Source organism: Melitaea cinxia, chromosome 26, assembly GCF_905220565.1.
Source record: "Melitaea cinxia chromosome 26, ilMelCinx1.1, whole genome shotgun sequence".
Lineage (NCBI taxonomy): Eukaryota > Metazoa > Arthropoda > Insecta > Lepidoptera > Nymphalidae > Melitaea > Melitaea cinxia.
Window position 1 is genome coordinate 2862191 of NC_059419.1, and position 144179 is coordinate 3006369.

At 33.1% G+C, this 144179-nt stretch overlaps 3 protein-coding genes, 1 long non-coding RNA gene, 1 other non-coding gene and 1 pseudogene across 5 annotated transcripts; 4 read left to right on the plus strand and 2 right to left on the minus strand.

The window, feature by feature from the left end:
* Window positions 1-27721: 27721 nt before the first annotated feature.
* LOC123666528 (trehalase) lies at window positions 27722-80570 on the plus strand. The gene is made up of 15 exons (XM_045600604.1): window positions 27722-27847; window positions 47880-48171; window positions 49883-50020; window positions 51166-51278; window positions 53296-53451; window positions 53702-53867; window positions 54245-54397; window positions 55007-55084; window positions 57903-58015; window positions 59486-59652; window positions 59947-60117; window positions 61041-61256; window positions 63431-63539; window positions 66073-66199; window positions 78707-80570. The coding sequence occupies exons 2-15, from the start codon at window positions 48092-48094 to the stop codon at window positions 78834-78836; spliced, it is 1917 nt and encodes a 638-aa protein (XP_045456560.1). The 5' UTR covers window positions 27722-27847; window positions 47880-48091; the 3' UTR covers window positions 78837-80570.
* LOC123666529 lies at window positions 73696-74445 on the minus strand. The gene is made up of 2 exons (XR_006745267.1): window positions 74269-74445; window positions 73696-73964 (listed from the first exon to the last, which is right to left on the minus strand). It is a non-coding gene; the product is annotated as an uncharacterized LOC123666529 (long non-coding RNA).
* An 11-nt stretch (window positions 80571-80581) lies between the features above and the next one.
* On the plus strand, window positions 80582-90618 carry LOC123666406 (cathepsin S-like). Its single transcript, XM_045600500.1, has 8 exons — window positions 80582-80681; window positions 82609-82655; window positions 82801-83149; window positions 83583-83735; window positions 84776-84904; window positions 85580-85713; window positions 86566-86698; window positions 90386-90618. The coding sequence occupies exons 1-8, from the start codon at window positions 80616-80618 to the stop codon at window positions 90545-90547; spliced, it is 1173 nt and encodes a 390-aa protein (XP_045456456.1). The 5' UTR covers window positions 80582-80615; the 3' UTR covers window positions 90548-90618.
* Window positions 86986-87057, minus strand: Trnap-agg. Its single transcript has one exon. It is a non-coding gene; the product is annotated as a tRNA-Pro (tRNA).
* Window positions 90619-120796: 30178 nt separating the features above from the next.
* On the plus strand, window positions 120797-122223 carry LOC123666407 (acetylcholine receptor subunit beta-type acr-3-like). Its single transcript, XM_045600501.1, has 2 exons — window positions 120797-121672; window positions 122170-122223. Exons 1-2 carry the CDS (start codon window positions 120797-120799, stop codon window positions 122221-122223), a joined length of 930 nt encoding a protein of 309 aa, XP_045456457.1.
* A 1113-nt stretch (window positions 122224-123336) lies between these two features.
* On the plus strand, window positions 123337-123456 carry LOC123666653 (annotated as a pseudogene).
* The last annotated feature ends 20723 nt before the right edge of the window (window positions 123457-144179 follow it).

A 144179-nucleotide genomic window follows, 5' to 3' on the forward strand; every position in this document is an offset into this window, starting at 1 on the left:
TTAAGGCAAAAAAACGTGTAGCATTGTAAAAAATTAAAAATAAAAATATTAAATAAAATAAGTAAGTTTCTATATATATATATATACAGGGTGTCCCAGAAATCAACGTCAAGCCGGCAATGAGCGATAGGCCAATTGATGGTGGTTATCAGAAAAATAAGAAAAAAAATATTTATGAATAATTTAAAAAAATAATGGCTTTTTAAAAAAAATCGAGAAATTGACACCCTGTGACAGTCTTTCAAACTTTGTGACTAGAAACCTTGACTATGCTTTGTTTTTTTTTGTGTAACGGGTCCCTGAATAACTGTTTTATTAATTGTAATCTAAAATTAATACAAAAATGCCTCAGCTTTAGAAAAACACCATTTTATTGCGCAACCATTACGCAAAAAAAGATAACAACATCTATCTTTATGTGACTGTCTTGTAAAAAAAATGTACTACGCTCTTTTGGCAAGTGGCTTTAAAAGATGGCGCATTTAGTCTGGATTCTAAAATGGTACTACATTTAGTAGTTTACACTTATAATTCGGTAGGAAAAAAATGTAAACCAAATGAAAGTTAATTATTTTTATATCACTCAAATTGCTATGGACCGCGTTTGAGTACGAATGCTATAATATAGTGACCCTATTGTGCCGTGTGTGAGCGAGACAGACAGTCATAGTATTGTGAAAAGGTGGCGCATTTAGTCTGGATTCTAAAATGGCAGTACACTTAGGAGACTACACCTAACATTCGGTAAAAAAAAATGTAAACCAAATGAAGGTTAATTATTTTTATATCACTCTAATTGCTATGGACCGCGTTTGAGTACAAATGCTATAATATAGTGACCCTATTGTGTCGTGTGTGAGCGAGACAGTGGCACTAGACTTAGAAGACTGTTACCTAAATTAGGACAAAAAAAATACGGTTGAAATAAAATTCAGTTATTGGAATCAAAGTTTATTCATTCATAACAAATGTTCGAATTGTTTGCCTTCGGCCGAAATGCAAGCCCTACATCTTCTTAAAAAAGAGCGGTTTACAAGACGAGCGTACTTTTTCGAGTTGATCTCTTCAACAGCTGCCGCAATTTTTTCTCGTAATTCGTTTAAACTTTGACGTGGTTTAGAATATACTTTTTCTTTTAACGTTCCCCAGTAAAAGAAGTCGACTGGATTTAAGTCCGGTGAACGGGCTGGCCACGAAATTGGACCAGACCGTCCTATCCATCTACCTCGGTATTCTAGATCGAGAAATTCTCTGACTGAGCGAGTATAATGTGCTGGGCAGCCATCTTGTTGAAACCAAATGCTTCAGTAAATGTCAAGTAAGACGTCTTCCAGTAAATTTGGTAAATGGTTTTCTATAAAATCCAGATAAACCTCGCCGGTCAAATTTTCTGGTAACTCGAATGGCCCAATAATTTTTCCATTTAAAATGCCGGTCCACATATTTATTTTAAAGCGATACTGAGATCGATCTTCTCGCATTAAGTGTGGATTTTCCAAATGCCACTCGTGCAGATTATGCAGATTCATGTATCCGTCTCTTTTTAGGGTAGATTCATCGGACCATAGAATTTTGTTTAAAAATTGCGGATCTTCCCTATACTTTTGCAACATCGTTTGACAAAATGCAAGCCTTGCAGGGTAATCCTGGGGCAGGAGACTTTGTACTCGTTGTACATGGTACGGGTGAAACTCGTTTCTCTTTAAAATTCGGTGTGCTGTACTTTTTGACACCCCCGTCCTTGCTTCAATTAAACGGACTGAGGTACTCGGGTCGTAACTGACTTCTTGCAAGACCATGTCTTCATTAGAAGTATTCGGTCTTCCCTCACTAGTCACTTGGTTGGGACTGTCTGTCTCGCTCACACACGGCACAATAGGGTCACTATATTATAGCATTCGTACTCAAACGCGGTCCATAGCAATTTGAGTGATATAAAAATAATTAACTTTCATTTGGTTTACATTTTTTTCCTACCGAATTATAAGTGTAAACTACTAAATGTAGTACCATTTTAGAATCCAGACTAAATGCGCCATCTTTTAAAGCCACTTGCCAAAAGAGCGTAGTACATTTTTTTTACAAGACAGTCACATAAAGATAGATGTTGTTATCTTTTTTGCGTAATGGTTGCGCAATAAAATGGTGTTTTTCTAAAGCTGAGGCAGTTTTGTATTAATTTTAGATTACAATTAATAAAACAGTTATTCAGGGACCCGTTACACAAAAAAAACAAAGCATAGTCAAGGTTTCTAGTCACAAAGTTTGAAAGACTGTCACAGGGTGTCAATTTCTCGATTTTTTTTTAAAAAGCCATTATTTTTTTAAATTATTCATAAATATTTTTTTTCTTATTTTTCTGATAACCACCATCAATTGGCCTATCGCTCATTGCCGGCTTGACGTTGATTTCTGGGACACCCTGTATATATATACAGATAATGACATTTTTACCAATTTTGTTGTAAATTTCGTTATTAGTTTTGTATATTCTATTTACTTATAAGAATGAGTCAAATGAAATAAAGTTTCACAATTTATACCGATGTGTTTTTTTTTTTACTTTTCACAATATCTTTTTAGAAATTTCTTCGTAAAGGTGTCATTTAATTTATAACTAAAACTCTCTAACTTTTATATACTATCTTCTTTTTTTATTATGTACATTAAACCTTCTTAGAAACTGAAATTTTTATATTTGTTATTTTTTTGTTTTTTATATAATTTTTTTCTGTAGCACTTTTTCGTAAAACGGAATGTAGGATACAGATTATTATGAAACATCAAAATACGAATACCGCATCGTATAATCATCAGCTGTAGCAGTTTCGAATACGGTATACTTACTTATATTTCTCTAATTCCATATTAAAAATGGTATTTCTTAATATAAAAAAATAGTATAGTGTAATATAATAATTGATTAAAAAAAGATTGTTGCGTGCTGTGAAATGAAGCGTCTTTACAAAATTAAGAGTGGAATAACTGAGGCGGTTTCGAATTTCGAATCTGCAACATGTAAGTAATATTTTTTTAATACAATGCTTACAGTATGTAAACTGCCTTAATTACATTTTATAATATCTATGCACCTTTAAATTTAATAAATGTGGCTAACTTTTTATGCTTTGCTGTTTACCACAGTGTGTACTTTAAAAAATAAATATTTATAATTACAATAATAATATAGAATATTGATTAATAAAAATTTAAACCAAACTTAATATACAAAAATATATAATATATACTTTTTGAAATTACTTGGACAGTAAAAATATGACTAAAGGTGTCGTTTTATTTCTTTTACTTCATATAGGATAGGAAAAATAATAACAATTGCTTATACTAAAAGTAAAGATATATTTTTTATTTTTTTTATACTGCAGCCAAAATCTGTACCAATTTATTGATTTATTAGGCACACAGCACAGATAAAGTTATAAAAAAAAAATAAGAATAAAATATAAATATATAAAGGCAGATTAAGACTTATTAAATATACAAAGGAAAATTGCATTAACAAATGTGCAAATAAGAAAAAGAAAAATATTAAACTAATGAATAATCTTGCAAACTTTAAATTACAAGTAATTAACAATATATATTGAATATAATAACATTTATAAAAATGATAATAATAATAGGAAAGATTATATAAATGTTTATGAAATATATACCAATTAATATATATTTTAGTTGTTATTTTGATTGCTTGTTTAGAACTATCGTTTGGTCTTGTTTTGAAATATATTTTTGGAGCCATTGAAAATATCTACCACTAGAAATGTTTTTTTTTTTTTTTAAGTATCTCATGTGACTTTTAATATATTATTTAATATTCGTTTTTAAATATTTTTTAAGTTGTTTTAATCTAGTATTGAAATTGCCTGGAAGAGATCGCTCATTAGCTAAAAGGCCGCCTTTTGTACATATCTCCTGTTTTTATTTTTGTAATTTTGCTCACTCTTGGTGTACAATCGTTTTTAGTATTATTATTATTAATGTTCAATTGCCTTACATAGTCCCAGTTCCACGCAGAAATAGGCTAGAAACTGAGCTTAATCTGACCCATCATAAGTTTGAAAACGCTTTCCCATTGTGACCTATAAATGTCGCTAACAGATGTCTATGACATCCACCAGGACTGATTGCTTCATAATTTGATAATAAAAAATATGATATAAAAATAGGTCAATAATATCTCACAATATTCTATGAAACTGTCTCAATTTTTAGCAAAACCAGACTTTCCTTTACGGATACTAAGTTGCAGCAAAATGACTAAATTTGTAATCATTTCTGTTGTTTTTGTTTCTACCATAAGGTGGTTCCAATTACACATATACATAACTTGGTATATTTGGAATCAAAATTAGTTAAATATATGTATTTATTTTGAATAAATTTTGTGTAATATCATAATTATTTATTTAGTTTTGCTATCATTATATTCCAAATAACAAAATTGAACAAGTAGGTAGCAGTAATATTGGAATGGCATACAAATAATTTCTTTTTTGAAAAAATTTCAAGTATCTTACTTATATGCCATAATACAAAGATTACAAGAAATACAGAATGAAAGGATTTTGAAATTATTTGTAAAAATAAATGTCTGTACTACCCCTTAAAATCTATGTAATTAACACACCTTATATGTTTGACGTTATATAAAATATATCAACAATTCAATTTTATTTAACACTAGCTGTGCCCGCAACTTCGTCCGTGTGGTATTAACAAAAAAACTTGTTCAGCTTGCAGAGTTACAAAATAAAAATATTTCTAAAATAAAAGTAGCCTAAGTTACTCCTTATTACATCAGCTATCTGCCAGTGAAAGTCCCGTCAAAATCAGTCCAGCCGTTTCCGAGATTAGCGGGAACAAACAGACAGACAAACATTTTAAAAAAATGTCATTTTAGTATATGTACCGCTTATACACCCGTATACATTTAGTAAAAAGCGATTATTTTAACAATACAAACGGACACTCAAATTTCATTTATTGGTATAGATTAGAAACCAGATCAAATTGTCAGCTTTGTTATAGCTCTCTTTATTTGCCATGAAAGGAACTGCTGTATATTGTTTTGAAGAGTAATCTATACTTTTTAACTATATTCCATTATATCTTTTTCTTCTTTTTTTTTTGTCATCTCTGCAGGATCAGCAGTGCTTTTAATTATGTCTCCATCTTTTCTTATAAAATTTCTTTACATCATTAATAATAATAATAATGTATGTCTGTAATGATTGTCTTATTTTATTTTTTTTATCTTACATATCAATATTGGCTATATTAGCTGTGTGGTTACGGCATCAAAGAATATAGCCACCTCCTCTCCTCCCGTGTCCCGTCGTAAGAGGCGACTAAGGGATAACACAGTTCCACTAACACCTTGGAACTTAAAAAGCCGACCGTTGGCGGGATAATTATCCAACTGCTGAGTTTCAAATACACAGGGCAAAGAAGGGTAGCTGTGATTTCAGTGCGACAGAGCCAGCGCCTACGGTTACCAATCTGCCTACCCAGCGTGGTGACTATGGACAAAACAAATGAGTTCGCGCCATATTTGGCGCGAATTTGAGGAGTCCAGCAGTGGACAGTGATAGGCTGAAGTGATGATCAATATGTGAATAATAATGTGAAAAAATTATTTATGAATATTTTCTTTTATCCAGTCTTGTTATTTTAGTAAATTTCTTTTCTTCTCTGGTCAATTGAGTATTTAAATTATCTAATACTTTCAAGGATTTCTAACATTTCTAACAAACCAGCAAATCCATAGAACTTACATTTGTCTATCCACCTGGTGGGGGGCTGCCGACACTTCTTCGTGCGTTCTCCATACTAACGATCATCGGCTCATCGAAATAGTTATTAATATAACGTCTCTTAAATATACATATATTCTCTCGGTCAAAAGTTTTACCTGCTCTCCCAGGCGTGGTGGGAAGGCCCACATACAGACAAAAACTAATGTTTGTATACAAATCAATCATGAACGGGAATAAAAATCGTAACCATAACTTTTGCAATAACAGAACACAGTCTATAACAATTGATTAATTGTAATGTGATTGGTTTATTTAATTTCTATATATCTCGAGATTATTTTTACGTCAGTTATTATAGGATACGCTTCACGGGTTGGCGGATATATTCCCCACTATGAGTAACGATCGCTATCAGGTGTACATGATAACAACCGAGACGATAGCTTAACGTACTCTCCGAGGCACCGTGGGGAGACCCACAAGGACTAACAACCAGAACGGAAATAAATATTTGTATAAACACAAATATCCACTCCGAGCGGGAATCGAACCAGTGACCGTCTCTTATTTTATCTTTCTTTAGGTGCCGCCGACACGACACGCATCCTTACACCAGAGCGGTATTATGGGATAAAAAAGGAGATATTATTTAATATAAACTTTGTTTTATTCAGTAGGTACTAATCTGTTAGTTTAATAGCCCAATATATATTTTATATTTTTGGCGCCATAATAACGGATGGCGCTTTTCGCGTTATCCGTGAGTCGTACCTAAGTGACGAATTGACAGTGTAAATTTCTAATTACCAGTAGGTACAGATATTTTTTTTTTTAGTTTACACATATTGTTGATAAATTTTATTAGAAACGTCGAGAATGTTTATTTCCTTACAACTTAGTAATAAATTGTATACGACGTAAAACACATTTTTTATTATTTTATATTATATTTTATTGGGTAATATTTTATTTATAAGGTAACTAAGCATTGTCAATGTGCTTAATTGTGTAAGTGAATAAAATGCAAAGTTTGCGCCTGTTCTCATTATTATAGCAATTTTACAGGCGATATCAATGTTGTAAATATATTTGAAAGGAACATTTGAAAAGTTTTTATTTTTTTTATTAAATGTTTATATAATTTCTGTACAATACAATAAAACGGAACTTGCTTTGTAATTTTATTGTAACTATAATATTAAACAACTTTTCTGTTAGCAATATATCTTAGATACTATAATGAATTATTAATACCTACTTACGTAGGTAGTATATAAGTTTGTAGTTTTGTAGTACTATCTGGATTGAATGATACTGGAAGATTGACATTAACGTGGGTTAAGGCGCCAGAGGGCGGAAAAAAGTGACGCCCATGAAGGGAAGAAGGGATAACTAGTAATAAATATTTTGTTATATTATGCAACATTAGCTATAATAAATATAGGTAGGGTTATTGCGCCTGTTCGCGTCCACCGCCCAATTCGCGTCCATTTTACGGATCTCACTTTGAAAAGTCTCGAAATTAAGTATACTAAGACGCCAATAAGTCGAAAAATAATTACCGGCTAATACCTCAATGTATAAGAGGCGCAGTACGCATAGACAAAAGTTCCGTGCATCCAAGCAATCCTGGGTAAAAAAAATAGTTAGTGAGGGTTGTTCAACAAGAGAGCGCGAGGGCACGGAATAATGAGAAGAAAATAGTGGGCAGCGGTTCGTTTGAAGGTGAGTCTTTTATTGTTTTATGTCTATTTTGGATACATAGCTGTTTCTAGGCGTTGGTTATATATGATACAAGGAATTATAATAATTATGAATTTGCTTATTTTTTTTATAGTTAATAGTTAAAATAAGGTGGACGCGAACTGCTACACCGAATTTATAAAACTTCCACTTTGCGTCCGCAATGGACGCAAACTATACCTAAAGGGATTAATAAGAAAACTAAATCGCGTCCATTTTTTAAATTAATTCTATAAGTTTAATACATAAAACTAAAAGTTTAATACCTATTCTACTTTGAATGAAATAAGTAATTTCTTTCTTATTTTTTTCTATTTAAGATGAGTTCTTTGCAGATAAGAAAGAAGAAGGAAAAAGAACATACACAAAGGAAGATTTAAGGGAAGATTTGCATGAGATCCAAGAGAAGAAGAAATCGGTAAGACAAGCACCTATGCAAAAAATATGCTATTTCGATATTGGACAAAATCAGTGGGTGCAGACCAAGAGGGTACAAAACTTATCTACACAAATAAATAAAATTGGAGTGTCTGTTTGTAATATTAAAGTAACACCTTTTTACTAAATGTATATTGATTTATACACGGTACATATACCAAAATAAGCAATCTCTTTAATGTATGATGCCCTAATAAGAAGTCAGCTTGAGTATAATGCGGTAGTATGGTCTCCACATGAAGTCAAATACAGTCTCATACTGGAACGTGTTCAAAATAAATTCACCAGGTTTCTTTACCATAGGCTTTATAACGTGTATCCCTTGATGTATCCAACATTGTTTGTATTGGGCATGGTTGGATACAACAAGTTGGAGACTAAGAGAGAGCTGGCTCTGGCAACTTATATTTTAAATTATTCCGCGTTGTTGTCAATAGTCCAGGGGTACTGCAGTGGATAGGTTTGAGCGTACCCGATAGGTATCATCTACAACGAAGACAGCGACCGAGCTTATTTGCAGTACCCCACGGCAGAACCGAGCTAGTGCGCAACGGCCCCCTTGCTCGTTCAGTCAGAACGCTAAACTTGGTGGCTGAAACACTAGACCTTTTTTCTTGTTCGTGGAATGAATTCGCAAAAGTTACTTTGTATATAATATGTTATGAGAAATGAATTTAATATTTTTATATTTATTATTGTTTTGTTTTTAGTATTATGTTCAAGTCAGCCAATTCTTTTTTAATTATAGTTTACATTATTTTCCTTTCGCTTTTTGTCTCCTTTACTATGTCTAATGAATTGGGTTATGCCTGTAATATTAGATGTAAGAAAATAAATAAATAAATAAAAACATTTTTTTAGAATTTTTGTCTGTCTGTCTGTTTGCTCCGGCTAATCACTGAAACGACTGGACTGATTTTGACGTTACCATCTAGATAGCTAATGAAATTAGGCTACTTTTATTTTAGAAATTTATTTATTTTGTAATTCTACGAACAGAACAATATTTTTTTTTATTATAACTCCACGCGGATGAAGTCGCGAGCACAGCTAGTATCAAATAAAACCAAGTAACGAAGAAGAAAACAGCGGTATTATTAATATTTAATGCGAATGGAGATATGTGTGCACCTCGTATTTGGTTTCCATAATTATTATTAATCAAGGCTGATCTTTGTGGTGCTGTGTGCTTACGGCATCAAAGAATATAAACACCCCCTCTCTTCCCGTGGGTGTCGTAAGAGGCGATTAAGTTCCTCTACTACCTCGGAACTTAAAAAGCCGACCGATGGCGGGATATCCATCCAACTGCTGGCTTTGAAATACACAGGACGAAGACGGGCAGCAGCGTCTTCGGTACGACAATGCCAGGCCTGTGGTCACCAACCCGTCAGCCCAGCGTGGTGACTATGAGCCAAACACAGGAGTAAACTTGTCAAGGCATATGTCCAGTAGTCGACTGCGAAAGGCTGCTGTGATTGTAATTGCAGGCTGATCTTTAGCTTGCTTACATTCCTTTAAAATTCACAGAACAGATAATTGTTGACTTTTAAAGGTGGAATTACTATTTACTGACTACATAGGTTGTACACAGGTTAATTTGTTTTTTAATTTTAAGTTCTATCAATGTTTAGAAGAATAAATAGGTGTATTATTTTCTTTATAGTGATTTATTAATGTTAATGTGTTGATTTTTAAATAACTATAATTCTTCAATAAATAAATTATTAAAATCCAATGTCTCTTTAGATTATCATAAAAATATCACCTCTTTATTCCTTTTCTAAGCTGGTGGACGCGAAGTGGTCCAGCGGGTGGACGCAAATTGGATTTTATGGACGCAAACTGGGTAAATCGCCTAATTCTGACGTTTGTATTTAAATAAAATAATAGCAAGATGTTTCGAACAAAACTGAAAATTAATCTTTAAATAGGCTATATAATGAACACAGTAAATAAATTTTTCATAGAAATTAGTGCGGGGACATTTTTATTTTCCTCTTCAAACTTGCCAACTGCACTAAGTGGACGCGAACAGGCGCAATGACCCTATTAATATGAATAGTAACCCTTTTTCTATGCGGAGTCTTCATCTACCCATGTACTTTTTTATTTTTGTGCCAGCTATACCGTGCTATATTATTTCACAGGATATTGTATCTGTCTTATCTCTTTTTTTTTTTCATGAATACTTTTACTTATTATACTTTAGTCAATATCAGTAATATCATATTAGAACTAACATTCAAACCAAATTAATAAAATAAATTTTATAGTCTTACATTTTGACAATTAATTTATTTTCTTATTTAATTATTAATTAATTATTTTTTTTAATTAAATATTACTTGTCTTTAGTAGTTATTACTCGAATGTTCTTATTTAATCCTTCTACACCTACGAACGATTTATTATTTACTAGCTGTACGGCCGTTACTTTATATGCGATTATACATTTTGACTTCATTCGCTTTACCAAGGGAACTATATGAAATTCTATCCTATCTCGTAGTATAAACTCATATCGTACTAAGTTTTATTAAAAATCATTGAAGCGTTTCAGTGAGAAGCGCGGTTAAGGACCGTCTTGAAAAAAAAATCAGCATCTGTTATAGGCTTGTTAGAAAGATAAGATTAAGGTGTAGGATGTATGAGGATTGCGGAAAACGGGGACATACGGTCTAGGAATGGCTACCCGGGCATCCTGGATATCACCCGTAAATAAGTTCCCCTGCGATACCAAAAAAAGCCTATGTCCAGCTGTGGACTGTAATAGGCTGATTTCATTGAGTAGAATAAAAAATAATTTTAAATATTCATTATACAGAATTATTATATTACCTAGTCATCGACTAAATTCCTGTTCAAAATCTGTAGCAGCCCGACTAGGGAAGTTCCTCAACCTTACCACAGCTAAATAATACTGCTTATAAGCAGGGTTGTATTTCTGTGGTGAGTAAGGTGGTCTTAGCTCGTGGGGGGAGTGGTAGGGTATACAACGCATCCTGTAGGTTACTTAGCATTTATTATTTATTTCTGTATATTATATTTATATTTATTATATACACATACACTTACACATTACACACATAGGTATTAACTATAAGTATTTAATTTACAAAATATTATAATATAATAATCAAACAAGCATAACCGCACAATACCCATAGTATATGGCGGATTTGACGTTAGCTCTTTCTCTCGCAATTTTTATACTTTTTATCATTATACTCGTAAAGGAACGATCTAGAAAGACTTTACCGCGCATGATCAAGAATTTCGACAAGACTATACACATAGACGTAATTTGTGATACAAGATATTTAATGATTACTAGCTAAATTTAGCTAAAATCCTGTATGAACTTTGCATTAATTTTAGGTAGGACAGATATTGTAATAGTTACCTGTGAGCAATTTGTACTAAAGTCAGTATAATTACATTTGCTCGCAAACGAAAAAAGCGACTTCAATTATTACATCGACAAGTAACACAACGTAAGTAGACGAATAAAATTAACAAACGCACTAGTCGTCACTACGATTTTCGAGGGTTTCCCTCGATTTCTCAGATCCTGGTTTCACACTTCATGGTACCATACTTGGGATATCTCCTTTCCAAAAAAATTTTTTATTAAAATCGGTTCATAAACGACGAAGTTATCCCCGAACATACATAAATATATATATATATATATATATATATATATATATATATATATATATATATATATATATATATATATATATATATATACGGTCGAATTGATTAACATCCGTCTTTTTTGAAGTTGGTTAAAATATAACACGTATTTTATTTATATTTTCGTCATTGTGAATGCACGTTTAACACGTTCATTGCCAAAAATATGAAAGGTATGGTCTACGTGTTTACGGTCACGGTTGTCAATCCAAATAAATGTACTATAATTATAGGTATTGTTTTATAACGAGGCCGTTACTATATAGAAATATTTTCTTGTTATAAAAATTCAGTATGAATACAATATAATAATTAATGTATATGAACATTTTCTTTGAAATTGCGGCTAAGAGTTTTGAATAAATGTTCTTGTCCAAGAATTTATTTTTGACAAAATTTTGTATGGAAGCGTTTTTTTTTGTATGATTATACATAGGATGATGAAATATAGAAATAGCTCAAATATATTTAAGAAAATGTTTGCAAGTCATGTTTTAAACAGTGATAAATTAATAAATATTTATAGGTATCTAGACTTAGTGCCTCGTAGAGCACGTAATGCTGGCCGTGTCCGTAGTTATCATAGCCACGTATTACCGATCATTACTTAGCGTAAGTAAATCATCCGCCATACTGCATGGTGGATTAAGCTACGACCAATCTCGTATATGGAATTGGAGTAGCGATCATGGCAAATGCTACTTACTGCTTTACTGTCAAAATGACATTTGTCAAAAAGTTTCATTGTAGTATGAAATATGCACGTCCATTACACGCATAATTATACCATGTATGTTATTGTCAAATACAGATATACTTAAAATAAATATTTTATTAAATTATTTGGTTATCTCAACTACATCGATCAATCTCGTCTCATTGTTCGTGTATCTTCATCTATCTTCTTTATTCTACGTGTCTTTGGCAGAATCTGAAAACTGGTACAACTGAAAGCCAATAAAATAATAGTCTCATTGGCCTTAGTCCGTCTATTACAGACGATTTAGACAGTGTCAGACAGACATTGTGTCGCCTAGGTCACTCTTCAGGAAAACGCAGAGTTGCCTAAACTCTGCGCCACCTTCTCGACCTCACTTACTAGGCCCAGAGGAACGACGAGTCGATACGTGTGGAGCCAGTTCGTCTGCAGGAGTCTTTCGCATTTTAGAGCTATGCCACGAATGCTTGACGGAGACCCCATTCCGGGTTTCAAATGAAGTTTTCCTTCTTCAGGACCCTGATAATTTTAGGCCAGGTTTATCCTTCGGTCTTTTACGACCCCCACGGGAAGAAGGAGGTGGTGCTATTCTACTCGGCCGACACCACACGGCAAATTAAAATAAATAATAAGTATAATCAATTGCTTACGCACTAAACACAAAATAACTAATAAAGATAAACAAAAGACGTAATTTACTTGGAGACGCCTTATTTATTGGTAATACTTGTACTTATTGTTCTGGAAAATACAAGATATACATTTGGGACAGGAAAAACATAAGTATTTAAGTTTTAATAACAAAACAGTTTGGTTTTAATTCAAAGGCGGAAAAGCACATTCAACTTAAGCACGAAATAATACGTAATGGGGCTTTTGCAAACCCTATTGTTTTAATATAACAGAGTTTATTAACCTATTTGTAATTGCGTACTGTGTTTTTAATATAAATTAATAGGATTTTAATTAATAGGATGACGCGTTGGCGGTTGCGGGTTCGATCCCCGCACATGACAAATATTTGTATTGGCAATACAGATGTTTGCCGTGGTCTGGGTGTTTGTGCAGTCCTCCTCTCTACCGTGTCTCGGAGAGGTCGTTAAGCTGTCGGTCCCGGTTGGTATCATGTACACCTGATAGCCATCGTTACTCATAGACTATGAGTCATAGTAGAGAATATATCCACTAAACCGCATTGGAGCAGCGTGGTGAATTAAGCTCTGATCCTTCTCCTACATGGGGCAAGAGGCCTATGCCCAGTAGTAGGATGTTACAGGCTGAAGCGAATATCTGGGGTACAGTCTGCATTAATAGAATAGCTTTAGCTTTTATTGGCCTATAGTTAATTGCAAGTGTTCATCCATAACAAGATAAAATTTGTTACTAATGTCAATTACTAATGGAGTACGTCATCCTAAGCAGCATATTTTGTAATAATCCCAACTTGTCTCCTCACTTAAGGAAACTTTTTCCACAATCCTTGCAACGGCTATTTAATCTGACTTTTAAGAGTCAGAGACTGCGGCACTTCTTTCTATCTGGCGCCCTGGGCGATCGCCTAACCTCGCTCACCCCTAATGCTGCTACTATGGGTCGGAGCTGAAAATAGAGATTTTGAAGAAGAAATTGGTACTAATTTTAGACTTGTGGGGATTTGCAATTCGATTCTTCCTAATCCTACGTCTAAAGTAGCGATCGAGATGTATTGTGTTTTCAAAATTAATTAGATTAAGAGTTGAATGATTTTGTTATGCAGAACAATGAGATTGACATTCGCTAAACGACCAAACCTCTTATATATATAAAAAAATGAAAAATTTGTTGAGCACCGACTCTCAACTGTCATTAATTGGACAACTGACTTTATTTTTATATATCATACCAGAAAGAAATCACATATTCCCCAAAAAAACTAAAGAAAAAAATGGTACATATATGGAATGATAAAAGATATATATTACATAACATACATACATTAATAAAAGTAAAAAAAATATCAGCAAAGTATGTGTATGATATTGATTAATGAGTAAAAAAGTGCTTTTTGCAAAAAGTTGTGGTTGAATTGATTAAAAATTCTTTGCGTGAATTCACGACTTTCAAATCAATATAATTAGCATATAAGAAGGATTTTAATACAATTAGTATATATTTATGACTACTAAATTTTTTTATTATTTTTGAATACGAATAGTCAATATTTTCACTTTTGTGTGGAACTGGATTCTAACTATTAAAAAAAAAACTTTAGGAATTATTTGTCATAATTTACCACATAATTATCAAAATTATATTTGTCAAAAGTGACAAGAACAACAAATAATTATAGGTCAACTATCATAATATAAGTATGTGTTGCGTCAGCCATGCGTCAGCGCCGCGCCTCTGCGACGGCGCCCTGCCATTGGTCGTACGTGGCCTTCCTCACGTAATGCATTTGAAACATGAACTATCATATTTTATCTAGTAGCTATCTGCGTAGATTATAATCAAATCAAGTTTAAGGGCGACATGCCCTTATTCATAAGGGCATGCCGCCCTTATGAATAATGAATGCTGAAGCACAATTGAAGTTATTGATGTTTTATTTAACCATTTGTATTACAGAAACAAAGGTAAAAGATTGAACTGTTTGTTACATAAAGCAATTAAGGTCCTTATCAAAGAATTAAAAAGATAGATTTATAAAGTAAATACAACGTTGAGAAACTAAATTTAAATAATGGTGAACCTACTTGTATTTGTTATATTTATATTTCTATTACAAAAATATTGATCTAGTACAAATAAAATATATGACCTTGCGTATCTTTTTGATAATAAATTGAAAATTAAAGGCCATTACATAATAGACGCAATAGAAACAATCAAAACTAATGCCCTTGAATGTGTTAAGGTCAAGCTCAAATTGAATCGTAGTTACATAAAAGTTGTAAGTTCGTTTTCGAATCATCAGCTGTACTAGTGATACGTTTTAGGCAAAATTATTTTTGAAATGACCATAGAAAAAAAGATAAGTAAAATAGATAAGAAAGCGGATATACAAAATGTTATAATTTTAGTGCCTATGATGTGATAAAAATTAAGTCTATTATTTTGTTTGCTGTGTGGTTACATCAAAGAATATAGCCACCCCCTCTCCTCCCGTGGATGTCGTAAAAGGCGACTAAGGGATAACACAGTTCCACTACTACCTTGGAACTTAAAAAGCCGACCGATGGCGGGATAACCATCCAACTGCTAGCTTTGAAATACACAGGCCGAAGACGGGCAGTAGCGTCTTCGGTGCCACAAATCCAGCCCTGCGGTCACCAACCCGCCTGCCCAGCGTGGTGACTATGGGCAAAACACATGAGTTCACGCCTTTTTTTGCATGAACTTGTGAAGGCCTATGTCCAGTAGTGGACTGCGAAAGGCTGCTGTGATGTTGTGATGATTTTGTTTTTACCGTTACAGTATATATAGAGTATTATGTACTTATAATAAAGTATTAAACAAATAATTTAGATTCCTATGTTTAACATAAACATGGTCCGACTTAACGCCTTTGTTGTAGGTAATAGTAGACTGGTTTACATATAAGTAGATACATAAGAAAATGCTTATGTGTATAGTAGGTACTTAAAAAGTTTGCTAGCTGACTGATTGATTTTATTGATCAATTTCTTTATTTATTTAATAAATAAATAATCAATTGAAGGCACATTAAGCTCGGTCCGTTGGGATATTTTTACACAATGATGAAGTTTTTGGAAATTTTTCTCATGTGAGGGTTTCTACATATGAACAAAAGGACAGGAGGTTGAAAAAGAAGGTTATGTACTTATAAAATAGATTGTAGCGAGAAATATGAGACCTTAATTTATAGTGTCATGTGTGTCGGCACTGTCGGATGGTCACGTTGAATATTAGGTACTTCCCAAGAATAGCTTGAAACCGGATTTGATTTGGATAAACATTTATATATTAATATAACCTGTTGTCTTAAAAACAAATATTAGGTTTTTTATATGACGCAACATAGTACACGATTTCATATATCTTTTAACTTGAATGATATCATAAATACATTGTGTCTGAGTCTACTGAGGTGGGGCACAGCAGGAATTATCCTGCTAAAATTCTGGAGCACTCCGACTGGGGAAGTACCTCGACCTAAATAAAGATCACAGTTATTAATTTAATTTAAATTTTTTATTGGTGCTTTTAAGCAGTGTTGTGTTCCTGTGGTAAGGTAACCAGAGCTCCTGACGCGATTGCGATGCTTTTGGTGTTGCAAGCATCTATAAGGTAGGCAATCGCTTACCATCAGATGAATGAGGTGGAAAGGCACCCCCCATGTATAAGGAATATTTGCGCTTATTGATTTAAAATGGCATATTCGATGCTACTATCCGATTTTACTTTTTTTCGCATTATTTAAATAATAATTTTAAACTGCTTCAAAAAATGAAGTTTCCCAATTTACGGTATTATTTTATGGTTGTCACTTTTGGTACTCAAAAGCTGGTGCTTGTCATGTGGTCCCATATTTTGATGGCGACCGGAAGAATAATTTTTGAGTTATCCTTAATAATAAGTATTTGACTTCTCATTTCATTGTTCATCCATGTAAAGTGAAGTCGTTTTTTTTTTGCGAACAAACAATTATTTAGTAATGAGGTATTGATAAGATTCATCATCATCATCAACATCATCATCATCATTTCAGCCTATTGCATTCCACTGCTGGACATAGGCCTCCACAAGTTCCCGCCAAAAATGACGTGAACTCATGTGTGTTGCCCATAGTCACCACGCTGGGCAGGCGGGTTGGTGACCGCAGGGCTGGCTTTGTCGCACCGAAGACGCTGCTGCCCGTCTTCGGCTTGTGTATTTCAAAGCCAGCAGTTGGGTGGTTATCACGCCATCGGTCGGCTTCTTAAGTTCCAAGATGGTTGTGGAACCTTGTTATCCCTTAGTCGCCTCTTACGACACCCACGGGAAGAGAGGGGGTGGCTATATTCTTTAATGCCGTAGCCACACAGCATAATTATTATAATATTTAAATTAATACATGGAGCAAAATATTTGTAGCCAATCTTACGGAAATTGCGCGGACAGAGGAGTACGAAATTTCGCACTTATAGTTTATGTATATAGAGAAGGAGTGCAGAATACTAATATTTAAAAAAAAAACATTACACACACTACCATGTATTTGACACACACACGCATACCTATACAATCTTGTTTATTGTTAAAGTCTGACGTTCAATTGAGAATAGATTTTATAATGAATGTCAAAAACTATTATTAATTTTATTAAAACCTTAATAATGTTCAAAGTTATTTATAATTTGAATTAATTATGTTCGAATTTCGACCACCGGGCGACCACTAGCAGCTTTGTAATAACTGATTAGATTCGTTAACTTATTATTTAAGTAATAAATACTAACATAGATATAATAACAGCGGTACGTACTTTCCGCTACGATGAGCAAACACCTTGATGAACGGATGATGCAAACAAAGTCTTTGATGGTCGTACTAAATGCATTGTGTCGCAACATGTCAGACGCGATGGTAAATTTTCATAAATAACAAATGTATATATAGTATGCAAAAATAGCAATATTTTTTTTTTGTATTTTTTAATTTTATGCAGTCATTTGTGTTTTCATCATTTATGCTTCTTTGTATGTATGTATTGTTTTGTTTTGTGTATGAAACAAAGTAATACATATGTATTCTATTATACAAATACTGAATAAGAACTTCTCTATTATTCAAGTAAAAAAAAATCAACAAATCAACACAATTTTTAAAATATAGTATAAAATGCATTTCCTTATCTTTCCGTGCACAGTCACGCCATAAGTGTATAATCTATGGTCACGCCTATCTAAAGAACTATAAACGCCGTGTTCAGTCCATAAATATCACATTTATAACTCGACAAACTAGAATACCTAAGAAGCCGTAGGTTGGTCACATGCAATAAGAATCTCTATTCACGTGTTTGTTCCATAAACACCGATTCGCAGAACTCGTTTACAATGAAGATGTTTAATTTACCGTTTACGAAAACATGCAAATGACAATTGTGATTACTATGGGTTTATGAGCGCTTAGATTGTAATGATTATATGACATTGTATGTTTAAGCAAATGTAATGACTTATTTTTTTTTTTAATAAAAGTTATTAATATCAAAGATATTTGTGTACCTAAGTCTTAGCTTATAAAGTTATTACTACTGTATCTTTAAGCAAATGTAATGACTTATTTTTTATTTATTTATAAAAGTTATTAATATCAAAGATATTTGTTTAGCTTATAAAGTTGTTAATTAAAAAAAAAAGTAATAGGAATATAAATGATATAAATGGTGATGATATTACAGAGCTGTACCTATATTTATTTCGAAGGCGTATCGTCAGGTACGTGTCGATGCATTTTAATTGACATGACAGTGTAAGACAAGGCTAATTAAGTTAAATTTCATTCTCAGTGGAAAAACATAATCGGATAAATTCTTTTTATTGACAGATGAGGTTTAAGTAATCAAATATTTGCTAGTTATAACCGGTAGCATTCAAATAAACAAAACTTCATTAATATCGATGTACGTTACCAGTAACTAAGCAGCAGACCGAGTTGTATTTACATTTTTTTTGTACAGATAAGTCGGCAAACAAGCGTACGGCTCACCTGATGGTAAGCAATTACCGTAGCTTATAGAAGATACCTGCTGACTCTACCCCCAATCCCCCCGAGAATTCTGGTCACCTTACTCACCAAAGAAATACAACTCCGCTTAACAACTGCAACAAAGTAGTCTGTAAGGTGGTACTTCCCCAGTTGGGCTACTCAAGATTTTAAGGAGGATATTTCCTGCCGTGTCCTAACTACTTCACTTAAGTAATAAAGTACATGTATTTAATGTAAATAATAAAGTATATGTATTTAATACGCATATTATTCAACTTAACCTTATAAAAGAGTATAAAATACTTCATGAATTACCTTTCTATCTGCTCTAGTTGCAAAACAGCCGCCAATACGCCAAAGTATCTGACTTTCTAAAGTATTAAGTTCATCGTGTACAAGCGATGGCGACTCATTCGTTGTCCTTCATTAATTTAATATTATTAAAAAAAAAATTGTGAATAAAATATGTTCATGTCTATGTCTAAAATTGTCTGTTGAAATTATATTAATCAAAATAATTGAAATCAAAAGCAAAAAAAAATTGCATTTCTGACAGCATTTTCTAGACATTCGGCCCAACGGAAAAAATCTGGCGAAAAATAAAATTAAAGTTATTCCAAGTGCTGCATTATTGGGTTGATTCTATACCCTTGTACTTAATTTAAGGAATAGAAATTTAATCAATCAGTTAACGGGCAATCAGTAACGGTTAGGTAACTTCCATTAGGACTCTCCAGATTTTATATTAAAAAAGTAACTACGAATTCATTATCATATATGTCTGTATCTGTATCAAGCTGAACATAACTAATAAAACCTGACCTCCAAGTATCCCTTAATGTGTCTGCTCAAACATGAATAATGTATTCATAACAGTACCAAATAATGGACCGTTTCATATTATTCTAAGTAATTTGTGTAGTGACCTTTACCTTAAACAGTAAACCGCCGTTTTCTATGTAATGTCACTTGCGTTATCGCATGCGCTAGAGTGGATGACGTCACGGAGGCGCGTTGTGTCCAGCCAATAGGAGAACGACATTTCAGAGGCTCGTCGTGTAGACAAAATGGCCGCCGAACGGTCTGCATTCTGATAAAATATTTGTTATTTCCCTTGCATTGTGAATACTATTACCGTGCGAATATTTGAAAGAAAGGAAATTATTTTTTTGCTACAAATTCATAATGCGCCAGGTCGACATTAAGAAATTAAAATTGATGGATACATAATTATGATGTAAATAATTATTTTAAAACTAAAGACGTATTTATTTACATAACGGACAATAATAGTCACGTAGGGACATAAGAATTACAAAGAAAGTAAATAGAAAAGATTATTTCCTCGTTCGCACAAAATCAAGTCAAAATATATGTACCTATATGTTTCACATATATTTTTTTACTATGCATATTTTAAGTTTAGATTTAAATACATTCAACAGTTTACTTTTTTATAACGCTTCAGCCTGTAATATCCCACTGCTGGGCTTCTTTCCCCATGTAGGAGAACGAGCAGAGCTCAATCCACCACGCTGCTCCAATGCGGGTTGGCTGATATATTCCCTACTATGAGTAGCGATCGCTATCAGGTGTACATGATAACGACCGGGACCGACGGCTTAAAGTGCTCTCCGAGGTAGGGTGGGGAGACCAACAAGGACTACACAAACACCTAGACCACGCGAGTATATTTACTATGGTATTATCACTTTTGATTTTGGATATAAGTATTTAAAAAATAAAAAATTCAAGTAGGTATAAATAAATGCTGAAATATGATGATTATGTTATAATTATAAAATGTTTGATTTCAAATGGCTTTTGTTAAATACTGGCCAGTAGTAGCCAGTCACTTGACTATTTGCCATTTTTATACTTAGTAATTTTAACGTATTTATAGGCTATAAAATATTTCCTTATCAGCATTTTGTAACACTGGATCACTTATAAGCGAAATTGTTATAAACTATTATGCAATCCGTAAATAATTTCTCTATCAATCAAAATGTGTGAAAATTAAAAGCATTCGGTCAATATGTCCAACTGAAATTTTTATTTGTTGTTCACGAAAAAAGTTCTTAGTAAGCGTTAAAGCCTATTTCACACTAAACGAAAATAACATATATTTATATAAAAGCAATCGAAGTCAAAATAATTATTTTTAGATATTTTGCCTGCGTTTCTGCCTGTCTTCTTGTTTTGTCCGTGCAAAGTATGGTGCATGATATTGTGGCTATCACAGTATTACTTTTGTGAGTTCTAAGTTAGAATCTCTTGTAGGTCATCTCGATACAACGTCTTTACACGTATTTGTAGTTATTACTCTATAAACAATTCTAGTAAAATCGTTATGAAGTATATTTAAGACACGGTCGGTCTAATAAATATATTTTACGTAGATTTACGTAATAACGTATTATAATTTTTTTTTACCCAATTTTAATAAATATAATGGTTTAGCACAACTATTATCTAATCTAATACAACTATCTAATCAACTACTATTTTAGCATTACTTTTTTTGTTAATTTTTTCTTGTTTGTAAATTCGCGAAATAAATGACAAGAACATAAAAACGAGTGTGCTTTAGACCACACGACTGAAGTAAAACTTCTTTAGCATTAAGTGTGCGCCGTGTTTTAGATATACTAAACGTAACTGGCTACGAGAAAAAGAAAGAAAATGTGTGCACGCACCTCCATCTCTAAGTCCGTTCGCCTCGCCCGATCACACTTTTCGTAGCTCTCTCGTCACGCATTCACCAGCTTATTATCCAAGTCAAGCGTGCGTCAAAAAGTTTTACTACAAAATATAAATATTCATTTTCGTGGTTTTTAGGGTTCCGTACCTCAAAGGAAAAATCTGTCTTCAAGACCCTTTTTCTCAAGAATGCGTGGACGTATCAAGTTGAGATTCATATCGAATACTCAAGTCTACTGTTCCTTGTAGCTGTAAAAAAAAATTAAACTTTTAAGCCAACGCAATCAAATGATGCAGCCATTTATGCTACTAGTTTTCGACACTCGCAAGGGAATCAAAGACTACAGGGTTCTTCTCGTGAACTCAGAATCATGAAATTTGGTACGAAGCAAAGTCTTATAGCATAGATAAAGGAAAAATTGCGAAAAACATAAATTTTCAGTTACATCATATAATAAAAATATTTTGAATTTTTTTTATGGAAACGGAACTCTCGGTACGCGAGTTCGACTCGCACTTGGCCGATTTTTTTGTACTCAATAATTATGTTGATATGATGTTGTCAATTTCTTGTATACATATAAAAGTTTTCTATTTTCGTCTTTTCCGTAAGGTCACATAGGTCGTATGTCTGGCGCCCTTGCCGTGTAGGACGAAGAGGGCACGAATACACTTAATATTTTCATTGGTGCGACAAAAATGAAGCCAACCTCACGTCTATAACAATAAGGTCATACACATACTATTTTATATTCCATACTATTTTAGCATTGCTTTTAGAAATAAATACTTTTTGACAGTACTTACATTCTAAACATGATTTAATTTGTCATTATAAAAAATTTAAAATAGGTATATATGCTATATTATTATAGACTCGGGGATTCGGTATTGAGTAGTGTGTGAAGACGTGACTCGTAGAATCTGCGGGAGAGACCTCACGTCAGCGCCAATAAACCGTTACACTGAACTAAAACACTTTTGATTTGACTTGATTTTAATTGATTTGAGTATCGAATATATATCGAGATTAGCTTTGTAAGAGATCGATACATTGACAGACAATCTAAATCTTGTAAAGTATTTTAATATCTGGGTACGAAAGTTAAATCGAAATCCTAGTTTGCAATTATGAAAATTTTGGTATTAATCCCGTTTATTGTAAATTATTTCTAAAAATACTATTCCGCTGTAACTAAAAAGTTGACTCATCAATTACGGTTTAAACTACATTAGCAAGTGCATATGTGATTGTTTGCTTACGTACAGTAGTTATTAGTGACATAATAACGATGTTAACAGTGTGCATTTAGAGTTAATAGTCTTTAGACATCTTGAGAACATTAAAATGCTGGTGACACTGATTTTCTATAATAAATTTTCAAATAACTTGTTATAATTATGTGTTAAATTGTGAGCCGTTTGGTTTATTTATTATTGTTTATTTTATAAAACTTCTTGCCTTTATCGTCATTTTTAACTTTTTTTTGTTTTGCATAAATTTTCAGGATTAGAGAGTACAAAATAAATATGACATAGACGAAAATGTTCGTTTTAATATTGCTTTATTTGTTGTTAATTACTAAGTATTAATAATAAAAAGAATATTTACTTATGTAACCCATTACAGATAACCATACAAAATTATTTTAACGTATGCAAGGATCCTTTGTGTCTTCAAACATGAGTTAGCAAATATATTTTTTATTTATATATGTAATAAGTATTTATATATATATACTTATATATATATATATATATATATATATATATATATATATACTTATATATATATATATATATATATATATATATATATATATATATATCAAAAAAAACTATTAAGCTATAATAGTCGTCTGTTACCTATAACACAAGCATTAAGTTGCTTGTCATAGGAACAGACGACCACGTGTGCATGTTATAAGACGTTTATTTATTTAGATTTAACTAGGAGATGAGCGATAATCATAAACGCCAAGGAGTCTAAAAGATTGCGAATTCGAATAAAAATGCGAATGATGTCTAGTCAAAAAATAAAATACCTAATATATCTATAATTAAACACCTTAATTACATACTGGCAACATATCGATTTTATTTTTTATAAATAATACAGACGATTAATAAATTTGTAAATATAAAAATTTATAAGCATAAAAACCACGGGTTAAGTTTATAATATATATATTATAAACTTAACCCGTGCTAATATGCTATGGTTAAATAAAATGTTTGTCTCCCTTTTTAGAAAAAAACCTCACAATAACTCCACATAAATAATAACTAAATCATTTTATAGATATTTGCTTGCTCTACCGGCATCAACAACTGTACAACTTATTATAGCTTTTGATTTTGTAAATTAATTAATTATTAAAATTATATATATGACGGCTTCAATTTTGAAATAACGTCAACATGATTGACATTCGTTAAATTTTTTGTTCAATTTCAAATCAACTCACGAACTTATAAATACTTTTCGTATAATGACACTTTAGCTCAACGCTTTTGATATTTGCGCCTCTATATAATAAAATAAAAATAACAGAAACCTATAGCACTTGTATAAGAATAGAGTTTGGTGTGGATAAATGCGCTGTCATCCATGTAGAAAGAGGTAGAACTGTATCATCACAAAATTTAAAACTTAACAACTCTTTGTCTTTTAGATCTCTCAACGAAGGTGAAACCTATAAATATCTCGGAATGTCAGAGGCATTGGGCATTGATGACGGAGCCATGAAACAACTGGTAAAGGAACGATTCTTTGGCCGGCTGAAGAAAGTTCTCAGTAGCTTTCTTTCGAGCGGTAACAAGGTAAGCCTTTAACAGTTGGGTTATGCCCTTAATCGTCTATACCTTTGACATTTTGAGATGGACTCAAATGGAATTAGATTCCCTTGATCGCCAAGTCCGTAAACTGTTAACAGCGTACCGAATACACCATCCTCGATCGCCTGTGATGAGATTATACATCCCACGAAAATGTGGAGTTCGTGGCTTTTTAAACGCTAAAAATCTCCACAATCGTGAGATGTATAATCTCAGAGAGTACTTTTTAAATATGAATAGCGATATGCACATGGACGTTGTTGCGGTTGATAGAGGCTTTACTCCGCTGTCCTTAGGCAAAGTAAAATGCCGTAAGTCTATAGTAATGCGTACCGTTGACCGCGTGGCCGTATGGAAGAGCAAGGAATTACATGGCCGGTTCTACAAAGTTCTGACAGACCCAGATGTAGACCAGCCTAGCTCTATATCCTGGTTACAGCACGGGAAACTCTTCGGAGAAATCGAAAGTTTTGTCTGTGCAATTATGGACTAGGTTATTAAGACGAATAACTCATATCATGAAAGACGGAACTCCAGACATATGCCGAGCTTGTCATAAGCCTGGAGAATCCATCAGACACGTTGTTTCCGGTTGTAATCATCTTGCTAACGGTGAGTATTTGCACAGACGTAACCAAGTAGCCAGGATTATACACCGACAACTTGCTATTCGATGCGGCCTCGTTGAAAGAATGAGTTGCCTTATTATAGGTATAAACCAACGCCATTTTTTGAAAATGGTCGTGCATTGCTCTACTGGGATCAGTCTGTTGTCACTGACAGGTTTATTGCAGCCAATAAACCTGATATAGTGCTAGTAGACCGATCACCGCGCCGAACAATTATTGTTGACATACAGTTCCACATGACGATAATCTCGTAAAGGCCGAAAAAGAAAAATTAAGTATATATTTAGACCTTGCCCAAGAGATTACCAGCATGTGGAATGTAGACTTAACAATAATTATTCCTATTGTTGTATCGGTTAATGGTCTATTCTACTATGTCTACGAAGAGTTTCGACCAACACGGAATTAATGCTTGTCAATATATAATTATTATACAATTTCAATTTTTTTTTTTTACTATATATTTATCATAAAATAATCTATATCTATCATTAATTAATCTAACATCTTTAACATAAGTAAACAATTTTAAAAATAAAACTTAACTAAACTTACAATCTTAAACTTATAAATCAATACTTTTTGCGAACTCGGCTAGTAATCGATTTTTTTATTTATTTTTTAGAGTCAACTTACTAATTTTTTTATCACAATTTAATTTTCGAAGCCAAACTATGTTATAAATATTTTATATGTCAATATATAGTATATACGAGTATGTCAATTTTAGTAAAATATTTCTTTGAATTGTCACCTGTGCTTCATAATGTAATACAATAAAAAGGAGAACGTTATAAGCAGTGTGCAAAATTAGAAAGGAATTGAATGCCTGCAATAAATTTTGATTTAATTATTATTAAATTAAGTCGAATGATTTATTTACATCATAATTACAAATTCGGTAAAATAAAATACCTAGGCGACGGACACTGGAAAATCAATCAGAAAGACGTTGAAGTAGGTCATTCCGTCGTAGGTGGCGAATGCTAGCGTTACCCCATCTCGCCCCACCTAGGCGGATGACTGCTCACACGTGGTGGTTTTTAGTCAGTAGGAGTCTGACATAACCCTCTGGCACCCCCGCGCTTGAGGTTATCCATGATGGATTTTCCCCACGTAAAAATAAAGTCAGCGCGACGTCATGAAACACACGTGACACGAAATATTAAGACTATATTAGTGTAAACTAAGGAAAATATTTCAAGCTACTTAAATAAACAACAAATGAACAAATAACCTAAAAGAAAAAAAAAAAACAAATCGATTGATCTGACTGAATAATTCAGATTATTCTTTCAATCTAGTCAGTGTCAATATATTATGTAAATATTTACGAAGCGAAAGTGTACAAGACATGTTTTATATATCCTTAATCTGTACTAATCTATACTAATATAATAAACCTGAAAAGTTGGTTGGTTTGTTTGTTTGTTTGTTTAAACGCGCTTCTTTCAGGAACTACTCGTTCAAATTGGAAAATTCCTCTGAGTTAGATAGCCTATTTAAAAAGGAAGGCTAGGTATGCTTTAAGAAGTAGGTAGGCTATTTTTTTCTTCTATTTGTTTAAATTTAATTAATATATTAATCGCATTATCAGATATTATTTTATTAGTTATAGTTCAGTAATTCAGGAAAAATAATGTCTGACTTTTCAAAACTAAAAAGAAATAAAACCAGTTAATTGGGTCTCAAGAACTGCATCGTTGCATCGTAAGATGCTTTTGGACCAATCAGAGACAGGACCGCAGACGCGCCTACAGAAAGACAAACGCTTAGCGATGCAACAGCGCTTAATAAATAATACGCGATGAATTAATTAAAAATACTAAAGCGCTTCATGCACATTTTTTTTAATTAGTATGGAAAATAATTGTAGATAAAAAATTAGTTTTTATGTGTTTTAAAATGTAATTTTTCTTGTTGCGAAATTTAACAAAGATATCATCAAAGCCTAGACTTTCGTCTTTGAAGAGATAAAGCATTGATATGGAAAAATACAGTATCGTTAAATTAAAATAATCACCATTTTCAAATAAACGTGCAATATTAAGTTTTTGTCATAGACCATGGATCTATTTGACATCAGCGATAAAATTATCTAATCTAAAATTGATTAAGATTGTTTTAATGTGTTTTGTAATAAAAGTTTTCCGATAGAGGAAATTTCTGTATCTACGTGCTAATATATTAAGATACAGGAAATGAACGTTATAGACTCGTGACCTTATATCAACTTTGTATACAGTATTCTTATATAATTTTTTTTCCTTGTTATTTAGTATACAAAAGTTCTAATATTGCACTTCTTGTCTTGATTCTTTCAAAATTTGACAACGGACGCTATCGCTAATGCGTCATTGTGGAAGTACCATTGTCGGTGTAGAGTGTACAGTTGTGTTCACGTCACTTTCATCCAACGGACTATGTGTGCGTCAGCCAATGTAACTACACTTTACTCTGCGAAACAATCATTTTTCAGTCAGTCAGTCAGTTGATACCGGACTATCAATAGAAACGGACGCGTGTTGATCGAAATTCGAACTTGTCGTAATATTTAATTGTGCGCTTGTGTGATAGGATTTATTAGTGCAAGTTATTTGGTGAGTTATTTTATTTTACTTTACTTTTTATTAACATTGATATTAATGACTATTAAAGCGTATTGACAGAAATAAACTTTTTGGCACAACTCTCCGCGTCTTACCCTTGAAGTAGAGATAATTTGTTGTTTTACGAATTTAAATAATATATATTTTGCAATTTATATTTTATAAAGACGGTATATAAGGTTGTGCATTTATAAGGTGCAGCAATTCATTCAAGTTAATTGCATAATGGCTTAAAACGGTATATAATACTTGAACTACGTTGATTGACACTGACGCGAGCGTAAATTGTCATCGCTACCTTTAAGACTTGGTTATCTAACAAAGATATTGCGATCTTGAAAATGGTTATACTCTTTTCATTTTTCTAAAATACAAAAAATGCATTATTAATTTTTTAAAAGTTACCTTTAAGAATTATGAACAGGTAAAGGTTTTCATTCCGTTTCATGATATAAAGGTGTTAATATATTTTTACTTTTGATTGCCATGTGCAAGTGCATGTGATGCAATGACTGTCGAGTACTCGCGTATTAAATGTTTTAATTGTTGCGACTCGTAAATCATTGTTTATTCAGTACCTTTTACGTGGTATTCACTGCTGTCTTCTTTTACATAATAGCAGGTAAAAGGTAAAGGTTATTGTTATTATTATTAATTATTGCCAATTTTTTAATGGAATTGTTGTTATTTTTGTTTTTAAAGATTAAATTGTACTTTATTTGTATAAATATGTTGCATATTTTCTCTGAAATTCAAAATTGAATCTGAAAGTATCCAGACTTTCTAATATAGATACGAAAATATTGAGATTCGCTAAATTAATCCTTAAGGTCAGACAACAGGTGTTCCTTGAAATTCCATTCACTAAGACATACACGTTTCCTCGCACTATTTTACTTCGAATAATGAAAACATGTTTAAATATTATATTATTTTACTTTCTTATTTCTTACATACTAGCTGAGCCCTGCGGTTTAGCACGCGTTAATTTGAGGCAAATTATTATTATATAGCATACAACCTTCCTTATTAAATGGACTATCCAATACAAAAATAATTTTTCAATTCGTACGAGTAGTTCCTGAGATTAGCGTGTTCAAACAAACTCTTGAGCTTAATAAAATAAGTAGAGGTAAATAATAATATATAAATCACGCGATATTTTATTATTGTCATAAATAATTTATTTTCTAGTTTACTGATATTTTGATTTTATATATTATTATTTATTATATCTATATTATACATCAAAAATCCACTTATTCCATCAGTCCCATTATACCGTAATCTAAAGCAACACCGTAAGAATAAAAGTAATTCCAAGGGATACATTACGCAAGTTAAACGGCAGAAATTTACAAAATGTAGTTCTGATTTATTTGCTTTTCAACGCTTATTTTATTATTTTGGCAGTAAGTAGCTTTCTTTAAATAACTCGTTGATATTACAGTAAGGCTTATTATTACTCACAATTTCCGCCCGGTTTCAAGATATATAAAACCCGTTTTTTAGCGTTTTGTGTCTCAAATTATTCGATATTTTATAATTTTGACATCGTGCCAAAATTTGTCCTAAAATTATAGAAAGATAAATCCATTACTGTGCTAGAATTTTGTTTGTTTGTATAAATGCATGAACTATAAAGTCTAAATTTAGGATTATTTTTTTAGGGTTTTTAACCCTCGGTCGGTCGCGCATTTTTTGTTTACGCGGTTGGTCGCGTGGGGTCTCTCAAGACCCCAAAAATAAACAGCCTAAAAAACAACTATCTAATTAAATTTTCTTAACTATCTTAGCAAATTATTGGCAATTAACCTAATTACAATATAACTACAACGAGTTACGTAAAATATTCTTTTATTTCTGCCTTCAACTTACAATCTAAAAGTAGGAACCTAAATTTCTCTCCTTGAGATCACAATCACAAAAAAAATGTTTTAATGTAACTAAATGCAGGAATTTCTCCTTTTAATAAATATATATACAATAACACTAAAATAACAAAGACAGTTACGTAAAATTTGGAAAACACCAACAAAAAAAACATAAACTTTTACCAATTGAAGTCAGTCATTTTTTTACCGATTATCTTTTTGGACACAGTCGGTGTAGACCGTTTTAATACGTGTTAGGCATATGTTACCCTTACAATAATGGCAAACAGATTTGAATTTTCGATCTGTTGATCTTGGACGATTAATGCAAAGGTGTCTTCCTCAATTTTTTTTATGTCACTGCAATTTATCAATCAATTTGCAACTTATTTCGTAGGTCCCATTTCTCTCCCTCTTTTTGACGATGAAAAACTTTTGTGACGATATATTTATCAATGGCTCTTCATTATCATCTCTATACGAACTTTTCAAATGTATGTGTTGTTTATTCGATTCCAAAAACACATGCTGTTCGTCCAACGATTCCAGAACCTGACGATGCTCACGCAAAGATTCCCAATTCTCAAGCAGTTTGTCCGGAGATACCTCATGTTATTCTGTAGATTCATCTTCACATTTCTGCTCAGAATCAGTTTTATGCTTACTCCTTTTATCCGGATATATACTGCCTTCACCATCTTCATCATTACTACCACCGTAAACATCGTTATTTTCATCATCTAACCAGCTTGATATATGACGTTGTTATTCTTCGTCCATTTTACCAGTTAATAAAATTTTAAAATAACAAAAAAATACATAAAAATATGTTACAAATAAAATCTAATCTAAAAAAATCAATTAAATTTTACTTACGCGGTTAGTCGCGTGGGGTCTTTCAAAGCCCGTACGCACAAAACACGTTTGTATCTCATGGCACTTACGCACGAATTGAAGTTAATGGGTATACGCAGCAAGTATAATCCAAATTAGGAGGGTACCCAAAATATTGAATCGCTGAGATGGTTTTAAATGTTAAACTTTTACATTTCTGTAACACCTGGGCTTTCAAAGACCCCACGCGACCAACGGAGGGTTAAATTACTTTTTAAGATTAATTGTCGCTATCCTATGTTAGTTGGCAGATCTCTTCTAGAGATAAATCCGCTGTTGCTAAGTAAAATTAAGTAAAAATTGCTGTTAATATATTTCAGTGCAATAAAGAAACTCTTTTTTGCGAATAGCGTGCTTACAGAAAACCATAAGCCTTTATCAACCTAAGTAGAGCACTGGATATAATCATTAAAAACCGTAAAAATCCATTAATATAGAGTCTTGACAGATTTTATCGTTTTGAGATCGATCTTCGATTCTTTGATTCTTTCGAGTATGAAGCATTTTTTTTCTGTTTTGAGTTGTTGATTTATTGAAATTACAAAGAAAATATGACTGACGTCTAGTCGTCGTCTACTTAAAATAGTTTATATTTTCGGATTGCTTATAACGTAAAATCAAATTAAATATATATTGGAATTGTGAGCTAATCTATATCTATTCATTCTTATACTCGTTGTTTATTTTAGATTAACAGATAAAATATTCTTCGCTTTACGTCAAATGGAAAGGATCTACATTAATAAGTAATTCAAATATAGAAATAGTAATCTAGAAATGCGGTCTTATATCTAAGTAGAGATCTCTTTCGAACAACCTTTAGATGGAGTAGAATATTTAAAAAATGTAGGTAGTGCATGGTAACTACAAAGATTGCAGAAAATAAATTTGTTATATACATGCTAGAGCATATATTCAAACGAAATTAATATGTAAATGTGTTTCTTTAAATGAAATGTTTTTTTCCCATGAAAAATACTCTACATTAATTAACGCAAGCTGTACTCAAAACTTCGTTCACTACTGTACATCTTGACTCTTGCTCCCTACGTCATAAGTACTTGATTTCAACATAAAAGGTGTCCAGTATCTTAGATCATATTACGAACATCAATCACGTGGGGGTCACCAGTGTAGTGGAAATGTAATGAATTATCCTTCAAATTTCCACTATTAATTTTATGAACATCAAACATTCAGTAGCTTTGGCGCGATGCATAAAGACAAATTGATATATACAGATAAAATAATTGTGTTTGCTCGCAAACGAAAAAAAAACCGACTTCAATTACATCGACGAGTAATACAACGTAGATCGACGAAAAAACAGTCAAGTAACTACGCGTTATCAAAGATTACTCAAAAAGTGATTATCAAATCTCGATAAAATTTATATGTGACCACATGATAAACATCAGCTTTCGATTAAACCAAAAATTATCAAAATCGGTACACCCAGTAAAAAGTTATTGCGGATTTTCGAGAGTTTCCCTCGATTTCTCTGAGATCCCATCATCAGATCCTTGTTTCCTTATCATGGTTCCAAACTAGGGATATCTTCTTTCTAACAAAAAAAGAATTATCAAAATCGGTACATTTAGTAAAAAGTTATGCGGTATAATACAACACAGGTCGACGAAAAAAGCGTCAAGTAAAAACGCATTATTAGATATAACTCGAAAAGTAGTTGTTAGATCTCAAATAAATTTAAATGGGACCAATTGGCTCACACCACCTTTCGATTAAAACAAAATTTGTCGAAATCGGTCTACCCGGTCAAAAGTTCTGATGTAACATACATAAAAAAAAAAAAAAAAAAAATACAGTCGAATTGAGAACCTCCTCCTTTTTTGGAAGTCGGTTAAAAAATGTGTCTATTTTGGCCTTAGTATCAAATTTAGAATACCCGCCAAAATGTTTTTACCATGTGAATGTATTGTGTATGGAATTAGTTCTGTTACCATTTTGTTATAAGTTTTGATAATAACGTGTTTTTTTTTTTCGTTTTTAACATAACGAAAAAAATCAATATTATTATCATTTTTTTATATATTAGAATAAAAAATACGATAGAGTCGGGTCGAAATGATAACCTCTAACGTGGGTTCGTCGAAATAAAATTGAGGTTGTGCGCATTTAGTTTTTGTAGTTTTTTATCAATTCAGGTTGTTTGATAATGATTTTTGCTAAGCTACCAGAGATAGACTTCCATTACAATTCCGAATATAGGTTAACGTATTTTTTTTTTTATATATCGTGACGCACGTAAAAGCTATTTAACCTTAAAACAGATAAAATTTGACATTTATATTCGCCTTGCGCTTATTTTGATTATTAACATAGCTATACGTAAAAATGCCTGAATTCTTTAGATTGAATGATTTCAATGTTTTCAAAATAGCACATGACGCAAAAATATCGTGTATACACGGACATTTGACTTGTCTTAATGCCAACTGATATAGGACCTGTTTTAGCGGTTGTGGGTGAAGTTTATCCAGTGATAAGCTACGAATTAATTGTAATAGCACGAGGTAACATATTAGGTCGTTAGAACTTATTACTTCTCGAACTTTTATCTCTTGACGACCGCATCTGTGCCATGGTGCGTGTGCCGTGTCGGCGGCACCTAAACACCGACGGTCGCGGGTTCGTCTCCCGCTCGGATATTTGTCCTTGTGGATCTCCCCATCGTGCATCGTAGAGCAATATAAGCTCTGGTCTTTCACTTACGTGGCGAAAGAGGCCTATGCCCAGCAGTGGTATATTACAGGCTTAAGCGTTATCTGTTGCATACCGTCATCCGTCAAATAGCCTTATACAATCAGTGAAACTGGCTCTTAGTCTTCCAACAACTAGATCCAACCAGTAAGTCGTCCGGTAAAATACATGTTATAGAATAATATTAGAGGATCTCGGTAAGGACCTTGTTAATCTTTTTATGTTGTTGAATGTGAATTGGGAACGATACGTGATGAGGGACACAACAGTTTGGTCGTCTAAGTAACGGAGTGGAAACATGAGTGACGTTTCCATTTATTTTGTTTCTATGTAGGTAATATATATTTCTCGTTGTTGTCAAAGGTGAATCTCATAAAATTACGAGATAAAGCAAAAAAAACACTAATATTATTGTTGTATTTTGCGTGAATTGACGTAATTACAATTTATCGATTGATGAAACGACCAAAACGTGGCTAAAAAATAACAGCGAATTCAATTATTATTTAGTTAACTTTTTGTGCAATTACGGTAAAAAGTGCTTGTGGTAGAAATGGCAGACATCTTACAAGCGGGACTGTTTTACGTTTTATGATGCTTTATTGCTTCTCTATACATAATTATAATGCTAATCTTTTCAACAAAAAAGCCATAATCTATTATGGTGATCGTAATTTTCTGAGTTTTTTTATTTGCGTTCAAAAACTTTAAAAACATTTAAGATCAATTTGCTTACATGTTTTAATGCGTTTGTGTGCTTACTTAGTCCCCTTTTTGTTATGGACATATGCTATGGATATATGTCGATTAACAACATCTCGTATAGATATGTGTACTATTGCCTTGTCCGAAAAATCATCCGCCTTTGCCTTCTTAAAATTAGCGCTACTGAATCTAGATTGTTTTTTCTGTTTTATAAATATGATTTTTAAGTATTATTGTTATAAGTTATTTAATAAAAATACATAGTTTAACTGGTTGACCTCGCAAACATTGTTTTGCCATATATGTTATTAATCCCCCCCTCCCCCCTTATAAACTTCAGAGTATTAAAAATAGATGTTGTTCGATTCTCAGACCTACCCAATATGCACACAAAATTTCATGAGAATCGGTCAAGCCGTTTCGCAGGAGTTTAACTACAAACACCGCGACACGAGAATTTTATATATATTAGATTATTTAGTATAGATGGAAATGAAATAAAACTTACTGCATACACACAAGTCTATAAGCAATATCATTCCGCAAATTGCTCTAATTTGAACTCATTTTCCTCTTATTGTCGCCCACGTTGTGCTCCTCCGGGCAGTTATTGTGACTTTATTTATAGAATGTTCGAGTAGTATGCAAAATCGTTTCGGAAAATGACTTGGACGTAAAAATTTTAAAAGTTTGAAGGTTATAAATTTTCATTGAATTGGTAAATTTCGTTTATTCTTTGTATAAGTCTTCTCGACAGACTTCCTAAGAAATTATTTTCTTTAAGCCAAGGTTTTATTTGTCTGTACTAACATTGATTTTTAATTTTAAATACTCTATTTTTGGAGCAATGGCCTTGTTACATCACTTTAGTAACGCCAGGGTTGCTAGGTAATCTATACAATAATCAATCTTTGATTTGTTAAATCTGCCATATAAGTCTAGTAGATTAATATAAACTTGTATGTAATATCAAAAAAAAAAAATAGTTTATTTAGACAAATTTCAATGATAAAAACAATATATCTAAGAATATACCCACTAATGTAATATGTTATTATTATGTTTTCTTAGTACCTATATGTTCTAAATTATAGAATGTTCTGTGAATTTAGGTTACATTATAGTATTGTTTGCTCGTAAGTGAAAAAAAATACTGATTACATCGACAAGTCATACAAATACGCATTATACGAAAAGTACCTACTTGTCAGGTCTCGATTAAATTTTTATGGGACCTCACGACAAGCACCATCTTTCAATTAAAAAAGAATCATCGAAATCGAACCACCCAGTAAAAAGTTTGGAGTATATAAAAATATCGTCAAATTAAAAATCCCCCCTTTGAAATCGGTTAAAAAACAAATTGATAGACGATTTTTATATCAATAATATTTTCCACAATATCAATTTCCTTGTTAATAAACACGTAATTGTATCATAATGTGATATAATAATGTAATCAATTTGAAAGCGTCAAAATACTCCAACGTCGTGACTGACCTCGCTGTCATAACGTCTGCGCCATGACTAACAAAGGTCAATGTCTAAACAGTTCATTATCAGTGAAAATTCATTGGCTTTTTTACCTTTGTTTATTTAATTTTAAATTATATTACATGTTTTTATATCGGAGAGGAATATTTATATTTTTTTATTATTTATGCGTACGTTTGTTTTATTACTATTTTGGTGGCCCTAATATTTTTTTCTTGAGTACCTATATCCATTGTTTTTATACAAACCTTGCGTCTAATCTAATTTGATGGAGTCGATTTATACGTTTTCTTCGGTGTTCCTCTTCTCGTCTTCGGTGCGACAAAGCCAGTACTGCGGTCACCAACCTGCCTGCCCAGCGTGGTGACTATGGGCAAAACACACGAGTTCACATTATTTTTAGCGTAAACTTGTGGAAGCCTATAATGATGATGATGATGATTTATGCGAGAACATAAATTTCGGCGGTTTATTTTCATTTAAAAAAGTGTCTGCAGAGTTGTATTGTCCGATTCTTCATCTACATTCCATATAAGCGGTAGCTTCGCTTTTATATACTATAATTAATTCATCAAACGAAAACAAACATTCATATTCAATTTTAATTATGACAATCCCATTGCTTTCGAAGCCTACTTCGAGCAGTAAAGTAATTTTTTAGTCTTATTTTGACTTAAATATGGATAAAAGTAAGAGTGAATAGGCATCTTCTACGCAAGCGCGCACCATCTTAGGCTGCATCTTCACTTACCATCACGTGAAATGTCACTAGTCTATAATATTTAAGAAAAAACAGAATGGTCAGATTCGAAACTGATGTAGTGACGAGAGTTGTACTAATCCAAATTGTATCAAGCTCGATCCAAATTGGAAATATCAATTTCTGTTTTGAATTTATATACACGTGAACGACTTCCGCCATTCAAAGACGCAGACACCACGAGGCAAATAAATAAGGTTACTTACTAAACATTTGTCCTTGACATATTCAAGCGTGTATCTTTAACATACACACACGTCTGTTCCTAAGATAAGCGACTTAATGCTAATAATTCTTAAAACAAGCTGATGTAGTTACCATATTGTTGTTTTCTTTTTTCGATAAATAAATATGTATATAAATAATGCATTAGTATACAAATAAATACACATATTAACCCAGTCTAATACCAATCAGTGCAGACTATCCAATAGGGCTAGTCAAACTATTATTATATTATACTTTTTTATATATAACTAGGTCGGCAAACAAGCGTACCGCTCACCTGATATTAAGCGATTACCGTAGCTTTTTACCCTCAATTGTCCCTAGGACTTCTGGTCACCTTACTCACTAACAGGAACACAACACTATTTGAAAGCAGTATTATATAGCTGTGATCTTCTGCAAGGTCGAGGTACTTACTACCCCGGTCGAGCTGCTCTATATTTTGAGCATGAAATTTTCTGCTGTTAAATACCTCAGTTTTAATTACGAATATAAAATAATAGTATCCATTTTATGCATCTAAACATTTTTTATTTCGTTTCAAACTGTTACGTCAATTTGTCTGATGTAGTATGAGATAAGTTATTTTTCGCTCGGCGCTTCCTTTCGATCTAATTGAACGTTTATACGAAACACTTCGAGCTCGAGACCAACTCGCACTTCCTCTTGACAAATTTGTTAATCGAATCAAATGTGACAAAACGTTACAAGTCAAAACGAGTCAAGTAGTGTTATTCGATTAGCGGCGACAATCAAACAAGCCTATATATGTACATATATTTATACTTGTATATATATAGATGATTGGCTATAAAACCTGATGCTTGAGATGGAAAAATACTGCTAATTTACTACCGTCTGTATCGTACTATTGTTAACGTATTCTCATGAAAATATTAACTACAGTTTTTCATTCGCTTATGTCTATAGTCGTAATTAGAACGTCGTGTGCAAATTGACCAGTTATGAAATAAGCTCTTTTGACAACTTACTCGTATAAATTAACACACTTGTCCAAAAGTCTTAGAATGTCATGAACGAGTGAAGACATTTTTAATTATCTTTGATTTGTGAAGAATAGAACACTGGCAGCCATTAAAGTTACAAAAAACGCTACAAGATTTTATTAAACAACATATAACATAGGTATAAACAAGTGAAGACATTTTTAATTATCTTTGATTTGTGAAGAATAGAACACTGGCAGCCATTAAAGTTACAAAAAACGCTACAAGATTTTATTAAACAACAAGTAAGTATATAAAGTAGTTATATAAATACTCACGGTCAACGATTTTATATGTCTTTATGTATTATATATATCGTTGGTGAGATTGCTTGTCTCTTATCTATAATTAAACTTTAATGTTGCCGTTTTTATTTGTTTTAATGTTTTTTATAACAGAACCTTTAAGACATATTATGATAATTGTTTTGGAAGCCTTTGATTTATCGTGAAACATTACGCTTCCACTTGTGAAAGCACGAAAAGAATGTATATTATTGTGTTTGCTAACAAATGAGAAAATAAACCGACTTCAATTATATCGACCAGTAAATACAACCTAGGTAGATGAAGAAAATACTCTAGGAAATACACGTTATTAAAAATAGTTAAAGAAAGTACTCGTCACGTCTGACCACATGACAAGCACAAGCTATCGATTAAAAAAAATAAAAGAATTATCAAAATCGGTATACAAATTTTGATGATTCTTTTGTTAATGCCATAATTTTGACTGAATACACATAAAAATACAGCCGAATCTATCCGTTAATAAACCCGAGAATATGTCCCGCTTTGAGTCAGAAAGAAACTGGTCACTTTAGGTATAACACACCCAAAACAAAAAAAAAAACTGCCCAGACCATGACAATTTTTCTTATGACGTGTACAAATGTTTTTCACATTTGAGGAACAAATCCGCGATCGCTAGTGCTTTAGCCCGTTGCTACGAGACCAAGACGCTTTTTTAATTTAAATCTGAGCAAAACCTGACGAGTAACTGTTATCTTAATAATGTGTATTGTAGGTACTATACTTTAAATGTGCCCAATTAAATACAAAATAATTCTGCTTAATTTCAAAAATCGAAATATTTTTGCGTCCCGGACTTATCTTTCGGAACACCGGAACACGCAACTGAAAAACGGGACGGTCTCGGTCAAAACAGGACTTCCGGTCATGTTGGAAAAGGATTCTCATCTTCATTCTCATATTGCGCAACTTCAACCTAATTAGTTACATTGAACTTGACATTAAATTACAGGAAATCTTAAAAATCAATCATTTTAGTGCCAGTAATATCTGATTAGTGTAAAAGTTCATAATACGGAAATAACGCTGTGAAATGTGAATGAATGCTGTTAAACTTCGTTTTCTTGAACATGATGTAGCAGCCTTCGCTTCGGATGCTAATGGAACTACATTAGCTAAACTGATTCGATTTGTTGACACTGAAGCTACATACCATTGGATTGCTAACAAATCATAAGAGTATTTTTTTTTTCCTTCTAATATTTACTCGAATTTCACTCATATAATGAAACAATTTTTTCGGATTTTATCGCGGTTTATTATAACATAGGGTACGGCATAACAGTGTGTTGTAAAGATGCATTTTTTTATTGTGAAAATTGTGGATAACTTCTCTTCGTAGACTTTAACAGCAAGAGGGGTATAATAAGCCTGTTTCGTTTAATTATGAAACTACAACTGTTTGATTTACAAACGTGAATAGAGATTTGCCAATATAGTGGAGTTTGATGACGAAAAATAATAATATATCATATTATTTTATCCGGTGGATACCGTCATCTATCAAATAGCTTTATCCACAGCTTAGAAATAATATATTTGATATAAGTACGCATACAAATTTATGGCAATAGTTTTACTTTATTAGTAGAAGAATTGTTAAAACAATACCAATTTTTTATACAAAAATAAAAAAAACGTGCATAAAATCCTCGGCTATTGTCTAAATAAGTGTTCAATTAAATCGCGAATTTGACCTTAAGCCACGTTCTTTTTAACCTTCTTATACAATCCAGAGGATCAATAAAGTATATAGTTAATAATGATGAATGTATGTAGCTTGTTACAAGTATGAAGGAGTATTGAACTTGGATCAAAGAGTCGTGAGCCGCTAGTAAAGTAAGATAGAAAAAAATAAATATTTCTCAGAAATGATAAGTGGATGTTTTTGTGAAGCTATGAAATCAGTTGGTAATCAGTTGAGAGTAATAACTTTGTTAGAGAGGTTAGATGAAGTGTAATTATTGTTTATTTAAGTCGATAAGGTTTATTAAGTTTCTTTGAGGAAAGACATAACAATATACAATTAAGTACATGATTTTAGTGAGTCTTATCATATACGTCATCGTTTCATTTTTACTTTATCAAATTTTAAGTAAAAAATGAAAAATAAAATACATTACATATTGTGTAATTTGTACTCATGACTGACCTTTGTCAGCATACCGTTCTTTAAGATTATTTAAATCTCAGTTAGAATCTTGGCTTTCTTTAATAATAGATGATTTTGCCAAAAACTTTCACCGAATGCCAATATACTTTTAGACTCAACTCAATAAACATCTGATCCCACAGGTCAGTTGACTTAGTAAAGCCTAAAGCTTATTTATAGCCACACAAATGACCACTCGAAGGAATATCTCATTTACTGCCAAATCGTCTTGCCAAGTCTATAATCATAAACATCTTGGTCTGTTCTAAATTGATTCTAGTCGAGGACAATACCACTATTGTGGAATGTGCATTAGGTTTATGTTATCCAATACTTATAAAGCTTCATGTTTTATGCACATAGATACACAAAAATTGCATAATGTGTATTAAAAATAATTTCATTGTCTGGTTATCTGTCTTTATTGCTATATCTCTAATAGTAACATGTTTTTGACTAATATATAATGATCTTCTTCCCTTTTCAGTTTTTGTTTTCTATGATGTAATATAATTCAAATTTGAGCTAAGCAAAACCATAGACTGATTGTCACAGTGTTGTATTGCAATGTTTAGTCCTGAATATGACATAAATGTCTCAACTTTTTTATTTGGTTTTCCACAGATTTGCTCGTATCGACAATAAGTATAACAACAGAAAGTTGAATTGTAATTATTATTTAGATATTTTTACGAATATAGAAATAACCGTAGTAAACTTTTTAACCGACTTCCAAAAAAGGAGGAAGTTCTCAATTCGACTGTATTTTTTTTAATGTATATTACATTCAGAACTTTTGACCGGGTGGACCGATTTCGACAATTTTTTTTAATCGAAAGGTGGTGTGTGTCAATTGGTCCCATTTAAATTTATTTGAGATCTAACAACTACTTTTCGAGTTATATCTAATAATGCGTTTTTACTTGACGCTTTTTTCGTCGACCTACCTAACCTACGTTGTATTATACTGCATAACTTTCTACTGGATATACCGATTTTGATAATTCTTTTTTTGTTGGAAAGGGGATATCCCTAGTTTGGTACCATGATAAGGAAACCAGGATCTGATGATGGGATCCTAGAGAAATCGAGGGAAACTCTCGAAAATCCGCAATAACTTTTTACTGGGTGTATCGATTTTGATAATTTTTAATTTAATCGAAAGCTGATGTTTATCATGTGGTCACATATAAATTTTATCGAGATCTGATCACTACTTTTTGAGTAATCATTGATAACGCGTAGTTGCTTGACTATTTTTTCGTCGATCTACGTTGTATTACTTTTCGATGTAATTGAAGTTGGTTTTTTTTTCGTTTGCGAGCAAAAACATCTGAGGTAGGGCACAGCAGGAATTTCCTGCTCAAAATATGGAGCAGCCCGACTGGGGTAGTACCTCGACCTTACAGAAGATCACAGCAAAATAATACTGTTTTCAAGCAGTATTGTGTTCCTGTTGGTGAGTAAGGTGACCAGAGCTCCTGGGGGGATTGGGGATTGGGTCTGCAACGCGCTTGCGATGCTTCTGGTGTTGCAGGTGTCTATAAGCTACGGTAATCGCTTACCATCAGGTGAGCCGTACGCTTGTTTGCCGACCTAGTGACATAAAAAAAAAAAACACAATTATTAACAGTAAATTTCTGTTTGAATACCACTATTTTATAACTTTGTCAATCTAAGAGGTACATGTTTATTTTACTATAGATAACGATAGCAGATGTTAGATATGTACAAGCTGTCACTAATTCATCTTTTAACTAAAGCAATTCAAACTAATTGATAATAATAAACGCTTCACACGGCCCCCAGTAGGATTTGCTCCTGTGTCGGGGGTCCGGAAACATACAATACACAAGCACAAGCGTCCAGAGCTCGACAAACATCTACATGGCCAATACAAATGACTATCGTGAGCGGGGATCGAATCCAAAACTGCCAGCGCAACCAGTGCTGTGATCGCTGCGCCAACGCGTCGTCAAATAATCTTTTATCTTTTCTATTTATCTTTATCATATTAGGCTCCGTTCCAAGTAATGTAGCCGAACCATTGATAGAATACCGAAGATCATCCGATTTTTGTACCGTTTTAGTCTCTGACGTCACTTCACACGGGGGTGTGCCGTTGGAAGGGTGCCAGACGCGTGCATCACCCGTGCGCATGTTTGTGGGCGTATCTCACGTGATTTTGTTTATTTTTCTAATTTTTACCTCCATAACATGATTACAATTTTCGTTGGTTGTTTATTATTGCTCTTTATTTAATATATTCGTTTATATTTTTTAGTGCGCCTTGACATACTTATTTTTTAATTTAATGGTAATGTTAAGCAAAAACAAAAATATCCCAATGAATAAATGTAAAATTTGTTCTTAACATCGAAATCTTCCGTTGCATAAATCGTCAGAAAAACATCGGAATATTTTGTTACAGTTTTGTCCAACATTTGAAAACTAAGAAAAACTTGCGCCAAGGTTGGCCAAAGGTAACCTGTAATCTTCCAATTGATAGAGCGCAGTCAATTGGCGGTAAATCAAGCGACGGAAGACCACATTATGTTGTTCCGTGTTTGCACATTACGTTATCGCTAAAAGTGGTTTTGTGAAAAAATTTGCACACAATAAGTATGTATAACTAATATTGATGGTGATGTCGGTGATGAAAAATCGACCGTAAAATTTTTCTAATTATTAATCAGAGAGAAATTTGAGGTTAATTTGCACAAATTGTGGATAATTTATTTTACTACACATATTTATCATTATATGTATATCATTAAGTTGCTTACCATAGGAACAGACTACCGTGTGTGTATGTTATAAGATATTTATTTATTTATCATTAGGTCCAATTGAAATTTTTGTAAAAAAGTCATATATAGCATTGAGAGCCGTTTTTTAATCACGTTCGTATCACAGAAATGCCTAGTTTTTTTAGTCCTCTAAAAATTTAGGAACCTATAATTCATAATCTAACAATGCTTTCTCTGTAATCACTCGTGTGTTACTCGAATTTCGAAACAATAGAGTTGGCTTATAAAATTTTAAAATCCACAATCAATACAGCTGTAACGACTTAAGATCTGCATTTGCTAAAACTAGTCGTCGGCTTTTAACTTGCGTTCATTTTTAAAATTAAAGTAAAAAGCAATTAAGGTCTAATTAAAGTTATTTGAAATATACCTTATTTGAGTTGTATAATTTAGCTCTTTGACACCTTTTTTAGTAGAAAAAATTAAAAAAAAATGGTCATTTTAAAATAATAACAGTAACATATGTAATTTTTCCTTTTCACAGGTGATTTAAAAACTTACTTTTTTCAAGGTTGTACAACTTAACAATACTTAAGAATAAGAAGACATTTTGGGTAGTTGTCTTTAAAGTGCATGTGCAGCTGGATAAAATTTATAATACATTTTAAACCAGAGCTATTGTCTCATGTATATATCATTTGTATTAATTTAAACATCACAAGAGACGAAGAAGTATCAAATGTGAATATTGAACGTCCCACGTCTAATGTACCGACAGAATAATACCATTGATATTTTGTCGTTCTCATAAATCTTTTGCTTAGTAATAATTTCACCTGGTCCTTATAAATTCCAAAAAAATATATATATGACAGGTAACAATATTTCACTATCAAACTAAATTTATCAGTGAGGCATTTCTACATAACATTTTTAACATTTTATGATGATGGATGAGGATTGCGGTAAATCAGGATGTTTAGCGTGAGCTTGGAAAGGTCCATGTCCAGCAGTGGACTGCGATAACTGAAGCAGTAGTATGCACATTTTAACTTACATTTAGTATCTTGTATAACATAACATGTTTTACATGTTTTACATGTTAATGTAACAAAAAACAAAAAATTGTAAGCCAATATACAAATGAATGAATATATATGACTGAATGAAGGAGAACATAAATGAATTAAAAACCGTAAAAATAGCAACTCCCTGAACATATCCTCACTGGCAGAGGTTATTGAGCCTAGATCACCCTAGGGGTCTTGAGTGACTCAATTATTCCCCTACTGACGGTCATACGACATTTAACAGCCAATGAGATTAAAGCTTAACATCTCACGACTATAAACTGACTTAAGTATACTTGGGTAACCTAATTGCAAGCCTCCAAGGAAGCTGTGCTCACAAAATGAAAAGAACGGGAAGCGCTTACTCTTAAACCTCAAGGTATATTTTTATAACAATGCATGAATATATAAAATACACACTTTTATACAGAATACACATCAAACCATAAATAAAATATCATTTGAAGTTTTTTTTTTTTGAAATACACTATTATTACTATAATTGTAATCTATAATATAAAAATGAGTCGCTGAATGTGTTGCTAAGCGCAAAACTCGAGAACGGTTGGACCGATTTCGCTAATTCTTTTTTTAAAATATTCCTTGAAGTACGAGGATGGTTCTTACGGAGAGAAAAATTCTAAAAAAAAAAAATTAAATTTCCTGAAAAAGTCTAAAAACAACACTTTTCTATACTCCCATACAAAAGATTTGTGATAATACTTAAAAGTCAATTTGAACTTTAATACCATACGATAAAGTTTGTGTTAGGCGATACGAAGTTCGCCGAGTCAGCTAGTAGAATCTATTAATACAATACGTTATGTTGGGTGTCAATGTTTTGGATGCACAGATGATAGTAAAATAACGCAACAACCACTTGACGAAATAAACTGTTTTATAAAATGTCGATCGTAAAGCACTCTGTAATTAATGCATAGCATTATGAGTCGTGCAATTTTTGGTTCAAATTAATTGAATGATGTTTAGGCGCCGCGTTAGCGCAACGGTTACAGCCATGGATTGTCCCTGTTGCGGTTGCGGGTTCGATCCCCGCACATGACAAAAATTTGTATTGGCCATACAGGTGTTTGCCGTGGTCTGGGTGTTTGTGCAGTCCTTGTAGGTCTCCCCGCCGTGCCTCGGAGAGGACGTTAAGCCGTCGGTCCCGGTTGTTACCATCTTCGCCTGATAGCGATCGTTACTCATATTGGGGAATATATCCGCCAACCCGCATTGGAGCAGCGTGGTGGATTAAACTCTGATCTTTCTCCTACATGGGGAAAGAGGCCTATGCCCAGTAGTGGGATATTACAGGCCGAAGCGATTTAGTGGTGGATTAAGGGTGTAGATGGGACATTTCAACACAAAATATGATATTAATAGTTTCACTCGTTTATTCTTTTAGGATTTTCTATGATCTTTGAGCCAGTAACTTAGTTGTTAATTATACGAAAACTAAGTTACAATATTAGTATTTTTATGAAGTTTTTTTCGTTAACGAGCAAGCGAAAACTAACAACGAACTAAATATTTTCGAAACACTCGCAAAACAATTCTAATCATGTAAAAGTAACTTGATACGATTGACGATATGTAGGTATAATAATAGCCATTACAATAATTAAAAGCCTAACTAGTCTGAAATATTGCCTGTGTTGCTTTGTGTGTAATAGCACCTCGTGTAAAATTTGACGTAAGCATCTGTCCTATGAGTCATCCTTACTTTAATAATATAATTATAATATCAGCGAATTTTTTTGCTTTTTTAGTGCATCATTCGCTAAAATTATTTATTTATTTTTTAATTCGATTCCCGCCTGAAATTCTCTGGGTGTAATACATAATTATATATTTATTTATATGGATATTTATAGAAAAAAAAATGTTCCTATATTAGTTGGCTGTTACCTATAACATAAGCATTAAGTTGCTTACCTTGGGGCAGGTGACTGTGTGTGTATTTTATAGATGTTTTTGTGTATTTTTTATTGTAGTTTAATTATGTATAAATTACATTTATAGATATATTGACTTTTTAGTCATTATATCGCTCATTTATGATAGCATTGTGTAATGCTCCTCCAACAATTAGAGTTATTTAATTTAGTTTTAGAAGTTTGTTTAAAAAAAAGGTTAAAAAACACAGCCAATCAAAGTATCTATAATGTCGTTATATCGGTTAATCTTGTTAAATTTGAACGAGATTAAATGACATAAAATATTCACCAAATCTGACGAGATCAATATAGCTTCCGAAGCATTAACTGATTAAACATATTGGTGACTTTTTTGTTTCGAGTATATGTGCTTACTACAGCTGAGTAAAATAAATATGCTTTCTTGTGTGCCACTGCTCCACCTAGAGCTCTAGTCGTGCTGATACCGCTTACGAAATTGATAAAGAGAGCCCCCAGGCTTGTCTATGAAACATAAATAATATCCGTCTCAACCTTGCGAACTCCACTGTTATTAAAATCCTGCCCGGGAATTAGAAAACTGTGTACGACAGTGCCGGATTTATATTTTTTATGAGTGTAGGCCACTTTATTTCTGCCGCCCCATGTACATACCTTACTAAAATAATAATTTTCCATTTGTAGTAAAGCGATAATATAGGTTTCGATAGGAATAAGTTTCTTTTTATAGCGATTTATTGAAAGTATAAAAAACCATTAGAAAACCAGTGGACGTGTTTGACGTTTATCCTCTGAAATCAAGTGACCGTCCTCTGAAATCTGCCGCCCCTAGGACGCTGCCGCCCCTAGGTCGCGGCCTATACAGCCTATTTATAAATCCAGGACTGGTGTACGATATATACTGTATAAGACACAAACACACAGTAGTATAGCCTATAAAACAATGTTCTTATGACCAACTCTGCCAATCTTAGATAGAAATTCTTCACTTATTATAATTACAATGATCTAACTTTCTTTACCAATTAATAGCTTTTTCACCGATTGTGTTAATAATCTAAACTAGAGTCAGTACCAACTTAAAGGTCACCATTATATCATAGACCTGATAAAATAGCACGCAAAAAATGACAAACTCTGATATTTTTTTATCAAATTGTAACTTTTTTATATCTTATAAATTTTAATGAGCTACTTTGACCCATGAATTTTAATCGACAGGCCAAGGGTGGATTCACGTCAAACTCGGTATTGTGAATATGAGTTAGATAACCCTTTTTTATACAACTACTATAAACATTACTTCCATAGTAACAGGTTATTTAAATTTCATTAACAATTTATTTGGTTCCCTGCGGTCACCAACTCGCCTACCCAATGTGGTGACTATGGGCAAAACACATGAGTTCATGCCATTTTAGGCGCAAACTTGTGGAGGCCTATGTCCAGCAGTGGACTGCGAAAGGCTGAAGTGATGATTGATGACTTATTCGATAACATAGCAATACCAAAGCACACAGCGTGTTGTTTACGGCCTTAAATTTGTCAAATCTCTCCATGGACTATTGTCATTAAACAATCAATTGATAAAGTTTGATCCAACCATAGATCCAGTAAAGAGATCTAGTAGCCCTTCTTTCTCATTTTTTACCTCCACCCTACTCCCAAAAAAATGTCTACGGACTATATTCACTAACTTTTAGGTGCCCGCTTCGTATATAAGCTTCAATAGCTATATAAACAAAACAGATCTTACTGTTTTTATAAATCTCTTATTTTTTCTACAAGACGTTTTCGAAATCATCTTTACTATCGTAGCACTAGCGAAAGCCATAAATCTAATAAATGATCATGCATTTTTTTCTGCTGGGAAATGCTTTTACGCACTCCGCCGACGAGGACGGTGGGAGTGCGGGGCTCCTGGCCTAAAGTGAACAACCCAGAATACCCACTAAAACCCAGCGATTTTGTCGGTATATCGCTTCTACATGCCACCGTGACGTCCCGACAAATGATTATACATCTAAATCAACCGGCTGTTAACTGTAACATAAGCATTAGTGGCCTTCCTTCAAAATATATTTATTATATTTTTTTTTACATTACAATAATAATAACGTATTCATATTTTGTTACAGAAACTGGCACAAATGTGCCCATAAAGGATTCAACGAAACTGCCGCCCAGGATGACAAGCCGACCATTCAGAAGCAAGCCATTCAAAATCCTCTCAAACTATCTCAACACTTAAAAACACAAAGTGTAACAAACTATAGTGATATTGTATTAGTTCCTCTATTTATTGAAATAATATAGTGATATTAGTTATAAGCTTAGTGCCATATTGACAATGATCTTTCTATGTGTGCTGTTAGTTATCTTGAGTGTGGCGTTTGGGGATAGGAGTCATTTGCCCCCTACGTGTGATAGGTGAGTTGGCTTTATGTCTTATAGAATAATCATTATATTTTTATAGCAAGTTTCTAATATTATTAAATTATTATTTATTAGTGGCACAATTATTTACTACAAAATATTTTTTTTTGTGCACAAGTAAATAACTTATGCTACTTGAAATACACAACTTTTTGCAACACTTTCTTTTGCAACAAATTTGCACAAAGTATAAACAAAAAGCTAAAAAAGAAAATTAACACAAACTGTTATAAAATAATTATGTTGTTCACCTATTTACGTTTGTACAAAACTAACGGATGTTAATTCTACGTGATAAAATCTCTACCATACAAAAATAGATAAAAAATAGACATAAAAATAAACCAGATTGCATACAACTAGATGCAGCCGGAAGATCCGTGACCTTGTCCGTCTGTGTGGAACGTTGCTTTAACTAAATCATATTATGGTTGCCACTTCTGAGAAAATAAAAAAAAAACATTTTTTTTTAAATTTTAATTTTTTTTTTTTTTTTTATTTGGGAAACTTACAGCTAACATTAACAATAATATAAATTTTAGTAAAAAAATTTAGAGATTACAGACAATATGTTCCTAAAAAGTATTGTAAGTTGACATTGGAATAAAAATAAAACAGTTTAATTTATATTTCAATTTATTTTATTAAAAAAAGCTATCGTCTAGATTTTACTGAATTTATTTTCTCTAATGTAATCAAAAATGTGTAGTTATAAGAGACGGCAATAATAGTAAAATATAAACGTATAAAATCATTTGCCTTAAAACCATACGTTTGGACAACAAAATTCGAATACAATTTCAATTACATATTTATTTCCCGATTATTTATGAAGTAACGACCGCTCATACTCATAATCATACTCATTATTCTAAAACAAATCCATATTATAATATGCAAATCAAGAACTGCTATATAAATACAATGCATGACATTTGAATTACAATTATTGATGCAAATGTAGACCTTATCGCGAAATGGTTAAAGATTTAAATAAAAAGCGTATGTGACATTTTGTGCTAGTTACTAACGTTATACTAAAGTCACCTTTATCAAAAACTAGATTAAATGGGTTATTACTGGAATACTTAGAATCTTTTGATTATTATATAATATTTTCATATTTATAATATTTACATATATACTATCGTAATATTGATACGAGAATGACTAATGATTATTGTTTGAACTATTGTTAGTATTATTGAACTCGAATAATTATGTGTATGTGAGAAAAATCTTGAAATATATAAGAGCTTATATGGATAAGTAGAAAATTAAAATTTTTACCAGTCTCCTCTCATATTGGAAAAATAAATATTAAAAACGAAAATGAAATATTTAATTAAAAAAAACGAAGAAGTATCAACACACGATAAAATTATATATTTTAATCGAAAAATCAATAACAAGACTTAAAATCTGCGTTTACACAAAACGCCACTAATACTCGTATCTCAAAGTACACACTTAACCACTTAGGAAACTAAAAAAGTCTTAACTTTAATCCTACTAATATTGTCATGAGATTTAGGTGTAATTGTAAATTTTCAAGCTTATTTTCACGTAATAATTGCTAAACCCACTCAGATGTAAATTGTAGTGTGTAAAAATGCTTATCAGATATCAGTATAACATTTTTTATCCTGAAATGCATATGAAAGAATGAAGTACAGTTATTATAACGATATTTCTACGTTTCCAGTATGATATATTGTCACGGGCCCCTTCTGGACACGGTTCAGATGGCTGGTCTGTACAACGACTCCAAGACCTTCGTAGACATGAAGATAAAACTGTCACCCAACATCACGATGGAGCACTTCGACCAGATGATGGCCAGGTAATAACTCGATTCCATTTTTAGATGCTACGAATAAAATAAATCAGTCAATATATTTCATGTTCACACAATACTTATATTTTTGTCCCTGAATTACAATCGAAAATTGGGTGTTTAAATTTGTTATGCCAAAACAAGTTGTAATTGATCTGTAGATACCTTTACCTTTTCAATTTGTAACTGTTTCCGTTTGTTTTTAAAGAATAATTTTTAGTTTTAAGTGTCATTTTTCTTATAGATTTATTTGCATTTTAATATTATTCTACAAACACAGTACACTGTTAACCTGTATAATGTTTCTGTTGCACTACTTATCACATCATATACTAGCCGACCCGTGCCCACTTCGTTGGGCGTTAATTATTATTATATTAACCAAATAACATACTTTAAAGAACAAATTTTATAGCACTTAAATAAATAATATGTTGCTCCAACGCCATCTATCAAAAATCGAGAAAACGTCGTCGATAGACTAAAATAAGACTAAATTAATAACGTCGAAAGACAAATAAATTGTTTTCTACTAGCGATAGATGGCGCTAGTTTATTTACCATTTTGATATTATATTTTAATCTTTTTCTTATTTACTGAATTTTTTGTTCAATTACAATAAAATATAGCCTATGTCACTCCTGAATAGTGTAGCTTTCTGTTAGTGAAAGAATTTTCATGATCGGATCAGTATTTGCGAAGATTACCCCCTACATACAAACAAAGTTATAAACTTTACCTCTTTATAATATTGGTATAGATTTCTTTGTGGCTTTGGTTCATATCAAATTTCTAATCTAACATATACGTACACAGTTTTAGCCACATCATATATTTCTTTGTGGTTGTGGTTCGTATCAAATTTCTAATCTTACATATACCTACACAGTTTTAGTAATGACTTAAATAAATATATAAGAAATAATATCTAAGTTTTTATACAGTCATAAACGAATAATTAGTTAAATAGTCTTAATAATATTGTGTACGTTTTCAACATAACATACAAGACCGTTACTTCTATTTAAATAAAAATCATTTTTGAAGTAAACTAAGGCTTCACTTTTAGTATATTATACCATCTATATAATATTATTTCAGGATTGTTAGAATAGAAGTACGTTTATTATATAATATGTTTTTGATCCAGGACAGGTTCCCGACCAACGAAGGCTGACATTCAAGAGTTTGTGAACCAAAACTTCGACCCTGAAGGTTCTGAATTCGAAGAATGGGTACCCACGGATTGGAAAGACAATCCCGGTAAAATTTTCATTCGTATTATTTTTTTCAAATCAGTACAAAGTTCATAATCAGTTTCAAAGACATGCGCACAAAAAAACACACATATTAAACGTTTTTAGAAAGAATCGAATTTCAATTTCAGGAAAAACAAATTTCATATAAGTTTCAACATTTATTCCTTATTTGTTTCGTTAGTCATTTGTAAATATTAATTATCAAAAGTGGCCATCAGTAAATTACGTCACCTGTTAAGAAGTGGGGGGGTCGACAAAGTGACATAGTGTGACAAGTGGTGTGGAGGGGTCCAAATTTTTGTGACATCACATTCCAAAATATAACTACATGCCTATTAACAATTAAATAACTAAAGCTTAAGTTGTTTTGTTGGCGAATTGATAAATTATAATGGAAATAAAAATAATATCGAATCTGATCTGCGAAAATGTAAAATCTATATATAACGTTTAACTTGGTAGGGAGGGGGGTCTCATAAATGTGACCATCTATGACAAGGACTAAAAGAGGCCAAAAGTCGTGAAATTTGTGTGACGTAAATTATGGATGGCCCCAGACATAAGGTCACTCGGGGTAACTTTGACTGACAAGGTAACTTTGACGGTCAAATCACAAAATTATTTTTTAGTTTTTACGTGTTCCACATTTAGTGCGTACAGTTAAATTTATACAATTTATTTACTTAACAAACTTCGTTAATCATCTCTCTGAAAAAAAAAGAAGTTTTAAAACAAAGTTAATGTCAAAAACTTTGTTAAAAGTTTCGCGCGCAATTTTTGTATTTTTTTCAGTGGTAAACTTTTTAGATAACTCGAAAATTTTGCTACTATCAAGATATGTAAAAACATAAATAAAATAAATAAAATAAGCCTTTATTACTGTTCCACAATTTTTAGAAATAATAATTTGAATTATTATTGTTATTTCTATGTAAAAACATAATACACCTTTAATATTTTCTACGTGACATTGGCAAAATCATCGGTACTCATTTGACACTATTGAAAGCCATTATTAACCCTAAAGAAGAAGAACCTTTAATATGTCTATCTTAAAATCTCATCTGTGTCAAAGTTACCCATAAAGGGGTTATAACTTTGACACACAACGAAATTGCCAATTTTTGATACATTTTATGATTTTTATAGACGTTAAATAACTTGAGAGTATGAAAACCAACATGAGAGCACAAAGTTAATTAACTCTTGTGTCTCATATTTAACATTGTCGAAGTTAGCTAAAAAAATATAGTATGTGATCTGTCAGAGTTACCCTGATTGACTGTAACTTTTACAAACATATATTAACGCGTTTGCACCACAAAGCCCAAAAATAAATACAATAATTTGAAATGAAATTACTGTGTATCAAATCCGCTAAAGTGTGCATATAATAAAATTATGTGTTGTACAAATAGAGATTGTATATTAAATTTAATTTTGTTTGTTTATCTATGTGATAACTGAGTTACGAGATTCAGTACAAGAAATTAAACTCAAGGTCATTTCGTGCCTAAATATGAGGTAAGCCAATCGCAGTGATTTTAGAGATAAAATTCTTAACAATGTTGTTGAACGATTACATTTTATTAATATGAATATTCGCTGTGTGGCTATGGTAGTAAAGAATGTAGCCACCCTCTCTCTTCCCGTGGGTGTCGTAAGAGATATCAAAGTTCCACTACCGCCTTGGGACTAAAAAAGCCGACCGATGGCGGGATAACCATCCAACTGCTGGCTTGAAATACACAGGCCGAAGACGGGCAGTAACCGGGTCACCAACCCGCCTGCCCAGCGTGGTGACTATGGGAAAAACACACGAGTTCACGCCATTTTTGGCGTGAACTGTGAAAAGTGAGGATATAACAAGTCTCGCTTACAACTCCTCGGCGTAACAGATAGACAAATATAAAACTGCACGAAAATGTGGTGGACGTCCTATTGAATTACAATTGTTTCTGCTTTTGCTTTAGCAATATAAGAGTTTGTTACCATGTGTTAAATATTAAATATTTCTACAGCATTTCTGCAAAGGATCAAGGACCCCCACTTCCACCAGTGGGCGTCAGACTTGAACAAGCTATGGTTACAACTCGGCAGGAAGATGAAACACGAGGTCAAGGAAAACCAAGAATTGTACTCTATTATATACGTCGATAATCCTGTTATTGTTCCTGGTGAGTAATATTCAGATTAAAATCTTTTCTAATTAGATATTTAGTTCTTAAACATATAATTAAACAAGCATTTTCCTTGAAAACTTGAAGTCTTGGGTTCTTTTCTGAATCATTATTTGGCATATAAACCTTCATACAAAAGCCGAATGTAAGATTATTTCTGCGGCTGTACTTTTGATAGCGTTTTGTAGCATCATGTAGAGACGTAAGCTCCCCATAATTTTATTAAATGTCTAGATTGATATTTCAGGTGGTAGATTCCGCGAATTCTACTACTGGGACTCCTACTGGATTATCAAGGGACTTCTGCTATCAGAAATGCGTAATACCGCTAAAGGAATGATTCTAAATTTCCTGAGTATTGTCGATCGATTCGGATTTATACCCAATGGAGGAAGAGTGTACTATTTAAAAAGGTTAGAAGACTTTCAAAAGTACTTAGTACTTTCTCGTATTAAGTTGTCTTTTAGGACTTTTTTTTTAATAAGTGATAATATAAATAATAATTAAGAAGTTATATATAGCAGTCTGTCAATAATAATTAAAATAATTTATTGATATTACATAATTTTTCATTGCTTGAATATTACCGAATAATAATATTGTAGATACTTGTTTTATTTTGAGTTTAAACTAATTCCGATTTAAACATATCTTTAAATAGTGTATAATATGAGGATTGCTGAAAACCGGGATGTTTGGCCCGAACCTGTGGTGGCCTAAGTCCAGCAGTGGACTGCGATAGGCTGATGTGATGATGATGTGATTAAAAATTGTTCTCCATTTCCTGCAGATCTCAACCACCTCTCCTAATTCCTATGGTAAAATTAATAATGGACGAATTAGGTGATCTCGAATTTCTGAGACAACACATCGGAACACTGGACCGTGAATACGACTATTGGATGACGAACCACAGCATTCCTGTTGAATACAACGAACAAAAGTGAGTCTAATAAATACATAAACGTACTCTATTCTATAAATCTCTATATATATCTAATATAATATACATTGTAGTGTTATGTATAGAGGAACACTTGTATTTATTGCAAATATGTATTAATGCCTTAGTAGTACTACATTATTGACCTATATATAAAAATCGTATTTAATAATATCTAAATTATTTTAAAAAACGAGTGTCCTTTAGACAACACTGAAGTAAGTAAAACTTGTTTAGCAACAGGCTTGCACACTAGGCCTGCACTGTGTCTTAGATATGCGAAACGTAACTGGCTATGAAAGAAAGAGAAAGAAAATATGTGCTCGCACTTCTCTCTCTCTCTCTTGCTCCGTTCGCCTTGCCCGATCACACTATTCGTAATGCTCTCTGTAAAGAAGTTTTACTTTAAACACTTTTGTAGGTTTACATTATAGCTCCACCAGCTGTTTACTATGTTTCAGACAGTTTTAAACAATAAAATTAAAGAGTTTTCGTCGCATTTTGTTTTGCCATTCTGATATGTAGTCAAATACAAACTACCTTTAATCACTGTATAAAATAAATGTCCATGTGTTTTGTCCATTACAGCCATTAACTTTTTTGTTTCAGATATTTAATGTTCAGATACACTGACCAATCCCAAGGACCCAGACCGGAGAGCTACAAAGAGGATATCGACTGCGCTAAGTAAGTTAAACCTCATTGTATGAATAGTAAAACTGTAACTCGTTAGTGTGTGTACAAAAGATATAATTAGTAAAGGCTAATTATTTATTTTATACAACCGCTCTAGTGTAGTAGCCGAAAACATCGACCGTTTGTGTTTGGTTTGAATGTTTTGCTTGTGGGTCTCCTCACCGTGCCTCGGAGAGCACGTTAAGCCGTCGGTACCAGTTATGATTATGGGGTAATAGTTTGAATGTTTGTCCTTGTGGATCTCCCCACCGTGTCTCGGAGAGCACGTTAAGCCGTCGGTCCCGGTTGTTATCATGTACACCTGATAACATTAAATTATTAACTGATCGTTACTCAGATTAGGGAAAATATCCGCCAAGCCGCAGTAGAGCAACGTGATATATTTATCCAATCCTTCTCCTACATGGAGAAAGAGGCCTCTACCGGGCAGTGTGATGTTATAGGATGAATGCGTATGTCATCATCATCATTACAGCCTATACAGTCCACTGCTGGACATAGGCCTCCACAAATCTACGCCAAAAATAACGTGAACTTGTGTGTTTTGCCCATAGTCACCACGCTGGGTAGGCGGGTTGGTGGTGCGGGCTGTGTGTTTCAAAACCAGCAGTTGGATGGTTATTCCGCCACCGGTCGGCTTTTTAAGTTCCAAGGTGGTAGCGGAACTGTGTTATCCCTTAGTTACGACACCCACGGGAATAGAGGGGGTGGCTATATTCTTTAGTACCGTAGCCACACAGTACGCGTATGTGTATGTGTTTTATTAGCAGAGACCAAGAAAATTCTTATCAGAGTTTTTGGTCCTGCCAGTGTGTATGAATTTTACAACTTGTTCTTAAGCTCCGATACATAGCTTTAAATCTCTCTAAAGTATCAACTTGATACGTCGTTTAAAAGATTTGAACTCTATAAACTTATTTCTTTATAGATAACAAGTTCGTAGTATGTTTTATAAAAAAAAAAAATTGTTCTTTTAGATAAAAGTAATGTCAGATAAGTGCGAAATAAACAAACTGTATAGTATTATATCTGTTTTTAACGTAAGCGGCTTTTGTATTAAGTAAAAGTTAAACAAATATACATTTATTATCACAATGTAAACAGCTTGAGATAATTAATGTATGTTAACACCGGATATACCCGATTAGATAGATAGCTCTTATTGTTATATATATCAGTTTCAGGTCAAAGATATTTATTCATAAGCATTTACACAATTGTCTTATATGAGAAATACATTAGAAGAAACATATTTTTGTAATAGGTATAAGTATTACATTATTTCTAGCCGAGCGTGTCGGGTCACAATAGTTCATTGTAATATACGATATCGTCACAAAAGAGTCAAAAACCGAACGATCAAAACGAGTGAAACTTTCTAACTTATATCTCCCTCTCAACTTCCGTTTGCCTCGCCCGATCACACTTTTCGTAACACTCTCTTCACGTACTTACCAGCTTAATCCCCAAGTCAAACGTGTGTAAAGAATTTTTCCTTCAAAAAGTGTAGGTAGAAAAGTACTACGAGTATAATAATAATAACAGATTAAAGAATTTGACAAATATTTTCTTAGTAATATTATACATATTTACAATTCAAAAGTTTTTTTTTTTTTTTTTTTTTTTTTTTTTAATTTATAGTTTACTCATTTCTAGTAACATTTATATATTAACATACGGATACTTTAATGTAGATTCTGCAGAGAAGAATCGCGCACTTGCTCTTTTGAAAATAATACATAAACTATGTTTTAGTACTGTGTTTTAGAACGGAACTAATCCAAAAATACTATAAAAGTCCCAATACTTGTCAAAAACCTTCTCTATACACGGCTGATTGTATCTAAAGGCATTAAACCAAACATACTACTTACCATTTATAAGCTATATACAGAAAAAATCAATCAAAATCAAAATAAAAGCAATAATTTACAAGATTGGTTTACAACTTTACTTAATCAGCTACGCTTCTCTACCGCTGTTTAGTACAATTTTATTAAATTAGTGGTCGCCCGGTGCTTGAATTTCGACCATAAATATTTTAAGTTAGTTTGAACATTATTAAGGTTTTGTTGTCAAAGACTAAATGAATTTATTATGGTTATGTTTGACATTCAGTAAAGAAATAATATTAATCTATAATCGATAATAATCTATACTCAATTTGACCACTGATAATCAACAAAAGAGTATATAAGCGTGTGTTAAATGGCAGTGTGTGTATTTTTTTTAATGATACCATGTATTTTTTGCATAATTAAAAAAAATGTTAGCATTCTGCACTACTTCTCTATATAAATTATAAGTGTACAAAATTTTATACTTCTCCTTTCGCGCAATTTTCGTAAAAAGGGGTAGAAAGTTTTTGTTTTACGTATTAATATATAAAATATAAAATAAATAAATAATAAAATAATATATAATTAATATATAAGTGTGCTGTGTGGCTACGGCACTAAAGAATTTAGCCACCCCCTCTCTTCCCGTGGGTGTCGTAAGAGGCGACTAAGGGATAACAAGGTTCCACAACCACCTTGGAACTTAGGAAGCCGACCGATGACGGGATAACCATCCAACCGCTGGCTTTGAAATACACAGGCCGAAGACGGGCAGCAGCGTCTTCGGTGCGACAAAGCCAGTACTGCGGTCACCAACCCGCCTGCCCAGCGTGGTGACTATGGGCAAAACACATGAGTTCACGTTATTTTTGGTGTCAACTTGTGGAGGCCTATGTCCAGCAGTGGACTGTATAGGCAGTAATGAATGAATGATTGAATATATAAGTATAAAAATATTTTTATTTCTTCAGACATTTCGACACATATGATAAAAGAGAGGAGTTATACGCTGAGCTGAAGGCGGCAGCTGAGTCTGGCTGGGACTTCTCATCGCGATGGTTCATTCTTAATGGAACTAACAAAGGTTTTAAATATTATTAAATTTATTTACACGGATACTACCACAAGTAGGCGTTCACTTTTACATACACACATTCAAACATACATTGCTTGAGATTAACATACCTGTTCACATTTTAAACATAGCATTTATAATAGAGTATGTGAAGTATTTCAGGAGAAAATTTTCATTAATCTAGTCTAGTTTTCCTCAATTTCTACGACATTTGGAAGTAAATTCGTATGTAAAAGGCTGTTTATTAAAATAGGCTTACAAGGATAGTTCTAAAACTATACTAAAGGATAAAAGAATACTACATTAAACTTGGTTCGAAAGGAGTTAAGTTGATGCTAGGGGTCGTCCACAAATCACGCGAACGCGCGATTTCTAAACTAATCAACAACCTTGATGCCTGTCTAGAAATTTGCATCACAATATTAATTTTTCAAAATAAATCAGATTATACATGTATTTGAAGACAATATACTGAGAATTACAACATACTTTGCAGAAAAAAATACACGTGATTTCTTGGAGTTCGTTTTAAACCTCGCTAAATATCACCAACGGGGGGTAGGTGGTCAAAAAGTTGTTAAAACACATCACGTGCTTAGTGGAAGACCCCTAGTAATCAGTGGAGACATCTGAAAAATTCCGTTTAAAAAAATAATTTATAGTCTACCACTGCTTTGACACTGCTTTTGCAATGACTTGCTGTTTATGGTACCTAATATTGTAGCGTATTATTGTATCATAATGCTGTTGCATTCCTTAATAAAGTACATATATTTATAAGGAATACCCGGTTATTTAATTGAAAGAAAATACGTACCATAAATATTCTGGGAAAATGGTGTATAATATATTATAATCAATATTGTATAAAACTCTTATAAACTACATATATACATAGTAGTAAAATTATTTTGTAACACAATTTAAGCTAAAACGAGGCCATTAGGTTATTCTGTATATTATTTGCATTTACTAGCCCCTCTTTATACTTAATATGTCATTTATGTTCACTTTTGGAAAATATTAACTCATCACTAAATAATTAAAATAACGGAAACGTCAGCTAGTTCCCGCCATTTTTCTATTCTTCGTAATATGGCTTTTAGCTGTGCTAATTAGTCACAAATATGTTACGTGGGTTGATATTAAAATTTTATACACTGTCATATACCTATGTATATATAATTTTATAGGTTTCGAAGATCTTATTATCCCATACTATTTTTTACTATCATATTATTGAAAATTTAAAAAAAGACTACTAAATTTATAACAATGAAACTTACGATAAATGGTGTTTTATTCATACACAAATTAATGTCCAGATTTAACGAAATTTCGAATAATTCCCACAAGATTAGAAATTACCAATAAAAGCCTGAGGCACAAGATAGTTAATCCAGTTACTTTTAAAATGAAAACATAATAATATAACATATTTTTAATTTTTTAAACCTAATAATATATTTCTCGTTACAGGAAATCTAACAAATCTAAAAACAAGATCGATCATACCGGTAGATTTAAACGCCATCATGTGCTGGAACGCCCAATTGTTGACTGAATTCCATGAAAAACTTCTAAATTTCGAAAAAGCTCAGTATTATAGGGAGGTGCACGCGAGACTCATGGAATCTATTGAAAAGGTAAAATAATAATCATTATCATGGATTAATAATTCTAAACTGTAATTTAGTTCAGTATATCTCGAAAGTTATTTACAATTTTGCTCCATACATAGATAACAAGAAATATATACAGAATCAATATAATATAAGCATCTGAAGTGATCATTTGGTTACTCTCTCTTTTTTATTATTATTTTTTTTATTTTGTATTACAAAAATACCTCTAAATAACCCTGAAAAAATATGTAATATATTAGATGTATAATTAGATGTGTAGATAATGTATTTCCATTTTTTATTTTATTGGCTTAGGTCCTCTGGCACGAAGACGTAGGCGCTTGGTTAGATTTCAGTCTAGAATCAGGCAGACGAAGAGATTACTTTTACCCATCAAATCTTGCTCCACTCTGGACCGGAAGTTATGACAAAGCCAGGGGCGAATATTATATATCTCGGGCTATTAATTATTTGGATAAGGTTAAGGTAAGAACATATCTTCTTCTTCTTATATATATAATAGGTCATTGTCTCGTCACGAAATCTTAAAAACCGCTGGACGCATAAAGATGAAATTTGGCAGGGAAGTAGTTTATAGTTAGTAGATATTCGCTAAGAACGGATTATTCCACAGGGCTGTATTAAAGGGGTCTAAGGGTATTACAAGTTTGTATGAAAGTCCTTCATTTTTTTAATACTAAAAGCTTGATATTGGCAGGAAGTAGTTAATAGTTAGTAAACATCTACTCAGAACTAATTTTGGGCCACATTGAGAAACTCAAAATGCTCTCGAAAGATTTTATAAAAGTTTATAATTTTTTGTGGTACGAAAGCAGACCTTACTTGTGAATGGATTTTGTGACAAGACCGGATTTAAAGTGGTCTTAGGGCAAGTTTTTATGAAAGTTCTTCATTTTCACTAAACTATTTTACACTCACGCTACTGTTGCCCCTAGTTAGTTTTGCCTTTGTCTTTTTGGTTGCAATTATTGTAGTCACCAGGCTGGTATGCTAGCCGTTAATATATATTTGAACAAGCCACGCCATTGTTTGTTGTGGTTGGGTTTGTGATCGTGCGTGGATCCTTTTGTGTGTTGTCGAGTGTGAGGTGTATATAATACACACGTACGCAGGAATACGTACACACGCCTCTATGCACGCACGCACGCACAAACACACTAAGACACGCACTAACGCAACACGCATGTACACATACGCTCACGCATGAACGTCTACTTACCCACATACACGCACTCACACAAGTGCTCAAACACGAACGCTCACACATACATACAAACACATGATGTTCATCGACCCCCGCTCCAATATAGTATTTTATTCTCACTCTTAACCGTTGAATATTTAATATTCTTAATTTGTTATTGCTAATAACACTTAATCCCATTCAGCTGGAGAACTACGAGGGCGGTATACCCACGACGTTCGAGCACTCGGGCGAGCAGTGGGACTACCCGAACGCCTGGCCGCCGCTGCAGGACATGGTGGTGTCGGGGCTCGCGTGCGCCGCCTCGCCGCCCGCCGCGCGCGCCGCCGCCGCGCTGGCCGCCACCTGGGTGCGCTCCAACTACGAGGTGTGGCGCCACCGGACCGCCATGCTCGAGAAGGTACTCGCTCTCACGGCTGGCCGCCACCTGGGTGCGCTCCAACTACGAGGTGTGGCGCCACCGGACCGCCATGCTCGAGAAGGTACTCGCTCTCACGGCTGGCCGCCACCTGGGTGCGCTCCAACTACGAGGTGTGGCGCCACCGGACCGCCATGCTCGAGAAGGTACTCGCTCTCACGGCTGGCCGCCACCTGGGTGCGCTCCAACTACGAGGTGTGGCGCCACCGGACCGCCATGCTCGAGAAGGTACTCGCTCTCACGGCTGGCCGCCACCTGGGTGCGCTCCAACTACGAGGTGTGGCGCCACCGGACCGCCATGCTCGAGAAGGTACTCGCTCTCACGGCTGGCCGCCACCTGGGTGCGCTCCAACTACGAGGTGTGGCGCCACCGGACCGCCATGCTCGAGAAGGTACTCGCTCTCACGGCTGGCCGCCACCTGGGTGCGCTCCAACTACGAGGTGTGGCGCCACCGGACCGCCATGCTCGAGAAGGTACTCGCTCTCACGGCTGGCCGCCACCTGGGTGCGCTCCAACTACGAGGTGTGGCGCCACCGGACCGCCATGCTCGAGAAGGTACTCGCTCTCACGGCTGGCCGCCACCTGGGTGCGCTCCAACTACGAGGTGTGGCGCCACCGGACCGCCATGCTCGAGAAGGTACTCGCTCTCACGGCTGGCCGCCACCTGGGTGCGCTCCAACTACGAGGTGTGGCGCCACCGGACCGCCATGCTCGAGAAGGTACTCGCTCTCACGGCTGGCCGCCACCTGGGTGCGCTCCAACTACGAGGTGTGGCGCCACCGGACCGCCATGCTCGAGAAGGTACTCGCTCTCACGGCTGGCCGCCACCTGGGTGCGCTCCAACTACGAGGTGTGGCGCCACCGGACCGCCATGCTCGAGAAGGTACTCGCTCTCACGGCTGGCCGCCACCTGGGTGCGCTCCAACTACGAGGTGTGGCGCCACCGGACCGCCATGCTCGAGAAGGTACTCGCTCTCACGGCTGGCCGCCACCTGGGTGCGCTCCAACTACGAGGTGTGGCGCCACCGGACCGCCATGCTCGAGAAGGTACTCGCTCTCACGGCTGGCCGCCACCTGGGTGCGCTCCAACTACGAGGTGTGGCGCCACCGGACCGCCATGCTCGAGAAGGTACTCGCTCTCACGGCTGGCCGCCACCTGGGTGCGCTCCAACTACGAGGTGTGGCGCCACCGGACCGCCATGCTCGAGAAGGTACTCGCTCTCACGGCTGGCCGCCACCTGGGTGCGCTCCAACTACGAGGTGTGGCGCCACCGGACCGCCATGCTCGAGAAGGTACTCGCTCTCACGGCTGGCCGCCACCTGGGTGCGCTCCAACTACGAGGTGTGGCGCCACCGGACCGCCATGCTCGAGAAGGTACTCGCTCTCACGGCTGGCCGCCACCTGGGTGCGCTCCAACTACGAGGTGTGGCGTCAGTCTTTGTGGATTTCTTTATCCAAAATAGGAAAAGATGTGAAAAAAGTAAAATAAATATTATTGTTCGATATGAAATGTCTATAGTTTCTGCAATCTCCATTATAGTCAATCTGCGGTTTTCCAATATAAAACCACAGACTTTATGGATGTTTTCTTCGGTCATGGAAGTTTTAAACCGGTCGGGGCGAGAATTGTCTTCAATGCTCTCTCGTCCACGTTTAAATTTTGCTACCCATTTTTTTTTACAGTTGTATACGATTGACCAGATTCCGCTACTGTTTCCGTCATATCATCATGTATCTGTTTCGGTATTAATCCTTTTTAAACAAATATTTGTACTATGCTCGTTGTTCCATTTTGTCCATTTTTTAAAAAGCTGCTCGCTTGGTCCCATTAGCACGTTATAACTTTAAAACCACAAATACTATGGCAACAAAATTTTATACTGTGACAGCCAAAGAATGTATAGACCGAATGAGAGTGATATTGTAAAAATAAAATATACGTTTGTATGTCAGGCGCGAACTTTTCGATCAACCCTTGTTTTATTTATTGATCAGGCTAATCCTTACTGTAGAAAAAAATATGACAAAATTTGAATAGCGAATTAACGACCAAAATTTTTTCTCAAACATTACATATATCAGAATATTATTAATACATATTTAATCTATATATTGAATATGAATAACAATACTAAAACATAATTAATTCCACAGTATGATGCGACAGTTTTCGGCGGTTTAGGCGGCGGAGGAGAATACGTCGTGCAAACTGGCTTCGGCTGGTCCAACGGTGTTATAATGTCTCTATTAGACAAATATGGAGGTAAGAATTACACTATACGCTAGTAAAAATTTATTCACTTTAAATAACAATAACTCCCATTTAAATGGTATTAAACTTGTGTAATTTGTATTTTTAATATCCCGTTACTTCACATTAAATTAAAAAAATAAATCTTTAATCAAAAACTCTTTAGAGAAAAAACACGCAACATTTTTCTAACACAATTTTAATAGCAATAAAGCAAATAAAATCTTTTTCGTAGTGCACGAAGTTGCTAAACTAAAAAAATAAAGCAATAAAAATTGAAAATTATCATTCATCCATTCGTTTTCATTCACAAATCTAATGGATATGCAAATCATTCTGACATAACTAAAAAAATCTTGAACTTTTTATATAAAAAAAAAAACATTATATAATATCATGTCATTTTTTTCTTTTCATTCATTCATCATTGGTGAAGTCGATGGCTTAGGTATGTTGAATATTTTTACATAAAATGTCTGGTTATGTCGTAGTTAGTAAAGGTTTTGGCATTTTAAGGACCCTATAAAAACTTAGATAATTGCTAATAATATTACAAGTAATCGTGCATGTTTTTTGTTTATTGTCATCAGCATACTCCATGCATAATACATTTATCAAAATGGATGCGTACTTAACGTTGCGTTGAAAGCCAAGTCGTTTCTATAATCAATTAGTTTTGTTTTCATATTGCAGAATTTTTATTATTACTCACTTATAATTTCAATAAAGAAAACGATTTAGTAACGTTGATTTTATCACATGATGTTAACAATTTCTAAACGAAAACCTGTTGAATTTTTTATTGACTATAACTATAAATTCTCGGCAACAGAATTTGCTCTACAAATTGGCGGTAGTTTTACATTAACATAATACGTCGTTTAATGACGATACAATCTAGTAATTCCTTACAGTAAATTTTTGAACTGAAACTTATTTAGAATAGTTGTGATTTGAAACTTGATAAAACGAAAATGTGTAAAAATGAAGAAATAAATATCTACATATAATATTGAATACATTAAACAGTACTTATTTATTTACAAAAAAATATTAACTGAGGAAAAAATCTCTCCAAGGCTACTTTTTGAAGTTTCACTTCTGCCGTGTGTGAATTGCAAACAAAATACGCCTCCATTTTGACAGGTTACCAAAATTTTAAACTACAATAATTTTTATGTACTCAATTATATATTCTAGTTATGTATTTTATCTTCGTTTGAAACCATTTTTTATTTTAGTTTCCATAATCACTTGCATTTTTTTTTATATCACTAGGTCGGCAAACAAGCGTACGGCTCACGTGATGGTAAGAGATTACCGTAGCTTCTAAACGCCTGCAACACTAGAAGCATTGCAAGCGCGTTGCCGACCCAATCCCTCCCTAGAAGCTCTGGTCACCTTACTCACCAACAGGAACACTATACTGCTTGAAAACAGTATTATTTAGCTATGATCTTCTGTAAGTTCGAAGTACTACCCCAGTCGGGCTGCTCCATATTTTGAGCAGGAAATTCCTGCTGTACCCTACATCAGTTTTGCATAATCTACTTATTGGTTATAAGTATGTAAAAAGACTAATTGTATGTTGTAAAAAAAAGTCTCGGTAAATACTCTGAGTTTATCAACACGTGGCTGATGCTGTCTTAAAAAACAGTAACAATTTATTCTTAAGTATCAATTCTTCTTCCTCTTACATGTTTTGGGTAAAATTACGATAATATGTATGATATAGGCATAAAAATTCCTAAAAAAGTCTAATCTATATTTTTATTCTTACTACAAGATATTCAATTTACCTACACGATATGCACACAATATTTCATGAAAAGCGGTCCAGCTAACATTGTGACACGAGAATTTCATGTATAAGATTACGATATGTGCAGATGTCATTTGTATTAATAAGTATTAAATTTTGAATCATAAAATAAGTGTTAAGTTTACAGTACCTATGTATGGCATGTGTACAAAGTGCATGTGTTGGTATTGCATTGAGTATTCTAAATTTTTTTGGTTTTTTCTTTGGGCTAATTATTTTAAACATAAGTAGTAAATATACATAGTAATATACTATCTTTTCTAGCATGAGATATTTTTTTTTAATTTATAGACACTGTAGTGTAATTAACGATTTAATTATTTTTTATTTTCGGATTTTTTTTTTAGAATATAATTCTTATTTTTTTTTCTTTAACATTAATTGTCTCCACATTTTGTTACTTAATATTAGATAACGATTTTTTTTTTATATAACGTATTTCTGATATAGTTATTTGCATATAGTTAAATGAAAAGATTTTAAATCAGTGTAAAAAATTTAATTGTCAAAATTTTGAATTGTTGGTCTCGTTATCTCAAAATATAGTATTATCTATGGTAATTCATTCAAAATCTTGATATAGAACCTACTAGTATACACCTAACTGGTGGTTGGTTTTGATTGATCTACAAGCTACTAGTACAAATTAATATAACTGATGTTTTGTTTTTTACTGATGTTCAAGCTACTAGTATACATTTAACTGGTGGGATGTTTTGGCAGAAACGTTAACAGTATCGGAGCCTTTCGGTGACGACACAGAAGAAGTGAAAGGTGCAGCGGTTGGTGCGGGGGGAATCGCGACCGCTCTCTTGGTCATCGCTGCGTCCTTGGTAGCGGGGACTTTGGGGTGAGGTAAGTGTATATTAGGGACTTATTAGTATTTTTTTTTGTGTCTTTAAGGATTTATTTCAATTCTAGTAAGTGATTTAAAGGATAAAAACCGATAAATAAAACTTTTAAAATTTTTAAATAATTCTGTAGTTAATGTAATAAAATTGCATTAATATATATATATTGCATTAATAATAATCATTATTATTTTTGTAAGCCTAAAACTTTTTTTTCAATGCAACTGTGACAAAAAGGTGAGTGTACACTATGTAATAATTATGTTACGGACCATTTTTAAAATGTCAATCTTTTTGTTTCAGATATTATTCGTGATTCCTATAGTTATTATGAGGCCGAATAAAAGTAAGACCATTCCTTTTTTAATAATTTTATAACATTTGAGACAAAAACTATAATAAGATCAAAAAAGGTCTAGTTCAAGGCTCAAAATTCAATTTCAATAATTTTTCACAGTAATTCAAAAACAATTTTTTTACTTAAAATTAGCTTTCTTGATATACAATATAACAATAATATACACTCCAGTTATTGTACATAATAATAATTAAAACTCATGAAAAATATATACCTACTCCTTGTGTCTATTTTATAATCATATCAATAGGCTGTATGATTTAAAACATTTGCATTTTCCTTTTAAAAAATCGCATGAAATTTTTGCCTGGATACTTATTATACAAATATAGTAATCACAAGGTAATAATTACTAGTACAAAAGTACATATTATGTCTTACTTTCACTGCATGTAAATATAGCTAAGCACAAAATAGATATTTACTATTTAAATAATATATTACATCTCTTTGATTATATACATGTCTAGATTTTGCTACGTAGCAGACGCCATTTTGTGTCCTTTAAAACGCACACAATTGTATATACATAAATTAAAAAAGTCTGGTTTTTATTTTCACTACCAGATTTTTTTAATTAAAAATGTACGCACAAATTCCACATGTTTACATATTTTTTTCACATATTTATTGCACTGATTGCACATTATACTTTTTTGTTTAAAAATATACATTACAAGATATTTTTAATTATATTTATAAATCATAAATATACAATATTTTCTATATTTTTATACACAAATAAAAAATATAAAATAACATTGTAATGAAATATTATGAGAATTGTACTAAATTATTGTTATTGTATTCATAATTATATACAAGTTCTTGAAGAAGTTCAAAAAAATAGTCAATTCCTACTATAAATTTTTGCTTCTATAAGTTGTAATTACATGAAGTGTCATCCACTACACGTTTAAAAAATGTATTTATACTTCAGTAGATGAATGAAGACCATTTTATTAACGATTGAAAACTTAAAAAAGATATATTCATATATAGAAAGAGTTCGAACTAATAGTAGGAATTGATAAAAAGCGTAGTTTGTAAAAATTTACACATTTCAATCATGTATAATTTGTATTATTAATTGAAAAACTTAAGGTTGGGACCTGTCGTTTACTTATTACGTTTTAAATAATAATTTTAATACTAACAATGTTATTAGATAAGTTTTTGTTTTAAATTTTTATTTTTAATTATTATTTATACTTATAGAATTAAATTATAAATGCATGTTAACTTGTAATACTTAAAATTAACTATGGGTAAACAAAACATCACATATTTTTCCTTTTTTCCTGTATTATCTATTTCTAAACAACTTGTTGAAATGTCTGTTGCATGTACATTTTTTCCACATTAATCTTAAGTTCAATAATCCTCAATAAACTCACCTTTCTTACACATATTTGTTTCCTATCCTTTATTGGTATAAGTTAACATTACTTTATGTATTAAATTTAAATTGTGAAACAATACAAAGTTTTGTAACTAGAAAATTCTATAACGTAAAATTATGCCTACCATCCTGGATTCACCGGCATAAATATACAAGTACAACAAGCGTAAGGTTATTTGTTTATTTTTTAATTTCTCTTGGTGACGTTCGGTTACCTGTTAAACAGGATAAAAATAATTAGAATAAGATAGTCAGATTTAAACATTTAAAAAAAGGTTTTATTATTTCAGTGTAGACTATTAAAAAAATTAAATTAAATATTTTTATTTTTAGGGATACAATAAACCTACTTACACAACTATAATCCTTTACTATCATTACTCCAAACCTAATCTAGCTTATTTTTAGAAAAAATTCTTATTAACTAATACCATTCAAATATAACTTCTTTGAAAGTTATAGAAACATACATACATATACACAAAACATAACTTTTTTAATTTACAAGTTTATTTTATCACACAAATTTCTATATAAAACAATTTTAAAAAAACAGAAGAAATTATAATACTTACTTAATTTTATATGTATTAAAGATGGAAAAATGTAAATGAAACATTTTTTTACAAATACAATCGACATAATATAAAAGAATTAAAATAACAATTTCACCAACCCGCCTGCCCAGCGTGGTGACTATGGGCAAAACACATGAGTTCACGTTATTTTTGGCGTAAACTTGTGGAGGCCTATGTCCAGCAGTGGACTGTATAGGCTGTAATGATGAAAATAACAATTACACATTCAAATACATTTACTTGAACAAAAGTTGACACATGAATTACAAAAAAAAGAGAGATTTAAGCTCTTATGTCACCTCAACTGCATACATAATACTATGTACTTGCTACTACATAATAATTGCTGTCCATAAACACTAAGTGTTATTATGAAATATTAGCAAATAATTATAAATTTTGTAAATAGAATATTATTTTATCCATATCTGCTTAATTACTTTGTAACCATCCTTAATTAGATAAAAATATCAAAATATATATCAAATTAAAACAATAATGAAATTTATTTTAAAGTAGAGGTTAATTTTGCAATTAAATAAAACCTTTTTTTTAAAAATTTATTTGCACATCGCATCACCATATACTGTATAATACACTTGATCCATTTCAATCAGGATATAACGAGCTAGACACGGAACACTCAATCTTGAGACTATTTCCCCATGTTATTTATAACATGTGATGAAGTAGTGTAATTTCATTTCCACGTCATTTGAGCTTAGGTCTAGACTAGATTCTACATCGTTACATACATACCTAGAAGATGTACTGCTTATTTAGGGCTTGCAATTTGCTCTTTAGATCCAAATTATTAACTTCTTTAGGCTATTATTACGGTCACAGCACTGGTTTGTGGCTGATGCGCTGGCGGTTGCGTGTTCCTTCCCCGCACGTCAAACATTTGCATCGGCCATACATAACATAGATGTTTGTCGTGGTCTGGGTGTTTGTGCAGTCCTTGTGGGTCTCCCCACAGATAGTATATTTTATCGACTACAGGCTATCTTAAGTCACGTTACGACCAATGGAGAATCAATTAAAAATATCGCAATAATTCGAAAAATTTATTTCTTTCGACGTTATAACATAGAAGGGTAAAATAAAAATTGAAATGTGAACCGAGTTGCAGGCAAAAGATTACTTATCTGTCCATCGTGAAGGATGTAGGTTTTATTATTAGCATATATACAATGTAATGTCAAACAAAGCGGCCAGTTTATTTAGTACTTAGCTTTCCGCTCACGGCTTCACTCGCATGTTTTACTTGACTGGACTATTCCCTTATCTCTCATTAGAATATAGCGTATAACACTGTGATAACGTCCTCTGAGTGAAAGAATTTTTCAGATTTAGTAGTTTTTAATTTTAATTTACTGACTTATTTATTTTGATTTATATACTTTTTTGCCTCCTGCGATTTTCAACGCATAACTCCTGGTTACGTTAGAATATTGGAATAGAATAAAGATTAGATCTCTAGCTATCTACATAGCCAGTTTCAAAGTCAAGTTGTCACAGTATGTTCAGTAGTTTTTGTATGAAAAAGTAACAAACGTGTATTTAGCATTTATTATTCAAGTATGTAGACTAATCAGCAAGTATGAGATTATAAATCGCGATAAAACTTCTTTGGAATTATACATAATCATATGAACATATATACTTATCCATTGTACAATGGAATCACCATCGCCTTCATAAAGGACAGGATACACGTAGATTGAACAATCAGTGACGTCAGCTAGGGTTTGCACATATTGTTCTAGATTCTTTTGTTGTAGAATTCTATTTTATTTAAAAGGCATCTGAAATACACATACAAAAACTTTCCAATACTTACAGACACATACTATTCAGACAAACATCTAAAATTTTACAAAAAAAAAAAATCTTTATTACGCATATTTACGCACTTAATTGTCAAAAAAGAGTTAAAAATTTTAACAAACAGAGACATGCATAATTTGAAATTAAACAAAATGACTTAATATAACTGTCATAAATGGAATTAAAAATTCATTCTATTCTGACTACAAACACACAAAAACATCTACCAGTCTGATATATAAATTAAGTTTGTCTATATAAGCCATTGTAATAATTGTTTTCGTAATTATTACTGTCTGCGTTGCCAATACTGAATTAGCAGTACATGACAAATATCTTAAAAAGGTTTGAACGCCGGACAAAAATATAAGTATATTATTCTAAATTTCTTTTTCTCGCAAATTTAGTAAAAATTAATACTTCAGATAATATTTCTTACTTACCTGTGTAGCATTGTAATCTGTCAAAAAGAACTTTTTTATTTATTTATTTTGTCTAATACTCATAATATATAATTATATTACAAAATACGTTGCGCAAAAGGTGGTCTTAGATAGATATATAAAACTGGCTCATGAAAACAAATTAAAACTAGGTTTAAACCTAACGTAAATAGACATAAACGTAGTACCAGAGCGTGATAATTATAATACACAAGGCCGATTAGATAATGCATCTGTATTGTCTCACTGAAAACACATTTTAAGCAAGGATTTGATACACAAACTAAATAATAAATTCTTAAATATTTTTTTCTTTTGTTGGAAACTATTCGTTAATCCATCGTTTTGATTTTGACCAACAAGGTGATTTAATTGCAGTCAATTAAAAAAACACAAAAAGGCAATTATATTTATGGATATTTCAGACGTTCCGCCCTTATCCTAATCATCATATAAACTTCTATTGGAAAGATGTAAAAAATATGATTATATCAAACAAGTAATTATTTTTAATGTCAATGATGTTTTTGCTAAATAAACCCGCCACAATTCATAAAGGCATAAAACTCTTTTGTTGTATTTGAGTTACATTTTTGAAAAAAAAAATATAAAAGTGTATTTAATGATTCAATAAATAAGTCACGACATTTAATATGATGTACTATTCACTGCATTAACTCTAATGTTATAGCTTAAAAGATTATTTCAAGTGTTCCATAAAATGTATGATTCACACAAGTTCTAATATTGTAGTATACAAAAAGAGTCCTATTATCAAATTTAACAGAATAACTTAAAAAAATAGATTTAAAAAAAGTTATTGTCACTATTCCTTGTCACTATTGTTTTGAAATATATATTCTTGGGACAGTATTTGCTCAACTTAGATTTTATAATTGTATGTAATACTTTTTATAATAATATGTATTACTTTTTCTTCCATCATGAGAAATTATGTGTTATTAGAAACATAGTCATTAGTAACAGAAAATTTATATACCTCTATTTCAAAATTGGTTTATATATAATGCTTAGTAAATAAATTAAAAACAAATAATTGTTTAATCAACTCAAGATAAATTTACTTAATTCGCTTAAATACTTGTACAGACTCGCTCGCTCGCTTCAGCCTGTAATATTCCATTACCTCTTCCCCACTGCTGGGCATAGGCCTCTTTCCCCATGTAGGAAAAGTATCAGAGCTTAATCCACTACGCTACGTCGTACAGTCTAGCTTGCTTTTAATACATACCTACATTCGTACAAGGTACGTAGGTATGTTTACCTCACTTTTTTTTGGTAATATTTATTTAGCTTAGTACGTATTATATGATGATAGCGATCGTTACCCATAGTAGGGAATATATTCGCCAACCCGCATTGGAGCAGCGTGGTGGATTAAGCTCTGATCCTTCTCCTACTTGGGGAAGGAGGCCTATGCCCAGTAGTGGGATATTACAGGCTGAAGCGCGAAGCGTTTAGTACGTATTACTACCATATTATGTAAGTTGACCTCGACTAGACTTATAAAAAGATAACAAAAACAAAAAGTATGTATATGCGTATTAAGTCCGCCTACACTTTTAAAAATAAAAATAAATGTCATTAAAAACTGGCATGGTTTGATGTAGTTTTTTTTTTTCTTTTTTTAACAGCATTCTTACTTCTTAGTGTATCACGTGCATGTAATTGTGTATGCTGACTTTTAAAACATCTTTATTCGCATGTTACTGACAGACAAAGATGACGAAGTATTTCACGTGATTTGGTTGTATAAAAAACTAGCGATTTTTCAAGTAATGATAATTAAATTATTACCTTACCTTTATATGCCAATGATTGGCAACAATAGAATGCCAATCATTACTCTGATTTACATCTAACGGAAGTCACAAAATAATTATTATTAAAAAATTGTGTGTCAACTAAACGCTACTTTACAATTAGAAAATGACTGATGAGATTTTACTCGACTGTTAATAAAAGAAGTGTTGTTTTCATGATTCACTACATTAAAGTTTCTTTATTTTGTCATAACTGCTAATTCTTGCGATGAAGGCATTGTGTCAGTGAATTCGTACTAACCCGAATGACGTAAACTTAATAAGTTATTTTAGTAGTTTTATCCTTAAATAATATTCCTTATTTCCTTATTTAATGTTTATGCTATGATGACCTAGGTCTAGAATAATGTCTATTTAAAGACATTCATAAAACTAACAATAGTAGATGTCGCTACCGTATTTCAATTTCTTTTCCTTAAATCTGTCAGATTAATATAACCTCAAAAAAAAATATAACCTTATACTATTAGTCCTTTTTTAATTTTTGAAGGATATGAACCTTATCTTTTTAATGATATAACTACAACACAAAGTTTGACAACACAATTAGCGAAGGACTGGTGCTCAAAATAGGTAAAAATACCTGTACTATAAGTCACCAGGCCCCCCCCCCCCCCCCCGCCGACAAAGTTAAGAATACAGGATCATGTACTCAACTTGTCCAAACGGAGACAAGCCTCGCAGATGATGGTATATATAAACTTGTTTTACACATTTATAGTAATTGCCAACAAAGACCCAACGACAAAAAGCTCAACAAGAAAATTGAGGTAATTAGAGAGAAAAAAAAATAATAATAAAAAATACAAACAATTATATACCTAGAGTCAGCTGCTAATGAACTAGTGAACAAGTGTTACGTACGTATGTTTTAAAAGTAACATTTAATAATGTTCAAAGTCAAAGCCAGAAAATTTAAAATTATATGTAACGTCATTTTAGTTACATCCGAAAATAAATTAAAAACCCAGACCTTTGACCTATCTGTTTAAACATCGTTTTTGTTGCAGTCTGTAAAATAGGTGATAAATAAAAGTCAAAATGTTCGATAATTTATTAGAAATGTTACATCATAGCTTTGCGGATATAAAATATTTTTTTTAACTTACGAGTAATTGTAAGTTATAAATATTTACATTAACTAAAGGTTGTTAATGATAAAAAAGGGAAGTACTGTTTTTTGTTATTTTGTCACTTCAAAAAACTGGAATAAATATTACTCGTGCAAGTGGCAAATATAATATATTAATATGTAAAAATACCTCACAAACTGCTTTAATTAGACGGTGGTTTTAGCCTTCTATTTGATCTAAAACAATAAAAAAACAAATTATCACAAAAATATACTTGGTTGATTACAAATATGTATTTTTTTAATTTTTAAAAATAAAACGAAATAGCTGTTAAACGTTTATGTAAATAAAATTATTTTATTAAAAGTTTTAATAATAAAATAAAACTGTTATTAAAATTTATGGTATGTATGTAATGCTAATAATAGATTTAAATATTATTATTATTTAAAATGTACAATTGATTACATAATCAAACCAGTATCTTTTTTTAATTTAACTTATTAATGTACTTGAGTAAAAAAATAAAATAGTCTTTACCTTGTTTCTTTGTAGTGTTGATAATAGTTATAATAAACAAACAATTATTAGACAAAAAAAAAACAATTATTACTAGACACGAGACTGTCAAGCTCGGAGGTCGGAAAGCGAGTGAATAAATTGCTGATCTAAATGCGCGTGCGCCTCTCGTTTCGATTATTTCACTTTTATGTGTAACAGAGTGTTCTTGAACGATTTATTAGCGTTTTTGTTCGTTATTTTTTTTATTATTATTTAATTTGTCACTTTACGCAATATTGTCTTATTAATAAATAATAATTGTGTAAATATCATGTGCATAAAAATAATTGTTAGATATTATGTAATACAAAATATAGCTCTCGATCAGTAATTAATTATTTATCAAGTAAAAAATTTCAACGAAGTTTTAGATTTAATATTTGTTATTGTTATTTATATAGCTGTTTGATTATAACGTTTTTTTTTTTTGTTATTTGACATCAATGAGGCCAAGGTTTTTATTGTCAAACGATATTAAACAAGGACTGAAGTTGATAACTATCCGAGCTAAGAGCAACCAGTGATGATAGAATATTGTTTTTCTATAATTTATTTTAAAAGACATACTTAGCTGACAGCGATTATAGTTTTAAATATTATATTTTAGAAGTTCCTCTGTGTCACAAGATATCGAGTTGGCGTTATATTATTATCTTCGTTCGTTTAAATTACACTAACCTTGTCTAGACCATTGATTCCCAAAGTGGTCCAGGTTCCAGGACCATTGATTCCCAAAATGGTTTGATTCCATAAAATAAATAATTGAAGGAAATATCCGGAATATTTCTTCCGGTGCTTTTTTTTAGGTCATCCATACCATAATCCCATAAAATAATCGAATCAAGGGAAAATATGTTTTGGATGAAGGTTGTGGGCATGTCCACCATGCCCACAACGGTGAAGCCCTGTCGACACGTTGTATTGAGACAATTTTGTGTTGGCCCCTGCTTACGAGTTATGAACCTCCATTTTTGGTCACGTCAACGTAGGCAACGTAGACGCCCGGACCACTTTGGGAATCAATATATTAAAGCCTCATATCTTCCTTTGACGTCGTCTTATTTATCTTTGATGTTCGCAATATTTTCCTCAGACAAATGTCCCAGTTTTACGTATTGACAAATTTGTTATTATATTATTGTTATAAATGTTGAGACATTTTGAACAATAATTATTAGAAAACTACGAAATGTAATGATTAATACTATGACTGTTTCGCCGGTTACTGATAATACTAATAGATGTATTTATGAAAGAAAAAAGTTTACGATATATTTATCAGTCAGACATTTTAATTCACACATATGAATTCAAAAATTGTATAGTAGTGTATTAGTTGAGGTTAACAGGCCCTTAATCTTTTGTTCACGCTAACTCAGGCTAACTTTACGTAATAGTTATAATAATAACTAAATAATAACAATAGACTCTCGCTTGACTGTTGGATCAAGGATCAGATACAGAAGGCGTTGTTGCTTGAAACGGCCCGCATTGTGAGGCCGTTCCTCAGCGTGGAGCCTTAACTATCGGCAGCCTGGGCCTCAATCTGCCACCGGAGGAGTACTATTTTTATTAATATTTTTAAAAATTTCTGTTCGTTTTGTTTTTTTTTTTTTTGAAGTTATACTTCTTTTGTCGCGTTATGAAAAAATGAGTGAAAATTTTTAGGATGCGCGCGCACATCCTCTCAAAAAACCGACACTGAAGTTAGCTCAACGAAGAAGAAGTTAGCAACGTGAAGTTTGCTAGCCAATGAAGTATAACTTCTTACTAGTGATGTTCCGGATATCTGTATTCGTATCTGCGGATATCCGCGGAAAAAAATTAGATCCGTATCCGTATTCGTCACTTGTCATGCGGATCTTTTACGGGTATTTTATTAATTTACAAATTTAATTGACGGGATAAAATGCTGCATAATAACTTAGGTGATGTGATTAAGTAGTATAATTAACACTTTCGCGGACAGTACGTCAGATTGTACGTCAGAATGTAAGATTATCATATAATAGCACAACGAATGAATTTTGAAGTAAAAATTCTAATATTTGTACTTTATGTCACAACATATCAAATACTCTAAACTTTACTGTCATATTGAACAAGTATTTGCGTATGTAAAAGATGGACAGTTAGGACTTTGCGGCAACGTCACACACGCGAGCAACGTGTCAATGCGTCCCTCTAACTACCCACATCCCTGCATTTACTAGTCCCTGCATTAACATATTAAAAGTTGTAGTTTTAATGACAAAACATACGCATTGTTTTGTTATCGAAGACGTGATAAGACGTTTCTGTCGTAGTCTTCAAAAAATTTAATATGATGCCAGCACAACGTTGAACAGAGACTACCATGATAATGTCCGCGAATGTGTTAAAAAATCCTATTCAGAGTATTTTTTTTTTCTTAAAATCAAATATTTGGTACCTTTAATACCAAACATATATTCTAGTAAGATACCATACTAATAGTATAGAACTCGAAGGTACTAAATCAACTATCTTATAAAATCACTATCACAGAAAAGACGAAAGTTATGACTTTATTTTTATAAATATAATAAAATGAAAAACAAATAACTTTTTCTTGAAACAACTTTTTCGGATTTTGTCGCAGTTTATTAAGCTTTTTAGATGCCTTCCTTTTTAGACGTTTCCTGGACCTGGTTGCTAAATAATTGTTTCTCGCAAACGAAAAAAAAAACTGACTTCAATTACAAAAATAGTTATCAGATCTCGATCAAATTTAAATGGGACCACAAGACAAATATCGGCTTTCGATTAAAAGAAGAATCATAAAAATTATTTATAAACAATAAACTCCCACTGCCATCTAGTGGATAATATAGTACGTTATACGATAGTTCAAATCGAAGTAGTTTCTAATAACGTTAACGAAAAAATAAGTGACGACAACGACGCGTACGCACCGTTATATTCGTGTCATCAAAGATTAGTCATTTTATCTCGATCAAATTTAATTGGAACTACAAGACAAGCAACAGCTTTCAATTAAAACAAGAATTATTAAAATCGTGAACCCAATGAACTGTGCGGTACAATACAAACGTAAATCGACGAAAAAATAGTCCAGTAAATACTTATTATTAGATATAACTTGAAAAGTATTTGTTAAATCTCAATTAAATGTTAATGGGGCCACGTCACACGCACCACGTTTTGATAAAAAAAAAAAATCATCGACATCGTAATCCATTCAGTAAAGTTCTGAGGTAGCATACATAAAAAATACAGAATTGAGATTCTCCTCCTTTTTTCGAAAGTCGGTTAACAAAAAAAAAATACGCCCGCAATGAAAGCTGAAACCTGTCCTACCCGTCGTTGCGGCGGGCGTGACGTCAACTAGCGTTTTGAGGTCACACGCCGACACCGATTGAGTGAGTAAATAAAGATCCGTATCCGTACCGATATTGACACTAAATATCCGTATCCGCGGATATACATTTTTAACGATCCGGCACATCACTACTTCTTACGTGCGTACATAAGTACACACACTTTTTTAATAATAATAATAATGTAGTACAATACATATATCAACTAAAACACAAAGTATACCGATAAAGCAAAGTAGTTCTGTATAATATACAATAACTGAAATGACTATAAAGTTATAAACCAATAATTGTCCCATAAAATCATTTGTACACAATTGACACGTTATTGCACATGTTACGAACAATCATTAATTGATCTATAAAACTAGTATTTACGGCTCTAAATGTATTATTCGATTTACTGAATAGTATTCTATAATTATATCTATAATATATATGTAATATGTATATATGAAAATCTGATGATAGTAAAGTTTAATATGTAAAGCGAGTAATGTAAAAATTATGGTCAATTCCTACTTATATTAGTGTTACTAATTTTAATTAATGAACTAATTTTTTTAAACTGTATTATTAACATAAAGTTTCACACATTACAAGTTTCAAAATTTAATTGAACTTGAGTGTATAAATAAAAAGTATATTATTAATGATTGAAAATTTATATAGGGATTGATTGACTTAGCCCAAAGCATCACACTACATATGATCATATTACCTTGTGACTATAATATAGATAAAAATACAATAATATAATCAAGGCCTCATAATTATTAATAGTAGTATAAAAAGGGCCTGTTTCACCGTTTGTATATAATGCTATTTGACGGATGACAGTATCCCACAGATACAAATTTATGTGTACCGGATATTTCTATTCGTTATTATGACTCTAAAAGCTTTAATTTAATTGAGGAGAAACAGATCCTAATGGCCTATTCTACCTCGTGCTGTTAAAGCCTATTCTTAAAAAGTTTATCCACGTGCGGTGAAACAGGCCTTAATACTTTTTGTATATTTTTATTTGTGTTATTGTTTTTTTTTAATATTTACAGAATTATGGTGTACAGAAAACGTCGGGACTATTCACCTCTAGTAAATGGCGAAGATGTCAAATTCTTAGGTCGGAGACCGTATACAGAATTAAGAAGTATGAATGGAGCATCAAATCCGAGACAACGGTGAATGTAAACTATTTCCAACTACCCTACCAGTACGAAACTACCAAAATATCTTACTAATAAAAAATAATAATAATATATTTTATGAACTCGTTGTGTAGAACTAAGTTTGATGTTATATTGTACATACATTATTAATGTATGGACAGAGTATTCCAATGTACGCTTACGGAACACATAAGCATATATAAAGTTATAACTGCTCATATTTTAGCTCGTGATTATACTTCATAAAACCGCGACATTCTTTCGAGTTTGACAATAAAACAAATGGTAGGGGTCATCAGTAATGTCGGACGATGGAGCTTGTATACCAACCAGTTCTTTTGTGCTGTGAATTAATCTCTTGTATATAGGTATATAGATAAAGTAGATATATAGAAGATAAGTATCCTTGCTTGTATAGGTATCGGTTTTGTTATAACTTGACCATAGAGTTTGTTTTAATATTTTTCTACGCGCTATAAAATTTATTATTTTAAATTATACCTTTTTTGTATGATAGTTATAAAAAACAGATGTGAAACATCTTTAAATTTTTGTTGGTCAAGTTTCTTTATGGATTAAATTAAAACTTTAATATTTATTATTGGCTCAAAATTTAATTTAATTGTTTTGGCCTATGAAATAATAAAGTAGGTATCTTCCGCATAGAACAATTATTGTAGTCGTTACATATATTTTTATAACGGTTTGAAATCACATTTTCACAAACTTTGTTTTGTTTTTATTATATTTATTTGACAATAGAAAGATGACATTATTGTAAATCTTTTATCTTATATCTATCTTTTATTTCTTATATCTTTGTTTTCTTTCTTATATCTCAATAAAAAGAAAGTTGACTAATTATTACAAAATAAATTATATTATGAATAACAAATGAGATAATTGATGGTGTTTTATTAACATTAATGCAATAAATAGTTTCTCTATTAAAATATATTGTAAAATAATAATTAATAAACAACAACCTCCAGATGGTCGCTCTATGGATGTTTAAAAGTTGAATTATTGACCACATTCACAGACAAGGAGTTAAAAAGTAACTAACTCAAAAATGTAGCACAGCAACTGGTATGACAACGCAGTGCTTAAACAGTTCATCATACCATGGGGTTGCAATAAACAGAAACAAGAGTTATGTATAATTGTATGTGTTCAATAAATTACACATAAGGGAGAATGTTTGATTGATTTTTTTTTATTATGGTATTATTGTATTTTTTTTTTTTGTGTTAAAATCTCAAAATTTTTAACGAATCCAAGCTAATTAATGTTATACTTAGATACAAAATTAAATATTATATTAAAAATAATTTATAAAAGATAATGACAATTAATTTATTATTTTAAAACTTCGATCCTCATTTAGATAAAATAATCGGACAAAGTCAATAGTAATAATTTAGTTATAAATAACTGAGTATTATTAGCTTAGAATAATATTAGTTTTAAGTAGAAAAATTATATAACTTTCGAATATTGTGTATATAGTTTTTTTTTTTTTTTTTTTTAATTTTTTTGCTTGCATTTAAAAATGAATTTGTGATTTCAAATCGGCCATTTTGTTGTGTCACTTTGACAGGTAGCTATGTGTTGAACAAGGTAAAAAATAAATTCCTAGTTAAATGTGGTAGTGTATTTATTTATATATTTTTATCGATCCTATGTTTTACAGCGATTATACTTCATTTATTTCTAAATATAAAAATAAAATAAAAATAGTTTTAATACATTTGTTTTTTTTTTCTTTATTTATTTAACCACAGTTACTGTTCAGATGAAGATATATTGTTTACTAGCTGCTGCCCGCGACGTCGTCTGCGTGAACGCTATACAGCACCAAAAAGTACCTACGATTATACCTTTTAAAATAACATTCATTTACCCGTTGCTTGATGTGTCTATCTATTATTATCTATTAATAATCATAACAGCAAGCGATTATAGTTTTCATCATTTTTATTTAAAGTTACCCAAATAATCTAGTCATTTAATGAATTGTTTCTTATATTTTTGACTGCTCTTATAAGCAAAAGAATATAGCCACTCCCTCTCTTCCGTTTGGTGTCGTAAGAGGCGACTAAGGGATAGCACAGTTCCGTCAACACCTACCTACCACCTTGGAACTTATAAAGACGACTGATAGCGCATAACTATCCAACAGCTTTTAAATACACAGACCGAAGACGAGCAGCAGCATCTTCAATGTGACAAAGCCAGCCCTGCGATTTCCAACCCGCCTGCCCAGCGTGGTGATTATGGGCAAAATACATAAGACACACGCCAGTGTCTGGCGCGAATTTAGCGAGGCCTATGTCCAGCAGTGGACTGCGATAGGCTGAAGTGATGATGAGTGATAAATAACGTAATGGAGCGACGCATGCAGGCGTTCATTTTTTTTCAACCAAGTGCTGACGATGAATAACACAATGTACAATTGGTACATTTCTTACTACCCATTTTAAATGCGCAATGAAACCTTTGCGTCGCTCCGTATTTGCTGGAGCACTATCTGTAGCAACTGACAAAATATTTCGAATAGGAATTTCTTTTCTCTTGAAAATAAAAACGTGCATGATAAATATGGAATCTCCTTTTTTTTATGTCACTAGGTCGGCAAACAAGCGTACGGCTCACCTGATGGTAAGCGATTACCGTAGCTTATAGACACCTGCAACACCAGAAGCATCGCAAGCGCGTTGCGGAGTGCCCAATCCCCCCAGGAGCTGTGGTCACCTTATTCACCAACAGGAACACAATACTGCTTGAAAACAGTATTATTTTGCTGTGATCTTCTGTAAGGTCGAGGTACTACCCCAGTCGGGCTGCTCCATATTTTGAGCAGAAAATTCCTGCTGTGCCCTACCTCAATTAAGTCTCCTTTGTATTAGTTTCCACATTTTTTAGTTTTCAAATAATAACTCTTGACAATTTTTTCTTCTTTTATGATTTGGACGTAAACCAAGAGCAGTGCATCATTTGTTTTGTGAGTTAAGTTGATGCATCATCATCATCATGAGTTGAATAGGAAATTTTGAAGTCTAAGTAATCACATAATGTTTTTTGTTTATCACATATTTTTTTGATGTTCATTTACACTTAGATAATAAGATAAACATCTTAGACGGTTAAACAAAATGTTTTTATATTTCATAAAATAGATATATTTTCAAAGTACTTTATTATATTAAATTTCTAACTAGGTAGGTATGTCGCGATTGCCCACAACACAAAAACTCTAGTGCCCGCTAGGGGGCGGTACCGCTAACGTTAGGAAACTCAGGTTTTGCATGAAATGCAACGACACTAAGCCTACACATCTGGATGTAAAACTTTCACAGTGTATTTTAGTTTAGTTTTGTTAGATAATGACAAAAATGAATTATAATGACGTCCACTTGGATGTTAACCACTTGGTTAAAAATATTAAAAACATGCTTTTAGTTTACTGTTTATCCGCCAACCCGCATCGGAGCAGCGTGGTGGATTAAGCTCTTATCCTTCTCCTACATGAAGAAAGAATCCTATGCCCAGCTGTGGGATATTACAGGCTGAAGCGTATTTAGTTTACTGACCCGGTTTACGGACCCGGTTCTAATTTTCGATTGCAACTCCTTTTTGTTACTTTCTCCTAACTTTTCTACCTAATTTATTTTACACCAAAAAACAACAGATACCTGCTTTATTTATACTTCTAAAGAAAAGAAAATAATAAGTGTTTAAATATGTCATAATAAATTACACCAAGTGGCATTTTATTGTTTATTCAGAATGAGCAAGAGAGAGGGCAACCATTACTGCTTATACGTACATTTCAGTAATAGCTGTCCAAGCAATTTTTAAATTACACGCTATTTTACACTTTAACTCTAAAGAAAGAACTATCAATGTTACAAAATATTACTAATTATGAATTAAAATGGAATGACAAGAGGTTGGTTTTATTCGTTTTCATTTATTAGGAATAAAATGATTCTACTAATATTATTTATTCAACTATCATTAATTAATTCAGAGTTACATATAAACGAGACAGCACATCAAATTAAATATATATTAAATAAATACAAATCGTACAGACAATCTCGTTGTACCGACAACAATGAAGAATATTCAAAATTGAAAAACTTTGCTGAGAATACTTTAATTTTTTTTGAAAAGACTGAGCGTTTTGGAGACTATTTGAAACATTATAATGTCAGTGATTGCCATACCAGTGAAAACAGAGGATCTTTGTACAATTTTCAACATATAGTTGAAGGTTTATTAATACATAGTGATGTACCAGTGACACATTGGGATGAATATAAGGTAAAAAAATATACAGTGGTTATATGCGTACATAGGTACAGTTTTAAATTTAATAAACGTACATATTTGTAGCGTTTTGTAAGTCATATTTTAGTGTTATACAATACCTGACATTCATGAAATAGCAGGCTATCTAGAACCTTTTCTTTTTTTGTATATTTGAGTCGTATAATTGTAAATAATACGTACATACAAACAAACATATTAAAGTAGTACGCCTTATCACATTTGTAAATATAACGTTGATTTTACCTGTCTTTATACAGCATAAAGGTAATTTGAAAAAGGAGGTTATATTTCACAAATTACACATGTTATCTTATAGCCTATGTAAATTCTAGATAGTGCCTGGAGCTTTGTTAGGCATGATTAAAATATGTCTATATACTGAAAAATCTTTATCCTAATGGATTAGTATAATTTTTTTCCCCAGACAGCATACAACAAAAGTTATTTAAATTGTTATCACGAAAGAACATCTTATTTGATATGGCGGAATAACCTCGAACGTGTAGCGAAACATAATCAGGAATACTTGGCTGGAGAGAAGAGTTACTCCTTGCATCTCAACCATTTTGGTGACTGGGTATGTGTCAAAATCATACAAATATTAAAAACTCGTTTCACGGTGTTTGTGGTCGCATTTCTCCGAAAAACCCTGACCGATTTTTATACATATATTTTTTAGTTATGAGAATAAGAGGGTGTTATACCGTTTGCTGTTAACGCTATTTGACACATGGTTGCATTCAACAGCAAAATTTATGAAGTATTTTTCTTTTCACCATCGGATTCCGGTTTATATAGAACACTTCTAATGGCAATTATAAATCTAAAAATTTCAGTTTATTAATTTAGGTGAAACATTTCCTAATGCTGCCCTAATCTCATTGCCCAACATGGAGAAAGAGACCTATGGCCAGCAATGATCCCACTGCTTACAAGCTGAATCGTTAGGCCCTAATACCCTATCAGGGTAAACTTAATCCGCAACCAACGAAACGCGCCCGAAGTCGAATATCATACCAGTTTAGCCTGTACCTGTAGTGAATAATTTGATTACCTAAAAAATCATCAAATCAATTAAAAGAAACTACGAGGGCATTACAACTAACGCCATCTGTCGTAGAGTTTGAAAAACGCTAAGCGCACTAATTTTAGTCGACTACCTATTTATTTCACACCTTTTACTATAGATGGCTTAAAAAATAATAGCAGTTTGGTAAGCTAACAAATACCCAAGCGGGTATAATTTGAACTAAAAGTAAATTCCTGATGATACAAAAATACTTACCCTTACTTACGTGCCTTAAGTATTACATAAGCGCACGGACAACCTGGTGGTAAACTACGATGGTAAGATACTGGTTACTTTTGCCCTCCTAACCTCCACTGTCAATACAGCTTATCCTCAGAAGCTGTACCTACCTTACTTACTCATCACTGGAACACGACACTACTTGAGTACCTAACTGATATTATTTGAGAGCAGTATTGCTTGATTGATCTTCTGTAAGGTTGGTTTAGTTCCCCAGTCGGACTCCTTCAGATTTTTAACAAGATATTTCCTGGTATGCCTTACCTCACATATAGTATATACTACATACATGTGTTTTGTTGTTTCAGCATATAAGCGCTTATATAAAGCAGCTATTGAAATTAATAAAGACGATACCTCTCTTCGACCCATCTCAAGATCACGAAAAAAGAGCGTACCAAGACAACATACACGTACACCGCAGGATACCAAAAAGCGTGATTTCTTATATTTTGTGCTTTTTTTTTGTTAATGAAAGTGAAGAACTAGAAACATCATAGTTTAAATAAATATTTACATTTAACTGCCCTAAGTAAGATAAGGATCCTGTTTTGGTGATCCAGACACACCACACAGACGGACGATCAAACCATGAATATTTCTTTGGCAGATGCAAGCGTTTGTCATGTTCGGGGAACACAATTAAATACCATCTGTTAATCGATATACACAAAAATGAATCGCTAAATGTATTGTTAAGCGCAAAATTCGAGAACGCCTGGACCACGGAGTAGTTTAAGTCTTATTTTTATTTAAAAAAATAGTGTGTACACTCGGGTACACTCGGCGGTCCCGAGTTCACCCGATCGAGCCTTTTACCTCAGAGCGTACCTACGAAAAAATGTGTATGCGGTGCGCCAAAAGAAGTTTTTACTTCAAAAAGAAAATTGCGTGGAATATTTGGATATTATAGAAAGCCTAACAATTATTTAAACTGTATGTATTTGACGGTTCGCAAGACAGGGTCACGTTTGCCGGGTCAGCTAGAGTAAAATATCATATAAATGTACTAAATCATACTTATAACAACTCATTTAGGGGTTAACAAGTAATTTTGTCATATATATGAGTAAGACTTGCAGGTGTTTTTAACGAAAATATAAATGTTTTAGTTCGATTGGCGCGCTAAAGGTTTTCAGCCGCGGCGTGAGGAACAGTGGCACTGCGGGGCGTGTTACGCGTTTGCGGTCACTCACGCACTGCAGGCGCAGCTTTACAAGAAACACAGAGATTGGAGAGAGCTGAGGTAGAAAAATCAACTTATATATCTTATTTAATAAATTACAATAATTTCTGTACCTTACTATTACATTTCTAGGATTTAGTAACCAAGGAGTAGCAAATGAACCTCATAACCTTTATACTAAAACTTTGCTATCAGCTTTTCTATTAACTTAAATATTATTCTTTGGGCTAGAGATGGATTCACATGCACTCACTGGTCAATTTTTGTTACATTTTGAGTTTATCAATGACGCTTATGTGATAAAACTGAAAAATAGAAGCAGGAAAAAGGCTCAGGAGAATGAGCTCCTTTGTCAACCAGAAATACAATGTACTCAGAATTTACTATGAAGATAAACCAGTATAATATATATTATCAACAATTAACAATCATATTTTTATTCTTGAGAATGAAAAGGCTCTGGTCAGTATCAGTACATTAGAAATAACTTAATATAAGGCTCAATACAGTAAACATACCCAGTTTCGCCGATTACTGATAAGGCTATCAGAAGGATAATTATATCTAACAGTTAAAATTTTATGTTATGTTTATCTTTTACATTTTCAAACTCCACTCTGTATGTCAGATATTCAATTCGCATCTTCTCAATCCTAAAACTGTAACATATTAGTTCAGGTGCACGGGCCAAATGGGCTGTTTTACGTCTTACTTATAAAACCTATCGGTAACTTATGTGCGAGATAAACTTAATCAATAAGCGGTAAAACAAGCTCTTGCAATTACAGAATAGAAAATGTATAACAGACACAAGTAGAAAAACTTTGTTTAATTAAAAAAGGGATAAGAAAAAAATTATTTCCAAGTACAATTTCTGTACCGAAAATGTATTTAAATGGTTAAAAATTTTAGTCCACAGCAAATTGTTGACTGCAGTTTGAAAGATGGTAACTTGGGCTGTGACGGAGGCTCCTTGCAAGCGGCAATGAGATACGCTGCCAGAGATGGGCTCATGATGGAAACCCACTACCCTTATCTTGGAAAGGTAAGACACCTGACACTCATATTTAATGCCCCCGAATAGCATAAAAATCTTATGATGGGGGTTCGGAAATACACTCATTACTACCTACTACCTATATAATGTAAGACTCTTATAAAATATTGTCACAAGCGGGGCTAGTTGCGCAAACTCATCGTCTGGAAGGTAATTAACAAAAAGTTGATATGTAGACGAAAACAAACCTGACGATACAAAATTTTCTGAGTCAGGTTGTTTAATATAAAACTAATAACGATTTTTAATTATTAAAAATTAAATAAAATATATCCGGGCTCGTCCGGGATTTGAACCCGGGACCTCTCGCACCCTAAGCGAAAATCATACCCCTAGACCAACGAGCCAGTCGGTAATTGAATCGAACTATTGTTACAAAATTTAATCAAAAGATTTTGTATTTGTAACATAATTCTCCAGATTTGAGCTGATTATTTCCTGCTGTCCCTCTACCTTAGTAAAATTCTTCTCCTGAAAGTATTCTATCATTTATTTTTTATATTCCTTACCTTAAAAAACGAGTTATTACTTAGGTCGGTGTTAACCGACAACAACAAATTTATATTATCTCTGCATTAATTCGTCTTACAATTAATTGTTAAAAGTTCATTTTAATGAAACAATATCAGAAAATTAATGAGCGTGTTAATCTACATTACATTTTGTTTTTGAAAAACACTTTATTTATTGTTAGTCGAGAATTATCAGTTTCAGTTGGTTAATTGAATTACTTAGGGATAATACTTACATAATTATCCATTGATATAAATAGTAGCCATGCTAATTTTTTTCCTTGCTTCATTTGTTATTAAGCGGCATCTTTATACCTACTTTTTAACCGACTTCCAAAAAAGGAGGAGGTTCTCAATTGGACTGAATTTTTTTTATGTATGTTAGTTACTTCAGAACTTTTGACTAGGTGGACCGATTTCAACATTTTTTTTAATCGAAAGGTAGTTAGTGTGTGTCATTTGGTCTCATTTAAATTTATTTGAGATGTAACAACTACTTTTCGAGTTATATCTAATAATGCGTTTTTACTTGACGCTTTTTTCGGCGACCTACGTTGTATTATACCGCATAACTTTGTACTGAATATACCGATTTTGATAATTCTTTTATTTGTTGGAAAGAAGATATTCCTAGTTTGGTACCATGATAAGGAAACCAGGATCTGACGATGGAATCCCAGAGAAATCGAGGGAAACTCTCGAAAATCCGCAATAACTTTTTACTGGGTGTACCGATTTTGATAATTTTAATCCGATCGAAAGCTGGTGTTTATCATGTGGTCACATAAATATTTTATTTTATCTGATAACTAATTTTTGAGTAATCTTTGATAACGCGTAGTTATTTGACTATATTTTCGTCTTCCTACGTTGTATTTCTTGTCGATGTAATTGAAGTTGGTTTTTTTACATTACAAAGTTCGCAAACTAGCGTACGGTCCTCCTTATGGACGCCAGTAACGCAAGGACTATTTATTACAAGTTGTAACAACCACAAGTTACACGGTAATCGTTCATGAGTAGTAACCTCCAGTCGGATTGGAGCTGACAGATACACGTTTTGAATTAAACCATTTGATGCAAAACTTTCCCAAATTGTTAGTAAAATGTTTTTTATGCGACTTCAAGTTTACTCGAAAAATAAATTTGCACTATCAAGAAAAACTAGAAATTAATTTCCTTGTCAATCGATAACTTTTGTTATAGAGATTTGTTTGGAAGTCAAAAATTGTTGCAAATTTTTCATCATCGCGCGCAGAAAAGTTCGTTGTACCACACACGTGGTAGTAATGTAATATGTATATACCTACACTGTATGAACTATGACTGATGCTGTGTGGTTACGGCATCAAAGAATATAGCCCTACGCATCTTCCCGTGGGTGTCGTAAGAGGCGACTAAGGGATAACACAGTTCCACTATTACCTTGGAACTTAAAAAGCCGACCGATGGCGGGATAACCATACCTGCGGTCACCGACCCGCCTGCCCAGCGTGGTGACTATGGGCAAAACACATGAGTTCACGCCATTTTTGGCGTGAACTTGTCGAGGCCTAAGTCCAGCAGTGGACTGCGAAAGGCTGCTGTGATGATGATGATGATGTGTGACTGTATGAGCTGTAGGGTTAATAATGTATATTGTACTTACTTGACACATTTTTTTCTTTCTAAGTATCTTTTACGTACAGACGTCGGCCAGCTGCAATATTATTATATACTTATTATATTCTTTCTTGCACTTAAAAAAATAAACAAGTAAAAATCATATTTACAAAGTAAGTTGGCAAGGGCGACCTTATCTCTAGAAGAGATCTCTACCAGTCTACCCATGGTGATGAGAATTGCTGTTATCGCGGGGCACAGAAGTGCAAGAGTGATTAATAATAATGACTGTAAATCTATAAACTTATTCATAATTAATAATATAAAATACATGTATACTTTACATACACACTTACATGTACATATATATATGTACGTGTTGTTATTTTTATAAATAAATTGTTACCTGTAATTAAGGTACAATTTACGCTCGTACCAAATATTTTAAATTCCGTATTATTGTGTAATTTATTGGTAGCTTAAATGAATAATAAATTACACGTACGTAATAAATTATTTATCCTAAAACGTTTGCTAAGAGCTCGAGGAAGAAGACGTAAATAAATAAGTATACACAGACAGTCGACACTTTTATATATAGTAGTGGTCGCCCAGTGGTCGAAATTCGACCATAATTATTTAAAATTAAATATAAGTTTGAATATTATTAAGGTTCTGTTGTCAAAGACTTCTATAACAATAAACAAAAGAGTATACACATATGCGTGTGTGTGTCAAATACATGGTAGTGTGCGTAATGTTTTTTATTGATTTGACTTGTTGTTTATGCATAATTAAAAAAAATAGCATTCTGCACTTCTTCTCTATATAAACTACTAGCTTTTACCCGCGGCTTCGCTTGCATTGAATTTTTATTACTAAAAAGTATCCTATGTTACTTCTAATACCTCCAAGAACAAAGTATTATAATGATCGGTTAAGTTATTTTCGCGTCAAAGCGTAACAAACAAACTTACATTCACATTTATAATATTAGTAGAGATAAGTGTGCGAAATTTCATACTCCTCCGTCCGCGCAATTTTCCTAAAAAAGGGTACAAAGTTTTTGCTTCGTGTATTAATATATAGATTTTTAACGATGTGAATGGAGCTTACGACCTAGTGCAAGACGCATAAATGTGCCAACGAGGCAGTCGTAAAGAGACCGCCTTTTGAAGATTTATTGAATGACAAGCTAACCCGATAGGCGTTATCCTGTCTTCCGAATGCCGGAAGTTAATATATTCGATACATTTTTAGAAAATTATCCACTATTCTGAACAATTTTATTAATTTTTATTTATGTAAGAAACTTCAACAAAGTATGTAGTGTTGAATTAGAGTGATCTATTGCTGTGCTGCGTCAACTTTTTGTAAATTATATTATATATCTTTTTAACAATATAATTAAAAAACTTGAAAAAATCAGCTAGGATTGTTCCACTCGTTCTCGGGTTTAGCGCTTCATTATTTATTTATATTGATTCACTTCCAATTGTTTTTCCACATAATTTTTGGTGTCATAGCAAAGACTATGGCTATTGTAATCGTGTTTTTACAGAGAGGCCGCTGTCACTACAACAGCCGACATATCAGAGTACGAGCTCGGCGTTGGGCGATGTTACCTAAAGATGAAAATGCAATTGAACTGGCCTTAGCGACCATCGGACCATTGGCAGTTGCTGTCAATGCGGCTCCGCTCACTTTCCAATTATACAGGTAGTTGTAGTTTTTATATCATAACGGTGACAAACAAAACGTACCTAGGGTCAATCTGATGGTAAGTGGTTACCTTTTGACGCCCAAAAGTTTGAACTTCAATTATTACTAAACGTTTGATACATCAACATTGCCAACATCTACAAGAAGTTGATCTAGATGGAGTAGGAAAAGTATTGTACTGAAAACGGATTAAGGTACCTCACGAAGTACAATGTTAAAAAAAATTGCTCTACTTGGGCTTTGGGTTCTTGTGGCGAGTAATGTGGAAAGAGCTCCAGGAATTACACTGTGTTGATAGTGTTATAATATGTTTGTTAGGCAACGCGTTTGTTACTTAAACTTTTACAGCGATTTTAATATCTATACAAATAAATAAAATTGGATTGTCTGTTTGTAATATTAAAATAAGCGCTTTTTACTAAATGCATATGGATGTATACATGGTACATTAACCAAAATAACATTTTTTTTAAATTTTTGTCTGTCTGTCTGTTTGTTCCGGCTAATCTCTGAAACGGCTGGACCGATTTTGACCGGACTTTCACTAACAGATAGCTAATGTAGTAAGGAGTAACTTAGGCTACTTTTATTTTAGAAATTTATTTTGTAACTCTGCGAACTAAAAATAATCTTTGCTAAATTCCACGCGAACCAAGTCGTGGACACAGCTAGTATATATTAATATGTACGATTTTATTTTTGTTTACCCACACATTAGGAATTCTAAACATTTTTGAATATCATATCAAAAATTGACCGCTCCAGCGGTATTCTAACCCGCTTCTCCGACTGACCGTGTCGGCGCTCTAGCCAATTAAGCTATGGAACGATGTACCTACCCGCTAGAGCGAAATTTTTGATATGATGATTTTTATTTCCGGTTTAAGCGAACCGTGGCGCCGTCTATAGTGAGTTCTTTACAGAGACCCGTAACTATTCAAAGTTTCATATTACAATGAAAATCTTTGACAGGAGACGACACCATGCTATTTTTAATATGTACGATTTTATTTTTGTGTACCCACACATTAGGAATTCTAAACATTTTTGAATATCATATCAAAAATTGACCGCTCCAGCGGGATTCGAACCCGCGTCTCCGACTGACCGTGTCGGCGCTCTAGCCAATTAAGCTATGGAACGATGTACCCGCTAGAGCGAAACTTTTGATATGATGATTTTTATTTTCGGTTTAAGCGAACCGTGGCGCCGTCTATAGTGAGTTCTTTACAGAGACCCGTAACTATTCAAAGTTTCATATTACAATGAAAATCTTTGACAGGAGACGACACCATGCTATTTTTAATATGTACGATTTTATTTTTGTGTACCCACACATTAGGAATTCTAAACATTTTTGAATATCCCGTAACTATTCAAAAGTTCTCTGTAAAGAAAGGTATTCAAAAGGGTCAAATGGTTATAAAAAACCTTAAAAATAAAAAAGCACCCGGTAACGATGGAATCAGTGTAATAGATATTAAATTAGTTGCCAAAAAAATATCAGTAAGTATCGCCCAATTAATTAATGTCAGTATTAAATCAGGAACTTATCCAAATGACCTTAAACAAAGCTGTGTTCGCCCTGTTCACAAAAAGGGTAAACAAGACGACATTAGTAATTATCGTCCTATCTCCCTCTTACCCTCTCTTGATAAAATAATTGAAAAATACTTCAGCGCACAAATTTATACCTTTTACGGCGACCATAAAATAATTAGTAAAAATCAGTACGGTTTCCAGCCAACAAAAAGTACCACGTCTCTTTTATCTAGGTTTGCGGATGAAGTAAATGGGCATTTACATAGAAGAAGACACGTTCTGGCTCTTTTTATAGATTTTTCTAGAGCATTTGACACTCTTAATCATGACACCTTAATAGAAAAGCTCAATAATACAGGTATTAGAGGTCCCGTTTTAAAATGGTGCAGAGAGTACTTAAGAAACAGGTCCTATTTTGTAAGAATAGGAAATATCAAAAGTGACGTAATATCTGTTTCTGAAGGCACAGCTCAAGGATCTGTGCTCGGTCCATTGCACTTCATAGCGTACGTAAATGATATGAATAATATATTTAAATTTTGCTCATCGTATCAGTACGCTGATGACACTTGCCTCTTAATAGCAGATTCAAACGTAAACAGAGCACTGGAAAAAATGCAGCATGATTTCGATTTACTAAATAAGTGGTGTCATGACAACGGGCTTGTACTTAACGCATCCAAGACAAAACTAGTTCACATACGCTCACCATACACTAAGACGTTCTTCGAAACAAATAATAGATTAAAAGCCCATAATCATAATTGTATTCATCTATACATCAACCAATGCAAGTGCCCAGTCATAGAAACCGTTGAAAAGCATACTTATCTTGGATTGGTGGTAGACTGTTATTTTAATTGGAAACCTCATATAAGTACTATATGTGACAAACTCAGAGCCTTCTTGGCTAATGTAGTTATAATTAAGAAGAAAATACCATTTAAAATTCTAATTATGCTTTACAATGCTTTGGCTGATTCGATCATAAGCTACGGTATCACGACCTATGGTAGAACCTTTAAAACTTATCTTAATACTATACAAAGTTTACAAGTAAGAATCCTAAAACAAATCGTAACGCCTAAAATAAAAGAACAATATAAAAATGATGACGATAAACTTTTTAAGCACTGCAACGTATTACCGGTTGAATATAAATTTCAATACAACGTATTAAAAGAAAACTTTTTTAATATGGACATACAGCACAAAATTCACCATAAAATTAATACACGACAAATAACAAAACAAAAACTTATAACAACAACTGCAACAAATAACGTATATGGTGAAAGGACCACTGAATATTTGACTCCTCGCTTGTTGAATGGATTAGATGTGGCATTTAAGAAAAGAATCACTACAAAAAATTTAAGAAATGAATTAAAGTCGTATTATCTGAACATCCTGTAACTATTTGTAACAAACCGGTATTGCGTCTCGATCGCCTTCCCCGCGTACGCATTTACACCTAATTAAAAGATACCTACTTACTTTAATTTGTAGAACTACCCACCTTATTTTTAATTGCCTAAATGAACTGTATTCAATCTTAACACTCCGGACAAATCTCCGCGATTTTTGGAGTGTATTACTGTAATTTTCTTTAATGTAAAATGAGTTTAAATAAATAAAAAAAAAAAAAAAAAAAAAAACCGCTAAGACCCTCTGCGCTCTCTTCAAGAGGATTCTGTTCTGGGCGGTGAGAGCGTCTGCAAAAACGGGGGCGCCGTATAGTGCCATACTTTGCACGATACCAGCATAGAGACGCCGGCACGCCGAACCCGGTCCTCCTACATTTGAATACATATTATCTAATATATAAAAAGTTCGTATCACTGTATTTGTTACCAAACTCCTCGGAAACGGCTTAATTGATTTTTATGGTTTTTTTTTGTGTATGAACAGGTCGTAGGTTTTTTTATACTCGATTTGATAATAATAATGTTCCTATTCGTACGGTAGATAAACGATTGCTGGGACTATTATGGTTAATTATAATTTAATTATATGTTTATGTAAAGACAGAAGAAATATACATATAATCTATTGCTAGTCAATTATAAATACATAGATATGATACATTAAAATTCATGTGTTATATAACAAAAAAATAGCATATAAACATTTAATATAAACCTTGTGTGTGATGTTAATCCTTAAAGAAAATATACACGATATAAAAATATAAGAAAAAATTTGATACTATCTCGAATAACTTAGACCTTTTTACTAAGATAGAAATAGAAGATTATTACAAATGTATCCGAAATATCCGCCGGGGATAAGTGAACACGTGTATCTTAAATTAAGGTCCGCTGTGTACTAACCCCTGAATTTTTTATCGTTGTAGTGACAAACTACGCGGCGAGGGTAAACATCTTATACTCTTGTGAGAAAAAGAGTATAAATATATTAATACCACACATATTATGAATTACACTAGCTGTGCCCGCGACTTCGTCCGTGTGGAATTAAAAAAAATATTATTCAGTTCGCAGAGTTACCTACTGGTAGTCTATCTGCCAGTGAAAGTCTCGTCAAAATCGGTCCAGCCGTTTCTTGATTAGCCGAATTAAACAGACAGACAGAAAGACAAAAATTGTAAAAAATGTTATTTTGGTTAATGTACCATGTATACATCCATATGCATTTAGTAAAAAGCGGTTATTTTTTTATATTACAAACAGACACTCCAATTTTATTTATTTGTATAGATTAGGTTATATATAAGTATTGTCGTCTAATAATCTCATAATATACACACACGGTCGTCCGTTCCTACGCTTGTGTTACAAAGTAACAGCTGAATGATATAGCTAAATATTTTTTTTTGATACACAGCAATAATGCTGGTATTTAGGAAATGTTAATGTGTGTACAAAGGACACAGATTAACTTATAATAATTACATTTGATTAATGCAGATTAACATTTGATTTATTATTTTTGAGGCTTTTCGATCATTACGACTAGCAAACAAATGCCAATTTTTCCGCATGTACCACATTAGATTTTCATAGATATACAGCGATGCAAAAGTCAGATATATATATATATATATATATATATATATAAATTTCTCTCTCAGAGGTTCTTTCCATTCCATTTTATATATTTAGCGAATAGCCCTTTTCTGAAAAATGAAAATGACATTTAGAGTACATGAGAGAAAAATACGATGCTTAAAATTAGCAGAGTGCAAAAGTGGTCTTACCACTGATAGTGAACTCATACAGACAATCCTTGTGAATACTACCTACACTTAAAATAACTTTGCATTAACTTAAAGTTACCTCAATACTGTTAAAATACAATAAAAACAGGAATTATCTCCATGGTAACATATTTCCGCTACAAATAGCCTTGTATCACTCTTAAATGATTATAATTGTTTGTTACCAAACGAAAAAAAAAAAACAATCTACATCGACAATAACATAATTAAGGTTAAATAAAATTTACTCGTCAAAACTCGCTCAAATTTTAATGTAACTACAAACACCAGATTTTGAATAAAAAAGGAATCATGAAAATTGGTACACCTTGTAAAAACTGTAACTGTAAGCTAAGAAAAGTTGTGACGTAACACATTTACAAATACAGTCGAATCAAAAACATCCCCCTTTTCTCGAAATTACTGTAATGCTTTATAAAAAACAACATTAAATTACTTCAAAACTCAAACCACATAAAAACATAATTAACTGCTACGTGAAAAGTTACATTATAATTCATTTTACCCGTTACTTTGCTTTCTGTAATTATGTATTCGAAAAAATTATTTCAAACTTTAAAAAATATGAATGAACAAAAAATACTTTTAGAATGAAAAAGGCTGTAATTTCATAATAATATAAGACGTTTTTCTGCTTTTTTAATTTCATTTCATTAATCAGAAATCAATTGAACATACAAGACACCTAAACAGACAGTTTGACATTGGTATACACAAAGTATGTTATATCTTCCTTTTGGCTTTGAATAACAACGACCATCATACGTAAACGTGTAATATGTTTTTCTGTTAAATGTCAATAACTTAAATTAAAACTGCTAAAAAGCCGTGTACATACCTTCGATTTTCTAAGTATTATATATTAAGTTGTTTTACATTATTATGGCTGAAATCAAACTCAAGATTTGTCTGATAGTAATCGTAGCCTATGAACGCCTGCAACACCAAAAGCATCGCGAGCACGTTGCCGACCCAACTTCCGTCCCATAAGAGGTCTGGCGATCTTTCTCTCCATAGCAACACAACACTACTTGAAAGTATTGGTATTTAGCTGTGATCTTCTGCAAGGTTGACGAGAAGTACCAAGTCGGGCTGCTCCTAACTTTGAGCAAAATGTTTCCTGCTGTGTCTTACCTCTAATAAATTACCTTATGCCACAAATACATTGTCTGATGTCATAGCAAGTACGATTCATACGATGCTCATTTTTATTTTATCGCTTCAGTCTGTAATATCCAACTGCTGCCCAGCACTGCTTTCCGAGGCATGGTGGAGAGACTCACAAGGATTGCACAAGCACTCAGGCCACGGCAAATATTTGTATGGCCAATGCAAATGTTTGTCATGTGCGGGGATCGAACCCGCAACCGCCTGCGCAACAGCCATAAACCAGTGCTGTGACCGTTGCGCCAACGCGTCGTCGTTTTATTTAAATTCAACACTGTTTTTAGATAGAAAGACAAAAATTTAAATTTGAATTTAGTATCGATTCGATGCCAACATTTTTTTTTTATGTTTTGAAGGATCAGAAATGGACTTCTAAAAGTTTTATTATAAGTATTTATTTGTTTCTTGAACGTATATTTTTTATCTGCTAAGTAGTGGTAAACTTACTAGGTGTTAGTTAAAATTACTGTGTACAAATAAGCCTCAATATATTTTCATATATTTATTCATATATTATAATTGTATACCCTAAACTTCGAAGCTTATTTCAAAATAATAATCTCCAAATGGCTTGTCTACTGTTGGCTCAAATAATCATACGTTTGACTTTAAAAATCTTAAGATAAATCTGATCTTTTTGCTATAAGTCTGTAATGATCTACAATCATCATTCGTTTGAAACTTTTACCTGCTTTATCTTGGGATATAAGTAGGAATTGCCTTAGGAACAACGCTAATGTTTTCAAAACGCTATGTTTTCCGTGATCTTCAAGCTGGGAAAATATATAAACTTTTGCAATTGAAAAGTTTATATATGTATATGTGTTGTGCAATATCTTTTCCAATCGAGATGTGATTTCATTTTTTTTAATTGTTCATTCAAATATTAATTTTTACAAAAAATTTCAAATTAAATAAAATTCGTTACTTTTGTAGTTTCGTTATAATAAATTAAAGATTGGTGCCACCCTTACTTATATAACAACGTAAAAAATTAAGACTCGAATACCAATCTGTAGATAGTCACCAATAAAAACTGAATTAATTGATTGAGTTTAAAAAGCGAACGGAACATAAAAATAATTAAAATAAAACAATAATTATTTGCTCGTAAACAAAAAAAAGCTACTTCAATTTACAACGACAAGTACTAAAATGAAAATTCAAATGCGCTTTATTAAGAATGATCCAAAAGTTATTCTTCAGATGTCGATCAAATTTAAATGGGAGCAAATGACAAGCACGAACCGAACCACCATTCGAACAAAAAAGAATCATCAAAATCGATACCCTCGGTAAACATTTATAAGGAAAACGACAAAACCGGTAAACGATTTTTTATGTAGTTAAGCAGTTACAATAGTTACAATGTATGTATATTAAATAAAATTAAATAAATAAATAAAAAACAGATTAATACGTTTATAAAAATAAAACAATTGTATATACGGTTCTTTAGACGATAAACGACCGCAGACGGCTTCAAAATGTTAATTAGCAACATAGATAAATATTACTTAATGCGATTACACTTCGGAATTATTTTTCATACCGATCACATGGAATTTATTCGTTCAACAACTTGTACGGGAATTTAATTTATTAAATCAAAATTTAATTTAGTAAAACAACATGAGTTGTTTTAAAGATATTTTTTTGTGGAGACAGGTAAGTTTGTTTATAAATATTTCTTTAAGTACTAGCAATTCTCCGTGGCTTAAGCTTCCCTCACTTAGAAATTGACAACATTTAAAGAGGTCTTTCTTTGTAAATAAAATAAAATAGTGTATATTAAATTAATTTAGGATTTATTTGTATACCTACCATTTTTAAGCTCCACCTTTCGTGTGCTATACCGTATTCAGTGAGTCGTAAGATGAAGGGTAAACAAACCTTAACAGGATACTTTAAATGTCATTGATAAAGTGAATATATTTAAAAATTTTATTTATATAATATTTAGTTATATTTATCTGTATAATATTTAGACATCTAGTGCGGCACTGTGGCAAAATCCGTTCTTGGTTGACATTTACTAACTATAAAATAACTCTGAGTCAAATGTCATGTTTGTAGCATAAAATTATGGACTTTTATCTGTCAACATTATCTTATCTTTCGATACCCCTTAGACCTCTTTGATGAGGCCCTAGTCGCGAAATCTGTTCTTAGAAGTCTAAGTGACTTAAGTATCTCTCGGCCAAGTTTCAAGCTTGTAACACAATAATTGTGTTTGCTCGCAAACGAAAAAAAAACCGACTTCAATTACATCGACGAGTAATACAACGTAGATCGACGAAAAAATAGTCAAGTAACTACGCGTTATCAAAGATTACTCAAAAGGTAGTTATCAGATCTCGATAAAATTTAAATGTGACCACATGATAAACATCAGCTTTCGATTAAATTAAAAATTATCAAAATCGGTACACCCAGTAAAAAGTTATTACGGATTTTCGAAAGTTTCCCTCGATTTCTCTGGGACCCCATCATCAGATCCTAGTTTCCTTATCACGGTTCCAAACTAAGGATATCCCCTTTCCAACAAAAAAAGAATTATCAAAATCGGTATATCCAGTAGAAAGTTATGCGGTATAATACAACGTAGGTCGACGAAAAAAGCGTCAAGTAAAAACGCATTATTAGATATAACTCGAAAAGTAGTTGTTAGATCTCAAATAAATTTAAATGGGACCAATTGGCACACACCACCTTTCGATTAAAACAAAATTTGTCGAAATCGGTCTACCCGGTCAAAAGTTCTGAAGTAACATACATAAAAAAATACAATCAAATTGAGAACCTCCTCCTTTTTTGGAAGTCGGTTAAAAAATTATGGATTTTCATACAAACTTGTGAGTCCTCCTCCGAGCCCTTCTTCCTTACTCCAGTCCTATCGAAAAATCTGTTTTTACCAGACATGTACTAACTACAAACTACTTTGCAATGCATAATTTCATCTTTATGAGTCCAACGTTTTTGAGATTTCGTGATGGCTAACGATTTTATATAAAAGAGTAATTTTTGTGTATATATACTAAAACCTTCTCCGAAACACGCTGTATCTTAATGTATAAGTATTATTCCGATCGGTTCAGTAGTTTTTTTCAGTATAAGCGAACAAAAAACCGGCTCTCCATTTATTAGTATAGATTGATATAAATTTTTAAGTGTTTTTTTTTATTAGGTAAAGTTCAGTGACATTTCTGGAATTTTACTATTTTACTTAACAATTGTTCAAATATAAAAAGAATAATAATTGTATATTTTTTTTCTCTACAAAAATAATAAAAACACTTTAAATACATTTTGCTACATTTATGGCCACATGTGTGTACGCTTGTTGGTCACCTTTGTAATATATTATCTATACAAATAAACAAAATTGTAGTTTCTGTTTGTAATATTAAAATAACCGCTTTTTAATACATGCAAGGATGTATAGTACATATACCAAAATAGCGATTTTTACAATTTTTGTCTGTTTGTCTCTCTGTCTGTTTGTTCTGACGAATCCCTGAAACGGCTTGAACAATTTTGACGGGAGCTTCACTGGTAGATAGCTGATGTAATAAGGAGTAACTTAGGCTACTTTTATTTAGCAATTTATATATTTTCGAACTCTGCGAACTGAACAATAACTTTTTTGTCAAATTCCACGCGCACGAAGTCGCGGGCACAGCTAGAATATAGATAAACGAAAAGAGACTAAAATCAAAATGTATAAGCACGAACGAAGTCGCGGGCACAGCTTGATAATGTTAAATATATATACTATAGTTATATATAATGTGTATTTTTAGATTACAGTTGTTCATTTTAGTGTGCGTCTAATTTACCGAGACAATAACAAGTCATAAATATCCATAAGCAACATTATATGTAGATAGTCTAGATGATGGAAAAGTTAATTATTGAAGTAATTTGTATAATTTGTAAGAGAAGTCTCTCGCTCTCTCTCTCCCTCTCTTTTCCTCTCTCAAAGGCACGTATAACTGGGGGTCAATGAATGTACTAAAAGCGTTGTAGAAAAATTAGTTTGAAACCAAAAAGAATGACATTGCACACGTATTCATGTTAATCTGCTATGGAACTGTATAACGACTTGAAATACTCTCTTAAGATTATACATTTACATTTTAATTTCTTTTTTTAATTATTACTTCCTTGCTTTTAATTTTATTCTAGAGTTTAGTCCTTCTGTCAGATTGCATACATTCAGTCGGAACCGGTTTGATGCTGTCGTTCCCGGCCGTGTATAATCCCGCCATCACATCTCCAAACAGCACCGAATTTACAGTAGCACCAGACCAAGCTTCGTGGATTGGTGAGTTTTGACTTCGTGGATTGTGTAAGGAAAAGTGTAAATCTTCAATGAAACTTTATTGGGGTAGGGCACAGAAGAATATAGCCTGCTTAAAATCTGGAGCAGCCCTTCAGGGCAAGTACCTCAAATTTAAAGAAGATCATAAACAATACTGCTCTTGTTATGTATCTTGACAGATAAATATTAAATAATAAATATTGACGCCGCGTTGGCGCAACAGTCACAGCCATGGATTGTGCCTGTTGCGCTGGCGGTTGCATATTCGATCCCCGCACATGACAAACATTTGTATTGGCCATATAAGTGTTTGCTGTGGTCTGGGTGTTTGTGCAGTCCTTGTGTGGGTCTCCCCACCGTGCCTCAGAGAGCACGTTAAGCTTTTGGTCCCGGTTGTTATTATGTACACCAGATAGCGATCGTTACTCATAGTAGGGAATATATTCGCCAACCGGCTTTGGAGCAGCGTGGTGGATTAAGCTCTGATCCTTCTCCTACATGGGGAAAGAGGCCTATGCCCAGTAGTGGGATATTACAGGCTGAAGCGTAATAAATATTTTATTGTACTAGTAGTTTATTAGCGTAATATTAAATAGTGTTTTTTTATATGAAAAATATACATCCAAGGGCTTTTGAACCATGTCCTTTTTTATTTCTAAAACATGCAATTTTTTTTTAATCAAGGTAGGCGTTACTCAGCTACATTATTCTTTGAGTTAGACTAACTTAATGTCTCCAATAGAGACGTGAGTCCAACGACCAGGTCCACCACCGGTTCTTATTCTAACGTATGATACAAATGTTTTTTTCTTTAACTATTCTTTTATTTATTCTAGATGTATAAATTTATCTATGATTTTTTTAATTATTATTATTATTTTTTTTTCTTATTTCTTCTTTCTTTTTTGTTAAAGTTTTTTTATATAGTGATATCTTCTATTATCTAACGAACAACACATTTTCCTAATAATAATATACTTATATATAAACTTAATCTTACATTATTTACATGCGTAAACGTTTTGTGACGAGTGACGTAAGGCGAGATTCTCCCGGACTTAATCCCGTAGTACTGTTAGGTGTTTTCTGTACATAATTAAGAATCTTAGTACCTTATTTTGTGTCAACAGTCTGAACAAATCTTTTCGCTTGACCATTGGTAGGCGGGTGAAATTGTGCCGTGAATTTAGCTTGAATTCCATTATCTTTTAAGAATCTTTGCACTTCTTTTGATCTAAATTGTTTCCCATTGTCTGAGACTTGAGTTATTGTTAGGTGAAATGTAGTGTTTCTTAGAATGTTGATAGTTGCTATAGCTGTAATAGAAGTAGTAGGTATAACTTCTAACCATTTAGAATAAGCGTCTTTTTTTTTCATGTCAAATAGGCAGGCATTTGACCACAGTCTCACCTGATGTTAAGTGACGATGCGGTCAATGGTGGAGCATGCCTGCCTAATAACAGCCTATTCACTCTGGCCTTGAAGGCACCCAGATTGTATTGTTAGGGAAACACAGACGCGGGCAAAGAGTTCCATTCCTTAGCTGTGCGCATCAGGAAAGTAGTGCCAAAGCGTTTTGTGTGCGTGGGTGGCATATCAATAACATAAGGATGGAACGATCGACCAAAATAAGAAAATATTGTTTCATAAATGGTTCGGCATTGTCAACATAAATACCATTCCACGGTTTATTTGGGTATTCCCAGCTGTGTAAACTATACACAAACAAAACACCTTAGTCGAGTTTTTCTGCATCACACAGCATATCTTACTTTTATATTTTCAATTTGTATGTCAATGTTCTTCCACCACACTAACTTCTGGATAAATCTATCATCTTTACTTTATATATATACAAAGGTTGCAGTTTTTTAAGTATGACGATTCGTATTGCGTAAAATTTGCGATTATTCTGCTATGAAAATTCATGTATTCTTCTCTTCCTGAATGTATATCAATTTATAACTTTTGTAGTTCTGAGTCAGTAGCTGTAGCTACCCTTATCTCTTGTAATGAAACTTGCTTTCCAGAAATCTGATTTAAGTGACTTTTCATTCTTATTTATATGCTGCAGTCTTGAAAAATAGTCTGCATTAGCATGTTCTGCAGCATTCCTTAGTTTTATATGATAATCGAATACTGCCTAAATTTAAAAAAAAATTAAAAAATAAATTACACATAAATAATTTTTTTTTAATATTTTAAATTGTTGTTGTTTAAATGTTTGTGTAGTTGTAGCAGGTGCAGCCTTCTCTGGGTGTAGAATTCTGGCTGATGGTTGATTGTCTACAATGAAAATTATTTTTCTGCCACAACAGTACTCGAAAATTTTCTTCAATCCCCACACTAGTGCTACAGCTTTTTCACTTAATTGGCTGTAACCTTTCTCTGTCTTTGTAAGAGATCTTGAAGCGAAGTCTATGAGACGTTATGACTTATCCGCCATAATGTGTGACAGACAGCACAGCTCCGTATCCATCTGGTGATTCAGTTCTTATAATGGTTGTTTACATTCAAATATTATGATCCTCTGCATATTAAAATTGCCCGAGAAGCTGATTCTTAAAATACGCCATCTGCCATCAAGGTCGACAGTAGAGTAAATAAACAGCGAAAAAAATATATGTTTTAAAGATATGTTTACTCGGTGGAGCACCATATTTTTATAATTAAATAAACGCCTCATACTCAGCGGCCTCTACTTGGATTTACGTCTATGTGGGTTTACTTCTGACCGAAAACATACACACACTACACAAACACAAACGCCCAGACCATGCCATGCATCTGTATGACCAATACAAATGTATGATATGTGCGGGTATCGAACCCATGATCGCCAGCGCAACAGCCATAAACCAGTGCTGTGACCGTTGTGCTAAGGCGTCATCGATAATAATTATTATTATATAAATTTCCTTCCAAAAATTCCTTCAAAAGTACTTGAGTGATTTTTATTTACAAACAAATGACTCCTTTTCTTCTTCAACACAACCTCTTCAATCCTATGCAATCTGGTTTTCGGCATGGTCATAGTACGACTACTGCTTTAGTTAAAATTACAGATGGCATCAGATTAGGTATGGACAGTCAACTCATCACAGTATTAATTTTACTTGATTTCAGTAATGCTTTTAATGCTGTTGATTTTGATTTATTACTAGCCATACCATATCTCCTGAAGTGACTGGCTGGTTTCATAATTACTTGCACAATCGTCGACAATGCATATACATTGATGGTCATTCTTCCAACTGGTGTATGGGTAACTCCACGCCAGCTTTACACGTGTTATCTCCTCTATTATTTTCGATTTTTATTTCATCTGTCACTAATCACATCTCTTCTCTCTGTCATTTGTACGCAGATGATCTTCAAATCTACTCACAATCTCATCCCAGTGAAATTTCGCAATGTATAAATTTGTTGAATAAAGATCTTACATCTATTCAACGATGGAGTAAGTCTTATGGTTTAAGGGTTAATCCTACAAAGCCGCAGGTTATTGTCGTCGGCAGTCAGAAGTTAATTTCTCGTATCAACTGGATGCAACCCCGCCATTAATAATTGATGGAATTTGTTTACCGATAAGTGATAAGGTTAAAAATTTGGGAGTTTCTTTTGATAAATATCTTTCTTGGATTCCTCATGTTAATGAAGTAAGTAGGAAATTGTTTGCCTCGATGAAATCGTTAAAAAGGCTATGTAACTTTCTCCCTATTTCCACTAAAATAATGATAGCGCAATCTCATCTTCTTCCCATTCTTGATTACGCCGATACGTGCTTTGTTAATCTAAATGAGGAACAAGTAAATAAACTTGAGCGCCTACAAAACCTCTGTATTCGGTTTATATTTGGACTTCGCAAATATGACCACGTTTCTGAATTTCGAAAAAAACTCTAGTGGCTTCCTATACAACTTCGCAGGAATACTCACATATTGCTGACCCTTCTTTATACTATCCTCTTGACCCTTCTTTATACTATCCTCTTTAATCCTACTGCTCCGCACTATTTAAAAAATCGATTTGAGTTTCTCTGTAATTCTCACGAACGTCCTCTCTGTTCGAAAGAAAGTCTGATATTGAAGATCCCTCCACATTCTACATCCTTTTATTCTAATATATCTGTCGTCTTTGGAACTCATTGCCACTGTCTATTAAGAATGCTCAAACATAAGAGACATTTAAAAAACTCACAAAAGAAATGTATTTATCGTCTTAATGTTTGACAAGCAATTTTATTTATATGAGTACTTTATGCTATGATGTTTTGTCTTTCATTTAATATTTATCAAGTTTTTTATTTATTGATATATATTATTTGTGTGTGTATATGTAGTGTATGTATATGTGTATATCTGAATGTATGTATATGTATGTAAATGTATTTAGGTACATGTACGTATGTGAGTATAATATGTTCATATGTATGTTACATAACATTTTTGCGCCCCATCCCACACTTCTTATTTAGTCCTCTGCCCAAAGGTTGCCTGGAAGAGATCGCTGTATTAGCGATAAGGCCGCCTGTTGCAACTGATGCAAATTCTATTTTTATATATCATTTGTTATGCTGTTAAAACCTTGTATTAGTGTGCGAAAGTGTAAATAAATAAATATAAATTACAATTGATCTTGTACCTTTGAATTTTTATTGTTTCAGCTGCAAGCCATGGTTTTGCTGGTGTATTTGGATTTTGTATCATTCCACCACTCATGCAAATATTTGGACGAAAGTTCGCATTCTTCGTCATGAACATTCTAGTAGGTACAGGATTTCTTATATTTGCACTTGCGAATAGTGCTGCCGCTTTGTACGCTGCAAGGATTACACAAGGCCTAGCATTGTGTGGAGTTTACATAACTGCTATAGTATTAGCAGAGTATTGCCATCCAAATCGGAGAGGATTGTTCATCACGATAAAAAAAGCATCTGTAGCTGCCGGCTCGTTAATGTGCCATGCCCTAGCTCTGTGTTGGACTTGGCGACAAATTGCCGTTTTTTCGATTATCCCGCACATTTTTTCGTTTCTAATTACCTGTCTGTGGCACGAGAGTCCAGCTTTTCTGGCAATGAAAGGAAGGTATGAAAAATGCGATGAAGCATATATGTATTTACATGGCGATACCCCTAAAAATAGGAAAGATTTAGAAGAACTTATAACAGCGCAAGAGGAAAGAAGACAAAAGAATAAGCACGCTAGAAAAGATCAAGTAATAGCGGTTCTGAGGAAACTATTGCAAAAAGATTTTCTGAGATCTTTCACCATTGTCTGTATTCTGACAATGATTATTGATGCCTGCGGAAGATACTACATGCTGGCGTACATAGTTGAAATTTTAATAGAAATTACCGGTGACAAATCAGTCGCTGTTTATTGTACTGTTGGCAGCGACATTTTAACAATTATCGCGTTATCAATGTCATGTTTTATTATAAGAAGCTTTAATAGACGCACAATACTTTTCACTGCGGGTATATTATCAGTGTTTTTCATGTTTTCAACCAGTTTGCTAACATTTATGAAAACGGCTTACGGTATGCACATTATACCTTGGTTGACGCCTGTTTTAATCCTGCTCAATGTTTTTGTTGTAAATGCTGGTGTTGTTCCAGTTTGCTTTACAATTGTAGGGGAAATATTACCATTAGAGCATAAGGGTATAGGGGCGTGCACAACTGGTATAGTATTTACACTCTTGTATGCACTTGTAATGAAATTAACCCCAATGATGATGGAGAAAACTGGTATAGTTGGAACGTTTAGCATATACGCTGTGTGTGTAATTGTAGGACTTGTTATATTGTACTTTGTATTGAACGAAACGAAAGATAAAACGTTGCAGGAAATTGAAAATGAAATAAAGGGTAATAAAAAAGCAGCTGCGTTCACAAGTGATAATCGATTATTATCATGAGTTACGTGAAAAATGCAGGTTTTAAAATGTCGACTAATTTAATTGTATTCAATGGACATCAATGTTAAGTGTGTATAGCTTGTATCAAATTATATACGTACTACTACTAGCATTTAGTTTTCTAATATACAATAGTAGACAAAAGACTAATAACTATATTTTTTATATTATATCCCATACTATGTTAAGTTATTTACAATTTATTTTATATATTTTTTTTTTATTACAAAGTCAGTAGTCAGTCATATTGAAATGGTGTACTAATAAGTCAATATTATAGTATTATTAAGCATTGGTAATAAATTCAGTTGATAAGTTAAGTGACTTTTACCTTAATGATGATGAATTAATTAACTTTAATGAATGTTGATATGAGCTCCATGTGTAGTCTTCATTTTCGTTAACTTTCATTTAATAAAAATGCTGAAAACACTTTGTTTAACGTTGTCTCACTTCTATACTTCTAGACATTTATACCTAACATCAAATAAGTACTATTTTCTTATGAACACTTTTTGATAATAAAATATTTATAAGCATCAACGTAAGGTAAAATTTATAATGTTATAATGTAATTTAAAGACTGTGGTTTGCCTCATTAATAAATATTAATTTTATGTTGCAATACCAAAATTCGAATTGAATCTTGTATTTATATAAAATTAATTCTTAAGGTAGATCTTATTTTTTTTTTTTGTTCTTGTTTAATACTTATTAGGTAAATAGTATGTTATTACATTTAAGAATTTTTGTCGTAATAGAGTAATTTTGTTGATTTTTATTTAATATAGAAGATAAAAATAAACTTATTTAAAATTCTTTTGTGTATTATTCTTGTTTATCTTTTTTTTTTATTGAAAATTCCATTGTTTTCAAATATTAATTAAAAAAAAAATACCAAATATATGCTTTTAAAATAACGTAATAATTCAGTGATTTACTGATTCGTCATCGCCAAGTACAAACTTTTAATATTAGATCATAAGTTTTGGTTGGTGTGGTCATTTCTAAGCAACAATTATACAATATAGTCATTTTGAAATCAGAAACATAAAATTTATTTATGGGCTTCTAACTCAATATTAGTAAAAACTTAAGGGGTGAAAAGGGGGTTTAAGGAATTTACATGTAGATTAGTCTGGATGTTTGCATTTTTTAAATTTTCTTCCCTAAGAGCTTATATTACTTATATAGGGGATGAAATTTTGTTTAAAAGCTCACCATTATATAAGTTAAAATCATACATGATACATATATATACATTTTTCGCGTGAACTTGTGGAGTCCCGTTTACAGCAGTGGACTGCGATAGGCCGAAGTGATGATGATGATGGTGATGATGGTACTTTTATATTATTAAAAAAGGACGTACTTACGTCTTATTAAACATTTTTTATAAACGAGCTTTGTTAGCTTTGTACTCACAGGTTGCAAATAGAAATATCTACGGATAAAGATTTTTTTAAATTTATCTATTTATATTTAAACATTATACATATTTACAATTTACATTTAGATTATATATATAAAGATTAGTTTGACACTGAAATGAATGTCAGAAGCTTTTACTTGTTTAACACCTCAATACGTCAGCTAACTTTTTATCTTGTTTCTGATCTATTGTTAGTAATAAACTAGCTGTGCCCGCGACTTCATCCGCATGGAATTTAACAAAAAAAGTTATTGTTCGATTTGCAGAGTAATAAAATAAATCAATTTCTAAAATAACAATAGCTTAAGTTACTCCTTATTACATTAGTTGTCTACCAGTGAAAGTCCTATCAAAATCGGTCCAGTCGTTTCAGAGATTAGCCAGAACAAACAAACAGACAGACAGACAGACAAAAATTATAAAAAATGTTATTTTGGTGTATATATACCGTATTTACATCCATATGCATTTAGTAAAACGCTCCAATTTTATTTATATGTCTAGATTAATTATAGAATATAAGAGTATAGTCTATATGAGAATAGAATAGACCGGAATAGAACAGAATAGCAAGGAATAGAATGGAATAGAACAGAATAGAGAGTAGAGTAGAGTAAAGTAGAGAAGGGTAGAGTCGAATAGAATCGAGTAGAATTGAGTATAAACGAGTAGAATCGAGTAGAATCAAATAGAAAATCGAATAGAAAATCAATAATAAGAGTAAAAAATAGAATCGAAAAGAGTTAAATAGAGTCGAACATAGTCGAGTAGAGTCGAGTTAAGTTGAATAGAGTCGAATATTACGCTTCAGCCTGTAATATCCCACTGCTGGGCATAGGCCTCTTTCCCCACGTAGGAGAGTCGAATATAGTCGACTAGATTTGAGTAGAGTCGAATAGAGTAGAATAGAACCTAATAGCATCGAATAGGATCGAATAAGATCTAATAGAATCGAATAGAAAATCGAATAGAATAAAATAGAAAATAGAAAAGAAGAGAATAAAATAGAACAGAATAGAACAGAATTTAATAGAACGGAATAGCGCAGTTATAAAATAAATAAATTTAGTATGCAAAAGTAGCTTAAGTTACTCCTTATTATATCAGCTATCTACTAGTGAAAGTCCCATCAAAATCGGTCCAGTCAGACATACCGATAAAAATTGTAAAAAATATTATTTTGGTATAGGTATTTACCCTGTATACATCCATATGCATTTAGTAAAAGCGGCTATTTTAATATTACAAACAGATACTCCAATTTGCTATGTTAAATAAATAAAATAGGAATTTTTATTTGTATCAAAAGTAAAATACACGAAAAACTTTTTATAAATGTTTGTCCAATTTCTAAAATAAGAAAAAAAAAATTTTGTTGTTATTAAGATTACTAAATAGAAATTTCTATTTTCTTTCTCATATCAATTGGGAATTATAGTTTATTTAGTTATTTTCAGATATTCAGGTTAAATAGGAATATAACTAAACTTTTTTCGTCAGGAAGGCTTTTAAGGTATTGATGAAGATATAATATCTACAGGCTATAAATATGATACTAAAATATACAGTTAAGAAAAACAGAGTGAAAGTTTTGGCATTTCTGGTGTAGTGTTGATTCGTGTGATAGATGACGTTAGTTTTATGAATAGTTCGTAAAGACTAGTTGTTATTCCTGCCTCAATAAGTCCTGGTGACCGCATCCTGGTAACACCGATACCCAAAACGAAATTCTTTATTTTACTAAAAATACAATCGAATTGAGGACCCTCCTCCTTTTTCGGAATTCGGTTAAAAATTTCCTTTCCAAGGTACCGATATAATAGTTTAGTGAGTGTACTGTTCATTTTACTGTTCTATGAATACCTTTTACCTATAAACGTTTCTTACTCAACAAATGTTTCTTTTTACTTAAAGGAGAGTGGGTTGGATTTTAACTGTTCGCCAACTGTTCTCCGCGGATTTTTCAGATATATAAAGTCTCAGAATTTATTTTGATTGGCACATATTTCTTTGAAAACTTTCCCTACACCTCCCACAACGAGATAAGATATTTTTGTATAAAAATAATTCTTATCTAGTCTTATGACATGGCTAATGTTTTTAAAAAGACAGCAGTACCATTACGAACCTAAGTCGTAACCTCATGGCACCGGCACATGGCATTGGTATACTTAAACGCAATCCTTACCTAATATCTATATTTTTTATATAAGAATTGAAAAACAATGAAAAATATTTCAAATACAGAAACCCTAACTTTTTTTTAATATGAACAATGAATAATGAATGAATTTTAGAATCTCGCCATTAAAAAAAAAGTAATACATAATAATATATACGATTGTATCGATAAAATTGAACATATAAAAATCTACTTCATTAAATCCTAAAAAACCGATGTTACCAGAGTTTTAAATTGTTCGTGCCGAGGGACGCGTTGCCAGATTTGGGCCCGAACTTTTTAATTGGAAAATATGCCCGCGTTATTTTATTTACATCCAGTTTGAATAGGGTCGTTGGCAATTGTTAGAAAGTCGTTAGGTATTTTATTAATTAAATTAAAATTTATTTTTGATTCATGGCTTTATCATACCTAATTTAAAGTTTATATAATATTTATAACTAACAAAGTTACAACCTTGAAACGATAGCAGAGGGTATCTAGTTACTGTCGCTATAAGAGCGCTAGGCTTTAAAGAAGGATAAGAACCATACAAATTCTATCTAATCGCTGCAAGCGCTTGATATAATAGACATAAAGAACTGTAAAAGCATATTTATAGTTATCTGCCCTTGTTCTTGTTCTTGTGAAGCAAAATCCTCTAGCTATGGATTACCATAATCATTCCTGCTATTTTACCCTATTTAGCTTGGACACAAACTAAATATTTGCTCTAAGAAGTCGAAGCATGTTGTTTGATAGTCTGTAAACTCAATAACTAGACTATTTTGATTGATACCATTATTGGAAAACACTCCCATTATCAGGGAAAGTTGATATGGATAGAGTAGTAGCTTGGAGTGATGGCAATGGCTTATAGAAATACCTCTTCGTGTGTAACGACAACATTCTCGCAAGAACACCATGCCATCATTAACAATTACAAGGTTGCAGAAGTTCCAATAATCAGAGTAAGTGAATTTAGCGATTTGGCGGTTCAACTCATTTTAAGATGAACGACAACGAACGATGACGAAAAAATATGTAAGATGGCGTATCGTAATTTAGGTTTCATCTTGCGCAAAGCTCACTTCTTTAAAAACATAGGAACAGTTATAGCATAGTATAATGTTTTAGTAAAGAGTCATCTATAGTTCAATACAAGCGTTTGGTCACCGCATGAGAACAAGTACTAATGCTAAAACGGTTACAAAATAAATTTATGCGCTACACGCCTTCTGAATCAACTATCAGATTTAGTGAACCTATTATGTTACTCTCTGAATCAATTCATAAATAGTTATTTGTTTATTATATGTTATGGTTAGTGATTATTTTGTTAAAATATTATAGTAGTATCTTATTGTTTGTTATTGTTATTGTTTATGGCAAAAAATAAACAAAATAAATAAATTTTGTTTTCATGATCACAAAACAAACTATGAAATTATAATTTATACATAGTGTAGTAAACATTCCTTACAATATTTTCTCTTGAGAGGAGACAATTGACTGCATTCCTTCCCCCGTTCTAGTTGCAAGCCGGTGAGCTTGCAATGCGGTCACGCGTAAAAGTTGCAATTTAAAGTCGCACAGGATACATTGTTGACAATTAAAAACGTAGCTAGCTGTTATTACATTCTTCCGAGATACCGCTCCAATCGTTCCATTCTACAATTACTTGAAGCTCAAAGAAGAAAAGTGTTTTGTATAGCTCGGACTTAGCAACTGCTATGTAATAATAATGTAAAAATATGTAACATTATATTGGAAAGTTTCTCTATGTATTCGTATTATTCACGGTACATAATAACATTTTTTTACATTTTTTGTCTCTCTGTCTTTCTGTCTGTCTGTCTGTTTGTTCTGGCATCTCTGAAACGACTGGACCGATTTTGATGAGACTATCCCTGGTAGACAGCTGATGTAATAAACAGTAACTTAGGCTACTGTTATTTTAGAAATTTATTTATTTTATTACTCTGCGAACCGAAAAATTATTTTTTTGTTAAATTTTTCTGAGGTAGGGCTCAGCAGGAATTTCCTGCTCAAAATATGGAGCAGCCTGACTGGGGTAGTACATCGACCTTACAGAAGATCACAGCTAAATAATACTGCTTTCAAGCAGTATTGTGTTCCTGTCGGTAACGTGGCCAGAACTCCTGGTGGGAATTGGGGATTGGAACGGCAACGCGCTTGCGATGCTTCTGGCGTTGCAGGTGTCTACGGTACTAGCTACGGTAATCTCTTACCATCAGGTGAGCCGTACACTTGTTTGCCGACCTAGTGATATATAGAAAAAAAAATCCACGCGAATGAAGTCGCGGGCAAACATTAGAAGACATCTTTTTTTCATTTTATGGTGACGAATATCGTCTCAATCATGTCAGATCCGAAAGTCACATCACGGGAATCCTCGACGCATAATTAATTATCAACGACGAGGAAATAAAAACATATACCAACTCTATTCTCCCTTATCTTACGTACACATGTATAAATATAAATTTAAAAAAAGTGCATAAGACACGCATTACGCACGTGCACATTCATACGTACTTGTACACAAATACACACTCACACTCACAGTGAGAGAGAGGGAGACAGAGAAAACATAAATTTATGTCATAATTCAAGCTTTAGAATAAGAATTGGCTGATTGCGGCTTCGTAGAGCGCTGAGCCTGTCTAACAAAATTATTCTAGAGAGAAGTATTCCACACATATTATAATTCGTTATGTATATACATATATTTTACACATATAATTATTATGAAAGTGATCAAAATATAAAACTTATGCCTCCAAAGAAAAGTACCTGATAAACTCATCGCATTTTCGTCTAAGCAATTCTGAGTGCGTCGCCTAAAATTCAAATTTTACGAGTCACAGACACCTTGGTTTTGGCATTAACATTTATGAGGGCTGTTTATGTTTAAAAATGTTTTTATGAAAACAACGACGGGAAATCTGCAGAAATATCTTGAGATAATGCTTCGTCAGTTTTTTTTTTAAATATATATAACTAGGTCGGCAAACAAGCGTACAGGCTCACCTGGTGGTAAGAGATTACCGTAGTTTATAGCCTGCAACACCAGACGCATTTCAAGCGCCTTACCGACCCTATCCCCAATTCCCCTCAGGAGCTCTGGTCACTTTACTCATCAACAGGAACACAACACTGCTTGAAAGCAGAATTATTTAGCTGTGACCCTCGTAAGGTAGACGTGGTACTACCGGACTGCTTCATATTCTGAGCAGGCAATTTCTTCCTCCCCCTTGTAACCAAGGTAGGGGCCTATTATTATTTGTATTTATGGATTATGATGGCTCAGATAGAATTTTCAATGAAAAACATCATCATTAGGACTCCTCATCCATTCTAAATTCTCTCGGGAAATGAGATTTTAGACCAAAACTAACACTTAATATTTTTAGGTCTAGTTTCCAGGTCATTTAATGCCTGCAAGCCAGTCATCGATATAATTTTTTTCAAAAAGATTAGATAAAATTTATTGCTATTGTAACCTTTTATCTTTGTGGGCGTGTTATTGCTTATTTGTAATATTCTTATTAATTAATAGTAATTTTCGCTCAGTCAGAATACACACGACAATCATGATCCTAGCTGCCATCATTGTATCGCTGCTAATCAAAAATGCGAGATCAGATTGTGAAATTGATAACGGGACTCCATATAGCAGGCACCAGACCCAGTTACAGAATGATTTGTACGAATGTATGCAAGAACCGCCTACTGGTAATTTAAAGGATATTAAACTTCTGGTTCATTTACATAATTTTTACTTTGACGTTAATGAAGAATTGTTTTCAATAAAGACCCTGTTGCAAATGAAATGGTGGCAACCAGAATTACAGTGGAACCCAGAAGAATACGAAGGGATAAACAGAGTTGAATTATCAACCAAAAGCTTCTTTATTTGGACACCACTACAGTTACTGTACCACAAAGAAGACTACAGCGATACAGATTATACTTATTATGAGGCTGATTGCAAAGTTACAAATGAAGGAAGAGTCACCTGTACAGCACCATATACTTACACTGTTCCTTGCAAGACCTTACTGGAAAACTGGCCCTTTGATACCCAAATTTGTAGCTTTCAACTTGCCCTCAAAAATTATTTTCGACACGATTTGGTGGTTAAGTCATTTTTATTCGGATCTGGATTTGAAAACAGCACCAATTGGAATATTATTCATTATGGTATGATCGGAAATATTACAAAAAACACCAAAAGATCCATGTTCTTTGTTGTTGAAAGGCAAGCGATAGCCATTACACAAACAATCATTCCACCATCAATCGCAGTTGTAGTTTTGGCCATGATTTCAATTATATTAGATGTTAAAAGCAATATTCGTCTAGGTCTTGCTATTTTTAGTTTGCTTGCAAACTTTCGTGTTCTGCAAGCTGTTGGAGAACTAATACCCCATTATGGTTCTGACACTCCAACGATTGTATTGTTTATTCGATCTTCAATTTTTATTTGTACTTTCTCTGTATGTTTATGTTTAATTTTAAGGTTACTAAGTAATAAAAGAAGTGAACCACAGCGTTGGGTTATTGCTATTAATGAGTATTTACTAAAAAGTCGCTACAAAAAACTATTTTTAAAATGCCAAAATGTACCGGATGATGAAATTGTTGTTGGAAGTTGGACTACCTTTGTTTGTTTTATTAATAGTTTCAGCGTTTATATAATTTTTAATATATATTTTATTCTTCTAATTTTTTACATACCTAGACCAAATTCAACAAATGTAAATTTCAAAAATTATTTTCAAAATTAGTAGCTATTTTGTTAATTTTCCAATAAATTAATTTGATAAAAATAAAAAAATATATCTGGTAATTGGAAATGAAAACGTAAGTGCTAATTAAATTTACTAAATTAACATAACTAAATTATGTTTTGTAAAATATCGTAAAAAATGCATATATATGTAAAACATTTATATGCATTGTTTTATTTGATATGTATTGTTCTTTTTGATAGTTTTAATTTACTTTATTGTTTTTACTAAGTGCAGCTGTGTTCTTACATGTGGTGTTAACCTATAAGTGGTTGTTTCATTTGTATATGATATATTACTTCTCAGTGTCAAATATTTATGAATCAGTGTAAATAACTGTTGGCTAACCTTATTAATAAATAAATAAATAAACTTTCATTTTCTTTTCCTTATTACATATTAGAAAGATTATATTTAACACGAAATTCAATATCGTACATCATACTCGTACCTAATATATTCTATTCAGTTCGTTCGGTTGGTTCAATAGACAAAGGAAGAATTTGGACAAATTCAGCCTTGAAAGTGGTTGAGAGTGTGTATGAAACTTTTGAAGATAGGAAAGCGTAACGCCAGTAAGCGCTTCATTTTTGGACTACTGATTAAAAACATAAGTAATTGTTTGTATCTGCGTTTATAGAAATTCTACTCCTAAGGGTGTGAAATAGGGATTTGAAGTTTATGTTGAAGTCCGTTATGTTTGTTGTTAGAGAGATTAAACTATATTTTGAGACAACTGATCAAAAACTAATAAATATCTATTTCAGAGTTTGTGAAATTCTACCCGTCAAGGAGTGAATTTGCAGTTGAAACTGCTGATGTACTGATCGAAAATAAGCTTATTAGATATATAACATGTTGTAGCATAATATAGCTAGTACCTGGCTGACCGAGCTTAGCTCGTTATTTTGAGTAAATCGTGTTTTTTTGGAAATCATATTTAAATACAAATCACATATTGATAAAATATGAATAATATTTTCCGATTTTACCGACATAATAATAATATAAAATATGAACTGGTTATTTAAATAAAAAAGCATGAGTACAATTAGAAAAAAAAAGAAAAAATAACAATCGATCTGGAAATTTGAGCATTTGAACCGTGGTCTTTTTCATTGGTTGGTAGATTTACCAGCTGGAGTTTTACAACTTTATTGACAAGTGCGAAATTTATCTTCGTATTCTAACGATATTGTAGTCATTCTTTCATTGTCTAAAACAGGGGTAAAACGACATTTTCTAAAAATGTATCCTAGCTATATCGATTTATCTCCCCCGAAATTCCCTGCATACTTCCCCAATACTACATACTTTTTGTACACACACACACATGTATATTTTTATATCTTTAATTTTTACAGGAAAAATGTCCTTTGTGTGGACATGTGATGATTATTCATTATTTTCTAATATATACCAATTTTATAATATTATTTGCTTTACTATGAGCAATGGCTTTTTTTAGAACATTTGTTTTCAAGCGCATGATACATTATTATTATGTAACGTTTATGGCTTAATAATTCTGTAGAAAACGAGATTTTTTCTGTGTAATTTCGACAGGAAAGGTCCCTTTTGTGGTTAACTTTTGGTTATTTTTTATTATCTAAAATACACGTATTGTGCTGTGTGGCTACGGCACTAAATAATTTAGCCACCCCCTCTCTTCCCGTGGGTGTCGTATGAGGCGACTAAGGGATAACAAGGTTCCACAACCATCTTGAAACTTAAGAAGCCAACCGATGGCGGGATAACCATCCAACTGCTGGCTTTGAAATACACAGGCCGAAGACGGGCAGCAGCGTCTTTGGTGCGACAAAGCCAGTACTGCGGTCACCAACCCGCCTGCCCAGCGTGGTGACTATGAGCAAAACACACGAGTTCACGTTATTTTTGACGTAAACTTGTGGAGGCCTATGTCCAGCAGTGGACTGTATAGGCTGTAATGATGAAAATACACGTATTATCAAATGTTAATTGTTTAGTGATGATAGCGAATATTTTTTGAGCATATTTAATTAGGATTTTCAAATGAATCGTAAAAATGTATGTGCTTAAATAAGGTTTATGTTATCAACTAACAAGTAAGTCTTTTTTGCGGACAGATAAAAATAAAAACTGATTCTTAGCAAAAATGTGTAAGACTGATCTGTATCCATATTATTAAGAATAGTCAAAGTGTACAATGTAAATAAGGGCTGATTTTCAAAATGAAATTTGATGTTTTAATTTTAGGAAATTATGAATTACGCAATTTGTGTTTGACCCATTAGAGTATCTTTGGAAATTATTTATTGATTATGATAAATTATTATATTGAATATATACTTAATATAATGTTGCTTCGCTATTACTTCTTCGTTAATGTTTAAAAGAATGTTTCCAAAATCGAATCGTCATTACTAAACTTAGATAGTGCCAAATAAAGTCCACAAACAACAATTTTTATCAAATAATCATCTTGTATCCAGTGGGAGTTTCTATTGAGAACATCAAAAGGATTCATTAATGACAAAAACTTCAATATCAATTTTGTTTCCCACTCAATTTTCTCGAGAACTATTTCCCAGAAAAAAAAAGAAAAATCTGATTAAAATTCCATGTTACTATTGATGTTATAATTTAATATTATATTAATGTTGTCTATGGATTAATATCTGAGTTTTTTTAATAGATTAGAAAAAAACATTTGCTCTGGCATTCCTCTTATCGCAGTGGGCGTTTGAATATTAAATTACCAATATAAATTTTCCTCAGTTAGCGTAAATACATTAAACATGTTACTAGCTGCAACTATTATTTCGTTTTTAATTAAATATGCGAGCTCAGATTGTAAATTTGATAACAGAAGTCCGACAAGTATCTACGAAAGGAAGTTGTTTTATGATATTAGGAATTGTACTTTTGCATCAGAACATAATATAAAAGAAGTCGTACTTTTGGTTCATTTAAAAACTTTTTACTTTGATGATAACGAAGAGTTGTTCACGGTGTACGTTTGGTTATATATGAAATGGCAGGACCGCAGGTCGCAATGGAAACCTGAAGATTACGGCGGAATAACTAGCACCCAAATATCCTCCGCCATAATATGGACTCCGATGATGTTTATTTTTCACAAAGAAGACTACTACAATACTGATGATACTTACTATCCCTTAAAATGTAATATTAATAATAATGGAAACTCCACTTGTGTAGTTCCTTCTACCTATACCGTGACGTGTAAGACGGCATTGGAAAATTGGCCTTTCGACACTCATATCTGTGCATTTAAACTTGGTACTACAGGTTATGTAGAGGAAGATTTAATAGTTAAGTCACAATTATACGGACTGGGTGATGAAGAACACAGAGGCTGGCGTGTAGTTTATCACGATATGGTTAAAAACATAACGAAATATACAAATACATCCATGTTATTCGTTGTTGAGAGGCAAGCGTTGTCCATTGCGGTTATGATCATACTTCCGTCAATAATATTAGTAGTTTTAATAATAGCTACAATGTATTTAGATGTTAAAAGCAACGTTCGCCTAGGTCTTACTGTTTTCAGTTTAATTGCAAACTTTCATTTATTCCAAACTATTGGAGAACTAATACCCCATTATGGTTCAGACACTCCAACGATTATATTGTTAATTCGATCTTCAATTTGCATTTGTACTTTCTCTATATGTTTATGTTTAGTTTTGAGGTTACTGAGTAAAAAAACAAGTGAACCGCATCGTTGGATTATTGTTTTAAATGAGTATTTATTAAATAGTCGCTACAAAATACTTTTCTCAAGAAATGTGTCTGATCTGTCACCCGGCGATGAAACTGATGTTAATAGTTGGACTGAATTCGCTTGCATCGTCAATATTTTTTACTTTTACGTAACTTTAGTTATATATTTTATTTTACTCATTGTCTATGTACCTCGACCAAAAACGATAGACATAAACATTGAAAATTATTTTGAAAGTAATTATTAGTATTTGTTGTTGGATATATTCATTCATTTACACGAAATTAGAATAGTTAAAATTTAATTTCAACTGATACCAAAAAATTTATAATCATTTCATATGAGAATAATTAAATAGATTTTACTTTTATTGTGATAATTCTTAATTATTACATTAAACTAAAATCTATTTAATTTTAACATCTAAATTATTTTTCATTTCTTTGCTTACATAACTCCGCCAGTAATCTTGCATTTACCTGCAGTTCGAAAAATAAAATAATTACTATTTTATAGATTTAACTTCATGTACATTGTTGGTTATAAGTTTAAAATAAATGAATAAAGGTAAAAAAAAAAACATAGTTTATTTTCATTTTCTGAATATACTTATATAAGGTCGATTTGAGTAGCTTCCTCCTTTTTTGAAGTCGGTTAAAAAAGAGGAGAACTCGGGATGTCCGTTGGTCCTAAGGGTGTGGTAAGGCTCCTAGCGAGATCGCACCTCGGCTTAGAACGTCTTCGGTATGGGTCCAAGGAAGCTATGTTTTGTTTTATATTATAATGTTAGTTTACAACGTCATCTGTTTTCTTCGATAACTACTAAAACCAAACCATAATGACACAAGCTATACTTTTTGCCCCTAGATGGCGCTGTACTCAATAGTTCTTACGTTTCCGTTTTAAAATAAAAATAAAAATGTTATTTACCGCCTCCAAGGAGGCTGTGCTTTATTAAAAGTACGAGAATAGCTTACTCTTAAACCACTATTTATTTATTTCATTTTATGTCAGGAAACTATTAATTTAAAGCCTATTGAATATAAAGGCTGAACAATCTAAAAAAAAAAAAAAAACAAACATTTTATATTTCGGCGAAAATTATTCTCTGGTTTCGTAAATTATAAATCGTAAAACGACAAAAATAATTAAAGAAAAGAGGCAAAAAAAAATCGATCGTAAAGCCCTTCGCATTATTTCGATTCGTGGAATATTTGGTTCAAATTAATTTAATAATTTTTAGTGGTAGCTAGAGGGCGGAAATGGGACATTTCATCACATTGGAAGGATGCACTTTTGCATTATCCATTTTTTTTATTTTTTTATTTTTTTATTTTTAACATTATGTATATTCAATAGTTACAAATGTACAATTACCGAAATGTAAATCCGTTCTGCTAAGACCGTATATCTTATAGCTTTTTTACTATATAAGCAACTATCTTATCTCAGGAACAAAATATTACGAACGTGCAAAAACCTGATGTGGTAATTTTTTCTATCTTTCTTCCAATATACAACGCCTGTCAACGTTTTTTTAGCATTATGACTTGAAAATTTGTGAAATAGTTAACTATTTTTTTCTTTTTCGATTATCCACTTTTCTGTTATATAGGTACATCTATTTACAATTCGTGAATTAAAAACCTGTAGTTTACAACTTGAGGTAAAACAGGCCAGGCCCAGGTTTAATAAATGTACAAACCAACGAACTGTTCAACTTCGTAATAGATATGGTATTGATTTTTATTCATTTGTATAAAAATACATATGGCTATGACATTTGATCTGTAATAATTTGACGTGGCTCGTTTATCTGACACTGATACTGTCCTTTTATCAAAATGAGTTTATTATTTTTGAATTTTCACCAAATTCAGTTATTATTTTATGTCGCATATAACAATCAAAATGTTCTTGGTTACTTTAATATTCATAGCACTTATTAATTACGTAAACTCAGATTGTATCATCGATGAAAGAACACCGAATAAAATTTATATGGGCAAACTCTTCGACCTTCTTAATTCTACGGACGCGCCATGCAAAGATGCGACAGTGGTAGCTCTTAAGTTTAGTGTAAGGAACTTCTACTTTGACAAAAGCGAAACGCTGTTTAATACATTTATTTGGATTATATTCTCATGGGAGGACCCAAGGTTCAAATGGAACCCAGACAATTATGACGGCATTGACTCTTTTCTTGTTCCTTTTTTTTTCATCTGGTCGCCCTTACCCATTTTACACCATATGAGGGAGTTCAACGAGATGGAGTTCCTGAACTACGAATCTAGGTACTGTAAAATTCAGAATACTGGTCGGATTATGTGTGCCACGAAGGGAATATACACGACCAATTGTCATTCACAATTGAAGAACTGGCCGTACGACATACAAACATGTGCACTAAAGTTTCACATCAGGGATGGGATAAAGGACAATGTTACGTTTACATTTAACTCAACGCGAGGTTTATATGCACTTGGAGCAGAATACGGCTCAGGATGGAACATTATTGACTTTAGTGCTGTTGAAAACGCTACAGGAGAGGTGAAGATATCTCTGAGATTCGTTGTTGAAAGGCAAGCGCTTGGAGTTGTGATTTCCGTTGTCATGCCATCAATAACAGTGGCTGTTTTAACTCTAACTTCTCTAATTTTGGATATAAAGGATCGTGATCGTTTGTATCTCGCTATATTCAGTTTGATTATAAATGTATCTTTATTGAGTGTCATGGGCGAGCTCATACCCCATCAAGGGCACGATACACCGTCGATATTATATTACGTAAATTTTTCGACTTATATTACCGTATGTGCAATTTATTTTATTTGGATATCAAGTAATCTAATAAACAAACAGGATTCGCCTAAGATGTGGATTATTAACTTTAATGATTATGTGTTAAATAATTATATTGTTAAAACGGTTTTCAAGTGGCAACCAGTGTCGCAAACGTCTTTAGAAGATGTCGACAAATGGGTTATATTTACTAAGATTACTAATTTATTTTTTTTCTTCATCGCTTTTACTCTTTATTTGGCTTTGTTTTTTGTTTATATGCCTCAACCGATTCCAACAGATTAGTCTATACTTTATTAATTCATTATTTTTATTTATAATAAGCAGAAACGCTACATTAATCTCACAGCGTCCAGTTACTTTTTTCATGTAAAAACGAAGAAAAATGTAAAGAAAAAAATTGTTTTTCATATTATCAACTCAACAAAAAACACTTTCGAAAAAGTCAATTAACTACTTTAGAAGTGAAATTTTATTTGCAGATTAATGACTCTATTGTTTGTTTAGACTTGTTATTAAGAGTACAATGTGAGTAGTAATCATATGTATTTTTACCAAACTATCGAAGAATATATTTTTAAGTATACAATAAGTAAAAAATAAAGAAATATTCAAGTGTTATTAAAATACATAATCCCATTCATCCCACGACGACCAGGTCGTGTCGTGTCGGTCGTATCTATAAGTCTGTCGAATAACCAATTTGTTCATCTTCAATTCCCTGTAAACATAGACAGGTGGCGGAAAGAGGGAAAACTAATGATATTTTTTTACGCAAGGCTATTTATCAGATGTCCGTCGGGGCGACGTGACGTCTCAGGTGCGGTGACAAAAACAGGATATATTTACTTCCTTTTTTCCGCATAAGTAGGGTTACGAGCCGACGAGTTAGCTCGACGTTTTGCAAAGGTTTTTGTACTGCTAGTGACTTTTGTATACTTTACATATGGTATTTTATCGTCGCTACGAGTAGTTTTATTCCACAACTTTAGGGTAATATTTTCAAATGTACATGTGAGCGTCTATTTCTTTTCACTTTATGCCTATTTTATGGCTTGGAGAGCACGTAAGGCCGTCGGTCCCGGTTTTTATCATAAATACCTGATAACGATCATTACTTATGGTTGGGAACATATCCGCCAACCTGCAGTGAAGCAGCGTGGTGGATTAAGTTCCAATACTTCGCCCACATGGAGAAAGAGGCCTATGACCAGCAGTAGGATGTTTCAGGTTGAATAAAGTAAAAACAGCGATTGTGTAAAATGTGTTTATGTAATAAACTTGTTTAAGTTTGGGGTCATTTATTTGTTTGTCAAAATCAGAGAAAGATTAAAAAGTTTAGGTTATCATTTCAGGCTGGGATTGTCCGTGTGTCCGTCAAATAAGAATGAAAGTGTTATCACGTAAAATGATTAATAATTGCAGAGATTGAGTAAGATATTACTAGTATGATGAATTGAAGTAAAACTAAGAAAAAGTGGAGTTCTATCTACTCAAATTATTATTACTAATAAGTGACAAAGCTATTTTTGTAATAAAAAAAAAATTGTTTAAAAAAAATGTAAATTACTTTTTGAAGTGAAACTTCTTCAGGCGCATGGGGGTAAAATTTTTACGGATCAAACGCGTCACGCGTCACGAATCTTAACACGTACATACCCTACCCCGTTGAAAACACCGGTTCTCGTCCGATCACCGAAGTTAAGCAACCTCGGGCGCGGTCAGTGCTTGGATGGGTGACCGCTTGGAAATACCGCGTGACGTTGGCTTTTTGTTTTTTTTATTGGTTTTTTTTTTTTAAATTATAGATTACATTATGAAACTCAATTTTTATTTTTGAATAACAATACTTTATTAAACATTATACATATTTACAATTTACAACTTAAGAACTAAATATTTACAGATAGTTTTGGTATAAATCATGTCCGCGTGGAATTGTGCCAAAAATGCTGGCAGCATTTCCCCGTTGAATTGCTATGCCGATTCTCTGGGCAAAAAATGCACCAGCCCTCTTGTCACCAGTGGAGGCAATAAGGCGAGGAGTTATCTCATTTAAAAATTTTTTAGTACTGCTACTCCAAGGTCCAAGTGTTTCAACTGCAAACGGCACAAAGATGTAATTTGGAATTAGTGACGAATATTTGTGCCGTTTAGTCGTTTCAGCTTTTCTCGCTGCGGCTCCCGCTTTTAAGGCTGTTTCCCTGACATAAGACGGAGCAAGTATGTCAACGCAGGTTGCGTCCCATAAAAGTGCCCGTTCCCTTTCCCAGGGAACCAACGTCAATCCACCAGGTCTCTTACCATCATTGCGACAAATTCCAGTAGGCTCGATACGAGCAGGAACGTCGATAGCGACAAGAGCTCTTTTTAACAACAGAATATACAGAAAATTACATATATAGTGGATGGCTTTTTATGTTATCGTTTAGGGAACCATGGCGGGAACACTTACCTGAACTCTTGTTACAGAAAAGGCCGTGTAGTCCGAAAGAATCGACCTCTTTTCCACACGGACATCTGTGTTCAAAGCACAGTGGAGCTCCCAACCGGAGACCGAGAGCAATTCTAAAACTTTCATTGTCTAAAAATGTCCCAAGATTTTTTGACGGCATTGCATGTAACCAGTGTCCCGACTCTTTATTTGACAAAGCTAACAGCCTGGCACGGTTTTTGTCACTTGTAACATTTTGCGTCAAACTTATATGAGTATTGTCAACTATTGGTATATCCCAAAGTTTTTGTTTTGTAACGTCCTTCGGGATATCACCATTAGGACACATTAACTTCCAGTTTTCTATTGCATCTGTAGCATCTGTAATTTGGACTGAATTAGGTTTTAAGATATCAGAACATAAACCCTTGATACTATGCACATAAGCAAGAAACGCAGGAAGAGCGACACTAGAAATTTTTCTCACGCCGATGCCACCATCTCTAATTAGTAAAGTAGCTTGAGTCCACGAATTTTCATCAAAAGATAAACTTAGAATTTTTTCTTATGAATTTTTTAAAGTGGCATCAAATTTTTCGGTCATTCCAGGAAATTTCCAAATTGGGCTTGCGCGTAAAATATACATTAATTTTGGGACAAATAGACAATATTTTAATATAGTGTGGGCAATATGAGAATTTAGAGTGCCTAATTTGTCAGTCTTTTCAACAAATATTTTTTAATTTTATTATCCAAAATTGGCTGTATGCCTTCATCAATAAGTGGTGCATCTAGAAGACAAAGTGTACTTCTTTGAAGTATTTTTAAATTAGGAGCAATTTTATTAAATAATTCCGTTGCCAAATTAATTTTGGAAAGTGATAGAAGATCTGTGAAAAAAAATTCACATTAATTTTATCGAACTAGTTTTTAATTTTGATTAAGTCTTCAACAACATCGTCCACTTTACCTCCTATGGTTCCATTATCTAGGTACCATAGTTCAATTTTGATTTTAAATTTGAGATACATTTGTGGATACCTAGACTAAAAAGAGCCGGATATAGTGGGTCTCCTTGCTGAACGCCGACATTAGAAAAATTTGTACTTTCGCCAAAAAGTAGTTTAGATGGTGAACTGTAACATTGCCAAACATAAGGGTAAATTTCAGGAAGATGTAATGGAACTTCGTTAGGCAAGGTTGCTCTGTCTAAAGAATTAAAAGCATTCTTTACATCAACTTTCAGCAGAACTTCAAAAAATTGCGTGCGTACAAAGTACACATGCCAGAAGTGAAACTTCCTTGGCAAACGAATTGAAAAAAAAACCAATAAAAAAAATAAGAAAATCCTAAAACTTTAGACTTCCGTTCCACCGCCATATAGTTATTAGTTTGCAATATAATAATATAGATATTAATTTATCAACATTTGCGGTTTCTGTATTACACGCTAGGTGGCTCTGTTTTGTAGAGCTGTGTACGTTGTATATATTTATAAATATAATTTTATACGCCGTTTTCTGAAAGTTGTAAAAAAGTCCTTTAATGTTTCATTCTTTTGTATGTCATGAAAGAATAAATTATCCGTAAGAACTAGATGTATTTTGTTAAATTATGTTAGATTTTATAGATTGACTACATTTCGTATCGCGAAATTTCTTTAATACGCTTTATTCTAAGTATCTATTCTAATAAAAATTGATTGTCGCGATCGGTTTCACACGCTTTAATTTAAGGAAGCCTATAGTTTTTCTCAGTAGATAGACTAATCACATTTGTTTCTTTGACTTGATCATTGTTTTGCTGCAATGTTACTTTAAAACTGCGATATCTCCTAAGATATTCATTGAAATCGATTGAAGTATAGAGAAATTTTGTTTTAAATTAAATACTTGTGATGAATTAGATAAGGATTTTATTATTTATTGTCTTATTTATTTAGATAAGGATTCATGTCATGTTTATAAAAACACGTTTGCATTAAAAGGAGTGTATAGGAGTGTTATAGTGAGTCAACCTTAAAAGATATACATATTATGCTGTCTCGGACTTTTTTTTAGAAATTTTAAAAAGGAACACTTCTGTCATATGTGATCTCTGCGAAACTTTAACAGTTTACGCAGCGCACGCAGCAGAAGCTCTCAAAAGGGATAAAAATAATCGATTTTGAAACATTCTTCATTGGTGCTCCGCTTCCTCGATAAATGGGCTATGTAACACTGAAAGAATTTTTCAAATCGGACCAGTAGTTCCTGAGATCAAGCAAACAAACAAACTCTTCAGCTTTATAATTAGTATAGCTTTTTTGTAGAGTTAATATAACTACATCTACGGACTTAATACATACCTATATATAACTAGCTGACCCGGCGAACTTTGTATCGCCTAACAGTCGATTATTTAATTTTATTAATTTTTTTTTTTTGAATTTTTCTCTCCGTAAGAACCATCCTCGTACTTCAAGGAATATTTTAAAAAAAGAATTAGCGAAATCGGTCCAACCGTTCTCGAGTTTTGCGCTTAGCAAACACATTCAGCGATTCATTTTTATATTATAGAATAAAAATGAAAACAAAAATTAAAACCCGATTAAGCTAAAGAGTTCATATAAGAATAATTAAGATAACAAAGTTATATAAAAACGTTTGTAAAGTTTGTAGACGGGTTTTCAATAATGAAGGTTTAATTCGAAGTAGATAAACAAATCCTAAAACAGCGTACTAAAACTATTTGAATTGTTAAACTTCATTCAGTTTGAATGAAAAAGAAATTAATAATTGAAATCCAATAACGATGTACGCCGGAAATTGGCCGGAAATCGATTAACTTCCGTTCGTAGAATTTTAAGTGAATACACTGTCGAAATTTGCAACGTTCTAACATTTGAAATTTAATAAAAGCCCTTTATCGCTCGCCAGTTTTTTTACGTAGGCACATATTGCATTTCGTTGGCAATATTGTTACAAGTATGTTAATTGTATAAAAAAATGTTAGTTTTCAAGCGAAACCGGCTGTATTTATAAAAGGCGCGGAAATTTTCGTCCCTAAAATTGTTTTAATGTTGCCATATAATATGTCGTTAAGTTAGTTATAAGGGTTTGTTCGCAAACGAAAAAAAAAACGACTTTAATTAACTTCTACAAATACAAAAAAGAGAAATTGAGAACCTCCTCCTTTTTTGAAGTCGGTTATAAAATTACATTATAAACCTTTAAGTAATTTGTTTTTCTCTCTTTTTTTGATACTAAGGTGGATAGTTTTTTTTTTGTTTTTGCATCTTGTTTGTTCCGTACTGTGGTAAATATAAACGTAGTCTTGCTATTACTACTAGTAGTAACTACTTACCAGTTACTATTTAAGCTACTTTAAATTATAAATATTTCATTTGAAATGTTTGTATTACTTTATTTTAAGAGCTAATCTGAATTCTGGGGTAGGGCACAGCAGAAGATTTCCTGCTCAAAATATGGAGCAGCCCGACTATGGCAGTAGTATTTTCCTGGGGAGAATTGCGGATAGGGTCAACAAGGCGCTTGCGATTCTTGTGGTGTTGCAGAGGTCTATAAGCTATGGTAATCCCTAACCATCACTACCATCAGGTAAGCCGTACGCTTGTTTGTTTATAAAAAAAAATTTTATAGTAATCTGGACCAGGATCTATTAATAGGTATACTTTTTCTTCTTACGTGCCATTGGTGACATTATCTATTTTGGCACCATAAACAACCGTAAATTTAAATGAATAAATAGAGTAATTTTATACCCACTCAAACAAATATAATATTAAAGCGCACGTGTCAACATTTTAAAACTTAATGTAATTTAATATCCTAAAGCTAAGCTTTAGCTATTAAAGCCATAGTTAATAAACTAAGTGCAAACCGGTGTACAAATTCGCAACATCAGAACTTATTGCTAACTCGATTGTCGCGGAGTCGAGGTCGGTTAATTGCTGCGCCAGACAGACAAACGGGAACGTAAATTAAGCAAACAATTTAAAATATGTATATGTATATATAAATATCTATATACGGAAAGTTAGCACTATGTTGATTTCGTCTTCATTCAATAGTTTTGGTGTAGTGTTTTCCAGTGGTGTGAAAAGTTGTTGCTCTTTAAATGTATAATATTTTAAATTTTATGGTGCATTATCTTGTGGGTCTCCCAACCGTGCCTCGAAGAGCACTAGTCTGATTCGATCGTCCTTGTTCTTACTATATAATATTGTATAGATATAGATCGTTTTATTCGTAATCGAAGAGACGTTTTCTAGCAACATGCAGTGGAACAATGTAGAGGATGAAGATCCAAAACTTATAAATTAAGGAATTTTAAATACGAAAATTGAAGTTCAAATATTTCTACAAATCAAATGATACTAAAATATATAGAACTAGCTGTGCCTGCGGCTTCGCCCGCGTTGTAATCAGTGTGTCACAAAGTTTTCCCGGCAAACTTCCAGTGAAACTCTCATCAAAATCGGCTTAGCCGTTCCGTAAACCTTCCTCTTAAAGCCCTCTCTCCATTGGTGAAACCGCATAAAAATCCGTTCAGTAGATTTTGAAGGAATGGAAATCAATCATATACACTTTTGGGGACTTTGTTTTATAATACACTAACTGTTGACCGCGACTACGTCCGCGTGGTTATGAGGACATGCATTACTACTACTACAAATTATTTTTTTATTTTAGTCACTTGCTTTGAATGTAATTATGTACCCTGTAAATTAGGGCTATGAAAAATAGATTTTGGCCAATTTTTAGACCTACCCGATATGCATATAAAATTTCATAAAAATCGGTCTAGCCGATTCGGAGGAGTTTGGCAACAAACATCGCGACATTAGAATTTTATACATTAGATCTTATTATACCATACACACACGGTCGTCTGTTCCTTTGGTAAGCAACTTAATGCTTGTGTTATAGCTAACAGCCAGCTGATATAGCATTTTTTTCATTAAAAATATATAGAAATAATATTTATTAAGTTTTTACCCATACAAAATTATATACATAATATATGTGTCATGGAGACTAACGTATAATGGGTGTGCTCATCCCTGTAAGAGATTTCTTTCAGCACACCCAAAAAGGTACGGTTACAGACAGAAATTAAAGTAGGTAGACGTACAATAAAAAAACATTAAATCATAATCATATATATATATATATATATACAGAAAAAAAAAATAGCTGACCACAAAATAATAATATATGAATATAAATACATTATACCCACATAGTTAAAATTATGACAAGGAAAGATAATGCTCTTTTAATTTTTTTTTTAAAGTATATATAGTCGTACAAGTGCAAATTAATGACGATGACAATACATATTTAAATAAATACAAATATTACGTCCAGACTCAGGCGGGAATAAAACCCACAATTCCAAGATCAGAAAGCAAGGCCACTACAAACTGCGCCAACAGGCTAGTAAAAAAATAGTCTTGTGCAGAGTAGCATCATCTGAAAAAATATAACCCGATCGATACGCTGAAACGATGGACGCTATCATTTCGAAATTCCAGAGAAAAGGAAATCGTTTACGAATTCCAATATTCCGGAAACTTTTCCTATATTACCTTTTTCGGAAAACCTCATTTGGTTGTGTTACGGATGTTTATAAAATACCATTTAGATACAGTTACGAAGTGATGCACTTATTGCTGAATAAAATTCGATATTTGCTAATACATGTAGGTGCCTATGTCAGCCGTTGAACTGAATTGAACATACCAACCCAAAATTATTTACTTTTTTTGCTTCGAAATCTGCTTAAATGTCGGAGACCAATGCCCATACATACACTAACATATATCAGAGCAAGGTTTGCGCTTAACCTTATTTAAAACAATAGATGCCTTAGCCCAGTTTTGGAATTTCACAGTTATCTAGAGCCATGTTCATTTGGTAGATTTATACATTAGTGGCACATTAGTTGTAACCCTAAATAGATTCTATTGTCGTTAACTTTATTACTTTACGTTAGCGTAGCAGCGACGCCGGTTAGGTTAGGCGGAAAGTCATGAATATTATATGAATTGCTAATATTTTCGAGTACTATCTCAGCGTAAATAGTATTTAATTAAAAACAAAACAAACTAGACATAATAAACAAACAAAAATCAAAACAAAACTTAGTTTAAGGAAGTTAATTCATCTTTTTAACGTAAGTTAAAAAAAATTACTATTGTATTCATCCAAATTAAATATTATATAATAATATTTATTGATATTAAGCCAAAATAATAAATATTTATAGTTAGGAGTAAAATAGTAGTAAAAATATGTCTTTATATAATAAAAAAGCTCGTAATTAATCCGCATGATTACTAAAGCAGAAATATTTTCAAATTCTGATTTTTATTCTTTTGAAATTTTATAGCAGAAGCAACGTAAAACAATATTGCTCTTAATAAATTATCAGGCGCTACTCTAAAAATTGCTTGTCACGTTCTTATCGTTTCGCTTATATAACGAATAAGAACTTTGATAGATTTTAATAATCAATAATTTATATTAACATGAGTTAGTTATATTATCAGTAAGGAATACATGCTGTAAAGCATTAATTACGCTATAGCTTATAGGACGTAACAGCGCGTACAAATATAAAAAGATTTTTTTTGGGTAACAAATGTCTCCTGCAAGATTTTCATATCCTTACTCTTGAAATCAAGGACATTTATCAGATATATAATTAATTCACCAAAAAGCAATTAATCAATTTGACTCGTATAAATCTTCGAAATCTGTCAAAGAGCCGTCGACCGACTACAGATTTGCGTAATAAATTATATGATTTGTGAATAACTTTGTTTATTATTTGGATTAAGATTAAGTTATTATTTTATGTAATTTATAACGAAACTATTACCTACTGTTTTAACATGCAAGAACTAAAAACAACCTAGACTAGAAAAACTAAAAGAAATATAAAATTATGAAAGCAGTAATAGCGACCTTGTACCTACTTGAACGACGATCTTGTAATGAATGTAATTCAACAAATGTTTTTACAGAAATGGGATGGCATTGTAGACGCATAGATTTTCTTGTTATACTTAACACCTTAACCAATCTTTTTTGTTTGGTAAATAGGTATACCAAAATTTTAAATGATATCCGGTACCTATTACATTTTATCTACACAAGTGTGCGATTGATATAAATAAATGATTATTTCTGGTTATTTCCACAAATGCATCGTTATAAGCAGAGACGTTAATTAAGAAAATTTGTTGCAGTTTGCATGCACAAGAATAAAGACCAAATTTAGAAGTTATTGGTTTGAGTTAGTTAACAATAAACTTACCAATAATGTTTAATGAACATATCACACAGTTACTGCCAAATGCGCAACAAATTTTTGTTGTAGTCATTTTGAAGGGTGAGTAAATGTGGATGTACAGGATGCAACGATTTAGGTGTAATCGTCTACAGTACATAGTAAATACACTTACTACGTCTAGTGCCCTCATGAGCCACTTTATTGGAGGGTTCGGTTGCTCTCTTACAATTAGTAAGAGCGTTTATTACTGTTATTATTTATTAAACAGGGGCACGATCATAGGTTTTTTTTTTTAAATATTGTTGCTTTCACTACTTTGTTCAATTCGCTTTTGTTTTATTATTTACTAGCGCCCCGCCCCGACTTCGCACGGTTGCAGACTATCAGTGTTCCGCTACTGTATTATACATATAAACCTTCCTCTGGAATCACTCTATTTACTAAAGGAAATCGCATCAAAATCCGTTGCGTAGAAGATCTGAGCATACAGAAATCTAAAATCTACCTTATAATAACTGTTGTTGTTAAATTTCGTACATTAAATATTTTCGAAAATGCCTTTTAGAGGACGTTTTAAATGTGATAGCAATATGGCCACAAAAATTCTTTGCAGTGGCTTTAAAAACCTTTTCTGTCTCTTCTTTATTTTTCTCTATCTATATCTGATCTATCTGCAGGAGCTATCAACCTATCAACTATTCCAAACATGCTTTTATTTTATTATCTAAATTAAATGAAAAGTTAAATTTGTTGGTCATTTATTTAACCTCTACATACGTTATTAAAATACTTAAAACGAAATGTGTAGAAACGTAAAAAACATGAAAATTAACTACTACACAACATTGTTTTTAAAGCTTTTTCACAAGTTTCAGCCGCAAATTATGTCCAAAGCATTACCTATAACTTGGAAATTAAACTGTCCAAGTTATAAAAGTATGAAATAGTCCATTAAAATAAGTTGTTAACTAAACTTTTTTGTTTTATAACTTGTTTCACCTTATGAATGGTTTTTAAAATAGTTTGAATATTTTATGCAAACAAAGAACGAAAACAATATTATATAAAATTTGTTTCTTAAACAATAAAAGTGTATGGTTTTTCGTATTTGGTTTTTTTTATCTGTGCTGACAAGTGTCTTATAACGCATTTATTCTGTGTTAGTGATCAACATTCTGTCTTAATTACTTCCCCACCCCAGCCTGAAAAATAATAATATTTGTAATAAAAAAAAAAATACTAATCGATAGATTTTCAATAGCTCAATGCAACGACGTTGTCCTTTAAAATTTATCACCTTTTAATTATTTATCACTTTTTCATTATATCGGCTTAGCAATCTATAATAATATTATACGAAAAGTTTTGAATCAAAAATTATTTTAGTATTGGATAGCCCATTTATTTTGGTAAGTTATAGGCTATATAACATTACGCAATGATTAATAGTAGCTAGAAAATGCTACAAAAGTAGGGCCAGTCGAAAGCATAGAAGATAATAGAAGTCGATAGACATATAAACAATGTTCCTAATATCTATACTAATAGTCTGTCTGTCTGTCTGTCTGTCTGTCTGTCTGTCTGTCTGTCTGTCTGTCTGTCTGTCTGTCTGTCTGTCTGTCTGTCTGTCTGTCTGTCTGTCTGTCTGTCTGTCTGTCTGTCTGTCTGTCTGTCTGTCTGTCTGTCTGTCTGTCTGTCTGTCTGTCTGTCTGTCTGTCTGTCTGTCTGTCTGTCTGTCTGTCTGTCTGTCTGTCTGTCTGTCTGTCTGTCTGTCTGTCTGTCTGTCTGTCTGTCTGTCTGTCTGTCTGTCTGTCTGTCTGTCTTTCTGTCTGTCTGTCTGTCTGTCTGTCTGTCTGTCTGTCTGTCTGTCTGTCTGTCTGTCTGTCTGTCTGTCTGTCTGTCTGTCTGTCTGTCTGTCTGTCTGTCTGTCTGTCTGTCTGTCTGTCTGTCTGTCTGTCTGTCTGTCTGTCTGTCTGTCTGTCTGTCTGTCTGTCTGTCTGTCTGTCTGTCTGTCTGTCTGTCTGTCTGTCTGTCTGTCTGTCTGTCTGTCTGTCTGTCTGTCTGTCTGGCTGTCTGTCTGTCTGTCTGTCTGTCTGTCTGTCTGTCTGTCTGTCTGTCTGTCTGTCTGTCTGTCTGTCTGTCTGTCTGTCTGTCTGTCTGTCTGTCTGTCTGTCTGTCTGTCTGTCTGTCTGTCTGTCTGTCTGTCTGTCTGTCTGTCTGTCTGTCTGTCTGTCTGTCTGTCTGTCTGTCTGTCTGTCTGTCTGTCTGTCTGTCTGTCTGTCTGTCTGTCTGTCTGTCTGTCTGTCTGTCTGTCTGTCTGTCTGTCTGTCTGTCTGTCTGTCTGTCTGTCTGTCTGTCTGTCTGTCTGTCTGTCTGTCTGTCTGTCTGTCTGTCTGTCTGTCTGTCTGTCTGTCTGTCTGTCTGTCTGTCTGTCTGTCTGTCTGTCTGTCTGTCTGTCTGTCTGTCTGTCTGTCTGTCTGTCTGTCTGTCTGTCTGTCTGTCTGTCTGTCTGTCTGTCTGTCTGTCTGTCTGTCTGTCTGTCTGTCTGTCTGTCTGTCTGTCTGTCTGTCTGTCTGTCTGTCTGTCTGTCTGTCTGTCTGTCTGTCTGTCTGTCTGTCTGTCTGTCTGTCTGTCTGTCTGTCTGTCTGTCTGTCTGTCTGTCTGTCTGTCTGTCTGTCTGTCTGTCTGTCTGTCTGTCTGTCTGTCTGTCTGTCTGTCTGTCTGTCTGTCTGTCTGTCTGTCTGTCTGTCTGTCTGTCTGTCTGTCTGTCTGTCTGTCTGTCTGTCTGTCTGTCTGTCTGTCTGTCTGTCTGTCTGTCTGTCTGTCTGTCTGTCTGTCTGTCTGTCTGTCTGTCTGTCTGTCTGTCTGTCTGTCTGTCTGTCTGTCTGTCTGTCTGTCTGTCTGTCTGTCTGTCTGTCTGTCTGTCTGTCTGTCTGTCTGTCTGTCTGTCTGTCTGTCTGTCTGTCTGTCTGTCTGTCTGTCTGTCTGTCTGTCTGTCTGTCTGTCTGTCTGTCTGTCTGTCTGTCTGTCTGTCTGTCTGTCTGTCTGTCTGTCTGTCTGTCTGTCTGTCTGTCTGTCTGTCTGTCTGTCTGTCTGTCTGTCTGTCTGTCTGTCTGTCTGTCTGTCTGTCTGTCTGTCTGTCTGTCTGTCTGTCTGTCTGTCTGTCTGTCTGTCTGTCTGTCTGTCTGTCTGTCTGTCTGTCTGTCTGTCTGTCTGTCTGTCTGTCTGTCTGTCTGTCTGTCTGTCTGTCTGTCTGTCTGTCTGTCTGTCTGTCTGTCTGTCTGTCTGTCTGTCTGTCTGTCTGTCTGTCTGTCTGTCTGTCTGTCTGTCTGTCTGTCTGTCTGTCTGTCTGTCTGTCTGTCTGTCTGTCTGTCTGTCTGTCTGTCTGTCTGTCTGTCTGTCTGTCTGTCTGTCTGTCTGTCTGTCTGTCTGTCTGTCTGTCTGTCTGTCTGTCTGTCTGTCTGTCTGTCTGTCTGTCTGTCTGTCTGTCTGTCTGTCTGTCTGTCTGTCTGTCTGTCTGTCTGTCTGTCTGTCTGTCTGTCTGTCTGTCTGTCTGTCTGTCTGTCTGTCTGTCTGTCTGTCTGTCTGTCTGTCTGTCTGTCTGTCTGTCTGTCTGTCTGTCTGTCTGTCTGTCTGTCTGTCTGTCTGTCTGTCTGTCTGTCTGTCTGTCTGTCTGTCTGTCTGTCTGTCTGTCTGTCTGTCTGTCTGTCTGTCTGTCTGTCTGTCTGTCTGTCTGTCTGTCTGTCTGTCTGTCTGTCTGTCTGTCTGTCTGTCTGTCTGTCTGTCTGTCTGTCTGTCTGTCTGTCTGTCTGTCTGTCTGTCTGTCTGTCTGTCTGTCTGTCTGTCTGTCTGTCTGTCTGTCTGTCTGTCTGTCTGTCTGTCTGTCTGTCTGTCTGTCTGTCTGTCTGTCTGTCTGTCTGTCTGTCTGTCTGTCTGTCTGTCTGTCTGTCTGTCTGTCTGTCTGTCTGTCTGTCTGTCTGTCTGTCTGTCTGTCTGTCTGTCTGTCTGTCTGTCTGTCTGTCTGTCTGTCTGTCTGTCTGTCTGTCTGTCTGTCTGTCTGTCTGTCTGTCTGTCTGTCTGTCTGTCTGTCTGTCTGTCTGTCTGTCTGTCTGTCTGTCTGTCTGTCTGTCTGTCTGTCTGTCTGTCTGTCTGTCTGTCTGTCTGTCTGTCTGTCTGTCTGTCTGTCTGTCTGTCTGTCTGTCTGTCTGTCTGTCTGTCTGTCTGTCTGTCTGTCTGTCTGTCTGTCTGTCTGTCTGTCTGTCTGTCTGTCTGTCTGTCTGTCTGTCTGTCTGTCTGTCTGTCTGTCTGTCTGTCTGTCTGTCTGTCTGTCTGTCTGTCTGTCTGTCTGTCTGTCTGTCTGTCTGTCTGTCTGTCTGTCTGTCTGTCTGTCTGTCTGTCTGTCTGTCTGTCTGTCTGTCTGTCTGTCTGTCTGTCTGTCTGTCTGTCTGTCTGTCTGTCTGTCTGTCTGTCTGTCTGTCTGTCTGTCTGTCTGTCTGTCTGTCTGTCTGTCTGTCTGTCTGTCTGTCTGTCTGTCTGTCTGTCTGTCTGTCTGTCTGTCTGTCTGTCTGTCTGTCTGTCTGTCTGTCTGTCTGTCTGTCTGTCTGTCTGTCTGTCTGTCTGTCTGTCTGTCTGTCTGTCTGTCTGTCTGTCTGTCTGTCTGTCTGTCTGTCTGTCTGTCTGTCTGTCTGTCTGTCTGTCTGTCTGTCTGTCTGTCTGTCTGTCTGTCTGTCTGTCTGTCTGTCTGTCTGTCTGTCTGTCTGTCTGTCTGTCTGTCTGTCTGTCTGTCTGTCTGTCTGTCTGTCTGTCTGTCTGTCTGTCTGTCTGTCTGTCTGTCTGTCTGTCTGTCTGTCTGTCTGTCTGTCTGTCTGTCTGTCTGTCTGTCTGTCTGTCTGTCTGTCTGTCTGTCTGTCTGTCTGTCTGTCTGTCTGTCTGTCTGTCTGTCTGTCTGTCTGTCTGTCTGTCTGTCTGTCTGTCTGTCTGTCTGTCTGTCTGTCTGTCTGTCTGTCTGTCTGTCTGTCTGTCTGTCTGTCTGTCTGTCTGTCTGTCTGTCTGTCTGTCTGTCTGTCTGTCTGTCTGTCTGTCTGTCTGTCTGTCTGTCTGTCTGTCTGTCTGTCTGTCTGTCTGTCTGTCTGTCTGTCTGTCTGTCTGTCTGTCTGTCTGTCTGTCTGTCTGTCTGTCTGTCTGTCTGTCTGTCTGTCTGTCTGTCTGTCTGTCTGTCTGTCTGTCTGTCTGTCTGTCTGTCTGTCTGTCTGTCTGTCTGTCTGTCTGTCTGTCTGTCTGTCTGTCTGTCTGTCTGTCTGTCTGTCTGTCTGTCTGTCTGTCTGTCTGTCTGTCTGTCTGTCTGTCTGTCTGTCTGTCTGTCTGTCTGTCTGTCTGTCTGTCTGTCTGTCTGTCTGTCTGTCTGTCTGTCTGTCTGTCTGTCTGTCTGTCTGTCTGTCTGTCTGTCTGTCTGTCTGTCTGTCTGTCTGTCTGTCTGTCTGTCTGTCTGTCTGTCTGTCTGTCTGTCTGTCTGTCTGTCTGTCTGTCTGTCTGTCTGTCTGTCTGTCTGTCTGTCTGTCTGTCTGTCTGTCTGTCTGTCTGTCTGTCTGTCTGTCTGTCTGTCTGTCTGTCTGTCTGTCTGTCTGTCTGTCTGTCTGTCTGTCTGTCTGTCTGTCTGTCTGTCTGTCTGTCTGTCTGTCTGTCTGTCTGTCTGTCTGTCTGTCTGTCTGTCTGTCTGTCTGTCTGTCTGTCTGTCTGTCTGTCTGTCTGTCTGTCTGTCTGTCTGTCTGTCTGTCTGTCTGTCTGTCTGTCTGTCTGTCTGTCTGTCTGTCTGTCTGTCTGTCTGTCTGTCTGTCTGTCTGTCTGTCTGTCTGTCTGTCTGTCTGTCTGTCTGTCTGTCTGTCTGTCTGTCTGTCTGTCTGTCTGTCTGTCTGTCTGTCTGTCTGTCTGTCTGTCTGTCTGTCTGTCTGTCTGTCTGTCTGTCTGTCTGTCTGTCTGTCTGTCTGTCTGTCTGTCTGTCTGTCTGTCTGTCTGTCTGTCTGTCTGTCTGTCTGTCTGTCTGTCTGTCCTTATTTACCACATGTTGGACCAAATCCTATTTATCGCAAATGTCTTGAAATGCACGTTTTGCATGCCACACTGCGACACATTCTCTGACGATCCGATGACGTGAAATGATGATTATAGTTACTATTAATAATCATCATTTCACGTACCGTACCGTAGTCTCTAATTTTTGTCTGTCTGTCTGTCTTGGCTTATCCCGATTTTATCCCGAAATTTCTGCTAAATCGGGGTTTTACGCGGAAAAAACCATGTTTACCGTGTTCGAGTACCTAACGCCCTGAATAGATATGAAATACCCAAACATTTTTTATTAAATATGACAATTTTTTGCGATCAAATTCTTTTTGTTTAGATAATTGTGTTGAATTTTTATGGGACAATCATTAGAAGATATGGAGATATAGTGATGAAGGTTACAGGCAGCTATTTTCCTCAAATTAACGCGGGAGAAAACGCCGTGCACCGCTAGTGTTATTAATAAAATGACACGCTTGAAAACTGATTCATTATTTCATTTTCGAAGCATTGTTAAGGATGTAGGCACTTTCTAGCGACGACACGCAAAGCTATATTTCACGTGACGTGGATTAACGTGATAACTTATCATATGTCACAGATGTTATGACTATTTGATTTTATTGCGGCTTATAAAGTTTGTTTGTTTAAACGCGCTAGTCTAATGAACTACTAGATCAATTAACAAAATATTTTTATGTTGAATAGTCTATACGCCGATGAAGGCTAGGCTACTACGATCAATACGAGTTGAGCATTCATAAGAAATGAAAAGCATTTTTTTTTTGAGCTTCCGTTGTGTACGCTGCGTAAACGATTAATCCTATCCAAAAACTGTGTTCAGTTAGAATATAGCCACCCCCTTTCTTTCCGTGGGTGTCGTAAGAGGCGACTAAGGGATAACACAGTTCCACTACTACCTTGGAACTTAAAAAGCCGTCTGATAGCGGGATAACCATCTAACTGCTGGCTTTGAAATATACAGGCCGAAGACGAGCAGCAGCGACTTCGGTGCGACAAAGCCAGCCCTGCGATCACTAAAACCGCCTGCCCAGCGTGGTGACTATGGGCAAAACTCATGAGTTCACGTCATTTTTGGCGCTAACTTGTGGAGGTCTATGTCCAACAGTAAACTATATTTGGCTGAAGTGAGTGGGCATAGGCCTCTTTCCCCATGTGGGAGAAGGAAATATGTTTTAATTATAATGAAATAATAGATAATAAGTGACCTAATAAATTTATAGTTTCATAGTTTTTATCGAGCTGTTCCATTTCCCTCACAGAGCGTATTCCCACTAATTAAAACCTAGATCAGACAGTGGCTAACAATCGGCTTTCATTTAAAACCGATTCGTTTCAAGTTATTGCGTTTTTACCGCTTTAATATTTTTATTGTTCACTCTACCGTTTGGTTATTCCACTGTTTTTTATTAGTTTTATTTCGGATTTGAAAACTGTCAGAAATGTTTTCAGCGATCAGCGTACGTTGTTTCTTTTACTTTCTGAAATGGTAAAATGTTTTTCGGGAGTTTTTTTTTCTTCTTTTTCTTTTTGTTCGTGTACTAACATTGGTTATAGAACAACATTAAAGGAAAAGTACCATGCTGTGGTATTTTTGGAACGAAGTTCCTTACGGCAGGCTTGACATTTGGCTGGGTGACCGAACTGAAAAAAAATGGGATACTAAAACCGTAAGAAAAATATATAACGGAAATAACGTAATATCAGTCACACGACTGTATAATATGACGTTTGCAAAACTAAAATATTACAAGTAAACTTTTTTTAAATTATTTATCTAATTTTATACTGTTGACAAAAATAAATAAAAACATATGTTTTTTTATTTCACTTAATAGTTTGAATTATTATTATTATTATTATTATTATTATTTTCTTTGATTTATTTTATTTTACGGTGTTTGTTATTTTCTAAAATACTAAATTTCCTAAATACTTTTATGTACTTAATTAAAAACCAATCAACAAAATTTAAAAAAAAAACCAAGAACTAGAAAATATATATAAAATTCAACATTTTTTTTTCAAATTGTGTTGCGTCTATACTTCTTCTACTTCGTTCCTACCTGGTGTCCTAGTATATTTGACAAAAAAAAAATTTGTTATATCCGAAAATAGCGGTAGCTTACATTAATAAAAATATAATATGTATGTCTTTGTATTTGAATTAAATAACAATAATATCGAGAGCTTTTCATTAAATATACCTACTTATTATTACAGATTGAAGTGGACTATATCATACATCACTTCAGCCTATCGCAGTCCACTGCTGGACATAGGCCTCCCTAAATTCGCGGCAAAAATGGCGTAAATTTGTGTGAGCGTTATGCCGAGTGGTTACGACAGTAAAGTATATAGCCCTCTCTCTTCCCGTGGGTGTCGTAAGAGGCGACTAAGGGATAACTCATTTCCACTACCACCTTGGAAGTTAAAAAGCCGACCGATGGTGGGATAACCATACAACTGCTGGCTTTAAAATACACAGGCCGAAGACGAGCAGCAGCGTCTTCGGTGCGATAAAGCCAGCCGTGCGGTCATCAACCCGCCTGCCCAGCGTGATGACAATGGGCAAACCACACGAGTTCATATTATACATATTACTTATAAATTCGTCTTTAAGTTTTCATTATATTATTTAATCTTGAAATTTATAATAGATATTAAAATTGTATATAATATGACATGTACATAAAAACTCTTTAGTTCTATAATAATGCTCAAAAGTAAAAGGGTCTTTTATCCTATAAATTGAATTTTAAAGACGGATGTCTTAAGAATTCTATTGAAGTTATAACCTCGAACGTACTGATCAATGTCCTTTGTGTCTTCTCTATTTGACATGAAATTGATGAAGATAGTGACGTCGAGCATTATTTGCCGATAAACTTTAGTCAGAAGCCGCAGTGTGCACTTGTCCAGTAGTTGACTGCGAAGTAAACATAGCTTGAGTGACTCAACAGATAAATCTCATTTGTGCCTCTCTGACCGTTCCTCACTACACTCAATTAGATTACGTTTGCGGTTCAAGTGTTGTACTTTTACCTATACATAAACGAAATAAATATTATAAAACGGAAACTTGTCTATACTATAATATTATAAAGAGATTTGATTGTTTGTTTGTTTGCATTGAATAAGCTCCGAAACTACTGAACCGAATTGAAAAAATCTTTCACTGTATGAAGCTTACACTATCCGCGGATTACATAGGATATATTATATTTTCAAAAACATTGGGAAAAAATATTTTGAAATTTTTGTTAAATACCGGGATGCTATGTAAGGAATAAAAGAATAATTTGTGGGAATAAAATATAAATATATAAACATCAATAACTAAAATTATTGAACCCGTGTATTCAAACTTGAAGTTTCGTAAAAGAAGTCGAAAGGTTTAATATATTTTCAAAGTTACCGAGAGAGGTGTTAAAGAATAAATAACATAAACATCAAAAAAGTCAATTAAAAGTTTGAGCTGAAAAGGTTTTATGAAACTTTTTTTTCTTAAATACAATATTAAAGGTATTTTAATGTCATTTATTTGTACTTATAAATCAATTAGTATGTATTACTTAAATGTAGCTTATGAATAACACAAGGTATCCGTCCACTGTACAAAGAAAAAACCTAGATAATATTATAGTAATTATTATGTTTAAATTGAATTTCTAAAATTTATACATACTTAATCAAACTTCTTGTTAGATTTTTAATTGTATTATACCATACATAATTACCTACTAATTGACCTACGTGTCTATACCTATATATATAAATAAAATTGAAGTGTTTGACATATAGTTTATGTAACTAGATTTTAGTAATTGAGGTGTTTCTGTTTGTTTTTTGTGTGTATTGCGAATATTTTGTAAAAGTTACAATGGGACGTGTCCATGTAGGAAAAGTCCCAAAAATTAAGAAAAAAAGTACATATAGTTATTTACACGATACTGAAACACAAACGATTTTAAAAATTTTGTCTGTCTGTCTTTTTGTCCGGGCTAGTCTTTGGAATGGTTTAACCGATTTTTAAGAGACTTTTAGACTTTAAGGTTGTAGACCAATATAAAGGCATGTTTTTATCCCGGAATTCCCGCGAAATCGGGATTTAAGCGGGAAAAGCCAGACAACATAACGTACCCGAGTACTTACCGCCCAGATATGTATGAAATAACCAAATATTTCTATTAAATACGTCACTTTTTGAGACCATATTTATATATCTTTATTAATAACTAGCTGCCTAACAGTTCTTCGTTCTGTCAAAAGTTAATTGTAAATATTAGTTTTTTTTTATTGTTTTTTTTTTTGGTATTAAAACCTTCCGTGGGTCTTATGGAACATACAAAAAAAATAATTAGCCAAATTAGTTGAGCCATTCTCGAGTTATGCGCTTAGCAACATTCATTTTTATTTATACTATAGATATAAAAAAAAATAGTTTGTTTAAAAGTGCCAATCTCAGGATCTACGGGTGCGGATTAAAAATTCTATTTGTCTTTTATAGCTCACTTACCAAGGAAGCCTTCCTATAGGCTATTTTTTTCAGATTAACGCGCCTGAAACCGTGGGGCAGAGCTAGTATTATTTGAATAACGATATGTGCCGAAAATATCTCACGTCCAGAGTAAAGTATTTCAGATTTCAGAGTAACATTTTGTAAGTATCGCTGCTCGCGGCTGTATCGCTAAATGACAGGAGTCGAATGTTAGATGAAAAAATATTATTCGTAACGTATTACTTCCCTACGAGATTTATAAGCAAGTAGATCTCTTAAATGTAAATAAATTTATGTATTAAATAAATACTTACAGTTTCTTTTTCAACGTGTGCTTTTTTTTGCTATAGTAAAAATAAGTATCAAAACTATTTATCCAAGTATCTCTTCAGCTTTAAATTTGTACCAAAAACAAAACTCGAATGAATGCGAGAAAATAGTTTTCCATTCGGTTCGGACGAATGGAGAAAACTGGTATAAGCGAATTAAGATTTTAACTCTCGTGGACGCGACAGTTATACAAATTAAGGGAATTTCACAGCGGAGCCGAAAATAGGAAATTTAAATGCCAGGTCGACAAATTTTTATCGACGCCTCCTGAATATTAACGCGATAAGTATTACTCATGCAAACGCATTTACACGTAACTTAGTATGTACGTACTCAATTATCCTTTTAAACGTAGTAACGTTTTGAATTTTAAAGTGAGGCAATTTATATATGAAACTAGCTGACTCGGCAAACGCTATTTAAAAATAGGGATTGGTGGTAGAAGGGTGAAAATTTAGGGTTGTATGTATTTTTCAACGCCAAATCATAATAAAATAAAAAATAAATAATTTATCTAAAAATTAAAAAATAATAATTAGGGGTTGACTACCCTTAACATTTAGGGGGATGAAAAATAGATGTTGTTCAATTCTTAGATCTACCCAATATGCACACAAAATTTTATGAGAATCGGTCAAGCCGTTTCGGAGGAGTTTAACTACAAACACCGCGACACGAGAATTTTATATATTAGATTAACAAATTAAAAATATATTTAGGTACTGACTTAGTGCTCTATTTAATTATAGTCCAGCAGTCGCCGAATGTATTGTTTTCATGAGTTATATCCAATTACGTCAACTAGTGGTAGTTAATTTAAATTATAACTTTGAATATTAAACAAAATAGTACATATATATATGTGTGTGCTTCAAATACGTGGTAGTATGTGTAATGTTTTTTTATTGATTTAATTTATTTTTTATGCATAATTAAAAAACATATTAGCATTCTGCACACTTTCTGTATAAACTATAAGTGTGCGAAATTTCATCTGTTGTCTGTATGTGTATGTTAAAAGTATTAATATATTATCATATTACCTTTGAAAACACTTTATTCTCAATAATTGTAACAGGTTGTTCAAACTCATCAAAATGTAATGTCATTGATCAGAGTAATATGTCCAGAAATTTCTAAACATAACTAATTGAGTGTGAAGCATTTATTTATTATATATATATATATATATATATATATATATATATATATATATATATATATATACATCCTGCTAATAATTAGGCGTCCCACATGGGCCGAAATGCATCTAAACTGGCGTCCACCTCCTTTAGACGTCCGCATATCGGACGCCACTTTTTTAATCGATGTCCCATTAGTCCTTTTGGCTCTAGCTACCTGTACAACAAAAATCGCAGGAAGCCAAAAAATCGTTGAGACATTTGCATTTGTATAACTAAAACTTCCGCGAAATTCCGCACCAACGGTGCAGCGCTAGTCTGGCGCGTATATCGACAGAGCGTATACTCTGCTAAAACTCTTCCGATACAACCGATTATTTGACGTCCTATTGCGACGTTGCCAAACTGACTGTATTTGAAGGTTTTGAAATATTCAATTAAGTCAAAACAAATCATTTAAAAACAGTTGCTACGCACGTGTCGCTGCTTATTTGACGCTCGGTTGCAAAATACTGCTTAAGTAGTAAAATAAAATAAAAGTACATTTAAAAGGAAAAAGTGAGGCTTTAACGAATTTACGAATTGAATTTACATATTAAACGGAAAAGTGACACTATTTTGTCATAAAAATAAAAATATTTCTATAAGTTAACTAGCTGACCCGGCAAAACGTTGTCTTGCCGCTAAACGCTATTTTAAAAT

Coding starts and splice junctions, on each gene's coding strand:
- LOC123666528 (XM_045600604.1), top strand. CDS start 48,092: ATGATCTTTCTATGTGTGCTGTTAGTTATCTTGAGTGTGGCGTTTGGG. Junction 51,279..53,295: donor GGATTGGAAAGACAATCCCG/GTAAAATTTTCA, acceptor ATATTTCTACAG/CATTTCTGCAAAGGATCAAG. Junction 61,257..63,430: donor GGACCGCCATGCTCGAGAAG/GTACTCGCTCTC, acceptor TTAATTCCACAG/TATGATGCGACAGTTTTCGG.
- LOC123666406 (XM_045600500.1), top strand. CDS start 80,616: ATGAAGATATATTGTTTACTAGCTGCTGCCCGCGACGTCGTCTGCGTG. Junction 82,656..82,800: donor CTGCTTATACGTACATTTCA/GTAATAGCTGTC, acceptor TTCATTTATTAG/GAATAAAATGATTCTACTAA. Junction 84,905..85,579: donor ACCGCAGGATACCAAAAAGC/GTGATTTCTTAT, acceptor TAAATGTTTTAG/TTCGATTGGCGCGCTAAAGG.
- LOC123666407 (XM_045600501.1), top strand. CDS start 120,797: ATGTTCTTGGTTACTTTAATATTCATAGCACTTATTAATTACGTAAAC. Junction 121,673..122,169: donor CACCGTCGATATTATATTAC/GTAAATTTTTCG, acceptor TTTTATTTGCAG/ATTAATGACTCTATTGTTTG.